Below are 144,179 nucleotides of genomic sequence, written 5' to 3'. Positions count from 1 at the left end.
ACTGCCTGTATGTTCCTGACCTTTAACTTAGAGCCTGATGTTTCATATAAGGGTAAAGCAGATAGCATTTGCTGCAGAACCGTCTCCCATCAAGTAGCTGCATTTATTCCCGTCACTGTAGAAAGGGTGAGTGATTTCAGTGCCGCAGCTGCTCACTTTAGGAGAATCCCCAGTCATAGTTGTAAACCTTGAGCCTCATTCATGATGAGGGTAACCTAATTTGTTCCTTCCCCCCATATATGGGTGTCAAGGTTTAACCCCAGCCAGCAACTAAGCACCACGCAGCTGCTCACTCACTCCCCCACGGTGGGACGGGGGAGAGAATCGGAAGGGTAAAAGTGAGGAAACTCATGGTTTGAGATAAAGACAGTTTAATAGGTTGTGACAGTGAGAAAGAGACTTCACTGTAAGGTTCAAATTAACAATTTATTTGAACTTCGCTCACAGGTCCATACGCCACTATTGCAGGTTTTGATGGATACAACAGAGGAATGCACTATTGCAATTAAAAACCACAGGCGCGCTAGATATTAATACCTTAAAAAGAGTGCATTAATCACGATCTTAAAGCATGCCAAATACCATACGTACGTTTCTTAATCACTTACCCTCTCTCAGGTAAGGCCTCTTCATCCCTGGGAAGTTACCTTGTACAGAGTCCTGGACAAGGGGGGAAGAATCTCCTACAGGCCAGCTGTATGGCTGAAAAAAGACTTCCCCCTTTTCTGCCCAAACCTTATGTTTTTTATTTCCTGATTTGATGGGTGGGGGCAGGATTAGCCTGAGTGGATTATATGTTTATCTCTGGTGGTGTGATGGCCCATCAGCACACAAAGTAACTGAAAAGTGGTGGAATGGTGCTCCGGGCATTTGTTTGTTAAGGGATTATTCAAGGCTCCATTCAGGTTTCGGTTCTTATCATGATGCAGTGTTCAGGCAACCCCGGGCTGAGCCGTTTGTGCAGCTCCCCCCAAGTCATCTCTGCATAGATAAGGATCTGTCAAGGTGAGAGGAAGCCGAGTCGAATCACAACTCCCTGCATCTCGCCTTTGTGCTCCGAAACCGGTCTAGCCGGGTGATCCCATACATAGGTAAAGCAAAAGCCATGCACACAAGCAAAGCAAAATAAGGAATTAATTCACTACTTCCCATCGGCAAGCAGATGGTCAGCCATTTCCAGGAAAGCAGGGCTTCATCACGTGTATCAGTTACTCGGGAAGACAAATGCCATAACTCTGAACGTTGTGTGTACCCCCCCATCTTCTTCGCCCCAGCTTTATGTACTGAGCATGATGTCATATGGTATGGAATATCTCTTTGGCCAGTTTGGGTCAGCTATCCTGGCTGTGTCCCCTCCCAGCTTCCCGTGCACCACCAGCCTTCTTGCTGGCAGGCCAGCATGAAAAGCCGGACAGTCCTTGACTGCCTAGCAACAACTGAAAACACCGGTATGTTATCAACATTTTCTCATCCCAGATCCAAAACGTAGCCTCACACTAGCATCTATGAAGAAAATTAACTCTATCCCAGCTGAAACCAGGACAATGGACCATCTGTTCTAGGGGCGTTTCTCCAGGCTTAGAGGAACATTTAGTTTGAAGATCAGTTAACTCCATGAAGGTAAAACTTCTCACAGTTTGACAGGATGCACCTGGTGTTTGCTCTACTTTTATCATGGGAGCAACTACTTTCACATTATTTTCTTCCCCTGGATCATCTGAATCATCATTGTGAGGAGGGTCAGGATCAAGCCAGATATCTCCTGACCGTTCACTGTCCTTGGTATATATAACAGCCATCGCTTTAACAGGGTCTATTTCAGTAGTCTGTAGTGATCCCTATGCATGTGAGCATTGGCTATCATCTGAGGCTGCAATTTTGATTCTAAGAACCTATTCTGATTTTCTATGTACATCGTGTTTTATACATCTTGCTGCTAATATCTGCTGTAAATACTGCGTTGGTCACCTGAGAACACAATACTGAGTCTTTTCCTCCTCACAATATGTGCATGGAGGAGAGAACTATAGATATTCTTGAGGAAGGGATGAGAAAGTAAGCAGTGGATAAGGGCAGTGTCTGAAGACTAAGCCAGGCTAGCATAGAGACCTGGACAATGCAGGGGCAAGAGCAGGAAGCATGGCCTCCCCTCTCAACAAAATGCCTAGGAATGGGAGTGAAAAGGGTCTCTCTAGCAAGAAGAGCAGAGCTGTTGTCTTATTAGTTATGGTGGGTTGACCTTGGCCAGCTGCCAGACACCCACCCAGCTGCTTTCTCACTCCCCCTCCTCAACAGGACAGGGGGTTGAAAATAAGATGAAAAAGCTCATGGATTGAGATAAAGACAGATCACTTACCAGTTACTGTCATGGGAAAAACCATACTTGACTTAGGGAAAATTTAAATTATTTATTAAAACAAGAGACTAGATATTTTTCACAATGAGGGTGGTAAAACATGAACAGGTTGCCCAGAGAGGTGGTAGATGCCCCATCCCTTGAAACCTTCAAGGTGAGGTTGGACAAAGCTCTGAGCAACCTGATCTAATTGATGATGTCCCTGCTTATTGCAGGGCAGTTGGAATAGATGACCTTTAAAGGTCCCTTCCAACCCAAAGATTCTATGATTCTATGATAGGATGAAAAGTACACAGAACTCTAGCTAATATCAACTTAACAAATATCAACTTAACAGCAAATAGCACAAGTTTCTTGAGTTAATGGGAGGGAGATGTTTACTGGCTTGTGGTTCACTTTTTCTAAATTACTGACTCCTCCTTTCCCCCAATATCTTTATTCCATTCTTAAGTGTTGAGCTCTACCAGATAGATTATCCTACAGAAGCTAGATACATAGACAAGATTGATTTTTTTCGTTAACAAGTATTTGAAACAAGAATATATGGATGGAAAAAACCTCAAAGTAAACTGTAAAGTAGGAAAAGTTTCTATCAAACATTGATTAATTTAATAATAAAAAAACCACAACAGAATATTTTGATTGTCATCTTGGAATACCATACATAATGAAAACAATAGTAAAAGGCAGGTGTTCTATGACTTTTCCCCTTGATTCAAAGAAATCCAAACTTAAGAAATTCAAACTTAATAACATCAAAATGTTATTAAGCAGACATCTTTATTACAGCGCCAGACGCATGGGGGATATCTCCTCCTAACATGCGTGCCACGTGTTACCAGCATCTGAATTATATAGAGTACATTCACATTCATATTCATTGCAATTGTTAGCATATTCATGACATTTCCGAGAAATGTTTAACATACTCAAATGTCCCTGACGCATGTGCTGTTAAATGAGTCGGTGGTCCTCTGGTGGTCTCTGGTGGTTTCTTGCAGTACTTGGTCCCCTTAACTTGTCTGTCCTCCAGAGGAACTCTTTTCTTATTGGCTCTTTCCACTTGCTTAGCTTGTATTTTAACATTGTACTGGTTCTTATCGGTTCCTGCCAGTTGCTTGGTTAAGATAAAAGAAGTTCTCCACAGTAGTTTATCTTACACAATCCTCGCATACAAAAGGAAATTTACAAAACTCACATTTGATTGATTTTACATGTTAAAACCTTCTTCCTTGTCTCAGACCTTTGTTTCTATCCCCCCTTTTCTACCATCCTTGCGAATTCTTTTGCAATCCCTCATAACATACCATTATCATCTGTCTGTCGATTAAAGTACTTCCCTGTTGTGACTTCATGCTTGATCTTATTTTTCCTCCAGGTAGCATAATCATTCATATTCTTTTGACAACACCACATTGAACATCGAATTTGTCCTGGTTTCAGCCAGGATAGAGCTGGTTTTCCTCACAGAAGCTAGTGTGAGACTGTGTTTTGGATTTGGGATGAGGAACTGTTGATAATGTGCTGATGTTTTGGGTTGTTGCTGAGCCGTCAAGGACAGTCCAGCTTCTTGTGCTGGCCTGCCAGCGAGCAGGCTGGGGGTGCACGGGGAGCTGGGAGGGGACACAGCCGGGACAGCTGACCCAGACTGGCCAAAGAGATATTCCCTACCATACGACGTCATGCCCAGTACATAAACTGGAGTTGGCCGGGGGGGCGAAAATCGCTGCTCGGGGACGGGCTGTCGATCACGGGGTGGTGAGCAATTTCTGTATTGGGCATCACTTGTTCTTATACATTCCTTTGTTGGTATTATCATTATTGTTCCCTTCTTTCTTTCTGTCCTATTAAACCGTGTTTATCTCAACCCACGAGGTTTTTCCTAATTCTCTCCCCCGTCCCGCTGTGGGAGGGAGAGTGAGCGAGCGGCTGCGTGGTGCTTAGTTGCCGACTGGGGCTAAACCACGACAGTCCTTTTTGGCGCCCAACGTGGGGCCCGAGGCTTGAGATAATAACGGTTGCAGGTCACAATATCAGTTTGATTTGCATCATGCTCTCGTCTTTGCTGTACATGTTAAGGATCGGTGTTGGTTTCTGCGGGCTGCTGTACTCTGCAATGATTAGTAATGTCTCGCCTGTGAATTTTGTTTTTAGAGCACTGACCTTGAGCTTAATGTGGTATCATCTGAGCTCTGTACTAAAGCCGTTACTGTATTTTGGCTACAGTCTTGTGGAGACGATTAGCAATTATACTTCTGCCTCTGAAAGGTTTTTTATGGAGGAAATGCAGAATGGTACCTTTGATACCCTCTATCATAACATTTCCTCCTTCATCACAATAATTTTTCAGTATTTTGAACACCCTTGGCTGGTTAAAATACCTCTATTGCTACTTCTGGGGAACATGGTTTCAGTTTTGTCTAAGGTTGGCAAGCAATTTAAGAATATCACCCGGAGATCTGCCCCAAGGCTGGATAGTTATGAATGGCAGGGTGTGTGGAACAGCATGGGCAAATGCCTGGGGCGGTGGGCACCTCCGGTGTTTTGGAGCTTCACTCCCGAACAAGTGCAGAATCCTGATAAACTAGCAGAATATCTGGAAGAAGTATGCTGTCAGCCTGGCAGCTCCAAGGAGACACAAATCATTGCCATGTGCTGGGGCCTGGCCCATGCCTACCGAACCCTATTTAACACTGTGCAAAGGGGAGAGGGGCTCTCTGGGTCTGATGGCAATGTGGCAGGCACTGTGACTACTCCAACCCCTGTGGCAGGCACTGCCACTACTCCAACCCCCACGGCGGGCACTGCCACTACTCCAACCCCCACGGCGGGCACTGTAGCTACTCAGACTGTTGCAGCTGAACCAGAGGACCAGCCCATCCCGGTATCAGTTGCCCCTGTACAAAAGAAGAAATCTTGGAAGCGGAAGTCAGCTCGTTTAGTAAGGGAGGAGGAAGATCCTGCTAAGAAGGAGCCAGAGGAAGAGAGTGAGGAGGCAGAGTGCTCTGAAGCAGGGCCATCACAAGCACGGAAGAGGGAAGAGAGCGAGTCATCGCTTGAAGAGGAGGAAGAGGAAGAACTTATAAAAGAGACGGTAACTACCCGATCTCTATCCCTGAGTGAATTGCGAGATATGCGAAAGGATTTCAGCCGTCGTCCAGGTGAGCACATTGTCACCTGGCTGCTCCGATGCTGGGATAATGGGGCCAGTAGCCTGGAATTAGAGGGTAGGGAAGCCAAGCAGCTGGGATCCCTTTCTAGGGAAGGGGGCATTGACAAAGCAATTGGAAAAGGTGCACAAGTCCTCAGCCTCTGGAGACGACTCCTGTCGGGTGTGAAGGAAAGGTATCCCTTCAAGGAAGATGTTCTATGTCACCCAGGCAAGTGGACCACCATGGAGAAAGGTATCCAGTACCTGAGGGAGCTAGCGGTGCTGGAAGTGATTTATGGTGACTTGGACAATGGACAATCATCCAAAGATCCAGATGAAGTCAATTGCACGCAACCTATGTGGCGGAAGTTTGTACGGAGTGCACCATCATCATATGCCAACTCATTAGCAGTAATGGCCTGGAAGGACGGAGAGAGACCAACGGTGGATGAATTGGCTGGCCAACTCCGGCAATACGAAGAAAGTCTCTCTTCCTCCCTACGGGCCTGCGTCTCTGCTATAGAGAAACTGTCCCGAGAGTTCCGGCAATTCAAAGAGGATATGCCCTACCCTCCACCCATACGGACCAGTGTCTCAGCCATTAGGAGTAAGCGCTCTTCTGTTCAAGAGAGAAGATATAGAGGATACACACCACGAGCCACCCTGTGGTTTCAATTGCGTGACTACGGAGAGGACATGAGGAGGTGGGATGGAAAACCTACCTCGACCCTAGAGGCACGAATACGCGAGCTGCAAGGAAAAACAATTACAAAAGGGGGTTCAGGTTCCTCGAGGAAAATCGTCGCTCCACTTTCCAGTGGGCAGCTTCCCAGAAAGAATAGAAGAGCTGATCTCACCTCTGATCCTCTTGAAGGGACTTCTGATTCCTATTTACAAGAAGTGGGTAACGAGTACTATGAGCAGGATTAGAGGGGCCCTGCCTCCAGCCAGGCGGAGGAGAGGGACAACCGAGTTTATTGGACTGTGTGGATTAGATGGCCTGGCACGTCAGACCCACAGGAATATAAGGCTTTAGTGGACACCGGTGCACAATGTACCCTGATGCCATCAAGCCATATAGGGGCAGAGCCCATCTGTATTTCTGGAGTGACAGGGGGATCCCAACAGCTGACTGTACTGGAGGCTGAAGTGAGCCTAACTGGGAATGAGTGGCAGAAGCACCCCATTGTGACTGGCCCGGAGGCTCCGTGCATCCTGGGCATAGACTACCTCAGCAGAGGGTATTTCAAGGACCCAAAAGGGTACCGGTGGGCTTTTGGTATAGCTGCCTTGGAGACGGAAGAAATTAAACAGCTGTCCACCTTGCCTGGTCTCTCAGAGGACCCTTCTGTGGTGGGGTTGCTCAGGGTCAAAGAACAACAGGTGCCGATCGCTACCACAACAGTGCACCGGCGGCAATATCGCACCAACAGAGACTCCCTGATCCCCATCCATGAGCTGATTCGTCGGCTGGAGAGCCAAGGAGTGATCAGCAAGACTCACTCACCCTTCAACAGCCCCATATGGCCAGTGCGAAAGTCTAATGGAGAGTGGAGACTGACAGTAGACTATCGTGGCCTGAATGAAGTCACGCCGCCACTGAGCGCTGCTGTGCCGGACATGCTAGAACTTCAATATGAACTGGAGTCAAAGGCAGCCAAGTGGTACGCCACCATTGATACTGCTAACGCGTTTTTCTCGATCCCTTTGGCAGCAGAGTGCAGGCCACAGTTTGCTTTCACTTGGAGAGGTGTCCAATACACCTGGAATCGACTTCCCCAGGGGTGGAAACACAGCCCTACCATTTGCCATGGGCTGATACAAACTGCACTGGAACAGGGTGAAGCTCCAGAGCATCTGCAATACATTGATGACATCATCGTATGGGGCAACACAGCAGAAGAAGTTTTCGAGAAAGGGAAGAAAATAATTCAAGTCCTTCTGAAAGCTGGTTTTGCTATAAAGCAAAGTAAAGTCAAGGGACCTGCACAAGAGATCCAGTTTTTAGGAATAAAATGGCAAGATGGACGTCGACAGATCCCAACGGATGTGATCAACAAAATAACAGCTATGTCTCCACCAACTAGCAAAAGAGAAACACAAGCATTTCTGGGTGTTGTGGGTTTCTGGAGAATGCATATTGCAAATTACAGTCTGATTGTAAGCCCTCTTTATCAAGTGACCCGGAAGAAGAACGATTTTAAATGGGGCCCTGAGCAACGACAAGCCTTCGAACAAATCAAACAGGAGATAGTTCATGCCGTAGCCCTCGGGCCAGTCCGAGCAGGACAAGATGTTAAAAATGTGCTCTACACGGCAGCCGGGGAGAATGGCCCTACCTGGAGTCTCTGGCAGAAGGCACCAGGAGAGACTCGAGGTCGACCTCTAGGGTTTTGGAGTCGAGGATATAGGGGATCTGAGTCCCGCTATACTCCAACTGAAAAGGAGATATTGGCGGCATATGAAGGAGTTCGAGCTGCCTCAGAAGTGGTTGGTACTGAAGCACAGCTCCTCCTGGCACCCCGACTGCCGGTGCTGGGCTGGATGTTCAAAGGGAGGGTCCCCTCTACACATCATGCGACTGATGCTACGTGGAGTAAGTGGGTCGCGCTTATTACACAGCGGGCTCGAATAGGAAATCTTAATCGCCCGGAAATCTTGGAAGTGATCATGGACTGGCCAGAAGGCAAAGATTTTGGAATATCACCGGAAGAGGAGGTGGCGCGTGCTGAAGAGGCTCCACCATATAATGAACTGCCAGAGAACGAAAGGCAATATGCCCTGTTTACTGATGGGTCCTGTCGTATTGTAGGCAAACATCGAAGGTGGAAAGCTGCTGTATGGAGCCCTATACGACGAGTTGCAGAAGTGGCTGAAGGACAAGGTGAATCAAGTCAGTTTGCGGAGGTGAAAGCCATCCAGCTGGCTTTAGATATTGCTGAACGAGAAAAATGGCCAGTACTCTATCTTTATACTGACTCATGGATGGTGGCAAATGCTCTATGGGGGTGGCTGCAGCAATGGAAGCAGAGCAACTGGCAACGCAGAGGCAAGCCCATCTGGGCTGCTGAATTGTGGCAAGATATTGCTGCCCGACTAGAGAATCTCGTCATAAAAGTACGTCACGTAGATGCTCACGTACCCAAGAGTCGGGCCACCGAAGAACATCAAAACAACCATCAGGTGGATCAGGCTGCTAAGATTGAAGTGGCTCAGGTGGATCTGGACTGGCAACATAAGGGTGAATTATTTATAGCTCGGTGGGCCCATGACACCTCAGGCCATCAGGGAAGAGATGCAACATATAGATGGGCTCGGGATCGAGGGGTGGACCTGACCATGGATGCTATTGCACAGGTTATCCATGAATGTGAAACGTGTGCTGCGATCAAACAAGCCAAGCGGTTAAAGCCTCTCTGGTATGAAGGACGATGGTTGAAATATAAATATGGGGAGGCCTGGCAGATTGACTATATCACACTTCCACAAACTCGCCAAGGCAAGCGCTATGTGCTTACCATGGTGGAAGCAACCACCGGATGGCTGGAAACATACCCTGTGCCCCATGCCACCGCCCGGAACACTATCCTGGGCCTTGAAAAGCAAGTCTTATGGCGACATGGCACCCCCGAAAGAATTGAGTCAGACAATGGGACTCATTTCCGAAACAACCTCATAGACACCTGGGCCAAAGAGCACGGCATTGAGTGGGTGTATCATATCCCCTATCATGCACCAGCTTCCGGAAAAATTGAACGATACAACGGACTGTTAAAGACTACACTGAGAGCAATGGGTGATGGGACATTCAAAAATTGGGATAAACATTTAGCCAAAGCCACCTGGTTAGTCAACACTAGGGGATCTACTAATAGAGCCGGCCCTGCCCAATCAAAACTTCTACGTACTGTAGAAGGGGATAAAGTCCCTGTGGTGCATGTGAGAAACATGCTGGGGAAGACAGTCTGGGTTACTCCTGCATTAGGAAAAGGCAAACCCATTTGTGGGATTGCCTTTGCCCAGGGACCTGGGTGCACTTGGTGGGTAATGCGGAAGGATGGGGAAGTCCGATGTGTACCTCAAGGAGACTTGATTTTGGGTGAAAACAGTCAATGATTTGAATTGTATTATGTTAATTGTTCAGAATGACATTACTACTATGGCTGCTATCTACCATATCAATGGTATTATAGTAAGAATCACCCAGACTGATGAAGAATGAGCTTCACTGAAACCAAGCAACGTGCAGCAGTGATGAAACCAGAACTGGCTTCAGCAGCTTGCGCCCAACAAATCCCTCGAGATCGACACCTTCGACCTGCAGATCATGGACATGGACCGTGCCAGATGACAATCCAACACCACATACCATCTCCCCTGCCCTGAGAGACTGCTATGATGGATGAAGCCCAGAGTCATGGACTGACTGAACTCCATAGACATTTTAAGTGATGGCCCATGGACTAAGAGAGTGATATCTGTGTGTATATATTAAAGGACAGGAAGAGTAATAATGAATAATTGGAATGTATTGAAAAGTATAGGACCTGGGCATGACGTAAATGGTATGGAATAAGGGGTGGATACTGTCCTGGTTTCAGCCAGGATAGAGCTGGTTTTCCTCACAGAAGCTAGTGTGAGACTGTGTTTTGGATTTGGGATGAGGAACTGTTGATAATGTGCTGATATTTTGGGTTGTTGCTGAGCCGTCAAGGACAGTCCAGCTTCTTGTGCTGGCCTGCCAGCGAGCAGGCTAGGGGTGCACGGGGAGCTGGGAGGGGACACAGCCGGGACAGCTGACCCAGACTGGCCAAAGAGATATTCCCTACCATACGACGTCATGCCCAGTACATAAACTGGAGTTGGCCGGGGGGGCGAAAATCGCTGCTCGGGGACGGGCTGTCGATCACGGGGTGGTGAGCAATTTCTGTATTGGGCATCACTTGTTCTTATACATTCCTTTGTTGGTATTATCATTATTGTTCCCTTCTTTCTTTCTGTCCTATTAAACCGTGTTTATCTCAACCCACGAGGTTTTTCCTAATTCTCTCCCCCGTCCCGCTGTGGGAGGGAGAGTGAGCGAGCGGCTGCGTGGTGCTTAGTTGCCGACTGGGGCTAAACCACGACAGAATTATACAACAAGTACACAAAACAAATAGGCTTCCAATTAATACAAACACAAACAATCCTTTAATCCATTTAAAATTTGGTAACCAAGAGGTTAATTTGTTCCAAACTTCTTCAAATCCCCAAGAGGTGTCGTCTAAAGTCGCTCCATGTAATACCTTAGTCTGTTTCCAAATTTCTTCCAAATCAGTAGATATCCTACGGCTTTGATCCACATACGTGCAACAGCTAGTGTTTATGATGGTACAAACACCTCCCTGTGAGACCAATAATAAATCCAATGCCATTCTGTTTTGTAATGTTAGCTGTGATAAACTATCATCAACTTCAGCTTGCAAACCTTGAATTGCGTCAATAGTTCGGTTCTCAATACTTTCCAATACAGCAGAGATGTTTACTCTTGGTTTTTCTAATTCACTGACTCCTAACCATGGTAAGAACCATCTTACAAAGCTATGAAAAGCACTCGGCCTTTGTGCAAGGGGCTTTTGAAGACTTCTGGGAAGGCGTGTTAAAGTATTTCGAATCCAGATTTAAAATTGTGTCCTTGGGTACAACTGCCCCTAATGTACATAGACCCATCCAATTAGAAGGGAGGCTTTTCCTGGCGTATGTCCCACACAACCAAAACCATCCTTTGCCTTTGGGTACTGGCCAGGAGGTATGCTTGAAAGTTCCACTAGATAAATTAGTGTTAGTATACTAACAAATGCCGAAACCCCCCTTTTCTTGGGAGTTCAGAAAAGTCTATTTGCCATTGTTGTCCGGGCACATTTCCCTTTCCAATACTCCCAATTTGTATCTTATGCGTGGTATTCGGATTGTTTTTCAAACATCTTTCACACCTCTGGATAACTTGTTTCACTGTAGTATATAAATTTTGACTCACTATTTTTGATTTAAATATTTATACAATGCATCTGCTCCCCAATGGGTTTTATTATGTTCTTCCCGTAGGAGTTTCCATAAAATGTTATAAGGCACTATTATTCTACCATTTGGTATTGAATATATTCCTGTTTGCTGATTTTCCTTTCCTCCTAGATCCTCTATCATAACTTTATCCTCTTTAGAGTATTCTAATTTTTCATTCTCTATTATACTGAATTTACCATCAGGGATCAAAGAAAAAATTTTTACAATTTCTGTCCATTCTGCTGCCAGCTTAGCCTCATAATCCGCCAATTTGTTTCCAACCTCTGGATCAGTGTTGCCCTTTTGGTGTCCCCTACAATGCATAATTGCAACCTTCTTCGGTAGTTGCACGGCATTCAGCAATTGTAAGATCTCTTTAGCATGTTTCACTTGCTTTCCTTGAGCAGTCAGCAGCCCTCTTTCTTTCCAAATAGCTCCATGAGCATGTACCACTCCAAAGGCATATTTGGAGTCTGTCCATATGTTGACCCTTTTTCCTTTTGAAATTTCCAGTGCTCGGATTAAGGCAATAATTTCTGCCTTTTGAGCCGATGTTCCTGCAGGTAGAGGGTTAGCTTCAATTACCTTACAAGTAGTGGTTACCGCGTAACCAGCCTTACGATGTCCTTGTCTCACAAAACTGCTTCCATCGGTGAACAGATTATCTTCGGCGTCCTCCAGCGGTTCTTCCTTTAAGTCAGGTTGACTGGAATAAACCGATTCCATTATCTCCAGACAGTCATGGACTACTGGTTCGGTAACTTCACCGCTGAGAAAAGATGCTGGATTCACAATATTAGTTGTTACTATATTGACATCGTCCTGTTCAGCTAAAAGGGCCTGATATTTCAGGAACTGGGAGGATGATAACCAATGGGCTCCCTTCTGTTCCAGCACTGTTGAAACTGTGTGTGACACCAACACAGTTATCTTCTGGCCCATGGTAAATTTGCGAGCTTCTTCAATGTTAAGCACTACCGCTGCTACGGCTCTCAAACAACTGGGCCAACCTTGGCTTACTTCATCTAACTAACTGCTTAGAGAGGTATGCAACTGCCCGCTTATATGGCCCCGATCTCTGCGCCAATATGCCCAAAGCAATGCCTTGTATTTTCATGTGAAAAGAGCCAAAATGGTTTGGACACATCGGGAAGTCCGAGGGCTGGTGCTCTCATTAATTCAGCTTTTAATAATTTAAAGGCTCTTTCTGCTTCTCCAGTCCAAGCTAACAGTGAAGGGCTTCCTTTCAACAAACCATACAAGGGTTTCACCAATATTCTGTAATTATAAATCCATAATCTGCACCAACCTGTCGTCCCAAGGAAGGTCCGCAATTCTTTTGCCGTAGTTGGCTTTGGTGTTTGGCAGATGGCTTCCTTTTGCTCTGTTCCTAGCTCTCGTCCTTTCGAAATCCTGTATCCAAGGTAGGTTACCTGTGTCTGGATCAACTGGGCTTTCTGCTGAGATACTCTGCAACCACTCAGTCCCAGGAAATTCAGCAAACTAATAGTCCATTGAAAACATTCTTCCTCAGTTGTCGTAGCAACTAATAAATCATCTACATATTGTAATAATGTCCCATTTGGAGATGGTGGATTCCATCCTTCAAGCTCCCAAGCTAATTGGTTCCCAAAAATTGTCGGGCTATTTTTGAACCCTTGTGGTAACACTGTCCAAGTTAACTGGGTTCTTCTCCTGGTATTGGGATTCTCCCATTCAAATGCAAAAATTCTCTGTCTCTCTTTGGCAAGCAGTAAACAGAAAAAGGGATCCTTTAGATCCAAAACAGTAAACCAGTTTTGAGTTTCTTTTAACCTAGTCAAGTAGTGTATATGTATTTGCCACCACAGGATGTAAGTCATCAACTCCATTGTTTATGGCTCTTAAATCTTGCATTAAACGGTAACTTTTCCCGTCTGGCTTTTTTCACTGGCAAGATAGGAGTGTTGTATTCAAATTCACATTCTATCAATAACCTGAACTGTAAAAAGTCATTTATTATCCCTTTTATTCCTTCTCTATCTTCCCCTTTTAGGTATTTTAAATTCAATTTCTCCATCTCTAAATCCTATTTCAGCATTCAATTGTTCTAATAAGATCCTTCCCAAAAGTGGTTTAGGAGCCTCAGGCAGGTAGAGGAATTTATGAATCCCTACACTTTTCCCAATTTTGAATTTTAGTGGATTCAGAAAGAACACCACCTCAGCCTGTCCAGATGCTCCCACAATATTAACAGTTTGCTTACTTACAGGTAATAAAGTCTGATTTAATACTGAAAATGTGGCACCTGTATTGACGTGCGGAAAACAGACTCCACAATCTGTAAGATTGTAAAGTAGGTATGTTTATTCAGCGCTGGGCAGCACGGGGGGGTAGTCCCACCAAAAACCGTGCGCACCCCAACGCGGCACTCACTTCAAATATATACAGCAAAGTGTTGCATATACATAAAGTTTCACAATATGCCTATACATATGCATGATCTGTCCCCGCTTCGTATTGAAATGAGTTCCAAGACTCCAAGTTATTTCCATGAACCCCTCCCATCTGCGCTTGCGCATTGCCTCCTAGTGGTGGTCGTCGGGGGTCGTGGGGATGAAGGTTGGTGGTTCCTCTTCGTCACCGCTGGTAACCTTTTGTCCCTGCGCAGACTCGGTTGTTCCTTGGTTCTTACTCAAACCGCAGGGTCGGTTTTAGCTAGTTTCTTGAGGCAAGTTCCTAATTCTTATCAGGGACTGTCCTTGTGAGGAGCCACAAATCTTCTTGCTCCTGTTAGTTTATCAGGAACTACAGATCTCCTGCTTTAGTTACTTTACGCAATAGCTAACAAGATTTCAAACCTTATCTACTAATTAACTGCTAAGATTCCCTTAACCCCTTCTCTCAGTCCCCCCTTTTCTTAGAAGTTAGTAAATTCTTTTACTATGCCTGTTTCTAATACAGTGTTTCCTTATCCAGCATCTTTTCAAAATACTAGTTAGACTCAAGCCTGCGTCATAACTGGTTCCTCTTCCATTCGCTGTAGGAGCCCCCTGTGTTCCGAAAACACCACAGGGCACATCGAACTATAACACAAAGCGCTATGGATAGAACCACAATAATTCTTAGAGTAACAAATAATTGTTTTGACTATGATAGGTTTGGTAACCAAGAGGTTAACCTTTCCCACGGCTCAGAAAACCCCCAAAAGGTGTCATCTTGAGTTACTTCACGTAGGATTTTTGCTTGTTCTCTGATCTCCTGTAAGTCAGCAGATATTCGCCCACTTTGGTCTACATACATGCAACAGCTGACATTGATTACTGTGCACACCCCTCCCTGTGAGGCTAATAATAAATCTAGAGCTATACGATTTTGTGATACTATTTTCAATAAACTAGTAGTTTCTTCTTGGAGTGTCCTGATGGCATCTATAGTTTTATTCTCGATTACCTCTATTACAGCCGAGATGTTTATTATAGCCTTTTTCTAACTTGCTAACCCCCAGAAATGGGATTAGCCACCGCACAAAGCTATGATAGCTTGTCGGCTTTTCTATTAAGGGGTTACTCATCCTTCAGTTTGTGATTAAAGTGGCCTCCATTTTCTTCTCGCGGGATTCTGTGTTGTTTTATCAATAATAGTGATGTTGGGGACCAGGGTGTCCAAAGTACATGCTCCCCGCCACCCCAGAGGTAATGTTTTCCGAGCTGCTGTACCACACAACCAGTACCACCCTGTCCCTAGCGGAACCGGGAGGCCAGTATAATTAAGTAACTGAAATGCTGGATCAATAGAGACAAAATGTGGTCCTCTGTCAGAGGATATAGTTGCTGGAACTCCAAAACGTGGTATTATCTCTTGTACCAATGCTTTAGCTACCTCCCGAGCTTTAGCTGTTCTGGTTGGGAATGCCTCTGGCCAACCTGAAAAGGTATCAGTTAACACCAATAAATATCGATACCCTCCTTTTCTTGGAAGTTCTGTAAAATCAATCTGTCATTGTTGCCCAGGCCCATTGCCTTTCCCAATCTGGCCCATTTCTGGCTTGGGGGTATTCTTGGGAGTAGTTTGGAGGCAAAGATCACATTGTTGAGTTACCTGTCTCACCACAGTATATAAATTTCTGGCCATAATTTCTCTAATTAAGTGTTTATATAGAGCCTCCATCCCCCAATGCCTTTTCCTATGTTCTTCCCTTACCAAATGCCATATTAGGCAGGAAGGAATAACTAGTTTTCCTTGTGGGGCATAAGCCCACCCTTCTTCGTTATATGACCCTTCCAGATCTGTGATAAGTTTTTGATCTTCCTTGGTATATTTTGGCTTACCTTCTAGGGAGATTTGCCCGTCAGGGACTAAAGCCCCTTCTGTTTTTATCTCTGTTTTAGCTACCTGTTTTGCCTCTCTGTCTGCCAGCTCATTTCTTCTCTCCAATTCCGAGCTCACTTTCTGGTGTGCCTTAATATGCATAATCGCCACCTTCTCAGGAAGTTGGACTGCTTCCAACAGTCTCAAAATCTCTTTTGCATGCTTAATAGTTTTCCCTTGAGAGCTCAATAACCCTTTTTCTTTCTAGATTGTTCCATGCACGTGCACAACTCCGAAGGCATATCTTGAGCCTGTATAAATATTCACAACTTTGCCTTGAGCCAGTTCCAAGGCTCGGGTCAGAGCAATTTTTTCTGCTTTCTGTGCAGAGGTATTTATGGGCAAAGGTCTATTATTTCTTGACTAGTGGTAATGGCATATCCCGCGTGTCTTTTACCACTCAGGACATAGCTGCTTCCATCTGTGAACCAGTTTTCTCCGCTTTCCATAGGGCTGTCTTTTAGATCTGGTTGGCTTGCGTACGTTGTTTCAATAGTCTCCAAACAGTCATGATGCGCTGGTTCTCCCGTGTTTCCACTAGGAAAGAAGCTGGGTTGACAATGTTAGTAACTATGATCTCCACATCATCCTGTTCTACCAGTATAGCCTGATATCTCAGGAATCTTTGTGGAGAAAGCCAGTGCCCACCCTTCGCTTCCAGCACTGCGGACACTGTATGAGACACTATAACAGCCATCTTCTGGCCCAGAGTAAATTTTCGGGCTTCTTGTATATTCAATATTACAGCTGCAATTGCTCTCAAGCATCCAGGCCAATCCTTTGCAGTTGCGTCTGTTTGGAAAAGTAGGCAACTGCTCGTAGATAGGGGCCCAGATCTTGTGCTAATATTCCCAGAGCAATTCCCTGTTTCTCGTGGGAAAAGAGAAAAAAACGGTTTACTCACGTCTGGGAGCTCTAAGGCCGGAGCCGACACCAAAGCTTTCTTTAGTAGCTCAAAGGCTCGTGTGGTCTCTGCCCCATTTAAGGTATTTCTGTTCAGTGGTTGTTAATGCATACAATGGTTTAACAAGCAGTCCATAGTTATATATCCACAGCCGGCACCACCCAGTCATTCCCAGGAAAGTTCGTAACTCTTTTACTGTCTGAGGTCTCGGAGTTTGGCATATTGCTTCTTTGCGGGCCTGTCCCAAAGTTCTCTGTCCAGCACTGATTTCGCAGCCCAAATAAATCACTTTCTGCTGCATTACTTGGGCCTTCTTCTTAGACACCCAGTACCCTTGAAGCCCCAAAAAATTTAGTAGACTCACCGTCCAGATCATACAATCGTCCTCTGTTTTGGTGGTGATCAGAATATCATCCACATATTGTAACAGTTTCCCTTTTTCAGACAGTATTTCCCAAGATTCCAAGTCTTTTGCGAGCTGATTGCCAAAGATGGTAGGACTGTTCTTAAATCCTTGTGGCAACACCGTCCAAGTGAGCTGAGTCTTGCGACCACTTTTGGGGTTTTCTCATTCGAATGCAAATAATTTTTGGCTGGCTTCATGGAGAGGGAGGCAAAAGAAGGCATCCTTCAGATCTAAAACAGTAAACCAAGTTAGTTCAGGTGTTAATACAGTCAACAGGGTATATGGATTTGCCACTACGGGGTAAAGGTCCTCAGTTATTTTATTTATGGCCCATAGATCCTGGACCACACTGTACAACCTGTCAGGCTTACGAACAGATAATATAGGGGTGTTGAAATCAGACTCACACTCTTTCAGTAATCCTATTTGTAACAATTTTTCAGTCACTGGCCGAATTCCTTCCTTATCTTCCTTCTTTAGGGGATATTGCTTAACTCTTGCCAGTTGACGGCCTTCTTTGAGTCTAACTTCAACAGGTAGTGCATTCTTCGCTCTTCCAGGTACACCAGTGGCCCATACCCCAGGATATACCTGGTTTAAAATTTCCTCCCTAATCTTTCCTTCTACGAAAGGACTGGTTAAAATTAAACTCAGGATCTGAATATATTGCTGATCTTTTACATCTAGAATAATTTTTCCTTTTTCAAATACAATTTTTGCACCTAATTGTTCCAACAAATCTCTTCCCAAAAGTGGCTTTGGGGAGTTGGGCATATACAGGAATTTGTGGATACTCCATTGTTTTCCCAATTTATACTTCAAAGGCTTACAAAAATATGCCTTTTCACTTCGGCCGGTTGCCCCTTTTACCATGGTGTAGTCGTTCCCCAGGGGCATTAAAGCTTGATTCAAAACCGAATATGTTGCCCCTGTGTCAACCAAAAATTCTACTTCTTGTTGTTCCTTCCCTAGCCTCATTATAACCAGTGGATCTGCTAGGGTAGATTCCCCAGGTCCCTGTCAATCCTCTTTCACATGGGCTACTATTCTTCCTGTCTGGTGGCTTCGCCTCTTTTCCTTGTTTCTTGGACATTCTCCTTTCCAATGACCAAATTTCTTACACAATGCACATTGATCCTTACCTAATCGAGACGGTTCTCATCTAGGCCTCCTTTCCTCCTCTTCCCTGACAACTGCTATCATTCTTCTTTGCCCTTGTCTATATTCTTCCTCTCTATTACTAAATACTCTCCACGCTTCATCCAGCAACACTTCCAGATTTCTACCTTCTGTAGGGCGCAGCTTCTGGAGTTTGCGCCTAATGTCCCCCGTGGACTGACCCAAGAACAGGGAGACTATTTGTTGTATTCCTACCTCTGACCCAGGATCCAGTGGTGTGCTACAGCGCATTACATCCCTCAGTCGATCCAGGAACTCGGATGGGGACTCGGAAGGACCTTGTTTAACTGCATATAGAGCTGACCAATTTATGGTTTTGGGAATAGCCCTTTCCATTCCCTTCAAAATCCATTCTTGATATTCCTGTAACCTCGGGTCACTTCTATAGTCCCTTGAAACTTTTCTCCATTCTCCTAGATCACTGGTGGAAAAGGGCACCTTAATCATCATTGTTCCTCCATCAGGTCCCACTGACTCTTGGAGAGGGGCTTGTAAAGCTGTAGGGACAGTCCTAGAGGCAGTTTTCTTCCTTGTGCGGGAAGATATGGGACCGTCCAGGGGAGTGGAGTTTTCGTCCGAGTCCGCATCCTGTTCCTGTGGTCGAGGGGGAGGCGTAAACAAATCAGTTAGATCTTGTTCTGGTGCCTGGTGAATTTTGTCTACTTTAGTACACCTTTGTCCAATACTACATGCCGAACAACACCGCCTCGGTTTACCCTTAAGTCCCTTATTATTTTCTCGCTCAAGTGCGAGAACCATAGGGTCCTGTGGTGGCACCATTCCACAGTCCCTTTGCTACTCGGATGGTTTCAGAGGGTGAAAAACATGCCTGCATATGAAACTTCATCCCACTTCCCTTCTCTCCTTAAAAACAACATCAATTGTAAGAGAGTGTTATAATCTATAGATCCATTAAGTGGCCACTTAGCTTCACTCTCCAATTTATACAACGGCCACCATTGGTTACAATACTTAATAAGGGTCTTTTTATTTTCCGTCCCTCTGGTCCCAACTATGTCTTTCCAATGAGCAAGCACACAGCCTAGGGGGCTTTTCTTCAAAACTCCCTTTTGAGTGTTACCCATTTTTGCAAACCTCTTCTATTACTTTTCAATAAGTTTCCACGCAAGCTGTTTCTTACACTTCTTTATGGTTTCTTCCCAGTTCTTTTCCCACACTTCCCAAATTTCCGGGATTAGATTTTCCTTTCCACACACAGAACAGGGAATTACTCCTATTTGTCCACCAGCACTGGGGCTTATAAAACGTCTGAAGGTTGTTCTCAATCTAAGGCCACTTTCCGCCCTGCAAGGAGTCACATACTCCTCATACTCATATCCTCTTAGATAAAATTGTTCATTTCCCCTTTTTATCCAATGTGCTCCTTCGTTTAAATATTTCCAAGGCTCGAGCCCAAACCACCGAAGGAGTAATTCCCTTTGCCCCGCTCCTTTATTAACATATAAAGGTATTCACAATCTTTCTATACATTACACACATAAAGACAAAGACTTTTAACATAAAATTCCCGGGCACTCAATTTATACATTCATCACTCCAGGTAGCACCCATCCAGCAGCTGCAAATATATATAAAAATAGTAACCCTACCGCAATTGCGAGGAGGTCCGCTTACCCTTCTCCTGCTTCTTATATACCAGTCATTAGCAGGTCCATCCTGGCTCCCGACACTGGGATGCAGCGGTGACCTCGGATTTCCTCGATCTACCCTCAAGATCGCTAGCGGCCGCCCCTTCGGTCAACAAATCCCCTTGTTCCCATACAGGGTACCCTCCTCCTACGGGGTACCCTCCTCCCATACGGGGACTCTGCTGCACGCCAGACGTCTCTGCGCGATTTACCAGCTGCCCCGGCCACGCGTACGACTTACAGGCTCCCCTCATAAAACATACCGTTTTCTTCCGCGGCTTCAGGAGGTTGTTGTCTGCACCCACGGTGAGCGGCTGGCAGCGGAGTCCCCTCCGAGGAAAGTGCTCGAGGCGCGCCCAGGGGCGTCCGCTCCACAGCCGATCCCGAGGTTAAGCAGAGAGCCTCCTGGCTGGCTCGCCAAAACTGACGTGCGGAAAACAGACTCCACAATCTGTAAGATTGTAAAGTAGGTATGTTTATTCAGCGCTGGGCAGCACGGGGGGGTAGTCCCACCAAAAACCGTGCGCACCCCAACGCGGCACTCACTTCAAATATATACAGCAAAGTGTTGCATATACATAAAGTTTCGCAATATGCCTATACATATGCATGATCTGTCCCCGCTTCGTATTGAAATGAGTTCCAAGACTCCAAGTTATTTCCATGAACCCCTCCCATCTGCGCTTGCGCATTGCCTCCTAGTGGTGGTCGTCGGGGGTCGTGGGGATGAAGGTTGGTGGTTCCTCTTCGTCACCGCTGGTAACCTTTTGTCCCTGCGCAGACTCGGTTGTTCCTTGGTTCTTACTCAAACCGCAGGGTCGGTTTTAGCTAGTTTCTTGAGGCAAGTTCCTAATTCTTATCAGGGACTGTCCTTGTGAGGAGCCACAAATCTTCTTGCTCCTGTTAGTTTATCAGGAACTACAGATCTCCTGCTTTAGTTACTTTACGCAATAGCTAACAAGATTTCAAACCTTATCTACTAATTAACTGCTAAGATTCCCTTAACCCCTTCTCTCAGTATCCATTAAAAATTCTACAAGTTTCTCTTTTTTCCCTAGCTGAACTTTTACCAAGGGTTCCGTTAGGGAAGATTTCCCTGGTCCCTGTCAATTATCTTCCATGTCAGTAATCATCACCGACTTGCCCAGTCTCGGGCCCCATTTGCTTACAATAGGCACACTGATCTTTCGGGAGGGGTTGATTTCCCCTAGATGGGGCACTTAACGCTACTTCTCCTGGCTCCTCTCCTCCCATTAGTGTTGTTTCCTGGTGGGTTCCGAGAGGTTACCTGGCCCCCTGTGGTGCGCAAAGCAGCCGCTGTAGCATTGGCAATTGTTTTGCCCATTACTCACTCTCTGACTATCTCTATTCCGATACACTTGCCAAGCAGTCTCCAGCAATTTCTCTAAATCTCTCACATCTGTTCCTTGCACTTTTTCTGTAACTGTCTCCTGATATCCGCCGACCGTCCCAAAAAACAGGAATACCAATTTACTGATTTTGGGACAGCATTTCGTATTCCGTGAGCAATCCACTCCCTGTACCGCACTAATAAATCCCGGGCCCCCATTTGGTTAGGGTCCCAACCGGGATTGGTAATCGGAACATGCTTATCCAGTGTTCCCGGCAGAGTTCCAGCCAAAACCAGAGCCTGTACCTGGGCTCTGGCCGCTCTCACAAAAAGATACCGCTTTATCTTTTATCTGCTTTTCTGACTCACCAAACAGCACATCCAACATTGCGTCCACATCTTCCCAATCAGGGTCAAACCTCTAATCTCTCATTCTGTGAACCAACCTTTAAACATCTTTGTCCAATGCTACAAGCCAAGCAACATCTTTTTTGCTTCCCATTTCGCCTATTTTTGTCTTTTTCTATCACCAGGACCATAGGGTCCTGGGGTGCTAAATTGATTCCACACTCTTTCTGCCATTCAGGGTGATTTCAGAGAGTGAAAAACATATCTGCATAAACCACTTCATCCCATTTTCCCTCTCTCCAAAGGAACAACATTAGCTGTAATAATGTATTATATTTTAATGCCCCGTTAAAGGGCCATTTTTCTCCATCATCTAATTTATAGAGAGGCCACCACTGATTACAATACTTAATTAAAATTTTTCTATCGACACTTCCCAGCACTCCCCCCAGATCTTTCCAATGCTGTAAAACACATCCTAATGGACTTTTCTTTAGAATTCCACCACTCTGTGACCCTCCCATATCTGATGTAAATTTTACCGTTAATAACCAAAATTCAATAAATGACAAACCAATAATCAATACCCGAAATGCATTAGCCAAAAGTCAGATAACAGTTAACCAGACCTCCAAATGGGGACGCAGCCCCTCCAAATGGGGAATTTAATCCCCTAACAAATGGGGACTGAGCCCCTCCAAATGGGGAATTTAATCCCCTAGCAAAGGGGACAGAAGTCCCCAAAATGTGTACCTGTAAGGTTGCTAGCCACCCGATATACGCCGACCTGTGCGATTCGCTTCACGTCTTATGGACGGTCCCCAATGCAATCGATCGTCTTACCAAATGCAAGATTTAAAGATGTCTTCTTACCAGAGGGTCTTTGTCTGTTCCCGCAGTGTTCCGACTGAGAATGGGAGTCTCTCCAGAAAAGATCTCTGGGGGTACCCAAGAGAGCCCCAGATTCATCGGGTCCTGCAGCCGAACAGAGGAGGTCCCATCTGGGGTGCCAAATGATTCAAAGAAATCCAAACTTAAGAAATTCAAACTTAATAACATCAAAATGTTATTAAGCAGACATCTTTATTACAGCGCCGGATGCATGGGGGATATCTCCTCCTAACATGCGTGCCACGTGTTACCAGCATCTGAATTATATAGAGTACATTCACATTCATATTCATTGCAATTGTTAGCATATTCATGACATTTCCGAGAAATGTTTAACATACTCAAATGTCCCTGACACATGTGCTGTTAAATGAGTCGGTGGTCCTCTGGTGGTCTCTGGTGGTTTCTTGCAGTACTTGGTCCCCTTAACTTGTCTGTCCTCCAGAGGAACTCTTTTCTTATTGGCTCTTTCCACTTGCTTAGCTTGTATTTTAACATTGTACTGGTTCTTATCGGTTCCTGCCAGTTGCTTGGTTAAGATAAAAGAAGTTCTCCACAGTAGTTTATCTTACACAATCCTCGCATACAAAAGGAAATTTACAAAACTCACATTTGATTGATTTTACATGTTAAAACCTTCTTCCTTGTCTCAGACCTTTGTTTCACCCTCTGGATGCTTTCTCCTATTGAAAGGATTAAAGAAGATACTATTTCTGCTATATCTTGCCTGTGAAAATGTGAGGGAGCTGTAAAAAAGTTGTTTGAGAAAGGGTGGGGGAAGTTAATTGGGGGGGGGTAAAGTTTATATACAACCCTGCTCTGAGTTATTACAGAAATAAAGGTGCATATTTTTAACACTGAGATTTATTAATCAACAGAACAACTTTCTAAAGGAACTAATGGATTCCCCATAATTCAGTATCTTCAAGGTACATTTGAATGGCTCTTTAGAAAAAGATTCCAAATCAGACTAGAGGTTACCTATCTTCATTTTCACTCTGCTATAACTTTAATTTGTCTTTTGTGTACAGTACTGGACAACAACATTGTAGAGGCCTCAAAAAACTAAACTGATAGAAAAACTATCAGTCCACTTATCATAAATGCTCTTTTGCATCTAAAAGTTCTAGTTCTTGTTTAATTCAACTGACACTTGTCCATAGAACAAACTTTCAAAATTAGATTTTTTTTGTCCTTGAGGTTTAAAAAAAAGAGAAAGACTGAATTTGGCTAAATATGAAATGATAGAAGCATTTCAGTAAGGTCATTGATTAATGACTAGTATATATTTTTATTTGTTATTTTGACTGATTAAAAATAATAAGCTACTTTCAACTCAGCAGTGTTTGACAAAGAGCAATCTGGCAAGGAAATGCAGATTTGTGACATGGTGAAATACTTAAAAACATTTACATTAGTAAATAGGATGGTGGTGTTCCTCCAGGTATGGTGGGTTGACCCACATAGCCACTTGCTCACTTCCTCCCCACAGTGGAATGGGGAAGAAAATCAAAAGAGCAAAAGAGAAAATTTATGGGTTGAGATAAAGACAGTTGAACGGGTGAAGTAAAAGCTGCACATGCAAGCAAAATAAAATAAGGAATTTATTCATTATTTCCCATTGACAGGCAGATGTTTAGCCATTTCCAGGAAAGCAGGGCCTCAGGACAACAGTTCCTTGGGAAGACATACGCCATAACCATGAATGTCTTCCCTTTCTCCTCCTTATCTTGAGCTTTTAATGCTGAGGTATGACATCATATGGTATAGAATATCCCTTTGGTCAGTTGGGGTCAGCTGTCCTGGCTGTCCCTCCTCTCAACTTCTTGTATACCCCCCACAGTCTACTCATGGAGGGGTGGGGGTGTGTGTGAAAAAGAGAAAGCCTCCACATTGTGAGCTCTGCTCAGCAGTAGCCAACACATTGGCGTGTTATCAACACTGTTTAGTCATTAATCCAAAACACATCATCGCATGGGCTGCTATGAAGACAGTTAACTCCATCCCAGCCAGACCCCAGTATACCAGGTAACTGTTGTACATCAGCACTGGTAAGTAAGCTATCCTTCTAAACCATAGTTTTTATTCTTTTAGCTTATTTTTTCCCCCAATTTGTCTAATCTGTGAAGCATTTGCTTCTCATCTCATATAAAGTCTATGTCTTTAGAGAAAAGTGATTAGGCTTTTAAAAATCATGTTATGTCATAGGAAAATCCATTCAAAATAAAATATGCAATTCCTAGTGATTTATGCAAACCTATTAGGAATTAATTTTAATTCAGTGAGAAATGCAGTGCTATCTGGCATTGTTAGTCCTGTGTTGTTGACTGCTTTTAGTAAAGAAAGCAAATTTGTTTAGAGTGTATCTGACAAGTAAACATTGACACGTATAATCACTGTGTGGTATATTAATATTTTACATGAATAAAACTCTTTAAAACCCCTAGTAGGTACAATAAAAGGTTGCACAATGTTTTTTATTGAAGAGCTGCTGAGTATGCTGCAGAGCTTTTATAAACACAGAAGGCAATATTGACATGGAGGCTGAGTGTAAGACTACAAAAGTGCTCATTTGCAAATGTATCTTCAAAAGTATAATTGCCCAGTTATGTTAACAGTTTTATTTGTATTTTTGGACATAATAAGCATTCTTCTAATTAAAGGTCTATTTTATGCTTCCATCTATCTTCAAAAGTGTGACCATACAAAGAAAAACCTTTTGTATTTGATGCATGTTCAGTAAATAAGCTAGATTAGTTGATCTCATGTATTCCTTGTTATTTAACTTGAATTTTCATTCATTGGTGAAAACACTGCATTGTTTTTTTAGCTGCTTTCAGTGATTAAAAATATTGACTTAATAGGTGTGTAGGGTTTAGCTGGCATCAACTAAGAAAGAAATTCATATCTATAGTAAGCATAGGCACCTATCTTTCCCCTCTAAAGACAATAGAATCTTTCTGTGAAATAGAAACAATACTGTAATACAAAAATGTCTGAGTTGCCTTTGAGCTTTTCTTGAGGTAGTATATGTTGGTTATTGGTAAATAAGTAAATGTGTAAAAGCACAGTACCCATTGATCATTTGATGCATGAAAATCTTAGAATAAAAAGGGTGAAAAAAAGATTCCTTTAAATCCAGGATTTTTTTACTACAGGAACCTAGATATAGTTATTTTAGCTTTGACATGATGCAACTCTGATTCCTTTATGAATTAGAGCAATACACAGCATTTTAGGGTGTGTCTTAAAAACAAGGAGAGTTCCAACTCTTGTTGCCATAGTGCATAAACACCCTTTACACAAAGATGCCCATGCAGAGGGATGAGGTACAAAGCACATGAGAGGCAGGTGGTGACATCTGGTGAAGGATTGTGCTCTGAGGTTAGATGAATCAGGGTCATGTCTATATATGGAAGGTGCAATAACTAGTCCACACTAATTCTCTGTAGTGTGCTCAAATCATCTCTGGATTGGGTACCCTATACTACTTGTGAAAGTTATATCTCCCTTGCACGTGGACACCCTCAGCACTTCAGAAAATGTCTGCATGGGAGGCAGATTAAGTGCAGAGTTGCTATTATACAGTGAAATCATATCTCAGATGACAATGCACCAACCTCCTTGTGTAGACACAGTGTATGTGATGAAGGGCTAGTCCAGTTTCATATCCAGAACATTTCTGGTTTTTTTTCAGAACAGGTTTTCTGATATCTTTAATAATGTAGTTTGTTCTTTATATAATTCACAGATGGGAGTCTTTCAAAGGTAAAAATCATAGTGTAGGAACATAGCTGTAACTGAAAACTAATAGGAAATAAGAAGAAAATGCTATCTGGCTTTGAGCTCAGTTTCAGAAACTTTCAGCTGTAGGCATTTCTTCAGTCTTCTGAAGCTACTATCTAATAAAAAACTGAACTCTCCAGTCAGTCTGTCACCAAAATCAGGAATAAACTTCTTAGCACCAATGTAGCATTAAGAAGCAGGCAATCTTTTATTGCAGCGCTGGATGCATGGGGGATCGCTCCACCTAACGTGCATGCCCTGAAACAAAAGTTCATCCTTTATATACCTTAAAGACATAAATATTCACACATTTTTCCAAGAAGTCTCCACCTCCCTGCCTATCTACTACATTTACATAATGCTGGCGTTGCAAAACTACACTACGCATGCGCGGGGATCTTGGGTGGTCGTCGGTGGTCGTTTGGGGAGTTAGCCCCCTACTCCTTTTTCCCTTTTATGGTCACAAGTCTCCTGAGGATAGTTTCTTCTCCTTGGATGTTTGCCAATTCTGTTGTTCAGCCAAGCGATTCTTTCTTATCAACCTTGTTTGAGCACTCCTGCTAGGATGTTTCTATTCTCAAGGTTAAGATATCTTCTCTGTACACATTAATCACTCATTGGTCTTGTTAAATTCAAAGTTAATCACTGTTTGGTAAAAGAATTTCTCAACATTTCCCCCCCTTTGAGACTTCCAAAGTCAAATCTCTTTGGGAGTCTCATCTGGATTGCCATAATTAAGGGTAGATATACATCGTAAGATACATTAAGCGTTTCATCATAATCCAGAGCTTGATATACAGAATAAGAGTCACAATAAAGCATAATATGATAAGTATTAACAACACAACAACAGAGTGTAGTATTTTGTTTAGAATTCCGGTAGCAGTTGGTGACCACCCAAAAAGAGTGTCCCACCATTTGTGTTCTCCATCTTTACTCTCTCTAATACTTGATGTATTTCTTCCACATCATGATGGACAGTAACTAAATTTTTTTGTCCAGTCTCCTGAACCTTCTTCAACAGCTGTTTCAGATCCTCGTGTTGTAAAAGTTCCTTTACCAGAGTGATATTCATTCCTATAGGGACAGGTAACAAATCTCAGAATAAAGTATAATTAGACTGTAAGCCGTAATGGGAGCAGAATAGTTTAAGTCACATCCCTCAATGTTAGTAAAATTACAAACAGAAATGTTAGAGTGATTACTTATATTTATAGTCGTATCATCCAAAAACATAGAATCACAAGAGGTTCTTATACAAACACACCCTTTACCAATATATACAAGTACAGTCTTTGGGATTTCATCTGGATGTATTTCAAAGTGACAAATGTTCTGTTCTGTATCGAGACAAATGTCTTGGGCCTTGATGACATTACTCTCACAAATAAATCTTTGTTGTTCACGCACAGTACATGCATCAACATCAACAGTTTGCCATTTACTCCCGTTCTGCTGGGCCCATACCCTATGTTCTATCGGATACAGTATAGTTCCATTGCGATTTAACCCTAGAGCAATGATTGGATATATAGTGTATACCAAAGCATTGTGTATGGTCAATACAAATGCCGTGGCCCTACCGTCAGTAGGGTTGTAAGTGAAATTAACTGGACACTACCAGGATTGGAATTTCCTCTCAAACTCAGTGGCATTATCCCAAATCACCTTCCAAATTTCAGTAGGTAAGGTACCTTCCTCACCCTCCCGTATAATTGCAGCTGCCATTGATTGTATCCACAATTGAGCTTGAATACAACTAAGAGCTAGAGAGACATTATTTTGGGTCGTGCCAAGTGCATCTATAATTAACCGGTGGTCCTCCTCATCTATTCCTTCCCACTGAGGTAATATGTCTGACAAAAGCCACTGATTAGTTCCTAGAGGTGAAAGAGAAGATTGTAAAGGGTGTTTCAGCCCTTTCAGGTCATTGGTCACTGTGGTCAGTTTATTAGCAAGCACCTCAGCATCTATGCTGTTTAAGGCTCCCAGCCCCGTTCCCAAGACGCCAGTTACATCTCTCTTGGATTGCTGTGGAGAGATGAAAGTCCACCCATGTAACCATGCCACCCATCCTGTGTGAGATGTACTTAAGAATGGGGAACAGGCAGGTTTAATCACAGAAATATTGGTCTGCATTGATAATTCCACCCATTTGAGAGAGTAAGATGGGTCAAACAGTACTTGTTGCTGACCTGTGTTTTTAATTATGTAAGGACCAGCATTGAAGATATCGGGGTTAGACCATTAGGTCATGTCACAGTTGCCATTATTGTCGAGGTAGGTGTTGTGCTGGACTTGATAATGTTTATCTTAAATTTAAATGTTAGTCCTACTTTAAAACGAGCCCAGGAGCAAATTACAAACACAGGTTGTACCAAAGTAAAATTGTGCTAACAATCTAATTTTTCAGAAGCGCATAGTTTCTTAATTCCACCTCTTGGCCATGATGTAACATTATATACAGAAATCTGAGTTGCCTTCTCATATGCAGACCCATTTATCATCTGACATCCTATCTTAATTTCCTTTCCTGCCCTTCCCCAAATTAGGGGAACTCTGCCAGAAATGTTATTCTGATCCCAGCTCCATTCATTTTCTAAATACATTTCAGTTCCGTGCATAACCACGGTAGATAAATTTAGATTTCCCTTACTAGAGTGTATTCCCATGCTTCCCGTACATTTGACGCGATCATGAGACCATGGCCACTCTAGGATTCCCTGTCCACAAATCAAAGGGAGTTGTATCAAAATCAAGGAGGAGCTCATATTGATTTTTGAATCTTTATCCGGAGAGGATCTTCATCTGACACAATGATCTTCCACTGAGGTTCTTTCGACACCGATGCTGATTTCACTCAAGTGTAATGGATCCAGGGTTCGATTTCTCCTACCTTGATTTCAGTGTAGGTTGTTAGGAATACCTGGAAGGGTCCTTTCCACTTTTCTCGTAGAGGTTCAGTTACACATTTTTATGTATACGAAGTCTCCTGGTTGATACTGGTGGACAGGAGTGTCTAATGTGAGTGGCCCTGTTAAAACAATATGTTGTCGGAGAGCCACAAGGACTTTCCCTAGAGAAATTATATATAACTGTAAATCTGTTTTTCCCTTCACGTGTATTTCCCCTGGAATCAGTGGCATTTGGTATGGTTTTCCATATAGTACCTTGTAAGGACTAATTTTACTCCTAGACCTCGGCTGTATTCTTGTTCTCAAAAGAGCTAGTGGAAGAGCTTGTGGCCACTTTAAAGAAGTTTCTTGACATATTTTACTAATCTGCCATTTCAGAGTTTGATTCATTCTTTCTGCCTTCCCACTCGATTGAGGCCTCCATGGGGTATGTAAATCCCACTTGATACCAAGGATTTTACTTAACTGTTTGACTATATCTGCCACAAAATGCGGGCCCCGATCAGAAGATATTCCTATCGGTGCCCCAAACCTTGGTATTATTTCTTTTAGTAATAGCTTAGTTACTTCCCTAGCTTTGTTGGTGTGACACGGGAATGCTTCAGGCCATCCAGTAAAGGTATCTGTAAGAACCAAAAGGTATTTATATTGGTTACACTGTGGTAACTCAGAAAAATCAATCTGACAACATTGCCCTGGAAAATTTCCTCAGGTTACCGTTACCTCTCCAGGTGGAGGCCTAAGTGTTATTTTTGGGTTATTCTTACAGCAAATTACACATTTTCTTAGCACCTGGACTGCATATCATCTTGCTGTGGGCCCAATCACATAATCTTTTATACTAGCAATTAATGTCTTAGGTCCCATATGACTGGTTTCATGAACTTGTTGTAACAACTCTCCCATCATGGGTGCAGTTATTATATATCATCCATTTTCGGTGACCCACCATCCTTCCGTATTCTTTTGACATTTCAGTCTCTCTGCTAATTTGTCCTCTAAGATACCATATTTAGGTACTTCCAATTTCATCCCTCTTATAGGGAATAAAGCTCCCATAATTTCAACATTAGCTGCTTTCTTGGCCTCCTCATCAGCTTTGTGGTTACCCTTTATTATTTCGGTTTGTCCAAATTGATGAGCTTTACAATGCATCACCACAATTTCTTTTGGTTTCTTTACTGCTTCTAATCTTAAAATCTCTTGTCCATATTTCACAGGTGATCCTCATGAGGTTAAAAGTCCTCTTTCTTTCCAAATTGCCCCATGAGCATGAATCACTCCAAATGCATATTTAGAGTCTGTGTATATGTTGGCCATTGATTTTGGGACAGTTCCAGAGCCCTTGTTAATGCTATTAGTTCAGCCTTCTGGGCAGAAGTGTTTGGAGGTAATGGACCAGATTCTAATATGTCCTTCAAAGTCACGACTGCATATCCAGACTTACGTTCCCCGTTTAACATGAAACTGCTGCCATCAGTATATAAAGTCCAGTCTGGATTTTCGATTGGAATATCCTTCAAGTCTATCCTGCTCGAATAAACTTGTTCAATAGTTAGGATACAATCATGTTCTAAGTCTCCATCATCAGATACTGGTAATAGCATAGCTGGGTTTAAAGAAGTAGTTGTTTTCATACTCCCATTATCCTGTTCCAGCATCACAGCTTGATACTGTACCATCCGACTAGGAGATAACCAATGATGTCCTCATTGCTCCAATACAGCCGTCACAGCATGAGGGACATAAACAGTTATCTTTTGACCTAATGTTAATTTTCTGGCTTCTTGGATTAGCAGCACTGTTGCGGCTACTGCCCGAAGACAAGCCGGCCATCCTCTGCTTATTTGGTCACAGGTCTTTTCCAATCACCTAAAGTTTGTGTTAAAACTCCTAGCGCAGTATGTAATCTCTCATGCACATACAAGGCAAAAGGTTTTCTTAAGTCTGGCAACCCCAACCCAGGGGCTCGCATTAAGGCCCTCTTAATATCGTCAAATCCTTTTCGGCATTCTGGAGTCCATTCTAAAAATTCATCTGGTCCTTTCACTGCTTCATACAAGGGTTTGGCCATCAGGCCATAATTATTTATTAACTACTCCAAAACCAGCTTAGCTTCTAATTTCATAGGGTATTGTCTTTTTCTTACTGGCCTCGCGTCAGGTTTCAGTTCTACCTTGATTGGCTTAACTTTAACTTTTCCAGAAATTCCGGTTGACCACACCAGAGGAATCACAGCATTTAAAATCTCTTCTGAAATACTGGGTTCCTCCTTTTCTGGTCTCTGTAATAAACAAATCTGGGCTTTCCAAGCGTTATTCTTCAGAATACACAATTGGATTGAATTTTCAGAACATATTACTTGGGCTTGCAAGTTATTTAGCAAATCTCGACCTAGGAGAGGTACCAGGCATTCAGGCATATATAAAAATTCACGCATTACTGTGTTTTTTTCACCAGTAGTGCACTCCATTGGTTTCAAGAAAGGCCTTATTTCTTTCTTTCCCGTTACCCCAACAATTGGCATATTAAATTTACTAAGGGGTCCCTTACAAGTAGTTACCACTAAGTTGCTCCTGTATCAATTAAAAAATCTATTTCATTCCCCAGCTTAACTGGAACCAGGGGATCTGCTGGGGATACCTTTAAAGTCACCCTGGTCCCCTGCAATCTGTTTCATAATCATTCAACATTAACAAGTCAGCTTCCGGGACTGCACCTCCCTTTGCAAATCCCAGTCCTTTTAATTGGGGACAGTCATTTTTCCAATGACCTTCCCTCTTACAATATGCACATTGGTCTGGCCCAATCCCTGATTCAATGTTTTGGGGGGTGTCTGTCCTTCTGCCTCTACCTCTGTTTCCTCTGCCAGTTCCTCTATAGGTTCCCTTTCCTCTGCCTCTGTTCATTGCCCCTGATAAGGCTACTGCTAGCAGAGTTGCTTGTCTTGTTTGATCCCTAACTTTTTCTTTTTGTTCCTTTGTTTGTTTTGTTTCTTCTCTGTTATTATATACCTTATAGGCGATCTCAATTAACTGTGAGGCCGACATGCCTCCAGCCCCTTCCATTTTCTGCAACTTTTTCCTTATATCGGGGGCAAATTGTCCAATAAATAACATATTAAACATGAATTTGTTATTCTCATCTTCCGGGTTTAAATCTGTCCATTTCCTAGCAGTTTCACACAATCTCTCATAGAAAGCTGAGGGGTTTTCAGTAAGGTCCTGTTTGACCTCATATGATTTCGATATATTTCTTTGTTTTGGTACTCCGTGCTGAATTCCATACAAAATCAATTCCTGATATTGTTTTATCATTGCACGACCCCCTGACCTATTGGGGTCCCAATTTGGTTCTGTTTTAGGTAGAAATGGCTCAGGATCATTCTGATTTCATCTTGCATTTTCCTCCTGGGCCTTGTCTAACACTAATCATTTTTCTTCAGGAGTAAAAAAGGAATTCAGCAGGGTTTGCATGTCTCCCCATGTGGAACTGTGATTTAGAATGATAGTCTGTACCACCCTATGCATTTTTCCTGAATTTTCCCTGTATGATCCTACTGACTCCTTCCAGTTTAATAAATCTGAGGTAGAAAAAGGTACCTGCACAAACACAGGTAATCCTTCAGGTCCTACTGCTTGCCTCAGAGGAGCCTGTACTATAGGTTGTTGTGCTCTAGTTCTTCCCGATATAGGACTGAAATGCTCGGGGGAGTCACAGTCATTACTACTGCTACTGCCATCACTCTTCCGTCCCGTATCGGGAGGCACAGATCTTTTCTCTGGTCCCACCAGCAACTGTACATCTTCCTCTTCATCACTTTTCCTAATGTAACCTTTCCCTATTTCACACAGCATTTTACTTTCTTTTTCACATTACCTGCTAGCACATATATCCCATTCGCATCCCCAACCAACAACTTACATTTCTTTCTTATCTCCTAAGTATTTTGCAGAGCGAGAAACAAATCAACATACAGCATTTCATCCCATTTCTCTTGTTGTCTACAAAACAGCATTAACTGTAACAGGGTATTATATTTTAAAGTTCAAAGCAACACAAGAACACAAAAACAATGACTTAACACAAGACAACAAGACGTTGGGGACTCGAACCCCTATACCATTTTCAGAGGGACTCTAACCCACTCTTTCTATCGAAGGTTTATCAACACAAGAACACGAAAACAATGACTTAACACAAGACAACAAGATGTTGGGGACTCAAGCCCCTATACCACTTTTAGTGGGACTCTAACCCACTCCCTTCCAAACCTGGATGTCCTACAGACTTTTGTCCGATAGGATCGAATCCTTCCTTCCCTCAGGTACCTTTATAGCCCAACCCTGCGAGGCTTTGCCGCTGCGCCTTACGGGCAGGCAACTTTTAATGTCCCTTAAAGAAAAGAATGCCTTTACCTTCCCAAGGGTCTTGCTCAGAGCTCTTCGGTCCGGGGATCAGAGGTTCTCCCCGAGAATCCCTTGGTGCCGGCTGGAGGTCCTACGATCCCACGGATCCGTCGAGATTCAGAAGCAGTGTCCCATCTGGGTCGCCAAACTTCTTAGCACCAATGTAGCATTAAGAAGCAGGCATTCTTTTATTGCAGCGCTGGATGCACGGGGGATCACTCCACCTAACGAGTATGCCCTGAAACAAAAGTTCATCCTTTATATACCTTAAAGACATAAATATTCACACATTTTTCCAAGAAGTCTCCACCTCCCTGCCTATCTACTACATTTACATAATGCTGGCATTGCAAAACTACACTACACATGCGCGGGGGTCTTGGGTGGTCGTCGGTGGTCGTTTGGGGAGTTAGCCCCCTACTCCTTTTTCCCTTTTATGGTCATGAGTCTCCTGAGGATAGTTTCTTCTCCTTGGATGTTTGCCAATTCTGTTGTTCGGCCAAGAAATTCTTTCTTATCAACCTTGTTTGAGCACTCCTGCTAGGATGTTTCTATTCTCAAGGTTAAGATATCTTCTCTGTACACATTAATCACTCATTGGTCTTGTTAAATTCAAAGTTAATCACTGTTTGGTAAAAGAATTTCTCAACAAGTCCTGTGAAAGAAGCCTGATAAGAAGAGCCAGAGAACTTGTTAATTTTTGTGTGTAATGAAATAAGACCCTACTTCAGAGTCCAGATAGTGCAAGGCCTGTGGTTAATAATGTGTTGGCAACATCTGTTTCTGAACACCTGGTAGTGAGGTAGAAGGTATTGTTTCTTAGACTGCTTCAAATTGAGAAGTAGATAGCTTTGCTATGAGTTAAGTTTTAGTGTACAAGAAAAAAATTCTACCACCAGCGAGATTAACGATTAAACCAATGACTGTGAAGGTAAATTGAACAAAAATGTCATGCTATTCAAATCTTCTTTATTGCCCCACATAGAAACGTAGAGCAGATTTACAACTGTGTGTGCTCTTCTCTTTAGAATGGCTTATTTTTTATGCTGCAGAATCATATGTTAAGCAAAGTAATTCTCAGTGTAGCAGCTGTATCGTTAAGAACTGCAACATGGTGAGAAATGTCAGTGGCAGTCTGTACCATCTTTGCTGTTAGATGCACTGAGTGAATTGAGATTGGAGCTTGAAAGTTAGTTTCCTTTTGTGTGACTCTTAGTGTCTTCTGACGTACTCCCCCCCCCCAAGCTTATGTTTTTCAGAAGGAAAAAAAACAGTTCTGATGATTAATTTTCAAGTAGGTCACATTGAATAGCTGACATGACTCTGCATATTTCCTGTAGTAGTTCTGCCTCTTAATGAACATAATTTTTATTATGTGACATAAATTTAGTCTAGCATGTATTAGGAAGAGAATAGGAATGGTGTTTCTAGTGCAAAATATACTTAAGAGCAAATAAAAAGCAGTGGTTTTAGGGAAGAGAATTAACAGCAGCAGATGCATGGGTACATGGAAGCCAACTTGCTGAAGCAATTTTGGAATCAGAATAAATGAGTAAAATGTGCTGTAGGTGAATCAGTTTTTTACTGGGGAGTAAAAAGGAAATGTTAGTAATCTAAGTATCTATCTGTTATCTCCTCCAGCTTTTTAAAAAGCTGCCACTTATCTGTACTGAACTGAGTAGTTTTTGAAGCTAATTGTAGATATGCATGACATCAATGAGGCCTTACCCAGGGGCCAAGAAGCTGAGTGTGGGGAGGGAGACAGAGCAGAGTTACTGCTCCAGGGCTTGCCCCACAGGGCAGGCTGGTCTGCCTGGAGCAAGCTGGGTGCCTGGTGGCTCCTCCCACCAGCCTTCCCACTTATTTGGCGGAGAAAATGCTCCAGATCTCACCAATTTACCTGCTTGTCTGGTGCTGTGAAATAGCCCAAGTCTTAAAACACTTCTATTTCTCTGAAAATTGTCAAATGGACAGTGAAATGGACACAACTGAGAAGGTAACTTGAGGCAGAAGAAGGTCTGGGAATGAAAAGGCAAGAGACTACCCACTGAATCCAGATAGATTCAGAATAGTTTGTCTGACTGTGTCCTGAATAACAAACTGAAAGAGACTAGGTATGATGTCTTGGTCCTCTCTTTGCCATCTCCTATACAGTTGAAAGAATTGGTTTTGTCTTTATGGAATTTGAAAATACCAAATTATTTTTAATAAATAATTTTAATGAATAATTCCCGATGGGGAAAATGTGTCTTTGGGCATAAGCTGACAGGACTGATAGAGAGAGCTTTAAACTAGAATCAATGGGGGAAGGGGATACCAACAGGATTGCAGTAGGTAAGGCAAGGGTTGGCATGGTGTGGTGGGTTAACCTTAGCTAGATGCCAGATGCCCATCAAAGCTGCTCTATCACTCCCCCTCCTCAGATGGACAGGGGACAGAAAATAAAATGAGAAGCTTGTGGGCCAAAATAAGGACAGAAGATATCAGTCAGCAATTACCATCACAGGCAAAACAGACTCAGCTTGGGGAAATTAGTTTAATTTATTGCCAATCAAAATCAGAGCAGGATAATGAGAATTAAAACCAACTCTTAAAACACCTTCCCCACACCCCTCTCTTCTTCCCCAGGCTCAACTTCACTCCCAATTTTCTACCTACTCTCCTCTGAGTGGCACAGGGGATGGGGAATGGGGGTTGCGGTCAGTTCATTACACGTTGTTTCTGCTGCTCCTTCCTCCTCAGGAGGAGGACTCCTCACACTCTTCCCCTGATCCAGTGTGGGGTCCCTCCCACGGGAGACAGTTCTCCACAAACTTCTCCAACATGAGTCCTTCCCATGGGCTGCAGTTCTTCACAAACTGCTCCAGCCTGGATCCCTTCCACGAGGTGCAGACCTTCAGGATCAGACTGCTCCAGCGTGGGTCCCCTGTAGGGTCACAAGTCCTGCCAGTAAACCTGCTCCAGAGTGGGCTCCTCTCTCCACGGGTCCACAGGTCCTGCCAGGAGCTTGCTCCAGCGCGGGCCTCCCACGGGTTCACAGCCTCCTTTGGGCATCCCCCTGATCTGGCGTGGGGTCCTCCATGGGGTGCAGGTGGATATCTGCTCCACCGTGGACCTCCATGGGCTGCAGGGGGACAGCCTGCCTCACCATGGTCTTCACCACGGGCTGCAGGGGAATCTGCTCCAGTGCCTGGAGCACCTCTTCTCCTCCTTCTTCACTGACCTTGGTGTCTGTAGAGTTGCTTTCACATATTCTCACTCCTCTCTCTGGCTGCACTTGCTGCATGCCAGTTTTTTTCCCCCTTCTTAAATATGTTATCACAGAGGTGCTGCCACCATTGCTGATTGGCTTGGCCTTGGCCAGTGGTGGGTCTGTCTTGGAGACGGCTGGCACTGGCTCCATTGGACACAGGGGAAGCTTCTAGAAGCTTCTCGCAGAAGCCATCCCTGCAACCCCCCCCCAGCTACCAAAACCTTGCCATGCAAACCCAATACACATGGCATCACCTGAGGGTGGCAATGCTAGTGGGAACATTTACACTGCTCCTGGGAGCACGGAAGTCTCAGGAACATATCTGAAATGCTTGTATACCAATGCATGCAGTATGAGAAACAAACAGGATGAACTGGAAGCATTGGTCAGCACACAGAGCTACGATATCATTGGTATTAGTGAGACTTGGTGGAATGAGTCCCACGATTGGAGTGCTGGGATGGAGGGCTACAGGCTGTTCAGGAGGGATAGGCAGGGCAGGCAAGGTGGAGGTGTCGCACTATATGTAAGGGAGAGGTTTGATTGTACAGCCCTTACAGTTAGTGATGATGTGGTTGAGAGCCTCTGGGTGAGGATTAGGGGGATAGAAAACAAAGCAGATGTTGTAGTGGGTTCCACTACCGATCACCCAGCCAGGATGTAAGCACTGATAAGTTATTCTATAGGCAATTAGGAGAAATTTCAGGATTGGTAGCCATTGTCCTTATGGGAGATCTCAACTTCCCAGACATCAACTGGGAATATCATACTGCTGTGACAAGCAGGTCTTGGAAATTCTTGAAGTTTGTAAGAGATAACTTCTTGTCACAGGTACTCAGTGAGCCAACTAGGAAAGATGCCCTCCTAGACTTATTGTTTGTGAATAGAGAAGGGCTCGTGGGAGATGTGATGGTAGGTGGCTGTCTTGGCCACAGGGATCATGAAATGGTTGAGTTTAAAATCTTCAGTATAATGAGAAAAAAGGATGGCAGAGTTGCTACCCTGGACTTCAGGAGAGCGAACTTTAAGCTATTCAGGGAGCTATTTAGCAGAGTCCCCTGGGAATCTGCTTTTGAGGGCTTAGGAGTCCATGAGTGTTGGTCAGTCTTTAAGAACCACCTGCACAGGAGCAGGCAATTCCAGTGTGTCGAAAGTCAAGCAAGCAGGGCAGAAGACTGGTTATTTGGGGTCAGAGGACACATCCCCTGTGTACTTCCCTATAGCAAGTCATTGACTAAGAATTGAGATGTATAAAGCTTCTTTCATATTTAGTAGATAAGTGTTGCAAGTTGCTTATGATTTTGTCAGCAGCTTTCAGTTTGAGGAGCTGAAATGTGTCTGTTTTGCATTTGCAGGTATGTACAATTTGTCTTAAAACTAGTTGGAAAAATAACTCATAGCATTTACAGTTGAAACCTCTCTTCCAAGCTTTTTCTCCTCACTGGATACCTGTGACGAGCGAGGGAAGGCATGCAGTCGACTCAATATGAGTGATAAGGCAAGCTTCAACTTTATTGCAAAACCTTACACATATTTATACACTAAGTTCTACCTTATGCATACTTGTCTTAAAATCATTGGCTTAGCTCTAAAGATTGCATTATCATACTCCTCCTACTTGCGGTTACTGCTACGTGGTCCGGGTTCCATCCTGTTTTTCTTATACAGTGCTGCTTCTTAGCTGTTTACCACAGCTCCTTCTCCTCAAGGCTGAGCCCTGCAGATGTCCAGCTGTTTACCAGCTTCCCAATGCCACAGCTCCCTCTTCTCAAGGCCGAGCCGTGCAGATATCTAGCTGTTTACCAGCTTCTCAATGCTGCAGCTCCTTCTCCTTAAGGTCGAGCCGTGCAGAGTGATCCCAACAGATACCTATCAATGTAGGTAAGCCATATGCCACTGCATACGTGGGTCAATTCTTAGGGAAGACAAATCATTTCAGGTTAACAATGGTTATATTGTCAGTAAAACTCTAGATGACTTAGTCGAGATTGACGTCTGACCTATAGGCCATTTTCGAAATGGGCATTTTTAGCAATAAATGCCTTGAACTTTTCATAGGTACACAGGGGGTATAATTTGGTGTTTCTTGGTGTGATAAGCAGGTCATTTCTGAAGAGACAATTTAACTTCCTGTATATTCAGATTTCAGAATGGTAGTAACTGTTCTGTTGAGAATACATACTTTGTTATAATGTTTCTGGAACATTTTGAAACTGCCTATGTTCACAGCAGTTTGTATCTTAACTAGGTCAATAATACTGGTATCTCCATTGAAGTTGGATTTCAGTGTTGGATATCTGTCTTGTATAGAATCATAGAATCTTTGTGTTGGAAGTGACCTTTAAAGGTCATCTAGTCCAACCCCCCTGCAATGAGCAGGGACATCTTCAACTAGATCAGGTTGCTCAGAGCCCCGTCCAACCTGACCTTGAACGTTTCCAGGGATGGGGCATCTACCACCTCTCTGGGCAACCTGTGCCAGTGTTTCACCACACTCATTGTGAACATTTTCTTCCTTGTATCTAGTCTGAATCTACCCTCTTTTAGTTTGAAGCCATTACCCCTTGTCCTATTGCAACAGGCCCTGCTAAAAAGGGTGCTATGCACCATGTTCTTTTATTTTAAGCTAACTGTATGTTTGCTTGGCTATGTTACGCAGTAGCCTTTTTTTCCCTCAAATATTTGTTTTAAAATAATAAAAAAAATCTGGTGGAGAGATGTGTATTTTTTATTTGGTAAAGTTGTTGTTCTTTCCTTGTTTATAAAAGGATATCCTGCTGCACCATTTACAGTATTCTTTGAAACTTCATTCAGAAGCAACACATTCTCATAATATGATGGTCATTTACGGCTATGAATTTGTTTTGAGCTTAATTTGAAGTACAGTCTATTCTCAAGTTACTTAAGGAAATAATGAAAACTATTTCAATATAATACTTATATTGAGGAGGGAAAAAAAATTACTCCAAATTACCAATAATGGGTCACTGTACAGAATCAGGACCTATGCTTTTAGTGTTTAAAAATGCACAAAAAAGTATAACTTAAGCTTTGAAGAAGTTTCTTCAATGTTTTTATTCTTAACTTGAAACTAAACATGGAACATTTTGGGGGAGCTATGGGAAAGTTATAAGGAAATGAAAAAAGGTTTTCAGCCTTATTCAGCCTATGTTGTACTTGGTCTGGCAGAGTTACTTGCAAATTAGGTTTCTTGGGATCTGAGAGTACAAAAGAGAATTGGTGCATTAAAATTATTGCCAAAGTTCCTAGAAGTGCCTGCCCTGCTCAGGACAAGGGAGGCAGAGGGCTTCTGCAAGTGCATCTGGCCTGGTGAGATTAACATGGCTTTCAGAGCAGCTTCAGTAACTAGTTTGAACCCCTCCTTTCAACTTTTCAAAAATGTCAATATTATTTCAAAGAATATCTGTCAGGGTACTTCCAACAAAGATTTCTGGAAAATCCCTAGTTCTAGTTAAGGTGTGAAGTTTTCAGAATACGGAGATGCTTTTTTCTCTAGATTTAGAAAAGCATATCTTCGCTTGACAGCTGTGCTACAGGGTTGTGGTCAAATAGTATTTAAACCTTGCTACCTTGCTCTGTGAATGGGTTGGGTAATTTTTCCATTGAGAAATATGAAGTGTCAATAACCAGAATTCCTTAAGAAGTTAAAGGGGTGTATGGTCAGTTGTCGTTTTCCATTAGGACAGTGAAAGTTAGGAATAGATCAAACACAGATGGCTGCTGGAAAATTGGATGCCAGTTCTTGATGCTGGTTCACCTAACAGAAGTTAGAAAATTTCAGCCTCACTTGATTTTCTGGTATATGTCATTTTCACTAGTAACTGTAGAATCATAGAATATCTCAAGTTGGAAGGGACCCATCAGGATCATCAAGACCAACTCCCTGCTCCTCGCAAGACTACCTAACACTAAACCGTATGACTAAGATGATCGTCCAGACGTTCCTTGAACTCTGACAGGCTTGGTCCCATGACCACTTCCCTGGGGAGCCTGTTCCAGTGACCGACCACCCTCTCAGTGAAGAACCTTTTCCTAATGTCCAATTTGAATGTCCCCTGACACAGTTTCATTCCATTTCCACGTGTCCTGTCACTGGTCACCAGAGAGAGGAGATCAGCACTTCCCCCTCCGCTGCCCCCCTTGAGGAAGTTGTAGACTGCGATGAGGTCGCCCCTCAGCCTTTTCTTCTCCAAGCTGAACAAGCCAAGTGACCTCAGCTGCTCCTCAAGGTCTTGCCCTGGAGACCTTTCACCATCTTGGTCGCCCTCTAATGGACACACACTAATAGTTTGATATCCTTCTTATAGTGAGGCGCCCAAAACTGCACACAGTACTTGAGGTGGGGCTGCACCAGTGCGGTGTAGAGTGGGACAATCACCTTCCTTGACCAGCTAGCTATGCTGTGCTTGATGCACCCCAGGATATGGTTGGCCCTTTTGGATGCCAGGGCACACTGTTGACTCATATTCAACTTGCCATCAACCCAAACCCCCAGATCTCTTTCCGCAGGGCTGCTTTTCAGCCTCTCATCCCCCAATTTGCATGTATAACCAGGATTACCTCATCCCAGGTGCAGAATCTGGCACTTGCTCTTGTTAAATTTCATATGGTTGGTGATTGCCCAGCTCTCTAGTCTATCCAGACCTCTCTATAAGGCCTCTCTACCCTCGATGGAGTCCATAGCTGCTTCTAATTTAGTATAATCGGTAAACAATGTACATTTGACTCCTGCATCCAGATAATTTATAAAAACATTAAAGAGCATTGGCCCTAAAATCAAGCCCTGGGGAACCCCACTGGTGACTGGTTGCCAGGCTGATGTAACCCCATTTAGTAGAACTCTGAGCCCGACCCATCAGCCAATTGCTCACCCAACGTATTATGGACTTTTCTATCTGTATGTTGGACATTTTGTCCAGAAGGACACTGTGAGAGACAGTATCAAAATCTTTTCTAAAATCCAAAACCACCACATCTCCTGGCTTCCCTTGGTCAACTAGATGGATGACCTTGTCATAAAAGGAAATTAAGTTGGTTAAGCAGGACTTTCCCCTGGTGAACCTGTGCTGGCTATGACCAGTGACTGCGTTGTCTCTCAAGTGTTTTTCAATAACACCCAGAATAACCTTCTCCATAATTTTACCAGGCACCAAAGTGAGACTGACAGGCCTGTAATTACCAGGGTCTTCCTTCTTGCCCTTCTTGAAAATTGGGACAACATTTACCAGCTTCCAGTCGACTGGGACCTCTCCAGACTCCTAAGACTGCTGAAAAATAACGGAGAGAGGTCCTGCGATGACATTGGCCACCTCTTTCAGTACCCTGGGATGAATCCCATTGAGCCCCATAGACTTATGTGCATCCAGCTGGAGCAGCAAGTCTCGAACAAGTTCAGAGTTGGCTGGGAGTTTATCATCCCCTCAGTCATGGTGTACCAACACAGGGCTCCGGGGGTCCCAGGGCCTGTCATCGGTGTTAGACAGAGGTGAAAAAGGTATTAAACGTCTCTGCTTTGTCTATGTCCCTATTTGTGAGGTGACTGACCTCATCAAGTAGCAGACCAATGTTATCTCTGATCCTCCTTTTGCTGTTAACATATTTTAAAAAGCCCTTTTTGTTGTCTTTCACAATGCTGACCAGCTTGAACTCTAATCAAGCTTTGGCCACATTAATTTTCTCCCTATAGTGGTGAACAGCATCTCTGTAGTCCTCCCATATCACCTGTCCTTGCTTCCAATGTCCATACACTTTCCTTTTCCACCTAAGTTCTAGAAGAAGATCCCTGCTCAGCCAAGCTGGCCTCTTGCCCCACTTGCTTGACTTCCAACACTTTGGAATTGCCTGCTCTTGTGCTTTTAAGAGATGTCTCTTAAAAAGAAATAAGCGTGTGACTTGTTTGCTAGTGTCTCTCCACTCTGTAGTTCAAGATATTATCAAGAAATCACTGGCGTGGGTGGCTGCCTGTGAGTATGAGATCCTTCTTTCTTTCTGATGTACTGTACTTCTTTCTTTTCAGGTTCACATAACGCTAGGGATCAAAGAAGCATAAGCACACTTGTGTGGTGTTGGGACCATTCTTCTGAAAGAAGACTCCAAAATAAATTATCTTCAACCTATTTATCCTGGGACTGACTTTTCTTTGGAGAAAAGCTCAACAGAGAAACTTTTCACACTGGAACCATTATAAATAAAACTATTTAAAGAACTTGCTACCTGGAGACACTTTTGCAGAGATTGATTCCTGCTTTTCATCTGTGTTTGCACTTCAGACTGTAAACAATGAGTGAATTCTGGTTGTGTTTCAACTGCTGTATTGCAGAACAGCCTCAGCCTGTAAGTATGAGTATTGGAACTGTTTTGTGTATAATTCAATACATTGTTCAATTTTTCTTTTTTCTTTTGTTTTAGCTTCTTAAATTAGTGCTGTTGGACTAAGCCCAGTGAGAATTAAGGAATTAACTACCATCTTGGTTTAGCTGTGAAAGAAAAAAGTCTGATCTAGACTGTCATAGAGACATTTTCCTATCCTTAATCTTAAATCTGTCTGAAGTCTCTGAAAAGAACCTTTGTATGTTTGAATGGTAGAGAGGGAGAAAGGAAGGGGTGGGGGGTGAGAGTGAGAAGGACCTAAACTGTTGCTCTAACATCTGCCAAAAAGCAGGTGGAAATCTGGAAATGTTGTGACATCTGATACTGTTTAAGGCTTATTTTCCTGTGTGGCTGGACAATGGTGAAGAAAGGAAATATTGCTGTTAAGAACTATAGGGTAAAATCCATTCCTCCTCTGCCTTTCTTAGCATTCATTTAAATGAAGTCAGAGAGAAGGCAGGCAAGAGGGAGGATGAGAGAATGGGGCAGGCGGCAGGGAAGGAGCGCAAGCCAGGGAGAGCGGTCGAGAGTGAGTGAGCAGGTGAGAGTGAGGGAGTGAAAGCACGAGAGGGAGTGAGTGAGAGTGTGTGTGGGAGTGCAAGGGGGTGAGAGAGGGAGGGAGGGAGAGAGAGGGAGGGAGCAAGTGAGGCCGAGTGCAAGTGCAAACAAGGGGGAGTGGGAGCACAGGAGAGAGTGCAGATGCATGTGAGGGCAGGCAAGTGAGGACACAAGAGAGCGAGAGCGAGAGAGCGAGTAGAAGTGGGAGAAGGAGAGTGAGTGTGGGCAGGAGAGTGAGTGAGTGTGCAATCAGGGGAGCACGGGTGAGAGAGCAAGAGTGAGTGGGAGAGCGAGCACGTGGCGGGAGAGAGAGCACGTGGCGGGGGAGAGAGAGGGTGTGGTTGTACGAGATCAAGAGTGAGGGAGGGAGCAAGCACAAGCGAGAGACTGAGAGTGAGGGGTGCAAGAGGGAGGGTGGGAGCGAGAGGGCGAGAGAGTGGGGGCAAGAGAACGACAGTGAGTGGGGAGGGCGGGGGAGCAGGAAGGCAAGGGCAGACAAGGGAGGGAGAGTGAGGGAGGGTGAGAGGGCAAGGGAGGGCAAGGGCGAGCAAGAGAGCAAGGCAGAGGGAGGGTGAGAGGGCAAGTGGGGGGGGCAAAAGAGAGAGGGGGTGAGGAGGCGAGGGGGCAAGCAGGGATTAGGGGATGAGCAATCACAAGGGGACAGAGGGATGCAAGGGGGCAGGGGATGAGGAGGCGAGCGATGGGGTGAGGGGTTAAGCGGGGGCAAGTGGACAAGGAGGTGAGTGGGAGCAAGGAGGTGGATGAGGAGCCAAGTGAGTGGGCAAGGAGGCAGGCGAGGGGCCAAGCAAGAGCAAGGGGCAAGGAGATGAGCGCAAGGAGGAGATGGACTGGGGGGAGGAGGTGAGTACAAGGAGGTGAGTGCGGGACGGTGAGAGTGGGATTGCAAGTGCTAGGTGATGAGTGCCAGGAGATGAATGCGAGCATGAGACTTGAGGAGATGAATGCGAGGATACAAGTGTGAGTAAGAGTGTGAGGAGACTAGTGACAGGGAGGGGATGAGCACAATCGAGAGAGGGAGGGGATGAGAGATGAGATGAATGCATGAGAGAGGAACAAGACGAGCACAAAGGAGAGCACGAGGATATGAGCACGACAGAAAGAGAAGAGGCGAATGTGAGAAGATGAGCTGGAACAAGAGAAGGAGGAGATGAGCATGTACTGGGGGTGGGAGAGTATCGAGAACAAGAGCGAGGCAGCTAGAGTGAGAGACAGGGAGGCAGCGGGCAAGAGAGGGAGGAAAAGAGCACGAGCAAAAGAGGAAGAGAGGGAACGTGAGATGGCAAGAGCAAGTGAGACAGCAGTTGTGAGACAGAATGAGTGCGAGCATGAGAGTGAGTGAGTGCAAGTCAGTGAGGGCAAGAGAGTGAGACTGAGGTGGCAAGTGCAAGACAGTGAGAGAGGGTGAGACAGCAAGCGAGCATGAGACTGAGTGTGAGACAGCATGTAAGAGGAGACGAGCACAAGTGAGAGACAGTGAGCAAGTGGGAGACTGCAGGAGTGCGCTGGAGCGAGCGTGATTGGTCAAAACAGTAGGTGAGACGCGAGCGCACGCTTGAGTGAGCGCAAGAGATGGAGAGATAGTTATCACTAGGTGGAGAAAGATCGAGGCAGCAAGAGAGTGACAGTCACAAGCATGAGAGTGTGATTGCAAGCAAGTGCAAGCAGGTGAGAAAATGAGCGCAAGGTGTCAGTAGCATGCGTGAGAACAAGCACAAGATGATGGGAGTGGGCACGAGATGGCACGTGACACACTGAGTGAGCACGAGACAGCGAGAGCGAGCATGAGTGAGCAAGGTAGTGAGACTGAGAGAGACAGTGAGATGGCATGAGTGAGCCAGAGAAAGAGAGATATGGAGGGAGAGCGCAAGCGCCACACATTGAGCAAGAACCAGACACTGAACAACTATGGGACAGACAGACAGGGGGAGAGAGAAAGAGGGAGACAGGAAGTGAGACAAAATTCAGAGATGGAGACAGGCGGAGAGACATCGAGAGAGTGGGCGTGTTATGGAGATAGAGCGAGAGAGGGAAACAGTAAGCAAAGGTGCAAAAGATAGAGAGAAGGAAAACTCAAAGAGTCGGGGACAGAGACAGAGAAGATTAAGATGTTGTGGTGGGTTGACCTTGGCTGGACACCAGGTGCCAACCAAGCCGCTCTATCATTCCCCTCCTCAGCAGGACAGGGGGAAGAAACTAGGATGGGGAAAAAAAAATAACCAAACACGTGGGTCAAGATAAAGGCAGTTTAATAAGCAAAATGCAAAGGCCATGTGTGGAAGCAAAAGAAAACAAAGATTTACTCTCTACTTCCCATCAGCAGGCGATGTTCAGTCACTTCCCAGGAAGCAGGGCTTCAGTACACATAGCGGTTGCTCCAGAAGACAAACATCGGAACACGAATGCCCCCCACTCCTCCTCCTTTCCCTTAGCTTTTATTGCTGAGCTGACATCATATGGTATGGAATATCCCTTTGGCCAGTTTGCATCAGCTATCCTGGCTGTGTCCCCTCCCAAGATCTTGCCCAACCCCAGGCTACTGATGAGGGGGAAATGTTGGAGAGACAGCCTTGATGCTGTGTGAGCACTGCCCAGCAGTAGCCAAAATACTGGTGTGTTATCAACACCATTCTAGCTACCAATACAAAGCACAGCACTATGAGGGCTGCTATGGGGAAAATTAACTCTATCTCAGCCAGATGCAATACAATCTCCACCCCTTATTCCATATCATTTGCGTCATGCTCAGGTCCCACATAATTTAATACATATATATCTTCTCACCATCCCATTGTATTTAAAATGAATAACACAACTTAAAATACATACTTCAGGCATCTTTATACCCAACATACAGATTTATACATTCTCATTAACTATTATCCCCTGTCCTTTAACAGATACATGTCCCTCTCCCATTCCATGGGCTTCCTCCACTCCTCCAGATGTTCACAAGAACAGGCTTGGGCCCCATCTGTCAAGATGGGTGCTCAGGACAGGAGAAGCAGTATGTTCAATTGTCGCGCACCAGCACCAGCTTGGTTTGGGTCATTGCTGCACTTGTCTGGATCCTCACGAAAGTCGCTCTTCGTCAGTTCAGGCGTTCCTGCTACATTGCTTCCTACAACATACAACTCACATCACAGATTATTTTTCCCCCAAGGTTAAATCTCCTTGAGGCACACATCAGGTCTCCCCATCTTTCTGCATTACCCACCGAGTACACCCAGGTCCTTGAGCAAAGACAATCCCACGAATGGGTTTGCCTTTTCCCATGGGAGGAACAACCCACACCGCCTTCCCCAGCCACTTCCCTATGTGCACTACAGAGACCTTATCTCCTCTAACAATATGTAAGGGTTTTGTTTGGGCAGGACCAGGATGGTTAGCAGATCCTCTGGTGTTAACCAGCTGTCCTGGTTTCAGCCAGGATAGAGCTGGTTTTCCTCACAGAAGCTAGTGTGAGACTGTGTTTTGGATTTGGGATGAGGAACTGTTGATAATGTGCTGGTGTTTTGGGTTGTTGCTGAGCCGTCAAGGACAGTCCAGCTTCTTGTGCTGGCCTGCCAGCAAGCAGGCTGGGGGTGCACGGGGAGCTGGGAGGGGACACAGCCGGGACAGCTGACCCAGACTGGCCAAAGAGATATTCCCTACCATCCGACGTCATGCCCAGTACATAAACTGGAGTTGGCCGGGGGGCGGAAATCGCTGCTCAGGGACGGGCTGTCGATCACGGGGTGGTGAGCAATTTCTGTATTGGGCCTCACTTGTTCTTGTACATTCCTTTGTTGGTATTATCATTATTGTTCCCTTCTTTCTTTCTGTCCTATTAAACCGTGTTTATCTCAACCCACGAGGTTTTTCCTAATTCTCTCCCCCGTCCCGCTGTGGGAGGGGGAGTGAGCGAGCGACTGCGTGGTGCTTAGTTGCCGGCTGGGGCTAAACCACGACAGTCCTTTTTGGCGCCCAACGTGGGGCTCGAGGCTTGAGATAATAACGGTTGCAGGTCACAATATCAGTTTATTTGATTTGCATCATGCTCTCGTCTTTGCTGTACATGTTAAGGATCAGTGTTGGTTTCTGCGGGCTGCTGTACTCTGCAATGATTAGTAATGTCTCGCCTGTGAATTTTGTTTTTAGAGCACTGACCTTGAGCTTAATATGGTATCATCTGAGCTCTGTACTAAAGCCGTTACTGTATTTTGGCTACAGTCTTGTGGAGACGATTAGCAATTATACTTCTGCCTCTGAAAGGTTTTTTATGGAGGAAATGCAGATTGGTACCTTTGCTACCCTCTATCATAACATTTCCTCCTTCATCACAATAATTTTTCAGTATTTTGAACACCCTTGGGTAGTTAAAATACCTCTATTGCTACTTCTGGGGAACATTGTTTCGGTTTTGTCTAAGGTTGGCAAGCAATTTAAGAATATCACCCGGAGATCTGCCCCAAGGCTGGATAGTTATGAATGGCAGGGTGTGTGGAACAGCATGGGCAAATGCCTGGGGCAGTGGGCACCTCCGGTGTTTTGGAGCTTCACTCCCGAACAAGTGCAGAATCCTGATAAACTAGCAGAATATCTGGAAGAAGTATGCTGTCAGCCTGGCAGCTCCAAGGAGACACAAATCATTGCCATGTGCTGGGGCCTGGCCCATGCCTACCGAACCCTATTTAACACTGTGCAAAGGGGAGAGAGGCTCTCTGGGTCTGATGGCAATGTGGCAGGCACTGTGACTACTCCAACCCCTGCGACAGGCACTGTGACTACTCCAACCCCCACGGCGGGCACTGTAGCTACTCAGACTGTTGCAGCTGAATCAGAGAACCAGCCCATCCCGGTATCAGTTGCCCCTGTACAAAAGAAGAAATCTTGGAAGCGGAAGTCAGCTCGTTTAGTAAGGGAGGAGGAAGATTCTGCTAAGAAGGAGCCAGAGGAAGAGAGTGAGGAGGCAGAGTGCTCTGAAGCAGGGCCATCACAAGCACGGAAGAGGGAAGAGAGCGAGTCATCACTTGAAGAGGAGGACATGAGGAGGTGGGATGGAAAACCTACCTCGACCCTAGAGGCACGAGTACGCGAGCTGCAAGGAAAAACAATTACAAAAGGGGGTTCAGGTTCCTCGAGGAAAATCGTCGCTCCACTTTCCAGTGGGCAGCTTCCCAGAAAGAATAGAAGAGCTGATCTCACCTCTGATCCTCTTGAAGGGACTTCTGATTCCTATTTAGAAGAAGTGGGTAACGAGTACTATGAGCAGGATTAGAGGGGCCCTGCCTCCAGCCAGGCGGAGGAGAGGGACAACCGAGTTTATTGGACTGTGTGGATTAGATGGCCTGGCACATCAGACCCACAGGAATATAAGGCTTTAGTGGACACCGGTGCACAATGTACCCTGATGCCATCAAGCCATATAGGGGCAGAGCCCATCTGTATTTCCGGAGTGACAGGGGGATCCCAACAGCTGACTGTGCTGGAGGCCGAAGTGAGCCTAACTGGGAAGGAGTGGCAGAAGCACCCCATTGTGACTGGCCCGGAGGCTCCGTGCATCCTGGGCATAGACTACCTCAGCAGAGGGTATTTCAAGGACCCAAAAGGGTACCGGTGGGCTTTTGGTATAGCTGCCTTGGAGACGGAAGAAATTAAACAGCTGTCCACCTTGCCTGGTCTCTCAGAGGACCCTTCTGTGGTGGGGTTGCTCAGGGTCAAAGAACAACAGGTGCCGATCGCTACCACAACAGTGCACCGGCGGCAATATCGCACCAACAGAGACTCCCTGATCCCCATCCATGAGCTGGTTCGTCGGCTGGAGAGCCAAGGAGTGATCAGCAAGACTCGCTCACCCTTTAACAGCCCCATATGGCCAGTGCGAAAGTCTAATGGAGAGTGGAGACTGACAGTAGACTATCGTGGCCTGAATGAAGTCACGCCGCCACTGAGCGCTGCCGTGCCGGCCATGCTAGAACTTCAATATGAACTGGAGTCAAAGGCAGCCAAGTGGTACGCCACCATTGATATTGCTAACGCGTTTTTCTTGATCCCTTTGGCGGCAGAGTGCAGGCCACAGTTTGCTTTCACCTGGAGGGGTGTCCAATACACCTGGAATCGACTTCCCCAGGGGTGGAAACACAGCCCTACCATTTGCCATGGACTGATACAAACTGCACTGGAACAGGGTGAAGCTCCAGAGCATCTGCAATACATTGATGACATCATCGTATGGGGCAACACAGCAGAAGAAGTTTTTGAGAAAGGGAAGAAAATAATTCAAGTACTTCTGAAAGCTGGTTTTGCTATAAAACAAAGTCAAGGTACCTGCACAAGAGATCCAGTTTTTAGGAATAAAATGGCAAGATGGACGTCGACAGATCCCAACGGATGTGATCAACAAAATAACAGCTATGTCTCCACCAACTAGCAAAAAAGAAACACAAGCATTTCTGGGCGTTGTGGGTTTCTGGAGAATGCATATTCCAAATTACAGTCTGATTGTAAGCCCTCTTTATCAAGTGACCCGGAAGAAGAACGATTTTAAATGGGGCCCTGAGCAATGACAAGCCTTCGAACAAATCAAACAGGAGATAGTTCATGCCGTAGCCCTCGGGCCAGTCCGGGCAGGACAAGATGTTAAAAATGTGCTCTACACGGCAGCCGGGGAGAATGGCCCTACCTGGAGTCTCTGGCAGAAGGCACCAGGAGAGACTCGAGGTCGACCTCTAGGGTTTTGGAGTCGAGGATATAGGGGATCTGAGTCCCGCTATACTCCAACTGAAAAGGAGATATTGGTGGCATACGAAGGAGTTCGAGCTGCCTCAGAAGTGGTTGGTACTGAAGCACAGCTCCTCCTGGCACCCCGACTGCCGGTGCTGGGCTGGATGTTCAAAGGGAGGGTCCCCTCTACACATCATGCGACTGATGCTACGTGGAGTAAGTGGGTCGCGCTTATTACACAGCGGGCTCGAATAGGAAATCTTAATCGCCCGGAAATCTTGGAAGTGATCATGGACTGGCCAGAAGGCAAAGATTTTGGAATATCACCGGAAGAGGAGGTGGCACGTGCTGAAGAGGCTCCACCATATAATGAACTGCCAGAGAACGAAAGGCAATATGCCCTGTTTACTGATGGGTCCTGTCGTATTGTAGGCAAACATCGAAGGTGGAAAGCTGCTGTATGGAGCCCTATACGACGAGTTGCAGAAGTGGCTGAAGGACAAGGTGAATCAAGTCAGTTTGCAGAGGTGAAAGCCATCCAGCTGGCTTTAGATATTGCTGAACGAGAAAAATGGCCAGTACTCTATCTCTATACTGACTCCTGGATGGTGGCAAATGCTCTATGGGGGTGGCTGCAGCAATGGAAGCAGAGCAACTGGCAACGCAGAGGCAAGCCCATCTGGGCTGCTGAATTGTGGCAAGATATTGCTGCCCGACTAGAGAATCTCGTCATAAAAGAGCCGTGCAGGGTGATCCCAACACCACTGAAGAACAACAAAACAACCATCAGGTGGATCAGGCTGCTAAGATTGAAGTGGCTCAGGTGGATCTGGACTGGCAACATAAGGGTGAATTATTTATAGCTCGGTGGGCCCATGACACCTCAGGCCATCAGGGAAGAGATGCAACATACAGATGGGCTCGGGATCGAGGGGTGGACCTGACCATGGATGCTATTGCACAGGTTATCCATGAATGTGAAATGTGTGCTGCGATCAAACAAGCCAAGTGGTTAAAGCCCCTCTGGTATGAAGGACGATGGTTGAAATATAAATATGGGGAGGCCTGGCAGATTGACTATATCACACTTCCACAAACTCGCCAAGGCAAGCGCTATGTGCTTACCATGGTGGAAGCAACCACCGGATGGCTGGAAACATATCCTGTGCCCCATGCCACCGCCCGGAACACTATCCTGGGCCTTGAAAAGCAAGTCTTATGGCGACATGGCACCCCCGAAAGAATTGAGTCAGACAATGGGACTCATTTCCGAAACAACCTCATAGACACCTGGGCCAAAGAGCACGGCATTGAGTGGGTGTATCATATCCCCTATCATGCACCAGCTTCCGGAAAAATTGAACGATACAACGGACTATTCAAGACTACCCTGAGAGCAATGGGTGATGGGACATTCAAAAATTGGGATAAACATTTAGCCAAAGCCACCTGGTTAGTCAACACTAGGGGATCTACTAATAGAGCTGGCCCTGCCCAATCAAAACTTCTACGTACTGTAGAAGGGGATAAAGTCCCTGTGGTGCATGTGAGAAACATGCTGGGGAAGACAGTCTGGGTTACTCCTGCATTAGGAAAAGGCAAACCCGTTCGTGGGATTGCCTTTGCCCAGGGACCTGGGTGCACTTGGTGGGTAATGCGGAAGGATGGGGAAGTCCGATGTGTACCTCAAGGAGACTTGATTTTGGGTGAAAACAGTCAATGATTTGAATTGTATTATGTTAATTGTTCAGTATGACATTGCTACTATGGCTGCTATCTACCATATCAATGGTATTACAGTAAGAATCTCCCAGACTGATGAAGAATGAGCTTCACTGAAACCAAGCAACATGCAGCAGTGATGAAACCAGAACTGGTTTCAGCAGCTTGCGCCCAACAATTTCCTCGAGATCGACATCTTCGACCTGCAGATCATGGACATGGACCGTGCCAGATGACAATCCAACACCACATACCATCTCCCCTGCCCTGAGAGACTGCCATGATGGATGAAGCCCAGAGTCATGGACTGACTGAACTCCACAGGCATTTTAAAGTGATGGCCCATGGACTAAGAAAGTGATATCTGTGTGTATATATTAAAAGACAGGAAGAGTAATAATGAATAATTGGAATGTATTGAAAAGTATAGGACCCGGGCATGATGTAAATGGTATGGAATAAGGGGTGGACTGTCGTGGTTTAGCCCCAGCCGGCAACTAAGCACCACGCAGTCGCTCGCTCACTCCCCCTCCCGCAGTGGGACGGGGGAGAGAATTAGGAAAAACCTCGTGGGTTGAAATAAACACAGTTTAATAGGACAGAAAGAAAGAAGGGAACAATAATGATAATACCAACAAAGGAATGTACAAGAATAAGTGAGGCCCAATACAGAAATTGCTCACCACCCTGTGATCGACAGCCCGTCCCCGAGCAGCGATTTCCGCCCCCCGGCCAACTCCAGTTTATGTACTGGGCATGACGTCGGATGGTAGGGAATATCTCTTTGGCCAGTCTGGGTCAGCTGTCCCGGCTGTGTCCCCTCCCAGCTCCCCGTGCACCCCCAGCCTGCTCGCTGGCAGGCCAGCACAAGAAGCTGGACTGTCCTTGACGGCTCAGCAACAACCCAAAACATCAGCACATTATCAACAGTTCCTCATCCCAAATCCAAAACATAGTCTCACACTAGCTTCTGTGAGGAAAACCAGCTCTATCCTGGCTGAAACCAGGACACCAGCCAAGTGGCTTCTGCTAAATTTGTATCCCAGTGCTTCCATGCCCCATTGCCCAACACTCTCAACATAGCCTTTAACAGTAGGTGATAGGGGATGTGATACACCCACTCAATGCCATGTTTCTTGGCCCAGGAGTTTATGAGGCTATTTTGGAAATAAGTTCCATTGTCTGATTCAATTCTTTCTGGGGTAATATGTCACCATAAAATTTGCTTTTCAAGGCCTCAGATGGTGTTTCGGGCAGTGGCATGGTTTACGGGGTATGTTTCTAGCCACCCAGTAGTTGCTTCCACCATGGTGAGTATGTACTGCTTGCTTTGGCATGTTCATGGCAGTGGTCCAATATAGTCAATTTGCCAGGCCTCGCCATATCAAAAACTCAGCCACTGCCCTCTCTTCCAGGGGGATTTTACTCATGTGGCTCACTTGATTGCAGCACATGTTTCACATTCATGAGTGACTTGTGTGATGGCCTCCATGGTCAGGTCCATCCCTCGATCACGAGCCCATCTGTATGTTGCATCTCTTCCTAGGTATCCCGATGTCTCATGGGCCCATCAAGCTACAAATAGCTCACCCTTACATTCCCAGTCCAGGTCCACCCGAGCTACTTCAATTTTGGCAGCCTCGTCTACCTGTTGATTGTTTCCATGTTCTTCAGTGGTGTGGCTTTTGGGCATATGAGCATCCAAATGACGTACCTTTAGAGCCATGTTTTCTACCCAGGGAGTGATGTCCTGCCACAATGCAGCAGCCCAGATGGGTTTACCCTTGTGCTGCCAATTGGTCTTCTTCCAGTCCTGTAGCCACCCCCATAGGGCATTAGCCACCATCCAGGAGTCAGTATAGAGTACTGGTCACCTTTCTCATTCAGCAGTCTCTAGGGCTAGTTGGATGGCTTTCATTTCTGCAAACTGACTCGACTCGCCTTCTCCTTCAGGGGCCTCAACAAGTTGTCATGTGGGATTCCACACAGGAGCTTTCCACTTCTGATAGTTTCCTACAACACAACGGGATCCATCAGTAAATAATGCATAATGCCTTTCATCTTCTGATAACTTATTATATGGTTGCACTGCTTGGGCACGAGCCACCTCGTCAGGCAATGCTCCAAAGTCTCTGCCTTCTGGCCAGTCCATGATCTCTTCCAGGATTCCTGAGTGGTTGGGTTTCCCCAGTCGAGCTCATTGCATGATCAACGCTACCCACTTCATGTAGCGCTGGTTGCATGATGTGTAGAGGGGATGTTTCCTTTGAACATCCAGTGTAGCACAGGCAATTGCGGTGCCAAGAGATGTGCTTCCATACCAACAACTTCTGAAGCGGCTCGAACTCCCTCATATGCTGCTAGTATCTCTTTTTCAGTCAGGGTGTAGTGGGATTCTGATCCTTGATACCCTCGGCTTCAAAATACTAATGGTCGACCTCGGGTTTCTCCTGATGTTTTCTGCCAGAGGTTCCAAGTAAGACCATGCTCCCCAGCTGCAGTGTGGAGTACATTTTGCACAGCTGGTCCTGTCTGGACAGGCCCAAGAGCTACCACACAAGCTATTTCCTGTTTGATCAGCTCAAAGGCTTGTTGTTGCTCAAGGCCCCACGCAAAATAGTTCTCCTTTTGGGTTACTCGATAGAGAGGGCTCACAAGCTGACTGTAACCTGGAACATGTGTTCTCCAGAACCCCAGAAGGCCTAGGAAAGCTTGTGTTTCCTTCTTGTTAGCTGGTGGAGACATAGTTGCTATCTTGTTGACAACATCCATAGGCACATGATGATGTCCATCCTGCCATTTTATTCCCAAGAACTGAATCTCCTGTGCAGGTCCCTTGACCTTGCTTTTCTTTATGGCAAAACCAGCTTTCAGAAGAACCGGAATTACTTTTTTTCCCTTCTCAAACACTTCCTCTGCCTTGTTTCCCCACATGATGACGTTATCGATGTATTGTATATGTTGAGGGGCATCACCCTTTTCCAGTGCAGTGTGGGTTAGTCCATGATAAATGGTGGGGCTGTGCTTCTACCCCTGGGGCAGTTGATTCCAAGTATATTGGACACCCCTCCACGTGAAAGCAAACTGTGGCCTGCACTCTGCTGCCAAAGGAACTGAGAAAAAAAGCATTGGCAATGTCCATTGTAGCATACCACTTAGCTGCCTTTTTGACTCCAGTTCATATTGGAGCTCTAACATATCTGGTACAGCAGCACTCAGTGGTGGCGTCACTTCGTTTGGGCCACAATAGTCTACTGTTAACCTCCACTCTCCATCAGACTTTTCCACAGGCCATATGGGGCTATTGAAAGGTGAGTGGGTCTTGCTGATCACTCCTTGGCTCTCGAATTGATGAATCAGCTCATGGATGGGAGCGAGGGAGTCTCGGCTTGTGCGATATTGCCGCCAGTGCACTGTCCTGGTAGCAATTGATACCTGCTGTTCTTCAATTTGCAGCAGTCCCACAACGAAGGGGTCTTCCAAGAGGCCAGGCAGGGTTGACAGCTGTTTGATCTTCTCTGTATTCACAGTAGCTACACCAAAAGCCCAGTGGTACCCCTTTGGGTCCTTGAAGTACCCTCTCCTGAGGTAGTCTATGCCAAGGATACAAAGGGCCTCTGGGCTGGTCACCATGGGGTGCTTTTCCCACTTGTCGCCTGTTAAGCTCACCTCAGCCTCCAGTACAGACAATTCTTGGCATCCCCCTGTCACTCCAGAGATCCAGATGGGTTCTGTGCCCCTATGCCCTGATGGCACCAGCATACACTGTGCACCAGTGTCTACCAAAGCCTTGTATTTCTGTGGGTCTGATGTGCCAGGCCATCGAATCCACACAGTCCAGTATACCTGGTCATCCCTTTCCTCCTCCTGGCTGAAGGCAGGGACCCTCTATTCCTGATCCTCATCAGAGTATTCACTGTCTGACCTTTGCAGTGCCAGACCAGAAGTCCCCTCACCAGGATCAAGGGAGGTGATTTCAGTTCTTCTATGTCTGGAAGAACTTCTTGCATCTCTACAGTGACTAAACTGACAGCCTTCTTGGTTGGCCCCTTCTTAACAGCTGGCTTCCCTCTCAGTTCACATACTCGGGCTTCCAGCTTAAAGATGGTCTCACCATCCCACTTCCTCATGTCCTCTCCCTGGTCACTCAGGAAAAACCAGTGTGCCACGCAACATGCGCCTGGGGCTCCCTTTCCCTCTGACTGGGGCAGGAGAGGACTGATTTCTGGGGGCGCCCCTGACAGCCAAGGTGCTGGCCTGTAGGGATGAGGAGGGACAGAGATTTTCCTCAAAGTTTTGGAGCCAAGAAGACACTCTCTCCACAGCTGGTGTATCTATAACTGGGCAATACATCGCTGCCAAGCTGTTAGAATATGACGCTGGGGCACCTTGAATCACCTTCCTCCACATAGCCCGTGTGCACAGGACATCCTCCGGATCTTTGGAGACCGCATCATCATCTAGATCACTGTAGGTGACTTCCAGCACCGCTAATTCTCTCAGGTACTGGATGCCTTCATCTGCAGTAGTCCACTTTCCTGGGGAGTTCACAAAATCTTCCTTGAATAGATATCTTGCCCTCACACTTGAGAGAAGCCATCTCCAGAGACTGCAAATTGCTGCCTTGCGGGAGAAGGATGGACTTCACAACTCTATGAGAATTATATTCCAAAGCCATTTATTGTCTTGTCTGACCCCAATATATATCATAATTTTTGCTTAGCCACTGCACACACACACTCATGATTGGTTACAGCTTGTTACACACATTATTGCAGTTGGCTATATACAAAATATCACGCGCTGTCCATGCGCCTCTCACACAGTCAGGATTCACTGCCTGCAGGTGTTCCTGCACTCCTTTGCTTCCTCTTAGTTGTTTACCACAGCTCCTTCTCCTCAAGGCCGAGCTGTGCAGATATCCAGCTGTTTACCAGCTTCTCAATGCCACAGCTGCTTCTCCTTAAGGTCGAGCCGTGCAGATCAACGCCACAGCTCCTTCTCCTTAAGGTCGAGCCGTGCAGGGTGATCCCAACATCTCCCCCTTTTTGTTTATCTATAAACAAAACCTGATGGATCATTCGAAACCCGAGGACTGTGAGGAAGATGGACCATCTGTACATTCTTGTATCGTCCTGTGCCGCGAACTCAGCCCAGCAGTCGGTAGGTGCCAGCTTTACGTGGGCGTCCCCATGGAGGCAACGGTGGCCTTGCCGTACACCGGCCCACTGCCCTTCGGGAAATCCCGGTATTTGCAAAGGAACGAGTTTCGACACACGTGGCCAGCGAGTGTCGGAACACGTCGCGGTTGTCACCTTTTAACACAGGGAGCTTATGGTGCATGCGCCCACTGGCCAGATGTGCTGCACGCGCCACAGGCATCCCGTCTATTGGTTCGTAGGCTTTGTTCACACAGTATCTTACCATAATCCAGCAGTCACGTATCAACCATGCTCAAGCCAATAGCAGAATGTTACAAGGCAAACAATTCTAGCTGTACTACTCCTAGCGATGGAAACTACTCCTAGTGATGGAAAAAGTGCTTGCACAAAGCTATGAAAACCAATATTATATCTTACCAAAGGATTTGTGGTTATAGAGTGGTTTGCCCTAAAAGCTTTCCATGTTCGTCTAATGATACCACTAATTTCAGTGTGATTGATTATTTGCAAATTAGGAACTAGGACACCCATGGTACAGTCCCCTGACCAGTTTCCAGGCAGCTGTTTCCCAGCCAATTGATCTCCACACAGCCACCATAACCCTTCTGGTAGATTGAAAAGGGATTGCCTGGGGAGGAAAGAGACAGACAGATGGTGTCCTGTCCTGTTTGATTTGCTAATGTTACCCATACATTTTCTTTTGGCTGAGGTGGCATCCAGATTGCGATGACACCTGATAGTGTCAAGATGTGTCCGACGACGACGATGGTGACTGTTTCACCCATGGTTTTACCCATTTTGCGGGTACCCAACGAGTTCCAGAATCTGTAATGACACAAGCATAACCTCGTCCCCAGGTTAGCAGTTGAAAAGGTCCTTCCCACATATCCTTTTCCAAATTTTTAACTTTTACTTGCACATTTTGTGTTAACTCAGACTTCCTGTCATTCCTGTTGCATGTTTTATTATGGGAGGTACTGTTTCTCCTTCTGCTTGACGCAAATAATTTAACACATATAAGGCTTTATTCAAACGTTCTTGCGGTGGTGTGGTAGCCTCTCCCCCTTTTTGTTTTTGCAGTAAACGCTTCAGGGAATGATTCATTCGTTCAACAATAGCTTGTCCAGTTGGGGAATGCGGTATTCCAGTAACATGCGTCACTCCCCATTGAGCAAAAAATGGTTGGGTTGACTGGGCTACATAACAAGGACCATTATCGGTTTTAATTTGTAGGGGTATACCATGGGCTGCAAATGCAGCTCGCAAATGCTTTTGTACATGCCTACTAGTTTCTCCTGTTTGTGCAGTGGCCCAAACTACTGCAGAATAGCAATTAATTGAAACATGATCATATTTAAATCTTCCAAAGTCAGCAACATGTGTCACATCCATCTGCCATAGTTGTAGCGAATGCAATCCTCGGGGACTTACTGTAATCGCGATTCCTGGGCCTATTTGTTGACAATCAGCACAAGTCTGTATAATAGCTCTAGCATCACCTGCACTTAGATTAAATTGTCTCGCTAAAACTTTGGCAGATTGATGGAAAAAGGCATGAGAGGCTTGTGCTTGAACTAAATGGTCCGGAGCAGGTCCAGCCCATACTGCGGCAGTCAGCCGATCAGCTCTTGCATTTCCTTCCACCAATTCCCCTGGAAGGTTGGTATGGCTGCGTATATGCATAACGTAATAAGGATGTCGTCTTTTCTGCAATAAAAACCAAAGCGTTCTAAATTGTTGATATAGCTGTTCCTGCTGTACCTGTCTGAGGATTGAACCTTCCAATCTTTGGAGTACTCCAACTACATATAAAGAATCAGTAATTATATTCACAGGTTCTTCAGGCCATAATTTAAAGGCTTCAATTACTGCCTGTAGTTCTACCTTTTGAACTGATCCTGGCACGACAAGTACCCGTTCTTTCCATTCTCCGTGCTCTCGCCATACTATTGCTGCCTTGCCTGTCTTCCCACCACCATCTGTAAATACTGTAGCACCTTGAACTGGATATTGACTACACTTTGATTTTTCTTCTACTTCATGGTTTTTAAAAAAGGTAAACATTTTGTGTGATGGATAATTAATCTGAATGTCACCCTCAAATCCTGCTAATGCAGTTTGCAAGGGAACAGAGTGCTGCAAAGCCCAAGTCAAATATTCTTGTTGTAATGGTATTAAAATAGTTTTCGGGTCCTTTGCTGATATATCAATAATTCTGTTGCGCAAATCAAATTTGCAAAACACTCTACTTTCGTGGTGATGGTTTTTCTGTGCTACTGAGGCAAAAAGACCCACTCTAAAATTCTCAATGGGTCCGCTTTTGATTCTAGCTTTGTTATCCACTGTATTATAAGCGCATAGGGATGTCGCTCGTGATTGATTACTGCCAAAGGGATCCCTATCGAGGGGTCTACCTTAGAACTAAATGCATGAGTTACCTTTTCAGAAATGTTTGCTACTGCTTCCCGGGCTTCCTTGGTCAATTGCCGAGGAGAGTTTAACCTGCTATCCCCTCGCAAGAGCTGAACCAAGGGCTCCATATCTTGGTTTGTGATCCCACAAATAGGTCGAATCCAATTAACGTCTCCTACCAATTTTTGCACATCATTTAATGTTTTAATCTGAATTCTTAATTCAACCTTTTGGAGGGTCACCGACGTTTCAGTGATCATCCACCCCAAGTACCTCCAAGGCGCTTCAGCTTGTATCTTTTCCGGCGCCACTTGCAGCCCACTTTGTCTTAAAAGCTCAATGAGCTCCCCGATCATTTCTTCCGGATTTAATTGATCACCGGCCAACAATATGTCATCCATATAATGATAGATGAGATATTGAGGCCACCTTTTTCTGATTGGCTGTAAAGCCCAATTTACATAAATTTGACACATTGTGGGCGAATTTTTCATGCCTTGTGGCAATACTGTCCAATGATATCTTTGCATGGGTTGCGCCTTGTTTGTACTTAGGACTGAGAATGCAAAATGTTTGGCATCATCTTTATGCAGAGGGATTGTAAAAAAGCAATCTTTGAGATCTATAATCAAAAGCTTCCAATACTTCAGTATCATACAGGGAGATGGTAGCCCTGGTTGCAAGGCTCCCATGTCCACTATAACCTTATTGACTTCTCGCAAGTCATGTAATAGTCTCCATTTTCCACTTTTCTTTGGAATCACAAAAACAGGTGTGTTCCAAGGACTAGTGGTTGGCACAATATGGCCTTTTTCTAGCTGTTCTTTTACCAAATCTTCCAGGTGGGCGACATTTTCTGCGGTCAGCGGCCATTGATTTACCCACACTGGATCATCGGTTTTCCATTCCTGTTTGAGCACAGGTCGCGTTTCAATGGCCGCTACCGAAAACCCTGCAGATCGCTAGAGAGTGATACATTCATTTGACTCAGTACATTCCGCCCAAGCAAACTTAATGGTAATACGGCTACATAGGGTCGTACTGAACACACTAGCCCGTCTGGATTTTCACAGGTTAGAGTTGTTACGCTCTGTTGTGTTGCAGAAAACCCACCAAACCCTACAAGTCCGTGAGCTGGAGACTGAGCCAGCCAGCCAGCCTGGTGGCCACTTTCGCTGACTGATTATGGTCACATCAGCTCCTGTATCCACTAACATATCGACGGTCCATTGTCACGGTCGCACGGTGGGGTCAGGATGCCTAAACTTCATTTTCAAAGTCGGTTTTCTTCTGCTGATATCTAGCGCTAGAAAGATTTGTGGTCTTCCTGTTGAGCCAAACCCTCCATTCCCCCTCACTGATTGCGCTGCCTGAGGTACAGAAGCAGTAAAAGGCACCAGTTGTGCAATATGTGTGCCTGCAGGAACCGCAACAGGAGGAGATGGAGTCTACAACATTACTTTGATGGTTCCCGTATAATCAGCGTCAATGACTCCAGGGAGAACAAAAAGTCCCTGCTTTGTTGCTGAAGATCGTCCTAATAACAAAGCACTCAATCCATATCCTAATGGTCCATTTGCGTTAGTCGGGACATCATAAACCGACATGTCCCATAAGGTAACTTCTACTGTTGTTTCCACGTCCATTCCGGCGCTCCCTCTGGTTTGGGCGCTGAGGCTTGCCAAGCAGCCTGGTGGTGCTTCCCCATTTGTGTCGTCATGTGGGGTGCCTTCGCGCTTGGTCGCCCGTTTCCCAATTTCATACCATCCCGATGATACTTTGAACAACATTCTGAGGCTTGATGACCAAATTTTTGACATCGACCACATGGTGCTCCTGCTGGGCCTATTCCTTGCTGAAAGGGTCCTTGTCGGAAGGATTTATGACCTGTCTCAATCTGCCTAGGTCCTTTCCTTGTGGCCTTGCGCTGAGCTCTAAAATGGCCTGTTTTTCCACAATTAAAACATTTTTTCTCCCCTTTTCCATTTATAAATGGCTTAATTGCTGCTGCAAAGGCACTTGCGAGTGTCTCTGCCTGATATGTGGCAGAGCCTACTCTGTTGCAGGCTTCTACCATTTGTACTAACGTTGCTTCTTTTGGCAAAGCTAACAAAATTCTTTTACAATCTACATTGGCATTTTCTACCTGTCGTGGTTTAGCCCCAGCCGGCAACTAAGCACCACGCAGCTGCTCGCTCACTCCCCCTCCCACAGTAGGGTGGGGGAGAGAATTAGGAAAAAAAAACCTTGTGGGTTGAGATAAACACGGTTTAATAGGACAGAAAGAAAGAAGGAAACAACAATGATAATACCAACAAAGGAATGTACAAGAACAAGTGATGCCCAATACAGCAATTGCTCACCACCCCATGATCGACAGCCCGTCCCCGAGCAGCGATTTCCACCCCCCGGCCAACTCCAGTTTATGTACTGGGCATGACGTCGTATGGTAGGGAATATCTCTTTGGCCAGTCTGGGTCAGCTGTCCCGGCTGTGTCCCCTCCCAGCTCCCCGTGCACCCCCAGCCTGCTCGCTGGCAGGCCAGCACGAGAAGCTGGACTGTCCTTGACTGCTCAGCAGCAACCCAAAACATCAGCACATTATCAACAGTTTCTCATCCCAAATCCAAAACACAGTCTCACACTGGCTTCTGTGAAGAAAACCAGCTCTATCCTGGCTGAAACCAGGACACTACCGCCAAATTCAACAACACTGCTAGTTTTGCGTCTTCATTGGTATACACCTTATTCAAAGCGTCTCTCAGACGATCAACAAAAGACATATATGGTTCATCTCTCCCTTGTCTAATTTGAGTGTAAGATGGTTGCCTCTTTCCCTCCTCAGGGACTGTTCGCAACTCATTCAACGCTAGTCGCCCAACTAATTGCAAGGCTTCTAAGGGCAGCCGAGCTTGCAATCTAACATCCACAAACAGTCCCTGGCCTGTCATTTGTTCCATAGTAATGTTCTGAAGCGGATCGCCGTCTTGACGCTCCAGGTTTCTCAGGGCTTCTTGCATACAGAGTTTATACCATCTGTCTGCCCACAATAACCTTTGGGTTGGTGTCAACAACATATCTATCATCTGCCGACAATCCCATGGTGTAAGAACCATTCCCGTGAATATGTTATCTGATAGAGCTTGCGTGAAAGGTGATTGCAAGCCATAATTTTGCACTGCCTTCCGCACTTCCTTAATCAAGTCCCAATGAAACGGGTCCCAGCGATTGGGCCCATGAGGCTGTACACTAACAGGAAATGCCATTGGTAACTCTGTTTCCTCGTCTTTCATCGCTCCTAAAAAAAGGTCTTTCCACCGCTCTCTAGGGTCACCTTTCATTCTAGGCTCTTGCCTCCCTATAGTCTCTACAACAGGCTCTTCTCCTTCGTCTCTGCTATCAGGCAACGGGGGCTGTAAAGGTGGCAGGGGCTCGGCTGAGGGCTTCAAAACTACAGCTTTCAATCGGTTAAGTCTGGGTGGTTTCAGGGGTGGTAAAGCCCGCCCCATCAATCTTTCACACGGGCACACAGGGGAACATTGAGTACATTGTTCTGGGCAACTTTGTCCTGTCTTGCCCTCACATATATCATCGTAGATCTGTTTCTCTGACTTATCTAATGCAGCCGGTTCACCCGGTGCATCTGGCACCTCAGGAGGTACAGTTGGAGTCACTGAAGGTCCTGGATCCTCTGGCTCGGTTAAAAAGGGATTGGTTGAAGGCGGTTTAACAGCCTCCTCCATATCAGCTGCATCTTTTCTCTTTGCCTTCAAGGCTTTTAATGTGGTTAATATCAATTTCCACGCTGTCACTAACTCTGCGGCGGTTTTCTCAATATGTTCCCATAACATTTTTCCTATCTCCTCCCACATCTCTGCCTTAAACGCCACTGACAGATTGGGGAGGTACCCTTTCTTTCGGCTCCAAATTAGAAGCCTTCTAAGTGTATATTCATCATATTTCAGTCCTCTCTTAGAGAGCATATGCAGCAGGAGTCTGACTATCGCCCCTTCTTCATGCGATGTGTTCTGCCCCATGCCGCCCCGGTTGCTCACGGGTGCTTCTCCGTTGCAACGTATTGCTTTTTCTTTTTCCTTGCGTCAGTCCCGCTGACTGCAATTCTTCCAACCGGGCTTCTCCCGCGGCGTCCTCTGCGCTCGACCGGTGTTCACTGATGAGATCCCATAGATCGTATCACGTCAGGGTCACCATTTGCGGGAGAAGGATGGACTTCACAGCTCTATGAGAGTTATATTCCGAAGCCGTTTATTGTCTTGTCTGACCCCAATATATATCATAATTTTTGCTTAGCCACTGCACACACATACTCATGATTGGTTACAGCTTGTTACACACATTATTGCAGTTGGCTATATACAAAATATCACGCGCTGTCCATGCGCCTCTCACACAGTCAGGATTCACTGCTTGCAGGTGTTCCTGCACTCCTTTGCTTCCTCTTAGTTGTTTACCACAGCTCCTTCTCCTCAAGGCCGAGCTGTGCAGATATCCAGCTGTTTACCAGCTTCTCAATGCCACAGCTCCTTCTCCTTAAGGTCGAGCCGTGCAGATCAACGCCACAGCTCCTTCTCCTTAAAGTCGAGCCGTGCAGGGTGATCCCAACACTGCCTCCTTTCCAATTCCTCTCTCAGTTCCCTGGTTTCTAGCAAGGGATCCCAGCTGTTAGGCTTCCTTACCTTCCAGCTGCTGACTGTTGGCCCTGTTATCCCAGCATCAGAGCAGCCAGGCGGCAATCCACTCACCTGGCTGTCGGCTGTAATCTTTCCGTATGTCTCGAAGTTCTGATGAGGTCAGGGACCAGGTAGTTTCTGCTTCCTGTCTGCATTCTCTCACTCCTTCCTCCAGTCTCCTTGTTGAAGGACCAGGGTCTTGATCAAACCTTTCCTCTTCTCTCTCCTCCCTTACTAATCCATAATATGGACCCATTGTTCTCCTTGTCCACTGTTTCTTTTTCACTACTGGGGCAATTACTGTAGTTGTTGTTGTTGTTGTTTGGGTCCCTGCCTCAACCACAGTCCTCTGAGAGTACTGAACTGTGGCTCAATAGACACCGGCCAGGCCCCAGTACAGTGCTAGGAGCTGCTGGTTTTCATTGGGGTAGGCAAGGTACCCTTCTATCAAGTGGCGCGTCAGTTTGCCAGGGTTGCCTGCCTGCTCAGGTGTAAAGTCCCAGGCTATGGGAGGTGATAACCATCCTAGGAACCTGCCCAAATCCTTCCACACACCCAGGGACCGTCCACCTCAGGGCATATTTCAATATCACCTCATCCAAAAGTTGTCTTCTCTTACACCAGGACGAGACCAGATTCCACAGACCCCATAATATGCCAACAGTGTTAATTGATAGTATTAAACAGCTCCTGTAAGGTTGAACAAGGACCTCAGGAGCCTGCATAATAAAACCATTCACATTAATCCTGGGTAGGGAGAGGGAGATGTATTCCCCCATCCCCTCCACAAGACAGCTCCCCCAGCACAGCCCAGCCACCGATGCCAGGACAAAGCACATAGTCACTGTTTATACTAGCACATTCCCAAGTTCCTTCATCCTCCCCACAAAATAGGTCCCCCAGCACACTAAAGCCATCAATGCCAGGGCAAAGCACATAGCCATTATTTCTATCAACATGTTCCCAAGCTCAGCAAAATAATGAGATAAGCAGTGCAGCCAGCAAACTCCGTGACCCACACAGGAGCTTGCCCCTTAATAACTACTATAGATATAGCAGCTTAATGCAAAACTGCTGTTTTCTCATGCCCCACATTGGGCGCCAAAAAGGACTGTGGTGGGTTGACCTTGGCTGGACACCAGGTGCCACCAAGCCGCTCTATCACTCCCCTCCTCAGCAGGACAGGGGGAAGAAACTAGGATGGGGAAAAAAAAATAACCAAACACGTGGGTCAAGATAAAGGCAGTTTAATAAGCAAAATGCAAAGGCCATGTGTGGAAGCAAAAGAAAACAAAGATTTACTCTCTACTTCCCATCAGCAGGCGATGTTCAGTCACTTCCCAGGAAGCAGGGCTTCAGTACACATAGCGGTTGCTCCAGAAGAAAAACATCGGAACACGAATGCCCCCCATTCCTCCTCCTTTCCCTTAGCTTTTATTGCTGAGCTGACATCATATGGTATGGAATATCCCTTTGGCCAGTTTGCATCAGCTATCCTGGCTGTGTCCCCTCCCAAGACCTTACCCATCCCCAGGCTACTGATGAGGGGGAAATGTTGGAGAGACAGCCTTGATGTTGTGTGAGCACTGCCCAGCAGTAGCCAAAACACTGGTGTGTTATCGACACCATTCTAGCTACCAGTACAAAGCACAGCACTATGAGGGCTGCTATGGGGAAAATTAACTCCATCTCAGCCCGACCAAATACAGATGTTAATTGATCTAGTGGTTCAAGCAGAATACCTGAAGGTTATAGGGTTTACTGCAGGCTGCAACACTTAGATGTTTTCTATATAGCAAATAGGTACAAACTGTAGTCCCTGGTTTCTCTAATTTGTCAAGTATGTGTTTTGAATAGTGGGTTGCTGGTGTTTTGCATGTGAGGTTTTGGGGAGGGTGTTGATTTTTTGGCTTGGATTATTTTTTTTTTTTGTAAAGGGAAGAATCTGTTTCATTGTTGCAAAAACTGATTGACTTCTGGAATATTTTACTTAGATTAATGCTTGCCCAGGATGCTGTTAACTGCTTTGAGATCCTCTGAGGAAAGGTAATGCAGAATACTGTAAAATATAGATGTCTTGGACATTGATAAGTAGGTCTTCATGGGGCATGTGTATAAGCACCGTGACTTTTTATTGAATGTAGTGCAGCTTAAATGTTTTGGCAAACACTTACTCTAGCTAGTTTTTAAATTAGATGATGTTAATTATATATGAAAATTATCTTATTTTTTAAAATTGACATCAAGTAAGTAGTTTAGATATGGAAAAGCTGATTAGACTTAAGAGATGTATTAAAACACAAGAGGAATTTCTGAAGTGCATAATACTTATGTGAGATTACTGCAATGTAAAATCTGCAGTAATGTTTTACAAATATGAGTGCCTCTTGGTTATCCTTTGAAGACAGTAAAATTGGTCTCCTTGTATGCTGCTTGTATCACGTTTCATTTCAGCAAAAAGATCTTCTGTGGTATTTAAATCTCTCTTGCTCTTTCTCTTGCTCTTTCTCTTGCACACTCTCTTTGAACTTTACACTAGTTTAAATATTTATTTCTATTTAGTCTGTTTGATGTAAGCCCTTCTGTTCACACTATCTGGACCATATTATTTTAAATAATCGGAAAAGTCATCAAGTACTTAGGATAACTTAAATTACATAATAACTTATTGTTGTTGGCTAACCCTGGTAGGCAGCTAAGCACCACACAGCTGATCACTCACCCCCCTACAGAGGGATGGGGAAGACAATTAGAAGGGTAAAAGTGAGAAAATTTGTGGGTTGAGATAAAGGCAGTTTAATAGGTAAAGCAACAGCTGCATGCACAGGCAAAGCAAAACAAGGAATTCATTCACTACTTCCCATCAGCAGGCAGATGGTCAGCCATTTCCAGGAAAGCAGGGCTTCATCACATGTATCAGTTACTTGGGAAGACAAATGCCATAACCACGAATGCTCCCCCTTCTTCCTTCTTTCCCCCAGCTTTTTATTGCTAAGCATGATGTCACATGGTATCGAATATCCCTTCGGTCAGTTGGGGTCAGCTGTCCCAGCTGTTCCCTCTCCCAACTTTTTGCATACCCCCAGCCTACTCGCTGGTGGGGCAGCATGAGAAAGAGAGAAGGCTTTGATGCTCTGTAAGCACTGTTCAGCAACAGCTAAAACACTGGTGTGATATCAACACTGTTTTGGTCACAAATCCAAAACATAGCTCCATACAAGCTACTATGAAGAAAATTAACTCTATCCCAGCCAAAACCAGTACACTTATGTTCTAGAATCAGTCAGATCATATTATTTCTCAGTGAAAAAGAAAGAAAAATTATAAAAAGAATGAGAAGTTTTTGTTTGGTTTTAGTATCCTTGTAATTTTTTATGTAATCTGACAGATAAAAATTTTCTTTTGAAGTTTACTGTGAAATACAACCTGAAAATCTCTTTTACCATATAGCATTTTGTTGCTTCATAAAATGTACATCAAATGATGACATTTTACAAGGAAAAGCCTTTTAAAATAAATAAAACTTCCAGTTGCCAGAGCTACAAACACAGTCTGCATTCAGAGGGTTCAAGCACTGTCTTTTTCCCACACTGGCACAGTATATTTTCTGATATTAATCTCTTTGCTTCAGCTCACTGGAATTTACTAAATAATTTGGTCACACAATCATAGAATAGTTCGGGTTGGAATGGACCTTTAAAGGACATCTAGTCCAAACCCCCTGCAATGAGCAGGGCCATCTTCAACTAGATCAGGTTGCTCAAAGTCCCTTTCAACCTGACATTGAATGTTTCCAGGGATAGGGCATCTACCACCTCTCTGGGCAACCTGTGCCAGTGTCTCACCACACTCATTGTGAAACATTTCTTCCTTATATCTAGTCTAAATCTTCCCTCTTTTGGTTTTAAACCATTACCCTTTGTCCTATCACTACAGGCCCTGCTAAAAAGTCTGTCCCCATCTTTCTTACAGGCCCCCTTTAAGTACTGGAAGGCTGCAATAAGGTCTCCCTGGAGCCTTCTCTTCTCCAGGCTGAACAACCCCAACTCTCTCAGCCTTTCTTCATAGGAGATGGTGTTCTATCCCTCTGATCATTTTTGTGGCCGCCTCTGGATCCGCTCCAACAGGTCCATGTCTTTCCTGTGCCGAGTGCTCCAGAGCTGGATGCAGGACTCCAGGTGGGGTCTCACCAGAGCGGAGTAGAGGGGCAGAATCCCCTCCCTTGACCTGCTGGCCACATTTCTTTTGATGCAGCCCAGGATATGGTTGGCCTTCTGGGCTACTGTGCTGGGTTGACCTTGGCTAGAGGTCAGGTGCCCACCAAAGCCGCTCTAGCGCTCCCCCTCCTCAGCTGGACAGGGGAGAGAAAAATATAATGGGAAGCTTATGGGTCAAGATAAGGACATGGTTTAGGGAACATGGTGGCGCTGGATTAACGGTTGGACTTGATGATCTTGAAGGTCCTTTCCAACCTTAGTGAGTCTGTGAGATAAGGACAGGGAGAGATCAGTCAGCAATTACCGTCACAGGCAAAACAGACTCAACTCAGGGAAATTAATTTACTGCAAATCAAAATCAGAGCTGGATAATGAGAAATAAAAACAAATCTTAAAACACCTTCCCCCCACCCCTCCCTTCTTCCCAGGCTCAACTTTGCTCCTGATTTCTCTACCACCTCCCCCTTAAGCGGCACAGGGGTACAGGGAATGGGGGTTGCAGTCAGTATATCACGCGTTCATTTCTGCTGCTCCTTCCTCCTCAAGGGAAGGACTCACACTCTTCCCCTGCTCCAGTATGGGGTCCCTCCCACGGGAGACAGTTCTCCACAAACTTCTCCAACATGAGTCCTTCCCACAGGCTGCAGTTCTTCACGAACTGCTCCAGCCTGGATCCCTTCCACGGGGTGCAGTCCTTCAGGAACAGACTGCTCCAGCGTGGGTCCCCTGTGGGGTCACAAGTCCTGCCAGCAAACCTGCTCCAGAGTGGGCTCCTCTCTCCACGGGTCTACAGGTCCTGCCAGGAGCTTGCTCCAGCACGGGCCTCCCACGGGGTCACAGTCTCCTTTGGGCATCCCCCTGCTCCAGCGTGGGGTCCTCCACGGGCTGCAGGGGGACAGCCTGCCTCACCATGGTCTTCACCATGGGCTGCAGGGGAATCTCTGCTCCAGTGCCTGGAGCACCTCCTCCCCCTTCTTCTTCACTGACCTTGGTGTCTGTAGAGCTGTTTTTACATATTCTCACTCCTCTCTTCCAGCTGCACTTGCTGCATGCTGGGTTTTTTCCCTTCTTAAATATGTTATCACAGAGGCGCTGCCACCATTGCTGATTGGCTTGGCCTTGGCCAGTGGTGGGTCTGTCTTGGAGACGGCTGGCACTGGCTCTGTCGGACACAGGGGAAGCTTCTAGAAGCTTCTCGCAGAAGCCATCCCTGCAACCCCCCCCAGCTACCAAAACCTTGCCACGCAAACCCAATACAGCTACAAGTGCACACTGATGGTGCATGTCCAGCTTTTCATCCATAGAATCACAGAATCATTAAGGTTAGAAAAGACCTTTAGGATCATCAAGTCCAACCATCAACCCAACACCACCAAGCCCACTAAACCATATCCTGAAGTGCCACATCTACATGTTTTTTGAACACCTCCAGTGATGGTGACTCCACCACCTCCCTGGGCAGCCTCTTCCAATGTTTGACGACTCTCTCAGTAAAGAAATTTTTCCTAATATCTAGCCTAAACCTTCCCTGGCACAACTTCAGGCCATTTCCTCTCATCGTATCGCTAGTTACTTGGGAGAAGAGACCAATACCCACGTCGCCACAACCCCCTTTCAGGTAGTTGTAGAGAGTGATGAGGTCTCACCTGAGCCTTCTCTTCTCCAGACTAAACAACCCCAGTTCCCTCAACCGCTCCCCATAAAGACTTATTCTCCAGACCCTTCACCAGCTTCGTTGCCCTTCTTTGGACACGCTCCAGCACCTCAATGTCTGTCCTGTAGTGAGTGGCCCAAAACTGAACACAGGATTCAAGCTGCGGCCTCACCGGTGACAAGTACAAGGGCACAATCACTACCCTACTCCTGCTGGACACACTATTTCTGATACAAGCCAGGATGCTATTGGCCTTCATGGCCACCTGGGCACACTGCTGGCTCATGTTCAGCTGGCTGTCAACCAGCACCCCCAGGTCCTTTTCTGCCAGGCAGCTTTCCAGCCACTCCTTTAAAAGGATCACCTTTTAAATGTGCGACTTTTTCATAGTATGAGTAGAATGTGAGAGTGTTACTGCTTCCTTTGTATTGATAACAACTCCTTTTTGCTTTGACTTTATGAGAGCAAGCAAAGACTGACTAGATCATAATGTATTATGGGATGCGCTTGTTCCAGTGACCTACCTAAATCATAGAATCATAGAATCATAGAATCATAGAATGGTTTGGGTTGGAAGGGACCTTAAAGATCATCTAGTTCCAACCCTCCTGCCATGGGCAGGGACACCTTCCCCTAGACCAGGTTGCTTAAAGCCCCATCCAACCTGGCCTTGAACACTTCCAGGGATGGGGCATCCACAACTCCTCTGGGCAACCTGTTCCGGTGACTCACCCCCTCATAGTGAAGAATTTATTCCTTATATCTAATCTAAATTTACCCTCTTTCAGTTTAAAGCCCTTACACCTTGAATGATGGACAAAATGAACTGGATGAACGGTTTTCCAAAGATGACAATTTTGGGAGCTTTGCAGAAGTCCTCACATGAGTAGGAGGTGGGGTGGCCACTGAAGCAAATTTGTGATTATGAATGTTTCTCCATGCTGTGAAATGGAGTACCTTAGGCTGTTTGTCAACACTTACATTCCTGACTGCTGACTTTTCTGGCAATCCTCCCATTGGTATTTCCTTGCTATGTTATTTTTTACCAGTATGAACTCATCATTATCTCTGGGTTCTCCTTGCTGCTCCAAAGGCATCCTGACCAGTTACTTCATCAGTATGTATCTATCTCATGAATTTATTTTGTAGTGACAAACAGCAAATGTTTTTGAGATAATAGATGTAAATTGTCATTCTCTGACTGCAGAAAGTCATTCTGCAAAGGAGCCCTTTAGAGCATCCAGCTGGATCATTCAGTTCTCTGTTCACCAGGGAAAGTTTTCCCAGTAGGGAGTTAGCAAGTAAATTGAACCAGTCTTCAAAGAGGAATTATATGTTCTTTAGTTACCTTCTTGCAGAAAGTGACGATAAGCCTGTTTTATGAGAGTAATCATTTAATAAAAGGAAAAAAACTATTTTTGTCTTAGCTAGGCTAAGGCCTGCAAGCCACTAGGAATCTTTGCTGACTCAATTAAAGCAATCCTGCCAGATAAATGTGACCCAATTTAGCCTCATATGCTGCTGGGATACCCAATTCTACAATGTAATAGTATGGATACCTTGGTTTCCATAATCTGCATTACTTTTAAGGGTTGATTTAATGGCTTTTTAAAAATAGTCTTAAAATTAAGGGAAAAACTGATACAAGACTGCAAAATGAATCTCAGGAAGTTGATGTTTTTACTGTGCTTCAGTTAAGGTGCCAAAGCATGATTTTTTTTTTTTCCTGATTATGTATTAATGTTGTTTCTCAAAATACAAAATATGTTTCTCATTATTCATAAGGGAAGATTGTAAAGCACAGGGATTATGCCTCAATAAATGTAACTTTTTAGCTTTTCTGCATGTGTGTGTCTGCGGCAAGCTTACAAATTTTGTATTGAAATATCTTAACAATCTGTTATTTTGGCTTTTCTGTAGACTAATAAAGATATTCTTGCAGAGTGAGCAGAAATGATGACAGAGTTCTACAGATGATTAGACAGAATGAAAGACAAAGAGCTGTGTCAAAAAATAAAGATGCATCACATTATCTATGGATCATTTCATATTGATTTGGATGTGGCTGGAGACCTGGTGTTCTGGATTAGACTAGATCAGATCAGCAAGCTATTTCCTTTCTAATTTAGTTTACTGTGCCCTACACAGATAAACATTTAAGTCTAGTCTGTCTTTGATGTTAATTTGTTGTTATCGTTGATATGCTCCATTCTTTCTCTTTAATAGACTCATGTTAGGGGCAATGGGTGATCTGTTGCTTAGTTTCTTAGTTTACTTGAGATTACTGCAATCCTAGAATCACAGAATCATTTAGGTTGGAGAAGACCCTTAAGATAATCGAGTCCAACTGTTAACACTGCCAAGTCCACCACTAAACCATGGCCCTAAGTGCCACATCTACACATCTTTTAAATACCTCCAGGGATGGTGATTCAATGATGAGTGGTCAAGCATTGGAACAGGCTGCCCAGGGAGGTGGTGGTCACCATCACTGGAGGCGTTCAAAAAACATGTAGATGTGGCACTTCAGGACATGGTTTAGGGGGCATGGTGGTGGTGTTGGGTTAACGGTTGGACTTGATGATCTTGAAGGTCCTTTCCAAAGTTAATAATTCTGTGATTCTGTGATTCAACCACTTCCCTGGGCAGCCTATTCCAATGCTTGACAACACTTTCGGTATAGAAATTTATCCTAATATCCAATCTAAACCTCCCTTGGGGCAACTTGAGGCCTTTTCCTCTTGTCTTATCAATTGCTACTTGGGAGAAGAGACTGACACCCACCTCGCTAAAACCTCCTTTCAGGTAGTTGTAGACAGTGATAAGGTCTCCCCTGAGCCTCCTTTTCTCCAGACTAAACAACCCCAGTTCCGTCAGCCGCTCCTCATAAGACCCTTCACAAGCTTCGTTGCCCTTCTTTGGACATGGTCCAGCACCTCAATGTCTGTCCTGTAGTGAGGGGCCCAAAACTGAGCACAGTATTGGAAGCGCAGCCTCACCAGTGCCAAGTACAAAGGGACAATCACTTCCCTGGTCCTGCTGGCCACACTATTTCTGATACAAGCCAGGATGCTATTGGCCTTCTTGGCCACCTGGGCACACTGCCAGCTCATGTTCAGCCGGCTGTCAACCAGCACCCCCAGGTCCCTTTCTGCCAGGCAGCTCACCAGCCACTCTTCCCGAAGCCTGTAGCGTTGCATGGGGTTGTTGTGGCCGAAGTGCAGGACCTGGTAAGAGAGTAATCCCATCTGGTAAGAGTAATCCCATCCAAGCCATGAGCCACCAGTTTCTCCACGAGAATGCTGTGGGAGATGCTGTCAAAGGCTTTGCTAAAGTCCAGGTAGACAACATCCACAGCCTTTCCCTCATCCACTAGGCGGGTCACCTGGTCATAGAAGGAGATCAGGTTGGTCAAGCAGGACCTGCCTTTCATGAACCCATGCTGGCTGGGCCAGATCCCTTGGTGGTCCTGCAGATGCCCTGTGAGCACTCTCAAGACGAACCGCTCCATGATCTTCCCCGGTACGGAGGTCAGGCTGACAGGCCTGTAGTTCCCAGGATCCTCCTTCCGGCCTTTCTTGTAGATGGGCGTCACATTGGCAAGCCTCCAGTCTTCTGGGACCTCCCCTGTTAACCAGCACTGCTGATAAATGATGGAGAGGGGCTTGGCAAGCTCCTTCGCCAGCTACCTCAGTACTGTCGGGTGGATCCCATCAGGCCCCATAGACTTGTGGGTGTCCAGTTGGCTTAACAGGTCCTTAACTGCTTCCTCCTGGATTATGGGCTGGTTATTGTGCTCTCCATCCCCATCTTCCAGCTCAGGGGGCTGAATACCCTGTGGATACCTGGACTGGCTATTAAAGACTGAGGCAAAGAAGGCATTAAGTACCTCAACCTTGCCCTCGTCCTTGGAGACAATGTTCCCCGCCATATCCAGTAGGGGATGGAGATTCTCCTTGCCTCTCTTTTTATTGTTAATATATTTGTAGAAGCATTTTTTGTTATCCTTTACAACGGTGGCCAGACTGAGCTCTAGCTGGGCTTTTGCCTTTCTAATTCTGTCCCTGCTTGACCTAACGAGATCCTTGTACTCCTCTTGAGTTGCCTTCCCTTTCTTCCAGAGGTTATAAACTCTCCTCTTTTCCCTGAGTCCCAGCAAAATCTCCCTGTTCATCCAGGCCGGTCGTCTTCCCCGCCAGCTCTTCTTACGGCACATGGGGACTGCCTGCTCCTGCGCCTTTAAGATTTCCTTCTTGAAGACTGTCCAGCCTTCCTGGACCCTTTTGCCCTTCAGGATGATCTCCCAAGGGACTCTCTCAACCAGTGTCCTGAACAGGCAGAAGTCTGCCCTCCGGAAGTCCATGGTAGTGGTTTTGCTGACACCCCTCCTTGCTTCACCAAGAATCGAGAATTCTGTCATTTCATGGTCGCTAAGCCCAAGATGGCCTCCGACCACCACATCTCCTACCAGCCCTTCTCTGTTCCTAAACAGCAGGTCAAGCGAGGCACCTCCCCTGGTAGGCTCACTTACCAGCTATGTCAGGAAGTTATCCTCCACACACTCCAGGAACTTCCTAGACTGTTTCCTCTCTGCTGCGTTATACTTCCAGCAGACATCCGGTAACTTGAAGTCCCCTACAAGAACAAGGGCTAGCAATTGTGAGACTTCTGCCAGTCGCTTGTAGAATGCTTCGTCTGCCTCTTCGTCCTGGTTGGGTGGTCTATAACAGACTCCCAGCAGGATATCTGCCTCATTGGCCTTCCCCCTCATCCTTACCCATAAGCACTCTACTTGGTCTTCACAATCATTGATTTCTATACAATCGAAACACTCCCTAACATACAGAGCCACCCCACCACCTCTCCTTCCATGCCTATCCCTTCTGAAGAGCTTATAGCCATCCATTGCAGCCCTCCAGTCATGAGAGTCATCCCACCATGTTTCTGTGATGGCAACTCAGTCATAGCTGTCCCGCTGCACAATGGCTTCCAGCTCCTCCTGTTTGCTGCCCATGCTGCGTGCATTGGTGTAGATGCACTTGAGCTGGGCTATCGATTTCACCCCCAACATCGGCATGCCACCCCTAAGCTCATGTCTAGTGAGTCTGGTTTTATCCCCTTCCCCCTTCAAATCTAGTTTAAAGCCCTCTCAACGAGGCCTGCCAACTCCTAAGCTAGAATCCTTTTCCCCCTTGGAGATAGCTGTACTCCATCTGCTGCCAGCAGGCCCAGTGCCGTGTAAACCGCCCCATAGTCAAAAGACCCCAAACCCTGCCAACGGCACCAGCCTCTGAGCCACAAAATAGAAATACTTAGAAATAAAATACTTCGAATATCTCTATTAAGTTATAACCATTTTAGCAGATTTTAATTTCAGGTCCTAATATTAGACATTTTCTACTTCCAAACTCTTTGGCACATGCATTAAAGACATGCACTAAAAAAAAAAAAAAAAGATGTGAAAACATGAATGTAAATGCTTCTAAAAGGAGAGCATTGTCAAATTCTAGGATGGCTCCTCCATCCCAGGAACTGGTACTGTTTTTTGAGAATTTAACTTCTGTATACCTATTATCCAGCTGTGCTTTCCTATTCCTTTCAGTGTTCCCCCCTGCCACTGAAGGGATTGAGGAAAACACTACCTGTGCTCCTGCTCCATCCAGTCCAGTCTCCAGGGACTTCATCTGACTGCCGTGAGTTCTCAAATATCATGGAGAGTGGCTTGGCAACTACATCAGCCAATTCCCTCAGGACTCTGGGATGCATCTCATCAGGTCCCATAGACTTCAGGGAACTGTAAGTTCAGGTTCCTCAGGTGGTCCCGAACCTGATCTTCTCTTACAGTGGGAGGCACTTTGCTCCTCCAGTCCCCATCTTACAGTCCATTCCCTTGAGAGGTGTGGGAAGAGAGACTGCCAGTGAAGACTGAGGCAAGGAATTTCACAGAATCACAGAATCACTAAGGTTGGAAAGGACCTTCAAGATCATCACGTCCAACCATTAATCCAGCGCCACCATGTTCCCTAAAGTGGGTTTTGCTAAAAGTGGGTTTCCCTAAAAGGGGTTTTGCTGACCCCTCTCCTTACTTCGCTCACAACTGAGAATTCTATCATGTTGTGATCGCTAAGCCCAAGACGGCCTCTGACCACCACATCTCTCACCAGTCCTTCTCTGTTTGTAAACAGCAGGTCCAGCAAGGCACCTCCCCTGGTGGGCTCACTCACCAGCTGTGTCAGGAAGTTATCCTCCACACACTCCAGAAACCTCCCAGACTGTTTCCTCTATGCCGTATTATACTTCCAGCAGATGTCCGGTTGATTGAAGTCCTTTCCACTAGCATCATACAAATGCAAAGCTGTTTTATAAATCACCTTTATAGTCAAATCTCATTATTGGAATGATTAATTATATTTATATTTTAAGTTTAATTTATGGTAAATTACCAAATGGAGTTTGGGTCATGGACAAAGGCTAATTTATTGAAGAACCAATCTATGTGTCAATTCCTATTGTTTACAGAACAACAGTACTGCATGTATTCTTTCAGGTACAGGGTCTCAGAAAATACAACTTCAGAATAATAATGTTTGTAGTCTCATCTGTAAAAATTTTGTAGCCTTTCTAAGCATGCTCCCCCACTCCTGTCCCCTATGTTATATCCTCCTAAAACAGGTGACTTCTTACAATGTTCTCCATATCCATTCACCCACACTAGTCAGTTTTTTTAGTTCTCTGAATGAGTCTATGTCTTCACTAAGAAGTAGCACATCTTAACAGAAGCAGTTTTGTAGAGCAAAACAGTTGGTGTTGAGGAACATTTACTTGATGATCTTAAAGGTCTTTTCCAACTTTAATGATTCTGAACTAAGGTGAACATTAGATGTGTTTCAGGGTTTAATTCAGACTGGCTCGCCTAGTCCTCTGGCTTCAATGTCCATTAGCAATTGGAGTGTATCAGCTAGGAGAGTGTCTTCCAGTTCAGCTTCATCCAAAAGAAAACCAGTTTATGCACTCTAAGATTACCCTGAAATTCAAATTGAAGCATGGTAGACAGGGACTGGCAAAGTCCCTTCAAAAACATGCTCCTGATCCAAACTAAAACACTAATATAAATGCAAACTGAGTGCTCCTGCAGAAAAAAAGCATCAGTTTTATTTGCTTTTAGAGTGAATTGCTTCGGGGTCTTTGTTTAGCAGAGCATTTAAATATTGTTCCATTGCTTCAGAGAGATCAGTGGGTACATGCCAAGATGTAACTGGCTTCAATGGCCTCTGATAAGAAACTTGTTTAAGATAAGAATCAGGGTTCGATGGTGATTCACTTTAACTAGTGGTTACTGGTTCACTAGCTGATGAGTGGAGAATCATTTACAGTCATTCACAAGATCCAGCATTTTAATGCTGTTACTGCTATACCAGCATTCTTAGCAACAAGTAAAGAAGAAAATAAGTTGAGTTGCTCAAAGAAAGAGTTCAGTTCTCTGCGTATCGAAACACCAGCATTTCAAAACTCCATTAAAACCAACAGATCATGGATGTATTATTTGTACACACAAATGCCTTTAGCTTTCCGTTATTCTACAAAAAAAAGGCAATATAAACTAAACTTCTACAAAACTGAACAATTTTAAGTGTTTTAATTGAGAGAGTTGTGTGTTCCAGTAGACTTTCCAGAGATTCTTCCCACTTCAGAACAAGGACTACAACACAGGCAAACTGTCCCAGAATTTTACAATATTATATTGTGTAAATATAGTAAATATGTATTTAAAATAACCATTATGCCTCATAGAGATGCTCCTAATACTGAACATTTTAGATGAGGAGTTTTCATCCAGTGTAAACATAAACTGGATGTGAGATGTTTCCACTTCCAGTTAGTCACATATGTTTTCTTATCTTATATCATGCATAACTTAAGAAATAGTTAGCTGTATATATGTGAGTTTGACGTCTAGATTGAAATATTAATGCATTGGGACATGGCTAGAGATTCTTTTGTAACTATTCAGTGGTAGATGCCCCACCCCTGAAAACATTCAAGGTCAGGTTGGATGAGGCTCTGAGCAACCTGATCTAGTTGAAGATGTCGCTGCTCATTGCAGGGGGCTTGGACTAGGTGACCTTTAAAGGTCCCTTCCAATCCAAAGATTCTACGATTCTATGATTCTATTTATGTCTCTATGAAATATATCAGTTTTCTGTATTTAAGACATCTAGATTCATTTCCATGAATGCTTTCGCTTTGAAAGCCCTTGGAAACTACATGTCCTGGTTACAGCCAGGATAGAGCTGGTTTTCCTCACAGAAGCTAGTGTGAGACTGTGTTTTGGATTTGGGATGATAATGTGCTGGTGTTTTGGGTTGTTGCTGAGCCGTCAAGGACAGTCCAGCTTCTTGTGCTGGCCTGCTAGCAAGAAGGCTGGGGGTGCACAGGAAGCTGGGAGGGGACACAGCCAGGACAGCTCACCCAGGCTGGCCAAAGAGATATTCCCTACCATACGACGTCATGCCCAGTACATAAACTGGAGTTGGCCGGGGGGTGGAAATCGCTGCTCGGGGACGGGCTATCAATCACCGGGTGGTGAGCAATTGCTGTATTGAGCATGACTTGTTCTTGTACATTCCTTTGTCGGTATTATTATTGATGTGATCATTGTTGTTTCCTTCTCTCTTGCTGTCCTATTAGACTGTGTTTATCTCAACCCACAAGTTTTTTCCCAATTCTCTCCCCCGTCCCACTGGGGGAGGGGGGAGTGAGCGAGCGGCTGCGTGGTGCTTAGTTGCTGGCTGGGGCTAAACCACGACAGTCCTTTTTGGTGCCCAACATGGGGCAAAAGACTTGAGATAATAACAGTTGCAGGTCACGATATCAGTTTATTTGATTTGCATGATGCTCTCGTCTTTGCCGTGCATGTTAAAGATCAATGTTGGTTTCTGCAGGCTGCTGTACTCTGCAATGATTAGTAATGTCTTGCCTGGGAGATGTGTTTTTAGGACACTGACCATGAGCTTAATGTGGTATCTGAGCTCTGTACTAAAGCCGTTACTGTATTTCGGGTACTCTCTTGTGGAGACAATTAGCAGTTATACTTCTGCCTCCGGAAGGCTTTTTATGGAGGAAATGCAGAATGGTACCTTTGCTACCCTCTCTCATAATGCTTCCTCCTTCATCACAATAACTTTTCAGTATTTTGAACACCCTTGGGTAGTTAAAATACCTCTATTGCTACTTCTGGGGCACACTGTTTTGGTTTTGTCTAAGGTTACCAAGCAATTTTAGAATATCATCCAGAGATCTGCCCCAAGGCTGGATAGTTATGAATGGCAGGGCATGTGGAACAGCATGGGCAAATGCCTAGGGCGGTGGGCACCTCCAATATTTTGGAACTTGACTCCCGAACAAGTGCAGAATCCTGATAAACTAGCAGAATATTTGGAAGAAGTATGCTGTCAGCCTGGCAGCTCCAAGGAGACACAAATCATTGCCATGTCCTGGGGCTTGGCCCATGCCTACCAAGCTCTATTTGACACTGTTCAAAGAGGGGAGAGGGTCTCTGGATCTGATGACAATGTGACAGGCACTGTGACTACTCCAACCCCTGCAACGGGCACTGTAGCTACTCAGACTGTTGCAGCTGAACCAGAGAACCAGCCCGTCCTCGTATCAGTTGCCTCTGTACAAAAGAAGAAATCTTGGAAGCGGAAGTCAGCTCGTTTAGTAAGGGACGAAGAAGATTTTTCTAAGAAGGAGCCAGACGAAGAGAGTGAGGAGGCAGAGTGCTCCGAAGCAGGGCCATCACAAGGACGGAAGAGGGAAGAAATACGGTATCTACCCGATCTCTATCCCTGAGTGAATTGCGAGATATGCGAAAGGATTTCAGCCGTCGTCTAGGCGAGCACATTGTCACCTGGCTTCTCCGATGCTGGGATAATGGGGCCAGTAGCCTGGAATTAGAGGGTCTGGAAGCCAAGCAGCTGGGGTCCCTTTCTAGGGAAGGGGGCATTGACAAAGCTATGGGAAAAGGTGCACGAGTCCTCAGCCTCTGGAGGCGACTCCTGTCGGGTGTGTAGGAAAGGTATCCCTTCAAGGAAGATGTTCTATGTCGCCCAGGCAAGTGGACCACCACGGAGAAAGCTGTCCAGTACCTGAGGGAGCTAGCTGTGCTGGAGGTGATTTATGGTGACTTGGACAATGGACAATCATCCAAAGATCCAGATGAAGTCAATTGCACGCGACCTATGTGGCGGAAGTTTGTACGGAGTGCACCATCATCATATGCCAACTCATTAGCAGTAATGGCCTGGAAAGACGGAGAGAGACCAACGGTGGATGAATTGGCTGGCCAACTCCGGCAATACGAAGAAACTCTCTCTTCCTCCCTACGGGCCTGCGTCTCTGCTGTAGAGACACTGTCCCGGGAGTTCCGGCAATTCAAAGAGGATATGCCCTACCCTCCACCCGTATGGAGCAGTATCTCAACCATTAGGAATAAGCGTTCTCCTGCTCAGGAGAGAGGATATAGAGGACACACACCGCAAGCCACCCTGTGGTTTCACTTGCGTGACTATGGAGAGGATATGAGGAGGTGGGATGGAAAACCTACCTCGACCCTAGAAGCACGAGTACGCGAGCTGCAAGGAAAGACAATTACAAAAGGGGGTTTGGGTTCCTCCAGGAAAATCATCACTCCACTTTCCAGTGGGCCGTTCCCCAGGAAGAATAGAAGGGCTGATCTCACCTCTGATCCTCTTGAAGGGACTTCTGATTCCTATTTACAAGAAGTGGGTAACGAGTACTATGAGCAGGATTAGAGGGGCCCTGCCTCCAGCCAGGCGGAGGAGAGGGACAACCGAGTTTATTGGACTGTGTGGATTAGATGGCCTGGCACATCAGACCCACAGGAATATAAGGCTTTAGTGGACACCGGTGCACAATGTACCCTGATGCCATCAAGCCTTATAGGGGTAGAACCCATTTGTTTTTCTGGAGTGACAGGGGGATCCCAACAGCTGACTGTACTGGAGGCCGAAGTGTACAATGTTTTTAATAGCTATGGTTATTTCATTTGGTTGATCTTGTCAAATTAGTTGGGGATAGAACATTCACTAAAAGTTTAGGTATAGAACAGGTCATTTTGTTTTGCTATTCCTGTGTGAGTGGTTTTGCTTTCCCCCACTCCATGGCTGTTAAATACTGATGCAATAAGGAATTGAAACTCGCTTTTAGGAATAGTGAAAAGGTACAGGAAAGGGTTAAAAGTGTTTTTTACTTTTTGGCTAAGCCCAGTAATGTATTCTCATAGCTGCAGGCTCTGATGAATCATAAAGATTCATTTGTGGCTGTGTTTCAATAGCAGTGAGTCCACTCATGAGGCATGTACCTTCCTGTCTGAGTCTGGGTGTTCTTAAGATCTTATTGCTGACTAGAAATGGACATTGAGCAGACTTTAAGACAATGGGAAGCTTTTAATTGATCTTAAGTAGTTTTGTAGCTATTAGACTGTATTTTGTTTAACATATTGTAAATTGAAATATTCATATTGTGCTCCATGACTGTTCTCATCTTTTAAATACAGGATACTGGCTTGTAGTGGTTGCAGGCTGCATGGTTCACTCTACTCAAGCTTACTGCCTCTGGCCTAAAAGATGAGGATAGTATTTTTCATTTTATTCTTCTAGATGCAATGCTCAACTGGAGGCAGAGAGCCAAAGCAACTTTTACTAGAGGAAGTCCTTACTGCCTCTAATTTCTCATTTACCTGCTATTACATGAATAAAAACTCAAGCCATGACTGACAAAGGGGAGACAGAAGTTAAGCAATTCTTACATTATGTGTCATGACACAGTAATCAGAGTATGCTTAGGAACTAATCTGGCATCCTGTCTTAATATCACACTACATCTCTGCAGCTCTCATACTACAACCACGCAGAGTGAAATTTATCTGAGTATACAGGCTCCACTAAGGATATGGCTGTAACTAAACCTGATCAAATTCAAGGCATTATTCTGCACACCACAGTGAAATATGTTACTAGAAAAATGGGCATAAGTTCCTATGGCAAGGCACCACAACCTATGTAAGTTAGCTGTTTATTACACTCTACTAATGCTCTTTGACCCTTAATTCTTGTTTTGAATGATTAAACCTCAAATTTGACCTATCATGTTTAAAGACATATATAGACAGAAGTCACCATGTGGAATGTGACAGATATTGTTACTGTGAAATCTAGTAAGGTTATTTATGAATGTTTGGTTGGTTTAAATGTTAGGAGTGATATCAGTGCTGGTCTATAAATCTGCTATAGATCCTCCAAGTAAAAACAAAGCACGTTGGACTCTGCCTTTTAACTCCTATGAAAATATCCTATGGTGTATGAAATAATCTATGGACAGTTCAATTCTACATGGATGTCAAACATTGTTTTTATAAATGAATCTCAATCAGATGGTTTCGTTACCTGCCTTTCAGAAGAGACAACGGCAGATTGACCGAAGCATGATTGGGGAGCCAACAAACTTTGTTCACACAGCTCATGTAGGATCAGGAGACCTATTCAGTGGAATGAACTCGGTAAGCATGAGTGGATGAAGAATATTTCATCTTTGATACAATATGGGAACATGACTGTTGTGGCTGAAGCAATTACTTGAAGGAGTGGTTCTCAACTGAGTTATAAGAGTTTCTGTAAAGCTGAAAAACAACTTGCTAGTGTCTTAATTCCAAGCCTTAACCACATGCATTCAAGGTTATGGAATATCAAAATAAAAATCCCTACATTTATTGACAATACAAAGTACATTTTTTATAAATTGTACAAGGTATATGTAGAGTACTTCTTAAATTTATTCCATTAACATGTATCAACTAAAATAGAGGTATATTTTTAAATATACTAGAGTATTTCAGAAAAAATCCTTTTAAAGTATCTTATAATTCTGCTCAGATTTCTTAAGTATTTTTTAAAATGTTGTTTATATAAAACTCTGTAACTTTCCTTAGTTTACGGTTCATGCAAATATTGTTCTTGTGTGTACTTATTGAGGTTCTCACTATTTGCGATGTGAATTATTTCCAGACCAAGCAACGCTGATATCACAAATGGTGGGTTTTGGCTTCCTGTACATGATAGGAACTATAAGTATTTTTATATCTTTGAAAGTGAAAAACAGAGGCCATCCAGCCAATTCCTTATGCATCTAATAGTCCGTCCATCAGATCCATCTCTCTCCAATTTAGAGGCAAGAATGTTGTGGAGGACCCATAACAAAGGCCTTACAGAAGTCCAGATAGAGGGCATCAGTTGCTCTTCCCTTGTCCACTGATGCAGTCACTTCATCATAGAAGGCCGCTAGAGTAGTCAGGCACGATTTTCTCTTGGTGAAACCATGCTGGCTGTCTCCAGTCACCTTGCTGTCTTCCATATGCTTCGTCATAGCTTCCAAGAGGATCTGTTCCATGATCTTACTGGGCATGGAGGTGAGGCTGACTGGTCAGTTGTTCCCAGGGTCCGCCTTTTTAAAAATAGATGTGATATTCCCTTTTCTCCAGTCACTGGTGACTTTGCTTGACTGCCATGACTTTTCAAATATGATGGAGAGTGGCTTAGCAACTACATCTGCCAGTTCCCTCAGGATCCTGGGTACCATGGACTTGTGTATGTTCAGGTTCCTCAGGTGGTCTCGAACCGCATCGTTTCCTATGATGGGAGGGACTTTGTTCCCCCAGTCCCTGCCTTGAGGTTCGGGGACTTGAGAGATGTGGGAACAGTGATTGACAGTGAAAACAGAGGGAAAAAAATCGTTGAGTACCTCAGCCTTCTCCATGTCAGTTGTAACTACATCTCTTGTCTTCTTTATCAGAGGGGGGTGGGGGTGGCGTACGTTTTCTTTAGTCTTCCTTTTCTGACCGACGCACCTGTAGAAGTCCTTCTTATGATTCTTCACACCCCTTGCCAAATTCAGCTCCAGCTCTGCCTCAGCTTTCCTGATCCCATCCCTACACCATTGGGCAGCATCCCTATATTCTTCAAAGGATGCATGTCCCTGCTTCCGCTGCCTATGCATTTCCTTCTCGCACTTCAGCTTGACCAGAAGGTCCTTACTCAGCCATGCTGGTCTCCTGCCTTCCTTGCCTGATTTCTTATGCATGGGAATCAAGAGCTCTTGTGATCTATGGAAAAACGTCCCTAAAGAGCTGCCAGCTCCCTTCTGCTCCTTTATCCCCGAGAGCAGTTTCCCAGGGAGTCCCATCCGCTAGTTCTTTCAACACCTCCTAAAATTCACTCTCCTAAAATTCAGGTCTTGACTCTACTCTTCACCTGGCCCATATCCCTCGAGATCATGAGTTCCACCAAGGGCATGATCACTGCAGCCCAGGCTGACACCAATCTTGACCTCTCCAATTAGTTCATCTGTGTTGGTGAGCAACAGGTCCAGTAAGGCTTCTCTGGTTGGACTGTCTATCACCTGGACTAAAAAGTTATCCTCAACACACTCAGAGTCTCCTGGACCGCGTACTGCTTGCTGTGCTGCTTTTCCAGCAGATGTCAGCGTGGCTGGAGTCCCTGAGTAGGATCAGCACCTGCGAGCGTGGTACTTCCTGTAGTTGAAGTAAGAATGCTTTGTCAACATCCTCCCCTTCATCGGGTGGCCTATCCGTGGATGGACACCATCCACGAGGTTTACCTTGTTGTCTTGGCCCCTAATTTTCACCCATAAGCTCTCAAACTGTTCGTTGCTATTTTTTAGACAGCTCTGTGTAGTCAATCCATTCTTTTATTATAGAGGGCAAACCCCCCAGTCCTCCTTCCTTGCCTGTCCCTTCTGAACTGTTTATAGCCATCAACTACAGCATTCCAGATGTGTGACTCATCCCACCAAGTTTTAGTGATAGGGATTAGGCCATAGCTCACCAGCTGCACAGTGCCTTCCAACTCCTCCTGTTTGTTACCCATGCTGCGTGCATTGGTATAGAGGCACTTCAGTTGGGCTGTCAACCATGTCACCTTTTTGGAGGATCAAGCCCCAATTCCTTTGCAGCATTTCTCAGGTGTTCCCCTGTTGGGTCCTAACGCAGCAGCAGCCTCTGGCTCTTCTCTGTTGCTCAGAACTCCATCCCCTTCCCCTGCTGAGTCTAGTTTAAAGCTCTATTTGGGCATGGGTTCTCCACAGGCTGCAGTCCTTCAGGAATATCCACCTTTTCAGTGTGGGTCATAGAATCATAGAACAGTTCGGGTTGGAAGAGACCTTTAAAGGTCATCTAGTCCAAACCCCCTGCAATGAGCAGGGACATCTTCAACTAGATCAGGTTGCTCAGAGCCCCATCCAACCTGACCTTGAATGTTTCCAGGGATGGGGCATCTACCACCTCTCTGGGCAACCTGTGCCAGTGTTTCACCACGCTCAATGTAAAAAATTTCTTCCCTATATCTAGTCTAAATCTGCCCTCTTTCTTTAGTTTAAAACCATTACCCCTTGTCCTATCGCAACAGGCCCTGCTAAAAAGTCTGTCCCCATCTTTCTTATAAGGCCCCTTTAAGTACTGGAAGGCTGCAATAAGGTCTCCCCAGAGTCTTCTCTTCTCCAGGCTGAACAACCCCAACTCTCTCAGCCTTTCTTCATAGGAGATGGTGTTCCATCCCTTTGATCATTTCTGTGGCCCTCCTCTGGAACCCCTCCAACAGGTCCATGTCTTTCCTGTGCCGAGTGCTCCAGAGCTGGATGCAGGACTCCAGGTGGGGTCTCACCAGAGAGGAGTAGAGGGGCAGAATCATCTCCCTCGACTTGCTGGCCACATTTCTTTTGATGCAGCCCAGGATATCGTTGGCTTCCTGAGCTGCAAGCGCACATTGCCGGCTCATGTCCAGCTTTTCCTCCACCAGTACCCCCAAGTCCTTCTTGGCAGGGCTGCTCTCAATCCCTTCATCCCCCAGCCTGTATTGATAGAGGGTTGCCCCAACCTAGGTGCAGGACCCTGCACTTGGCCTTGATGAACCACAGGAGGTTCACACAGGCCAATTCCTCAAGCTTGTCCAGCTCCTCCTGGATGGCATCCCGTCCCTCAAGCGTGTCAGCTGCACCACTCAGCTTGGTGTCATCTGCAAACTTGCTGCGGGTACACTCGATCCTACTATGTCATTGATGAAGATATTAAAGAGTATTTGTCCCAATATAGACCCCTGAGGGACACCACTCATCACCGATCTCCATCTGGGCATTGAACTGTTGACCACTACCCTCTGGGTGCGACCATCCAACCAATTCCTCATCCACCCAACAGCCCACCCATCAAATCCATCTCTCTCCAATTTAGAGAGAAGGATGTTGTGGGGGACTGTGTCAAAGGCCTTACAGAAGTCCAGATAGATGACATCCATAGCTCTTCCCTTGTCCACTGATGTGTTCACTCCATCATAGAAGGCCACTAGGTTGGTCAGGCAGGACCTGCCTTTGGTGAAGCCATGCTGGCTGTCTCAAATCACCTCCCTGGCCTCCATGTGCCTTAGCATAGCTTCTAGGAGGATCTGTTCCATGATCTTCTCAGACACAGAGGTGAGGCTGACAGGTCGGTATTTCCCAGGGTCCTACTTTTGACCCTTTTTAAAAATGGGTGCAATGTTTCCCTTTTTCCAGTCACCAGGGACTTCATCGGACTGCCATGACTTCTCAAATATCATGGAGAGTGGCTTGGCAACTACATCAGCAAATTCCCTCAGGACTCTGGGGTGCATCTCATCAGGTCCCATAGACTTATGTATGTTCAGGTTCCTCAGGTGGTCCCAGTCTTGTTCATCAAGGTGGGTACGCTTTCTTTGACCTTCCTTTTCTGGCTGACATACCTGTAGAAGCCCTTGTTATTATTCTTTGCATCTCTTGCCAAGTTCAGCTCCAGCCACACCTTGCCTTCCTGACCCCATCCCTACATAACCGGGCAGCATCCCTGTACTCTTCCCAGGATACCTGTCCCTGCTTCCACTGCCTGTGCATTTCCTTCTTGCCCTTTAGTTTGCCCAGCAGATCTCGACTCAGTCATGCTGGTCTCTTGCCTTCCTTTCCTGTTTTCTTACACCTGGGGGTCGAGAGCTCTTGCGCTATATAGAAAGTGTCCTTAAAGATCTGCCACCTCTGTTCTGCTCCCTTGTCCCTGAGGGCAGTTTCCCAGGGGCCCTATTGACTAACTCCTTGAAGTTGAGGGTCCTCCAGAGGCTGCAGGGAGTATCTGCTCTGGTGCCTGGAGCACCTCCTCCTTCTCTGACCTTGGTGTTCCCTCTGTTCTTTCTGACTCTTGTTCCCTCCTCCTCTCTCTCCAGCGGTTTTGCCCTTTCTTAAATATGTCTTCACAGAGGTGTCACCATCTTTGTTCATGGGCTCAGTTTTGTCCTGCAGTGGGGCTTTTGCTGGAACTGGCTGTATCTGGCACAAGACAGCCCCCCCACCCTGCAGGGGTGACCCCTTCTCACAGAGGCCACCCCTGCAGCCCCCCTGGCTACCAAAACCTTACCACATATACCCAATACACTAAAAGAGGTATTGAAAGTGACCTTATGAGAATAGATTTATTCTGTACTACTTTGTATTTTCTGTGAAATGTCAATATATTTTTATGGTCAGTAATACACGATCTAAGAAAAGGGTGGCATACAGATGATGAATAATACTTCTTGACCTTAATAATTCCCTTTAAAGGAAAAAAATTGTTTCTCTATGGCGGTTTTTAGCAAAGGGGAAGACAGACTTCTCTCAGGGGTATTAGAATAAAGAACAGAGCTGTAAAAAAAAGGTCAGTTTTAATGTAGGCAAGTGAGGTCATTTGTAGCTTTCTAGAAACTAGTTTGATCACAATCAAAAAAATACTTTCGTAACTCAGGAGTCACTGGGGAAGGGCAAAGCCGGGAAATCAAACATGGCAAACAAAGTACCAAGTTTTCCCTGAAGAATCATTATGGATTGGAAGTAATTTGTAGTAAAACATCTGTCACAAGCAGTGTTCCCCAGGGCTCAGTTCTGGGGCCGGTCTTGTTCAATATCTTTATCGATGACCTGGATGAGGGGATCGAGTGCTCCCTCAGTAAGTTTGCAGATGACACCAAGTTGGGTGGGAGTGTTGATCTGCTGGAGGGTAGGAGGGCTCTGCAGAGGGATCTGGACAGGCTGGATCGATGGGCAGAGGTCAACTGTATGAGGTTTAATAAGGCCAAGTGCCGGGTCCTGCACTTGGGTCACAACAACCCCATGCAACGCTACAGGCTTGGGGAGGAGTGGCTGGAGAGCTGCCCAGCGGAAAAGGACTTGGGGGTACTGGTTGACAGCCGGCTGAATATGAGCCGGCAGTGTGCCCAGGTGGCCAAGAAGGCCAACAGCGTCCTGGCCTGTATCAGAAATAGTGTGGCCAGCAGGAGAAGGGAAGAGATCATGCCCCTGTACTCGGCACTGGTGAGGCCGCACCTTGAATACTGTGTTCAGTTTTGGGCCCCTCACTACAAGAAGGATGCTGAGGTGCTTGAGCGTGTCCAAAGAAGGGCAACGAAGCTGGTGAGGGGTCTGGAGCACAAGACTTATGAGGAGCAGCGGGGTTGTGGCGACGTGGATGTTGGTCTCTTCTCCCAAGTAACTACTGATAGCATGAGAGGAAATGGCCTCAAGTTGCGCCAGGGGAGGTTTAGACTGGATATTAGGAAAAATTTCTTCACTGAGTGGTCAAGCATTGGAACAGGATGCCCAGGGAGGTGGTGGAGTCGCCATCTCTGGAAGTATTCAAAAAACGTGTGGATGTGGCGCTTCAGGACATGGTTTATGGGGCATGGTGGCGTTGGGTTAACGGTTGGACTTGATGATCTTGAAGTCTTTTCCAACCTTAATGATTCTGTGATTCTGTAAGCAAGTGTCGTGGTTTAGCCCCAGCTGGCAACTAAGCACCACGCAGCCGCTCGCTCACTCCCCCTCCCACAGTAGGGTGGGGGAGAGAATTAGGAAAAAAACCTTGTGGGTTGAGATAAACACGGTTTAATAGGACAGAAAGAAAGAAGGGAACAACAATGATAGTACCAACAAAGGAATGTACAAGAACAAGTGAGGCCCAATACAGTAATTGCTCACCACCCGGCGATCGACAGCCCGTCCCCGAGCAGCAATTTCCGCCCCCCGGCCAACTCCAGTTTATGTACTGGGCATGACGTCGGATGGTAGGGAATATCTCTTTGGCCAGCCTGGGTCAGCTGTCCCGGCTGTGTCCCCTCCCAGCTCCCCGTGCACCCCCAACCTCCTTGCTGGCAGGCCAGCACGAGAAGCTGGACTGTCCTTGACTGCTCAGCAACAACCCAAAACATCAGCACATTATCAACAGTTTCTCATCCCAAATCCAAAACACAGTCTCACACTAGCTTCTGTGAAGAAAACCAGCTCTATCCTGGCTGAAACCAGGACAGTATCCACCCCTTATTCCAGACCATTACGTCATGCCCAGGTCCTGTACTTTTCAATACATTCCAATTATTCAGTATTACTCTTCCTGTCTTTTAATATATACACACAGATATCACTTTCTTAGTCCATGGGCAAGTTAACTAGACAAGCACAGTTTCAGCTTGATAAAATTAAAACTAATTATCTATGTAATGCAATATATTACATTAATATTTAAAACTATATGTAAGTTGAAATAATGAAATGAGTGGTGTTCTTAAAAATTTAAAAATGCGTAGCTTTTTGCTTTTTAGATGTTTGCTGCTGATCATTGTCTCCCTACATGGACTTTTTCTTTCATTTTAACACTCATAACTGGTTGTATCTCTTTCTCTTTTTTTCTTTTGCATGGTGTGCTGCATCAATGAATAGAGTGATTTTTCTCATCCCAGATAAGAGACAGTATGCAAAAAGTAATCCTTTTCTCTCTCTTTTTAGAATCACGCATTTCTACTTTTTCACATTTGCCTATTTTCCCACCTCTTCCTTGATGACTCACTGCAGTAAAATTTCATCCATTCTCTGTGTTAATTCTTGACAGTGTAAATTCCAAGATCAGTCTTCTCTTCATGTGTTTTTCTGTTGCTTAACTTCCTTTATAATATGGATGTTATACTACTTTGTGAACTAATTTCTGCCTTCTCTCTTCTGAATACCTTAGGAAGACCTCCTGCAATTTCATTAGCTTTTTCCCATATAAATTTGGGAATAAATTCAGTATCTGCTCTGCACCTTTTTCATCAGCATTGTTCTTTATTATATATCCTCATGCTTCTGAGTACAGTAGTTTTCTGACTGCTGAAATATTTTGGTTTTGTTTGCCTTGTCTGTAGACAACCTTGCTATTTTGTCAAAGGTAAAATTATACAGTAGGAACCCTCTGTGCGCTGTTCCCTTCTCATTCCCATCACCTTCTTTCTATTTGATCTTTGTATTCCATGGTAAAGTCTCTCACTTTACCTTTTCTGCTTCATAATCCTTAATTTAACCTTTGATTTCATGTATTCCATTCTTTTCTTAGTTTTTCTCTTGTTTACTCTCTCAAGGACCATATTATTACCTGATTTTAAAGGGGAGGGAAGAAATTAATCAGCTAGATATGCAAAACAACAGACTGTATAATCTTTAACTGGTGTGCTCCCTTCCAAAATTCTTGAATGATTGTCCTACCTAAATTAGACGTAAACCAGAAAAGAACCTTTGTTATTATGTATCATCATAGGGAAGGCAATGGTATCTTTGAAGAAAAAAAAAAGCATTTCATTGTGCTTGTTCTTGTAGTTTAGACTGCCTAAAAAGGAGGATGCTTCAGAAAGAGTGCCACCTTGTCAGCCCACAATTCTGTTTGTTAGACCTTCTTTTTGTTCAGTGTTTTTGACATTGTATGTATACTACATAAATTTTCATACAGAAGATGGCCACTAAACTACTAATGCGGTCAAGCTTATATTTGCTGGAGTTTATTTTAGGTGCAACAGCCTCCGTATTTTAGACTGATACTTCTTTACTTGCTAACACAAACATGCATATGGGGCAGTAGGCGAACCCCCTCCTTACCCGCCTCGCCTCCCCAGGTGCCTCTGTACAACAGGTATGAGGCTCTGTATGTAGAAGGCCAGTCCATGGATGGTGTGGATGATGGTCCATCCACACCAGAGGTGTTGCCAAGGTCAGAAAGGTCTACCGTTGTACCACAACCACCTCCATGAAGAAGAAGACAGGTTATGGTTGTAGGCGACTCCCTTCTGAGGGGAACAGAGGGTCCAAGATGCTGGACAGACCCTCCTCTTAGGGAAGCCTGCTGCATCCCTGGGGCCCGGGTTAAAGACATCGCTAGGAAACTTCCTAGCTTGGTACGGCCCTCGGACTATTACCCATTAATCATCTTCCATCTGGGCGGCAATGAAGCCACAACGCATAGTCCAAGGGTGATCAAAAGAGACCTCAGGGCCTTGGGACAATTGGTAAGGGAATCCGGTACATCGGTTATTTTTTCCTCTCTCCTTCCAGTTGCAGAAGAAACAGATGGGCCCAATCTATTAATACATGTCTCCATGGCTGGTGTCACCACCACAATTTTGGGCTTATTGATAATGGGATGGCCTACACAGCACCTGACTTGCTGGCGTCACATGGGATTCACCTTTCTCAAAGTGCGAAGAGGGTCTTTACTCACAAGCTAGCAGGGCTCATTGACAGAGCTTTAACCTAGACTTGAAGGGGGAGGGGGATAATATCAGGCTTACCCATGACAAGCTGTGGGATGACATGCCAAGGTTAGAGGGACGGGGGGCTAGTGAGGGCCCTCAGCCTGTTGCTCTGAGATGTGCTGGCTACACTGCAGCACACTTGAAGTCTTACAGAGATGAGCCAGGGGCTCCCAAAGTAATAGGAGCCAACAGGGAAACACCAATGAAAGACCTCAAAGGAATTAAGGGATGTTCCTCTAAGAAGGTAACATGGCCGATAGCCCAGCTGAAGTGTCTCTACACCAATGCACGCAGCATGGGCAACAAACAGAAGGAGCTGGAAGTCACCATGCAGCTGGAAAGCTACGACCTAGTTGCCATTACTGAAACTTGGTGGAACGAATCCCACGACTGGAGTGCAGCTATCAATGGATACAGGCTGTTCAGAAGGGACAGGCAAGGAAGGAGGGGTGGAGGTGTTGCCCTCTACATCAAGAAATGGATAGAGTGTGAAGAGCTGTCTCTGAAGAATAGCCATGAGCAGCTTGAAAGCTTATGGGTAAGAATCAGGGACCGAGGCAACAGAGGGAACCTTGTGGTTGGTGTCTACTACAGGCCGCTTGATCAAGGGAAATCTATTGACGAAGCCTTCTTACTCCAGCTACAGAAGGGATCGTGCTTGCAGACTCTCGTCCTGCTGGGGGACTTCAACCACCCTGATATCTGATGGAAAAGTAGCACGGCGAGCTGTAGGCAATCCAGGAGACTCCTAGAGTGCATGGAGGATAACTTCCTAAGCCAGGTAATAGACAACTCTACCAGAGGGGATGTGATACTAGACCTGTTGGTCACCAGCGCAAGTGAGCTAATTGGTGATGTCAAGACTGGAGGCAGCTTAGGCTGCAGTGATCATGCACTGATGGAGTTCACAGTTGTCCTGGTTTCAGCCAGGATAGAGTCAATTTTCTTCATAGAAGCTAGTGTGAGACTGTGTTTTGGATTTGGGGTGAGAAAATGTTGATAACATGCTGATGTTTTCAGTTGTTGCTAAGTAGTCAAGGACAGTCCAGCTTCTCATGCTGGCCTGACAGTGAGAAGGCTGGGGGTGCATGGGAAGCTGGGAGGGGACACAGCTGGGACAGCTGACCTAGGCTGACCAAATTGATATTCCGTACCATATGACATCATGCTTGGTATATAAAGTTGGGGTGAAGAAGAAGGAAGGGGTGGAGGGACGTTCAGAGTTATGGAGTCTGTCTTCCCAAGAAACCATTACACGTGATGGAGCCCTGCTTTCCTGGAGATGGCTGAACACCTGCCTGCTGATGGGAAGTGGTGAATGAATTCCCTGTTTTGCTTTGCTTGCGTGCACAGCTTTTGCTTTACCTATTAAACTGCCTTTATCTCAAACCATGAGTTTCCTCACTTTTACCTTACCCTTCCAATTCTCTCCCCCGTCCCACCATGGGGGAGTGAGCGAGTGGCTGTGTGGTGCTTAGTTGCTGGCTGGGGTTAAACCACGACAACAGTCCTGAGGGATATGGGGCAGGTGAAGAGTAAACTCAGAACCCTGAATCTTAGGAAAGTAAACTTCCAGCTCTTCAGGGAGTTAGTCAAGAGGACACCTGGGAAACTGCCCTCAGGGACAAGGGAGCAGAACAGAGGTGGCAGATCTTTAAGGACACTTTCTATATAGCGCAAGAGCTCTCGACCCCCAGGTGTAAGAAAACAGGAAAGGAAGGCAAGAGATCAGCATGACTGAGTCGAGACCTGCTGGGCAAACTAAAGGGCAAGAAGGAAATGCACAGGCAGTGGAAGCAGGGACAGGTATCCGGGGAAGAGTACAGGGATGCTGCCCGGTTATGTAGGGATGGGATCCGGAAGGCCAAGGCGTGGCTGGAGCCATCCCTTGGCAAGGGATGCAAAGAATAATAAGAAGGGCTTCTACAGGTATGTCAGCCAGAAAAGGAATGTCAAAGAAAGCGTACCCCCCTTAACGAGGAAGACTGGCATACTGGCAACAATGGATGAGGAGAAGGCTGAGGTACTCAACAAATTAGCAGATATCTTGCTGGGGGTCTGTTACAGACCACCCAACCAGGATGACGAGACAAATGAGACATTCTATAAGCGACTGGCAGAAGTCTCGCATTCTCTGGCCCTTGTTCTTGTGGGGGACTTCAATCTACCGGACGTCTGCTGGAAGTATAACACGGCATAGAGGAAACAGTCTAGGAGGTTCCTGGAGTGTGTGGAAGATAACTTCCTGACACAGCTGGTGAGTGAATCCACCAGGGGAGGTGCCTTGCTGGACCTGCTGTTTACAAACAGAGAAGGACTGGTGAGAGATGTGGTGGTCAGAGGCCGTCTTGGGCTTAGCGATCACGACATGATAGAATTCTCAGTTGTGAGCGAAGTAAGGAGAGGGGTCAGCAAAACCCCTTTTAGGGAAACCCACTTTTAGCAAAACCCACTTTAGGGAACATGGTGGCGCTGGATTAATGGTTGGACGTGATGATCTTGAAGGTCCTTTCCAACCTTAGTGATTCTGTGATTCTGTGAAATTCCTTGCCTCAGTCTTCACTGGCAGTCTCTCTTCCCACACCTCTCAAGGGAATGGACTGTAAGATGGGGACTGGAGGAGCAAAGTGCCTCCCACTGTAAGAGAAGATCAGGTTCGGGACCACCTGAGGAACCTGAACTTACAGTTCCCTGAAGTCTATGGGACCTGATGAGATGCATCCCAGAGTCCTGAGGGAATTGGCTGATGTAGTTGCCAAGCCACTCTCCATGATATTTGAGAACTCACGGCAGTCAGATGAAGTCCCTGGAGACTGGACTGGATGGAGCAGGAGCACAGGTAGTGTTTTCCTCAATCCCTTCAGTGGCAGGGGGGAACACTGAAAGGAATAGGAAAGCACAGCTGGATAATAGGTATACAGAAGTTAAATTCTCAAAAAACAGTACCAGTTCCTGGGATGGAGGAGCCATCCTAGAATTTGACAATGCTCTCCTTTTAGAAGCATTTACATTCATGTTTTCACATCTTTTTTTTTTTTTTTTAGTGCATGTCTTTAATGCATGTGCCAAAGAGTTTGGAAGTAGAAAATGTCTAATATTAGGACCTGAAATTAAAATCTGCTAAAATGGTTATAACTTAATAGAGATATTCGAAGTATTTTATTTCTAAGTATTTCTATTTTGTGGCTCAGAGGCTGGTGCCGTTGGCAGGGTTTGGGGTCTTTTGACTATGGGGCGGTTTACACGGCACTGGGCCTGCTGGCAGCAGATGGAGTACAGCTATCTCCAAGGGGGAAAAGGATTCTAGCTTAGGAGTTGGCAGGCCTCGTTGAGAGGGCTTTAAACTAGATTTGAAGGGGGAAGGGGATAAAACCAGACTCACTAGACATGAGCTTAGGGGTGGCATGCCGATGTTGGGGGTGAAATCGATAGCCCAGCTCAAGTGCATCTACACCAATGCACGCAGCATGGGCAGCAAACAGGAGGAGCTGGAAGCCATTGTGCAGCGGGACAGCTATGACTGAGTTGCCATCACAGAAACATGGTGGGATGACTCTCATGACTGGAGGGCTGCAATGGATGGCTATAAGCTCTTCAGAAGGGATAGGCATGGAAGGAGAGGTGGTGGGGTGGCTCTGTATGTTAGGGAGTGTTTCGATTGTATAGAAATCAATGATTGTGAAGACCAAGTAGAGTGCTTATGGGTAAGGATGAGGGGGAAGGCCAATGAGGCAGATATCCTGCTGGGAGTCTGTTATAGACCACCCAACCAGGACGAAGAGGCAGACGAAGCATTCTACAAGCGACTGGCAGAAGTCTCACAATTGCTAGCCCTTGTTCTTGTAGGGGACTTCAAGTTACCGGATGTCTGCTGGAAGTATAACGCAGCAGAGAGGAAACAGTCTAGGAAGTTCCTGGAGTGTGTGGAGGATAACTTCCTGACATAGCTGGTAAGTGAGCCTACCAGGGGAGGTGCCTCGCTTGACCTGCTGTTTAGGAACAGAGAAGGGCTGGTAGGAGATGTGGTGGTCGGAGGCCATCTTGGGCTTAGCGACCATGAAATGACAGAATTCTCGATTCTTGGTGAAGCAAGGAGGGGTGTCAGCAAAACCACTACCATGGACTTCCGGAGGGCAGACTTCTGCCTGTTCAGGACACTGGTTGAGAGAGTCCCTTGGGAGATCATCCTGAAGGGCAAAAGGGTCCAGGAAGGCTGGACAGTCTTCAAGAAGGAAATCTTAAAGGCGCAGGAGCAGGCAGTCCCCATGTGCCGTAAGAAGAGCTGGCGGGGAAGACGACCGGCCTGGATGAACAGGGAGATTTTGCTGGGACTCAGGGAAAAGAGGAGAGTTTATAACCTCTGGAAGAAAGGGAAGGCAACTCAAGAGGAGTACAAGGATCTCGTTAGGTCAAGCAGGGACAGAATTAGAAAGGCAAAAGCCCAGCTAGAGCTCAGTCTGGCCACCGTTGTAAAGGATAACAAAAAATGCTTCTACAAATATATTAACAATAAAAAGAGAGGCAAGGAGAATCTCCATCCCCTACTGGATATGGCGGGGAACATTGTCTCCAAGGACGAGGGCAAGGTTGAGGTACTTAATGCCTTCTTTGCCTCAGTCTTTAATAGCCAGTCCAGGTATCCACAGGGTATTCAGCCCCCTGAGCTGGAAGATGGGGATGGAGAGCACAATAACCAGCCCATAATCCAGGAGGAAGCAGTTAAGGACCTGTTAAGCCACCTGGACACCCACAAGTCTATGGGGCCTGATGGGATCCACCCGACAGTACTGAGAGAGCTGGCGAAGGAGCTTGCCAAGCCCCTCTCCATCATTTATCAGCAGTGCTGGTTAACAGGGGAGGTCCCAGAAGACTGGAGGCTTGCCAATGTGACGCCCATCTACAAGAAAGGCCGGAAGGAGGATCCTGGGAACTACAGGCCTGTCAGCCTGACCTCCGTACCGGGGAAGATTATGGAGCGGTTCGTCTTGAGAGTGCTCACAGGGCATCTGCAGGACCACCAAGGGATCAGGCCCAGCCAGCATGGGTTCATGAAAGGCAGGTCCTGCTTGACCAACCTGATCTCCTTCTATGACCAGGCGACCCGCCTAGTGGATGAGGGAAAGGCTGTGGATGTTGTCTACCTGGACTTTAGTAAAGCCTTTGACAGCGTCTCCCACAGCATTCTCGTGGAGAAACTGGCGGCTCATGGCTTGGATGGGACTACTCCTCGCTGGGTGAGGAACTGTCTGGATGGCCGAGCCCAGAGAGTTGTGGTGAATGGCGTTAAATCCGGCTGGCGGCCGGTCACAAGCGGTGTTCCCCAGGGCTCGGTTCTGGGGCCGGTCTTGTTCAATATCTTTATTGATGATCTGGATGAGGAGATTGAGTGCCTCAGTAAGTTTGCAGATGACACCAAGTTGGGTGGGAGTGTTGATCTGCTGGAGGGTAGGAGGGCTCTGCAGAGGGATCTGGACAGGCTGGATCGATGGGCGGAGGTCAACTGTATGAGGTTGTCCTGGTTTCAGCCAGGATAGAGCTGGTTTTCTTCACAGAAGCTAGTGTGAGACTGTGTTTTGGATTTGGGATGAGGAACTGTTGATAATGTGCTGATGTTTTGGGTTGTTGCTGAGCCGTCAAGGACAGTCCAGCTTCTTGTGCTGGCCTGCCAGCAAGCAGGCTGGGGGTACACGGGGAGCTGGGAGGGGACACAGCCGGGACAGCTGACCCAGACTGGCCAAAGAGATATTCCCTACCATACGACGTCATGCCCAGTACATAAACTGGAGTTGGCCGGGGGGTGGAAATCGCTGCTCGGGGACGGGCTGTCGATCACTGAGTGGTGAGCAATTGCTGTATTGGGCCTCACTTGTTCTTGTACATTCCTTTGTTGGTACTATCATTGTTCTTCCCTTCTTTCTTTCTGTCCTATTAAACCGTGTTTATCTCAACCCACGAGGTTTTTCCTAATTCTCTCCCCCGTCCCACTGTGGAAGGGGGAGTGAGCGAGCGGCTGCGTGGTGCTTAGTTGCCGGCTGGGGCTAAACCACGACAGAGGTTTAATAAGGCCAAGTGCAGGGTCCTGCACTTCGGCCACAACAACCCCATGCAACACTACAGGCTTGGGGAGGAGTGGCTGGAGAGCTGCCCGGCAGAAAAGGACCTGGGGATGCTAGTTGACAACCGGCTGAATATGAGCCGGCAGTGTACCCAGGTGGCCAAGAAGGCCAACAGCATCCTGGCCTGTATCAGGAATAGTGTGGCCAGCAGGAGTAGGGAAGTTATTGTGCCCCTGTACTCGTCAGTGGTGAGGCCGCACCTTGAATACTGTGTTCACTTTTGGGCCCCTCACTACAAGAAGGATGCTGAGGTGCTGGAGCGTGTCCAGATGTTATAAATGATTTAGTCCCAAACAGGGTTCCAATTCAAATTTACAATTTATTAAGCGAATAGAGGCAAGCAAACAGCGCTGTGTGCGCCGGGAGTCTCTGCTCCACCAAGACGCACGCGGTACAGTTCCTGTTCCTGGTTTATATCCTGTCCATTAATACATATTCATGAACAGGCGTGTCTTCTTCGGCGCATGCCCTCTTCTCCTTCTAGAATCTTCTCGAATCTTCCTCAGCGTGATCCTGTACGCTAATACATATTCATGAATAGGCGTGTCTTCTAATACATATTAATAAACAGGCGTGTCTTCTTCAGCACATGCCCTCTTCTCCTGCTAGAGTCTTCTCGAATCTTCCTCGGCGTGCCCCCAGGATGACCCCAAACCTTATGCATGCACTTTCTTTACACAGTACTATGCGGTCAGTGGTCAAACTGGTTTGAGCTGATATACCAGCAAAGTAGTTTAACTTTCTCCTGTAAAATACCCCTTTTTATGGTGCAGGAGAAATCCATAAAAGTACAGAAGATTACACTTCATCACACAAATCAGATGAACATATTTCACAATCCCCCATCTTTTTCTTTATAGTATTGATTCGTGTTTTCATTTCCAATTGAGTATAACCGAGTAGATTAATCTAGTAACAATCCCCCACATATCCTCAATACAACTATCCCGATTTTAGTAAGCCAATCACCACCCATAAAATCTCCCCAAAATCCTCCTAGATTGATTCCATTCCAAGTTTATCTCTCAGGAGGCCATTCGTTATACACCTGGACTCCTAGTCGCTCTCCCTAATTAATGGGTAACAGGAAAAAACTAGGTTTTATTGTTGATTACAGGTACGGGCTGTACAATTAGAAAACGTCCTCAGTTTTTCCATTTTTCTGGGGTAAACCCCAGCTGGACTTGTTCCAATATTGACTACAGTTATTTGCCGTAGTCAGAGTCAAGGAACTCACCCCAAGTAGAACTAGAAGAGGTCCGGTCAGGGCCATAGTGATCATCGGTCACAGCCCAAAGGGGTTGCAGCCCTTGGCAGACCCTTTTTAAGCCGCAACACCAGTTCCCCTCCGGTCTTGCCCTCTTCCTTCCTTTAAAGGGGTGCTTTCTTAGTACCCAAATTAATTGAGCACTGCTTGTGAAGGCCAGAGCTTTGATAGATCAGTGGTTTGTCCAGACCTGAGCATTTGCCCGGGTCTGGCAATCATCTTTATTTGCAAGGCTTTATGGCTACAGAAAACTGCCAGTTAGCCTGCAACACTAATCTTACAAATACACACCACCTTCTACACAAAGGACAAATTCTAGTTCCAGCTCCTTTTTCCTGTTGTTCTTTTGCCAACAACTCCTTCCGATTATACTCGTTTGGAGTACCCATTGTTGTTTCCTATTACCCTTTCCCATTGTTTTCCAAACTTGGGGATTACTTATATTGCTCTCCATAGCTTCCCATGGCCATCATTCACCTTGATTTGTTCCACCACAAACGTAACAATTAGTTATATTCAATGACTCTACAAATAGATTTTTAGCAACTGTGGGAATTTCATGTTTCACTCCTGTTTCTATTACAGGAGTAGCCACAATAAAATTCCCACAGCAATTTAGTCAGATGTGACTTTCCACTCCTTCACTGGACCTTTCACTCGCGACACATGTGTCCATCCTTTTTCAGCAGTTCTCACAGCTGTTTCTGTAGTTAATAAAACAAGGAAAGGTCCTTCCCAGAGGGGAGATAGGTTTCCTTATTTCCATGTTTTTATCAGAATTTTATCTCCTGGTTCTAACTGATGGATTGCAAATCCTAAAGGTGGTGTTTGGGCCACCATCCCAATCTCTCTTAATTCTTTTAATCTTTTTCCAATGGTAATTATATATTGTTGGATACTATGATCCTCAATTACATTGTTCCCCAGAGGCATTCCTTGAAAATAAGGCATGCCATATAACATTTCATATGGCGATAATCCAGTCTCACTGTATGGTTTCGTTCTTATGTTTAGAAGTGCCAATGGTAAACATTTCGTCCAGGGCATTTGTGTCTCAATCATTAATTTAGCCAATTGTTGTTTTATTGTTTGATTCATTCTTTCTACCTTCCCCGAGCTTTGTGGGTGCCACGGAGTGTGGTATTCCCACTGAATACCTAATGATTGACATAATAGTTTTATTATTTTAGAAGTAAAATGTGTGCCCTGGTCAGAATCAATGTACTGGATTATCCCATATCTAGGTATCAAATGTTCCAATAAAATTTTTACCACCATCTGTGCCGTAGCTCGTGCTACAGGGTACGCTTCTACCCACTGTGTTAAATGATCTACTATTATCAATAAATATTTTATCCTCCCTACCTTAGGCAATTCAGTGAAATCGACTTGTACTTTCTCAAAAGGTCTGTAAGCTGTTTTTCTCCCTCCCGTGGCTGTTTGTCGAAACACTGTCTTATTTACCTTTTGACAGGTTAAACAACCTTGTGTAATTTGCTTTGCTATTTCAAAAATTCCAATACTACCAAATTGTTTAAGAAAATGATCACTTAACGCTTTTGTACCCCAATGTGTTTGCGCATGCAAACGTTCTAATATTCGCCTGGTGTAGGCTTTTGGCAACATTTCTCGCCCATCGGGCAGTGTCCATTTTCCTTGTTCTAATTTAGCTCCTATTTTCTCCAATTTTGTTTGTTCTTCTGGCGTAAACTTCTTCTCTCTTTCCTCTCGTTCTTCTTTGCTGGTGTCCTCCTTTGTTTGTATTACATTAATTTTGGCAACTTTAGCCCTCAAGGCTGCTTCCTGGGACTCTTTATCTGCTAAGTTATTTCCTCTAGTTCGGTAATCTAATCCCTTTTGGTGTCCCCTCACATGTACCACTGCTATCTCCTTTGGTTCTCTTAATGCCTTCAAAATCTTTACTATTAATTCTTGATGTATTAAATTCCTCCCTTAAGTATTAATCAAACCTCTTTCTTCCCAAATTTTTCCAAAGGTGTGGACCACCCCATATGCGTATTTAGAATCTGTAAATATAGTCCCACTTCTTCCTTTTAATAATTCCAGGGCCCTACATAGGGCATACAGCTCACAAGCCTGAGCTGACCATGATGGACTCAGAGGTCCTGATTCCACAAGTTCTCCAAACAAAAATTGTGCTGGACTCTGAGCAGAAGTCACCCTCAGTTCTAAGTCAGGGGAGTCTATTAGTACTGCTTCATACTTTAGGATTCGGCTGTCCGTTAACCATTTTTCCGCTTTTTGTTGTAAAACATTTCTGACATTGTGTGGGGTATACACTTTTAAAGGAGAACTAAAGGTAATCTTCCTAACTTCCTCTATTAATAATGCTGTAGCAACCAAAGCTTGGAGACAAGCAGGCCATCCTCTGCTTAATGGATCAAGTAACTTAGTTCTAGATCTGGGAGGCTCGATACAGGTGCTTGTATTAATGCCTTTTTTACTTCCTCAAATCTCTGATCATCTTCAATAAACCATTTAAGTTGGTTATTAGTTAATTTTTCATATAAGAATTTTACTTTATCACTATAATTTTCAAACCATGGTCTACAATATCCTAATAATCCCAGTATTTGCCTAATTTCTGTTTTAGTTTGTGGGGGTCTTAAGGATAGAATCCCAGATACCCTATCAGGATCTAACTTCTTCCTTCCCTTACTCAGCCAATGTCCTAAGTATTTTACTTCTTGTTCTACAAACTGTAGCTTTGATCGGGACACCTTTAATCCCTTTTCCCCTAGAAAATTTAACAATTTAATGGTGGCTTTTCGGGTCCCCTCTTCAGTTTCTCCTGCTACTAATAAATCGTCCACATATTGCAATAATTTTACCTCCTTAGGTATTGTGAAATCTTGTAGAATTTTTTCTAAAGTTTGTCCAAATAGATTTGGTGACTCTGTAAACCCTTGTGGTAACACAGTCCATCTTAATTGTTGTTTTTTTCAGGGTCCTCCCACTCAAAGGCAAAATAATCTCTGGATCCCTCATCCAGAGGACAGGCCCAAAAAGCATCTTTCAAATCTATTACACTATACCAAGTATGTTTGGGAGATATATGACTCAATAAAGTATAAGGATTTGCCACCACAGGGAATTTAGTGATTGTTCGCTGATTTACAGCTCTTAAGACCTGCACCATCCTGTATGACCCATCCGGTTTCTTTACAGGAAGAATGAGCGTGTTATGAGGTGACATACATGGTTCTAGGGTTCCTTTTTCCAAAAGTCTGTCAACTACATGTTTTAATCCTTTTCGACCCTCCATAGGTATAGGGTATTGCTTGATTCTAATTGGGCGGTGCGGATCTATTATTTGAACCCTTATGGGGTCCATTTTTATCTTTCCAGTTTCCCCTTCCTTATACCACACTGAGGGGTTAATAGCTTCTTCATCCTCTTGTGTTAAAGTGTATAATTTAATCTGCAATTTGTCCCCTTGACTCTGAATGCTCAAGTTTAACTTCAAAATCAAATCCCTTCCTAATAAATTGTATTCCGCTTCAGGGAGCAAAAGTAAATCATTAAGACAAATTTTCTTTTCTGTTTCTACTTCTACATCTTTCAATATATTTACTTTAAAAGGCTCTCCTTTTGCTCCTACTACTGACATGTAACTCTTCCCTTTTTCTATTCCTTTTGGAAGTTTTTGAATGGTTGACTTTTCGGCCCCTGTATCCACTAAAAATAAAACTTCCTCTTTATGGGGACCAATTAATAATTTTATCAAGGGCTCTGTTGATGTTGAAGTCCCCAGAAGATAGAGCCCCTGACACCCCTAGTCGTCTTTGAACATCTTCTCATCTTGTTCCCGCTTACGGCAGTTCTTCTGAACATGTCCCCTCTTGTTACAGTAGTAACAGACGGGAATTGTAAATCTTTCTCGATAAGGCTGTCCCCAGGGTGTCTGCTCTATTCTTTTTTCCCTTTTCTCTCCAGGAGTCGTCTTATTTTTCTGACTTTCCCTTACTGCTGCTACAAAAATTTTTGCTTTTGCTTTTTGTTTTTCTTCGTCCCTCCTAACATAGACTTTCTGGGCTTCTCTAAGTAACTCCTCTAATCCTCTTTCTTGCCAATCTTCCAATTTTTCTAATTTCCTTCTTATATCCCCCCAGGATTTAGCTACAAATTGTGTTCTAAGGAGTGCGGTCCCAGCCACTGTATTCGGATCAATTCCAGAATACATTTGTAGGTTTTTCCTCAACCTCTCCAACCATTCTGTTGGAGATTCGTCTTTCCCTTGTTGTTCATTAAATGCTTTAGTAATGTTTTGCCCTCGGGGAACCGCTTCCCTTATTCCCTGTATGATTAACGTTCTCAAATCCCTCATATTTTGTCTTCCTCGGGGTTGCTGATGATCCCAGTGGGGATCCACATTTGGCCATTTCTGATCTCCCGGGGGTCCTGCCTGATTCTGTCTTTCCCAAATTCTCATTCCAGCTTGTCTAATCATTCCCCTTTCCTCAACAGTGAATAGGATCCCTAAAATGGACTGTATTTCTTCCCAGGTATAAGTATTGGGGCCTAGGAATTGGTCCAATTTTTCAGCTACTCCGAGGGGATCATCTAATAGGGTCCCCATTTCTTTCTTGAAATTTCTTACATCTGTGGTATTTAATGGGACTGCCACAAACCCGATGCCTCCCTGATTGCCTCCGAGGGGTACTTCTCGTAAGGGATATAGAGAAGCTCCCTCAGATACAGCAGTCCTACTTCTCGTACATGCAGCCAGAGGTGGATCTAATTCCGGTGCTGTTGGTGGTGGAGATAGGGGCAACGGTGGTACAAATAGAGGTACTACGGCTACCGGAGGGGGAGCCACCGCCAAAAATGGATTATTAGAATATGGAGGCGGTAGGTTATCCAGTGGCTCCCATTTATCATCTTTTTCCTTTTCACTTTTCCCCTCTTCTTCTTCCTCAAACTTTTCATCTGTTTTTAATGTAAGTATTGAGGCTGGAAAAGAACGTAAAGTTCTGTCCCATAATCCTGCGTAATCACTTTCCTCCTGACTAAAAGGTTCCTTTGAATTAACATATATATTTAAGGCCTGGCAGACCCAGTCTTCAAAAGATCCAAAAACAGGCCAAAAGACATGTGGTCTCAAAGGTTCTTTTGGCCATTCTACCATACAATATTGAACTAATTTTAATTTACTTTTTCCTTTTCTGGGGCCCCTATCATTCCAATTTTCAATCATTATTCCTAATGGACTCTCCGGAGGTATTTTTAGTAATTTGCTCCCTTTCTTCTGGTCCTGGGTTCTCGATTTCGTCTGACCCATCTAGGAATTTTTACTGTGGCAATTCCTACAGCCCTTGGCTACCAGTAAGAGTGTCTTGCAGGGGGTTTAGGACCTATCACCCACCCACGAATCCTATAAGAATCGCTTCGGTCCTTCACCGGCCAAGTCCCTTGCGGGAGATTGGAACCGTGGTTAGAAGACCTCCACAATAGCTTCGGAACTAGGTTCCGTCTCAGTCACACTCTTACACACACAGGTAACCGAATCCTATCCAACCGAACGGTATACACCTTAAATACTTACGACTCCGTCGTCTTCGTTCGGATCTTCGCGCGCAGAATTACAGGCAAAATAAACTGCTGCAGCCGGCAAGGGAGCTCAAAAAAATCAAATTCTTTGCTTGCCCCTATTCAGGTTCAGGATGGCGTTAGTCCCGACCCGACCCGATCAGGAGCCACCAAAAGGTGGGGCGCCCCTCCTAGATCAAGTCAGAATTCAGGAACCAAGACCCTCCCGGACGAGCCCCCAATTGTTATAAATGATTTAGTCCCAAACAGGGTTCCAATTCAAATTTACAATTTATTAAGCGAATAGAGGCAAGCAAACAGCGCTGGGTGCGCTGGGAGTCTCTGCTCCACCAAGACGCACGCGGTTCAGTTCCTGTTCCTGGTTTATATCCTGTCCGTTAATACATATTCATGAATAGGCGTGTCTTCTAATACATATTAATGAACAGGCGTGTCTTCTTCAGTGCATGCCCTCTTCTCCTGCTAGAGTCTTCTCGAATCTTCCTCGGCGTGCCCCCAGGATGACCCCAAACCTTATGCATGCACTTTCTTTACACAGTACTATGCGGTCAGTGGTCAAACTGGTTTGAGCTGATATACCAGCAAAGTAGTTTAACTTTCTCCTGTAAAATACCCCTTTTTATGGTGCAGGAGAAATCCATAAAAGTACAGAAGATTACACTTCATCACACGAATCAGATGAACATATTTCACACAGAGAAGGGCCACGAAGCTGGTGAGGGGTCTGGAGCACAAGTCTTATGAGGAGCGGCTGAGGGAACTGGGGTTGTTCAGTCTGGAGAAGAGGAGGCTGAGGGGAGACCTCATCGCTCTCTGCAACTACCTGAAAGGGGGTTGTGGCGACGAGGGCGGTGGTCTCTTCTCCCAAGTAACCAGTGATATGACGAGAGGAAATGGCCTCAAGTTGCGCCAGGGGAGGTTTTGATTGCATATTAGGAAAAATTTCTTCACCGAGAGGGTGGTCAGACATCGGAACAGGCCGCCCAGGGATGTGGTGGAGTCGCCATCTCTGGAATTGTTCAAAAAACGTGTAGATGTGGCGCTTCAGGACATGGTTTAGGGAACATGGTGGCGCTGGATTAATGGTTGGACTTGATGATCTTGAAGGTCCTTTCCAACCTTAGTGATTCTGTGATTCTGTGATTCTGTGATTTACAAGAAGTGGGTAACAAATACTATGACCAGGACTAGAGGGGCCCTGCCTCCAGCCAGGCGGAGGAGAGGGACAGCCAAGTTTATTGGACTGTGTGGATTTGACGGCCTGGCACATCAGACCCACAGGAATATAAGGCTTTAGTGGACACCGGTGCACAATGTACCATAATGCCATCAAGGCATATAGGGGCAGAACCCATCTGTTTTTCCAGAGTGACAGGGGGATCCCAACAGCTGACTGTACTGGAGGCCGAAGTGAGCCTAACTGGGAAGGAGTGGCAGAAGCACCCCACTGTGACGGGCCCAGAGGCTCCGTGCATCCTGGGCATAGACTACCTCAGGAGAGGGTATTTCAAGGTCCCAAAAGGGTATCGGTGGGCTTTTGGTATAGCTGCCTTGGAGACGGAAGAAATTAAACAGCTGTCCACCTTGCCTGGTCTCTCAGAGGACCCTGCTGTTGTGGGGCTGCTGAGGGCTGAAGAACAACAGGTGCCGATCGCTACCACAACAGTGCACCGGCGGCAATATCGCACCAACAGAGACTCCCTGATCCCCATCCATGAGCTGGTTCGTCGGCTGGAGAGCCAAGGAGTGATCAGCAAGACTCGCTCACCCTTTAACAGCCCCATATGGCCAGTGCGAAAGTCTAATGGAGAGTGGAGACTGACAGTAGACTATCGTGGCCTGAATGAAGTCACGCCGCCACTGAGCGCTGCCGTGCCGGACATGCTGGAACTTCAATATGAACTGGAGTCAAAGGCAGCCAAGTGGTACGCCACCATTGATATTGCTAATGCATTTTTCTCGATCCCTTTGGCGGCAGAGTGCAGGCCACAGTTTGCTTTCACTTGGAGAGGTGTCCAATACACCTGGAATCGACTTCCCCAGGGGTGGAAACACAGCCCTACCATTTGCCATGGGCTGATACAGACTGCACTGGAACAGGGTGAAGCTCCAGAGCATCTGCAATACATTGATGACATCATCGTATGAGGCAACACAGCAGAAGAAGTTTTCGAGAAAGGGAAGAAAATAATCCAAATCCTTCTGAAAGCTGGTTTTGCCATAAAACAAAGTAAGGTCAAAGGACCTGCACAAGAGATTCAGTTTTTAGGAATAAAATGGCAAGATGAACGTCGTCAGATCCCAACGGATATGATCAACAAAATAACAGCTATGTCTCCACCAGCTAGCAAAGAAGAAACACAAGCATTTTTGGGCATTGTGGGTTTCTGGAGTGTCCTGGTTTCAGCCAGGATAGAGCTGGTTTTCCTCACAGAAGCTAGTGTGAGACTGTGTTTTGGATTTGGGATGAGGAACTGTTGATAATGTGCTGATGTTTTGGGTTGCTGCTGAGCCGTCAAGGACAGTCCAGCTTCTTGTGCTGGCCTGCCAGTGAGCAGGCTGGGGGTGCACGGGGAGCTGGGAGGGGACACAGCCGGGACAGCTGACCCAGACTGGCCAAAGAGATATTCCCTACCATACGACGTCATGCCCAGTACATAAACTGGAGTTGGCCGGGGGGGCGGAAATCGCTGCTCGGGGACGGGCTGTCAATCACGGGGTGGTGAGCAATTTCTGTATTGGGCCTCACTTGTTCTTGTACATTCCTTTGTTGGTATTATCATTATTGTTCCCTTCTTTCTTTCTGTCCTATTAAACCGTGTTTATCTCAACCCACGAGGTTTTTCCTAATTCTCTCCCCTGTCCCACTGCGGGAGGGGGAGTGAGCGAGCGGCTGCGTGGTGCTTAGTTGCCAGCTGGGGCTAAACCACGACAGTCCTTTTTGGCGCCCAACGTGGGACTCGAGGCTTGAGATAATAACGGTTGCAGGTCACAATATCAGTTTATTTGATTTGCATCATGCTCTCGTCTTTGCTGTACATGTTAAGGATCGGTGTTGGTTTCTGCGGGCTGCTGTACTCTGCAATGATTAGTAATGTCTCGCCTGTGAATTTTGTTTTTAGAGCACTGACCTTGAGCTTAATGTGGTATCATCTGAGCTCTGTACTAAAGCCGTTACTGTATTTTGGCTACAGTTTTGTGGAGACGATTAGCAATTATACTTCTGCCTCTGAAAGGTTTTTTATGGAGGAAATGCAGAATGGTACATTTGCTACCCTCTATCATAACATTTCCTCCTTCATCACAATAATTTTTCAGTATTTTGAACACCCTTGGCTGGTTAAAATACCTCTATTGCTACTTCTGGGGAACATTGTTTCGGTTTTGTCTAAGGTTGGCAAGCAATTTAAGAATATCACCCGGAGATCTGCCCCAAGGCTGGATAGTTATGAATGGCAGGGTGTGTGGAACAGCATGGGCAAATGCCTGGGGCGGTGGGCACCTCCGGTGTTTTGGAGCTTCACTCCCGAACAAGTGCAGAATCCTGATAAACTAGCAGAATATCTGGAAGAAGTATGCTGTCAGCCTGGCAGCTCCAAGGAGACACAAATCATTGCCATGTGCTGGGGCCTGGCCCATGCCTACCGAACCCTATTTAACACTATGCAAAGGGGAGAGAGGCTCTCTGGGTCTGATGGCAATGTGGCAGGCACTGTGACTACTCCAACCCCTGCGACAGGCACTGTGACTACTCCAACCCCCACGGCGGGCACTGTAGCTACTCAGACTGTTGCAGCTGAACCAGAGAACCAGCCCATCCCAGTATCAGTTGCCCCTGTACAAAAGAAGAAATCTTGGAAGGGGAAGTCAGCTCGTTTACTAAGGGAGGAGAAAGATTCTGCTAAGAAGGAGCCAGAGGAAGAGAGTGAGGCGGCAGAGTGCTCTGAAGCAGGGCCATCACAAGCACGGAAGAGGGAAGAGAGCGAGTCATCACTTGAAGAGGAGGAAGAGGAAGAACTTATAAAAGAGACGTTAACTACCCGATCTCTATCCCTGAGTGAATTGCGAGATATGCGAAAGGATTTCAGCCGTCGTCCAGGTGAGCACATTGTCACCTGGCTGCTCCGATGCTGGGATAATGGGGCCAGTAGCCTGGAATTAGAGGGTAGGGAAGCCAAGCAGCTGGGATCCCTTTCTAGGGAAGGGGGCATTGACAAAGCAATTGGAAAAGGTGCACAAGTCCTCAGCCTCTGGAGACGACTCCTGTCGGGTGTGAAGGAAAGGTATCCCTTCAAGGAAGATGTTCTATATCACCCAGGCAAGTGGACCACCATGGAGAAAGGTATCCAGTACCTGAGGGAGCTAGCGGTGCTGGAAGTGATTTATGGTGACTTGGACAATGGACAATCATCCAAAGATCCAGATGAAGTCAATTGCACGCAACCTATGTGGCGGAAATTTGTACGGAGTGCACCATCATCATATGCCAACTCATAAGCAGTAATGGCCTGGAAGGACGGAGAGAGACCAACGGTGGATGAATTGGCTGGCCAACTCCGGCAATACGAAGAAAGTCTCTCTTCCTCCCTACAGGCCTGCGTCTCTGCTATAGAGAAACTGTTCCGAGAGATCCGGCAATTCAAAGAGGATATGCCCTACCCTCCACCCATACGGACCAGTGTCTCAGCCATTAGGAGTAAGCGCTCTTCTGTTCAAGAGAGAAGATATAGAGGATACACACCACGAGCCACCCTGTGGTTTCAATTGCGTGACTACGGAGAGGACATGAGGAGGTGGGATGGAAAACCTACCTCGACCCTAGAAGCACGAGTACGCGAGCTGCAAGGAAAAACAATTACAAAAGGGGGTTCAGGTTCCTCGAGGAAAATCGTCGCTCCACTTTCCAGTGGGCAGCTTCCCAGAAAGAATAGAAGAGCTGATCTCACCTCTGATCCTCTTGAAGGGACTCCTGATTCCTATTTACAAGAAGTGGGTAACAAGTACTATGAGCAGGATTAGAGGGGCCCTGCCTCCAGCCAGGCGGAGGAGAGGGACAACCGAGTTTATTGGACTGTGTGGATTAGATGGCCTGGCACATCAGACCCACAGGAATATAAGGCTTTAGTGGACACCGGTGCACAATGTACCCTGATGCCATCAAGCCATATAGGGGCAGAGCCCATCTGTATTTCTGGAGTGACAGGGGGATCCCAACAGCTGACTGTACTGGAGGCCGAAGTGAGCCTAACTGGGAATGAGTGGCAGAAGCACCCCATTGTGACTGGCCCGGATGCTCCGTGCATCCTGGGCATAGACTACCTCAGCAGAGGGTATTTCAAGGACCCAAAAGGGTACCGGTGGGCTTTTGGTATAGCTGCCTTGGAGACGGAAGAAATTAAACAGCTGTCCACCTTGCCTGGTCTCTCAGAGGACCCTTCTGTGGTGGGGTTGCTCAGGGTCGAAGAACAACAGGTGCCGATCGCTACCACAACAGTGCACCGGCGGCAATATCGCACCAACAGAGACTCCCTGATCCCCATCCATGAGCTGATTCGTCGGCTGGAGAGCCAAGGAGTGATCAGCAAGACTCGCTTACCCTTTAACAGCCCCATATGGCCAGTGCGAAAGTCTAATGGAGAGTGGAGACTGACAGTAGACTATCGTGGCCTGAATGAAGTCACGCCGCCACTGAGCGCTGCTGTGCCGGACATGCTAGAACTTCAATATGAACTGGAGTCAAAGGCAGCCAAGTGGTACGCCACCATTGATATTGCTAACGCGTTTTTCTCGATCCCTTTGGCGGCAGAGTGCAGGCCACAGTTTGCTTTCACTTGGAGAGGTGTCCAATACACCTGGAATCGACTTCCCCAGGGGTGGAAACACAGCCCTACCATTTGCCATGGGCTGATACAAACTGCACTGGAACAGGGTGAAGCTCCAGAGCATCTGCAATACATTGATGACATCATCGTATGGGGCAACACAGCAGAAGAAGTTTTCAAGAAAGGGAAGAAAATAATTCAAGTACTTCTGAAAGCTGGTTTTGCTATAAAACAAAGTAAAGTCAAGGGACCTGCACAAGAGATCCAGTTTTTAGGAATAAAATGGCAAGATGGACGTCGACAGATCCCAACGGATGTGATCAACAAAATAACAGCTATGTCTCCACCAACTAGCAAAAAAGAAACACAAGCATTTCTGGGTGTTGTGGGTTTCTGGAGAATGCATATTCCAGATTACAGTCTGATTGTAAGCCCTCTTTATCAAGTGACCCGGAAGAAGAACGATTTTAAATGGGGCCCTGAGCAACGACAAGCCTTCGAACAAATCAAACAGGAGATAGTTCATGCCGTAGCCCTCGGGCCAGTCCGGGCAGGACAAGATGTTAAAAATGTGCTCTACACGGCAGCCGGGGAGAATGGCCCTACCTGGAGTCTCTGGCAGAAGGCACCAGGAGAGACTCGAGGTCGACCTCTAGGGTTTTGGAGTCGAGGATATAGGGGATCTGAGTCCCGCTATACTCCAACTGAAAAGGAGATATTGGCAGCATACGAAGGAGTTCGAGCTGCCTCAGAAGTGGTTGGTACTGAAGCACAGCTCCTCCTGGCACCCCGACTGCCGGTGCTGGGCTGGATGTTCAAAGGGAGGGTCCCCTCTACGCATCATGCGACTGATGCTACGTGGAGTAAGTGGGTCGCGCTTATTACACAGCGGGCTCGAATAGGAAATCTTAATCGCCCGGGAATCTTGGAAGTGATCATGGACTGGCCAGAAGGCAAAGATTTTGGAATAACACCGGAAGAGGAGGTGGCGCGTGCTGAAGAGGCTCCACCATATAATGAACTGCCAGAGAACGAAAGGCAATATGCCCTGTTCACTGATGGGTCCTGTCGTATTGTAGGCAAACATCGAAGGTGGAAAGCTGCTGTATGGAGCCCTATACGACGAGTTGCAGAAGTGGCTGAAGGACAAGGTGAATCAAGTCAGTTTGCGGAGGTGAAAGCCATCCAGCTGGCTTTAGATATTGCTGAACGAGAAAAATGGCCAGTACTCTATCTTTATACTGACTCATGGATGGTGGCAAATGCTCTATGGGGGTGGCTGCAGCAATGGAAGCAGAGCAACTGGCAGCGCAGAGGCAAGCCCATCTGGGCTGCTGAATTGTGGCAAGATATTGCTGCCCGACTAGAGAATCTCGTCATAAAAGTACGTCACGTAGATGCTCACGTACCCAAGAGTCGGGCCACCGAAGAACATCAAAACAACCATCAGGTGGATCAGGCTGCTAAGATTGAAGTGGCTCAGGTGGATCTGGACTGGCAACATAAGGGTGAATTATTTATAGCTCGGTGGGCCCATGACACCTCAGGCCATCAGGGAAGAGATGCAACATATAGATGGGCTCGGGATCGAGGGGTGGACCTGACCATGGATGCTATTGCACAGGTTATCCATGAATGTGAAACGTGTGCTGTGATCAAACAAGCCAAGCGGTTAAAGCCTCTCTGGTATGGAGGACGATGGTTGAAATATAAATATGGGGAGGCCTGGCAGATTGACTATATCACACTTCCACAAACTCGCCAAGGCAAGCGCTATGTGCTTACCATGGTGGAAGCAACCACCGGATGGCTGGAAACATACCCTGTGCCCCATGCCACCGCCCGGAACACTATCCTGGGCCTTGAAAAGCAAGTCTTATGGCGACATGGCACCCCCGAAAGAATTGAGTCAGACAATGGGACTCATTTCCGAAACAACCTCATAGACACCTGGGCCAAAGAGCACGGCATTGAGTGGGTGTATCATATCCCCTATCATGCACCAGCTTCCGGAAAAATTGAACGATACAACGGACTGTTAAAGACTACCCTGAGAGCAATGGGTGATGGGACATTCAAAAATTGGGATAAACATTTAGCCAAAGCCACCTGGTTAGTCAACACTAGGGGATCTACTAATAGAGCCGGCCCTGCCCAATCAAAACTTCTACGTACTGTAGAAGGGGATAAAGTCCCTGTGGTGCATGTGAGAAACATGCTGGGGAAGACAGTCTGGGTTACTCCTGCATTAGGAAAAGGCAAACCCATTCGTGGGATTGCCTTTGCCCAGGGACCTGGGTGCACTTGGTGGGTAATGCGGAAGGATGGGGAAGTCCGATGTGTACCTCAAGGAGACTTGATTTTGGGTGAAAACAGTCAATGATTTGAATTGTATTATGTTAATTGTTCAGTATGACATTCTATCTACCATATCAATGGTATTATAGTAAGAATCACCCAGACTGATGAAGAATGAGCTTCACTGAAACCAAGCAACGTGCAGCAGTGATGAAACCAGAACTGGCTTCAGCAGCTTGCGCCCAACAAATCCCTCGAGATCGACATCTTCGACCTGCAGATCATGGACATGGACCGTGCCAGATGACAATCCAACACCACATACCATCTCCCCTGCCCTGAGAGACTGCTATGATGGATGAAGCCCAGAGTCATGGACTGAATGAACTACACAGACATTTTAAAGTGATGGCCCATGGACTAAGAGAGTGATATCTGTGTGTATATATTAAAAGACAGGAAGAGTAATAATGAATAATTGGAATGTATTGAAAAGTATAGAACCTGGGCATGACGTAGATGGTATGGAATAAGGGGTGGATACTGTCCTGGTTTCAGCCAGGATAGAGCTGGTTTTCCTCACAGAAGCTAGTGTGAGACTGTGTTTTGGATTTGGGATGAGGAACTGTTGATAATGTGCTGATGTTTTGGGTTGCTGCTGAGCCGTCAAGGACAGTCCAGCTTCTTGTGCTGGCCTGCCAGTGAGCAGGCTGGGGGTGCACGGGGAGCTGGGAGGGGACACAGCCGGGACAGCTGACCCAGACTGGCCAAAGAGATATTCCCTACCATACGACGTCATGCCCAGTACATAAACTGGAGTTACCTGGGGGGCGGAAATTGCTGCTCGGGGACTGGCTATCAATCGCCGGGTGGTGAGCAATTGCTGTATTGGGCATCACTTGTTCTTGTACATTCCTTTGTTGGTATTATCATTGTTGTTATCATTGTTGTTTCTTTCTCTCTTTCTGTCCTATTAAACTGTGTTTATCTCAACCCATGAGGGTTTTTTTTCTAATTCTCTCCCCCGTCCCACTGCGGGAGGGGGAGTGGGTGAGAGGCTGCGTGGTGCTTAGTTGCCAGCTGAGGTTAAACCACGACAATATTATAATAAGCAAAGTTCACTCCAAGTACAGCATTTCATCAATGTTAACAGGTCATTGACCCAGGGCGTCGAATGTTCAGCTTATTAATGTACACACTGTGTACCTTTAAATTCCCTTGTTCACAGAGCGTGGCTGCGACGTCTCCACTCTGCTCCACCCTCCATGCCATTTCTCCCAGGGTCAGCACACCAAGTTCCCCTGATGTTGCGAACATCTAGGCTTGCCTAGGGAATTGCCATGGTACAGACTCATTGTGCATTAGCTACGTTTCACCCTGTCCTGTGCAGGACAGCCAAGGGATCAGGCCCAGCCAGGATGTGTTCATGAAAGGCAGGTCCTGCTTGCCCAACCTGATCTCCTTCTATAACCAGGTGACCGCCTAGTGGATGAGGGAAAGGCTGTGGATGTTGTCTACCTGAACTTTAGTAAAGCCTTTGACACTGTCTCCCACAGCATTCTCCTGGAGAAGTGGAAAAGGATCTGGGGGTGCTGGCTGACACCCAGCTGAATATGAGCCAGCAGTGTGCCCAGGTGGCCAAGAAGGCCAACAGCATCCTGGCCTGTATCAGAAATAGTGTGGTGGCCAGCAGGAGTAGGGAAGTGATCGTGCCCCTGTACTCGGCACTGGTGAGGCCGCACCTCGAATACTGTGCTCAGTTTTGGGCCCCTCACTACAAGAAGGATGTTGAGGTGCTGGAGTGTGTCCAGAGAAGGGCAACGAAGATGGTGAGGGGTCTGGAGCACAAGTCTTATGAGGAGTGGCTGAGGGAACTGTGGTTGTTCAGTCTGGAGAAGAGGAGGCTGAGAGGAGACCTTATCGCTCTCTACAACTACCTGAAAGGGGGTTGTGGCGACGAGGGTGTTGGTCTTTTCTCCCAAGTAACTAGTGATAGGACAAGAGGAAATGGCCTCAAGTTGTGCCAGGGGAGGTTTAGATTGGATATTAGGAAAAATTTCTTCACTGAGAGGGTGGTCAGGCATTGGAACAGGCTGCCCAGGGAGGTGGTGGAGTCACCATCACTGGAAGTATTAAAGAAACTTGTAGATGTGGTACTTCAGGACATGGTTCAGTGGGCATGGTGGTGTTGGGTTGGTGGTTGGACTTAATGATCTTAAAGGTCTTTTCCAACCTTAATGATTATGTGATAATGATTCTGTGGCTGGAAAAAGGGAAACATTGCACCCATTTTTAATAAGGGTAGCAAGGAGGACCCTGGGAACTATCGACCTGTCAGCCTCACCTCTGTGCCTGGGAAGACCATGGAACAGATCCTCCTAGAAGCTATGCTAAGGCACATGGAGGCCAGGGAGGTGATTTGAGACAGCCAGTATGGCTTCACCAAAGGCAGGTACTGCCTGACCAACCTAGTGGCCTTCGACAATGGAGTGACTACATCAGTGGACAAGGGAAGAACTATGGATGTCATCTATCTGGACTTCTGTAAGGCCTTTGACATGGTCCCCCACACCATCCTTCTCTCTAAATTGGAGAGAGATGGATTTGATGGATGGACTGTTTGGTGGATGAGGAATTGGTTGGATGGTCACACCCAGAAGGTAGTGGTCAACAGTTCAATGTCCAGATGGAGATCAGTGACGAGTGGTGTCCCTCAGGGGTCCGTATTGGGACAAATACTCTTTAATATCTTCATCAGTGACATAGACAATGGGATCGAGTGCACCCTCAGCAAGTCTGCAGATGACACCAAGCTGAGTGGTGCAGCTGACACGCTTGAGGGACGGGATGCCATCCAGAAGGAGCTGGACAAACTTGAGGAATTGGCCCGTGTGAACCTCCTGTGGTTCATCAAGGCCAAGTGCAGGGTCCTGCACCTGGGTTGGGGCATCCCCTGGTATCAGTACAGGCTGGGGGATGAAGGGATTGAGAGCAGCCCTGCCGAGAAGGACTTGGGGGTACTGGTGGAGGAAAAGCTGGGCATGAGCCAGCAATGTGCAGTCGCAGCCCAGAAGGCCAACCGTATCCTGGGCTGCATCCAAAGAAGCGTGGCCAGCAGGTCGAGGGAGGTGATTCTGTCCCTCTGCTCTGGTGAGATCCCACCTGGAGTGCTGTGTCCAGCTCTGGAGCCCTCAGCGCAGGAAAGACATGGACCTGTTGGAGGCGGTCCAGAGGAGGGCCACAAAAATTATCAGAGGGCTGGAACATCTCTCCTATAAGGACAGGCTTAGAGAGTTGGGGTTGTTCAGCCTGGAGAAGAGAAGGCTCCGGGTAGACCTTATTGTGGCCTTTCAATACTTAAAGGGGTCTTCTAAGAAAGATGGGGATAGGCTTTTTTGCAGGGCCTGTAGTGATAGGACAAGGGGTAATGGTTTTAAACTAAATTACTGATTACATTCAAACGTCTTTTCTTCCAAAGGCCAAGAGCAGATGCTGTGATCATCAGTTTGATGAAATGTGAAAGTTTTTAAAGCCTACCTCATGCATGGAGCGATATACTCCCTCCACATTTCCTTATTGTGTTTGTAGTCTCTGGTGTCAGACCCACTAGTGCATTGGATCCGAACACTTATCCATGAAGAAAAATTTGAACATAACTTTGCTTTACTGTAGCTGTATTGCTTATTTGAATAAATCACCAAAGTAGAAGATAGTTTTACATTGTGCTGTTTAAGGATATAAAAAACCTCAGAGGTCTCTTGCTCAGCATTGCAATATACTGTGCCATCAAAGACAAAGATCCTAAAACAGGCTCCTTTCACACTGGTGTGAGAAACAATATGCTGGAGTTTTTCTGATACATTGTTTCTGTGTGCTGTGCTGTGCTTTGCTTTGCTATGGATGTCTGTTTAGAAGACACTGCTTTTTTTTGTCTTTGCAGTCAGGAAAAATATCATGCAAGCTACTTGAATATATTTCTCCTACACTGTTTTAATACAGCTTTCTAGTGGTGTTTTGAGGTGTCTATGAAGGAGCATACCTGAAATAATTGCAAGCAGTGCCCTGCAGACATAGGCTTCTTACTGCAAGTGCAATTTTAGAAGATGTAGCTTTAAGTACTTTGTGTTCATTGTGTACTTGTTATGTACACTCTGATGTGTAAAGAGAAAAAGGCCAAACCTTTAAGACTGGAGCTGTCTTCCTGCAGGTACTAGAAGATGATTATTTTGATTCATGCAGCACAAGCACAAAATAACTACGGAGTCTTTTCCTTTTTATTGATAAAGACAATGAAAGCCGGGGGGGTGTGGATGGTGGGTTTTATGTATTTGTTTGCATCAGCTTAAAAATGCCTTCAAATAAAATCGTTTCAGAGAAGTTGATAGAATGAGTATGATTTAAAAAATAAATGCCACACTGATTAAAGGAATAGTATCAAGGAAAAGTAAGTTCATGCTCTTAAACAAAAAACAAACAAAAAAATCTTCCACACACCAAAAGGGCTCCTTTTTTGTTTAGAAAGCCCTATTTTAAATATTCTGAAATTGGCCATATAGTTCAGTTACTATGCAGATATTTTATAAATTGACTATTGCATTTTTAATGTAATGGTGTTAAGTTCACTGATTTATCATACTTGGCAAAGAATGTTTTCCACATAACAAGCTAAATTACAGCTTGTCAGATAGAGTGGAGTTGGATATCAATAATATTTGATTAATTTTCTTGATTAATCAAGCAGTTCAATGAAAGCCTGAATCATCCAGTTTTCTTTGGGACAGAGGAAAAACTTCTGCATCAGCACCAGTTCTTCCATCTCTCCTGCTGAGCTGCCTGCAGAAGTGAAAATTCCAGAAAGCCTACTCTGCGTATGTCCTCATGCAAAAGTAATGTAGCTTTAATGGTGAGAGTGCACTTGAAAAACAAAACAAAAAATAAAACCAAAAGCAAGAAGATGCCATAGTTCACTTCCGCCTGCCTGCCTTGTTTTCTCTGACCCCCTTTCCCTTCTGTCACCAGGTGAGCTCAATTCAGAACCAAATGCAGTCCAAGGGAGGCTATGGAGGTGGCGTATCTGCAAATGTTCAGATGCAGCTTGTAGACACTCAGGCAGGATAACCTCGGGGAAACCTTTCCAGTAAGTATTACTGTCTGCTTTTTAGGCACTGGTAGAGTAGTGAGGAAGAACATCCTGCCACATATCATAATTATCTCCCTATAAACAGCTGCATCCTTATGATGCACAATTTTAAAATGCATTTCTGGATAGAACATTCAATATCATGTGAGCATGTTGATTTTTATTATGTAATGAACAAGACATTAATAATTCAGTCCTGACTGCAAATCTGTCCTTAAGCCTGTTTTATGTCCAAAATATCATTGTAGGCAAATCTTTGCCAGTGAACGTAGTTGTATACCAAATTTCAGAAGCATTTTGTGATATAATTAGGATACCATTTTTGCAACAGTTCCATTTAATTAAGCAAAATATGTGTGGTGGTAAATATTTTATGATAGGAAAATCATCACTATCAAAATGTTCAAAACTCAGTTTAATGTGTGTTTTCTGTGTTACAGGTTTATGTGAGTTCCTGTATCTTCTTTCCTCTTTTGCCTTGGTGACTGCTTTGTGTTCATGATGAGAGAAGTGATGGCTCATTGTTCACATTTTGTGATTACTCCAGTGAAAAGTTGCTGTTCTGCTCTGATGATGCCATTTATGAGATTGGTCCTACTGTGCCTTTCAGTGACATGCACACATTGGTCTCCTACCAGTACCATGGATGTAGAGCTGTTTAGGATCGAGTTTAGCTGTTTGTTAAAGCAAATTAAAGCACCAACCTTAACTTCCATCATCAATACCTAATGCACAGCATTCTGTTACTCTTTATTCTTTAAATATTTTCTCCAATCAGATAATTTAGAAATGAGTAAGTTTCCATTAATATTTTTAATCTCTCATTGTTCATATCCATTTTTGAAAGGCCTGGGCTCTGCAAGCACAAATTATTATTTCATACAAAGTCAGCAGAATAGATGACCACATGCTTTGTGGAGATGATTTGTATGGTGGCCTGTTTGGTGCCAGAAAAAAATGAAATTGCTTACTGCAGACTGATGATACTGTTGTTGGTGAAAAATTTAGCTGTGGCATGTGTCATGCCTGTTTCTGAAAAAGCACTTGTATCTTATCTGCTTCAGAGTTAGGTCTTCATTTTAAGTTTTATCCAACTGGTCTTGAAATAATAAAGAGAAAACTTGCATTCATAAGGCATTTGTTATAAATGTTCAGTATATTTATTTTGAAAGAGTTGTTCTGAAGACTGTAAACTGGTGTAGTAGCTAAGCATTTTGGAAGCGCTTTAGTCTATTTAAAAAATAAAAGAATCGTGTTTGGCTGCTTCTTTCTTTTTACATTTTTTCTTAATTTTAAGCTGTATGGTCATTTCCAGTAGCAGTATGTCAGACTGCGTGCAATATTAGCTGAAAATTTTAGTAGCCCTCTCTAAGTAGTTGGCAGTTTCTGTGTATTAAATATTTAGTGGCCATGGAAGTTGCTAAGAGCAACATAGGAATGTGACAGAACAGATGCCAGTGAAAACAACATACAGGGTGACTTTTTACAAAGTCAGCAAAGGGCCTTTTGCTCAGGTTCCAAAGCATGTTACTCTCACACGTAGTGAAAATTGTGCTTTGATATTGCACTGCTTTCAAATTATCTCTGTACATTGTCCTTTTCTTTTTCTCCTTGGTGGTTTGAAACCCGAGTTAAATTTTTATGTGGAAAAAAATTATCATAACAACTAAGGCATAACTGAGCCTAGGTTTCCATTTTTATACATAAACACACGTGTGTTTATAAATAAAGATTGCTTCATAAATGAGTCTTTATTCTCTTCCTCTGCTTTCCCTGATTTCACATTGCAGTAGTTATCCAATTGATTTACACATTTATGAACCTACCCACTCTTCTCAGTTCACAAAGAGCATGCAGAATACAAGGGCTATGGAGGTAGTTGGCCTTCCTTAAGTTTTATTACAGTGGTAGGTATCAATTATCTGGTTGCATAGTTCCAGTTAGGCTGGATAGTCTTCACTGATAAAGGTACTGATTCTTGATGACACAAGATCAGATGTTCAGTTGTCTGGGGTGCATAAACACATAGCAATGCAGTGACATTTTTAGGGGTCAGCATTTCTGATGCCACTTGATCAATGAGTCGTAAATATACTAAGATTACAAAACGATTTGAACTTTGTCATCAGTAACTGCAGCTTAAATGTACTTGCCAAAACTATCTTTCATTCCTCAAATGTCTTCAGATCAATAGTCAGAAAACAAATGACATATTTTTATGACATACTTTTTTGTACATTGTGTTCATTATTTAATAAAGTCAGTTCAGTGCTGGCTTGTTGATATTAAAAGGAAAGTATTGACTTTGATTCAATAAATGTTTTTCTTTCAGTTGGTGGCCTACCCTTTTTCATTAGTTACATTTGCATTAGAAAAACACTTGCAGCCTACAGACAAATTTGTGGTGAAAATTCTCTGAAGAGTAACCTGTTAGTGTGAGAAGAAAGTAATTTTCAGGCTTGAGTTTTTCATGCCACTTGACCCTTTTGTTGCAAAAGGGATTAAACCTTAATTTTATTAGCATTTTTGTTTCATTGATTTAATATGTTTACCAGGGGGCTATGCAAGGATCTCAGAGAGGTTTCTTACTAAGAAATAAATTGAAAATCTTCCTACAGGATTTCTTCACTTTTGACTGCAATTAGTATGTGTGTTTCCTTGCCTACTCTTGATTGTGATGCAGTTTATTTTACCATGGGGATCAGTAGAAGACCAATTAAATACATCATCATAGCAGTATGTACATCTCCATTAAATATACATGCAAGACACAGTATCATCTACTCCTGTATTTTGCTCAAATGTACTTTTTACGTTTGACACTCAAAGTTAATTATTTAAAAAACGATTTGTTATTTAAAACTTCATGCTAAATTGTTTTTAGGAATGGTACTGAATTATTCACCATGTGACAATCATCTGTTGAAGTTGCCAGTTAAGGAAAAATGCTAGTTCTAAAAGGAAAGAAAGATCAAGAGAAAACCATGAGATGAGGATCAACTAGAAGACACTTTAATAGTTAAGGTTATAGAAGATTTTTACTGTGTAAAAAGGTTTGTATTGAAAAGGAGGTGTTTTAATATAACCATCTATAAAAATATTTTTTTACTTGACCTCTTAAAGGGAGTCAGGCTGTTCACACTTAGTCTTTAGCCTGTTTAACTGTGAAGGGGAAATTCAAATTGTAACTGCTCAGCAGTAGTAATTTGTGACTGAGGAATGATCTGGCATGGAGGGCAAGAAGGCCCAACTGCAAGAAGGGGTTAAACTGGCTGGAAGCAGGAATGCCAGAGAGAAGGACTCCTTGCAAGGGAGTGAAGTTTCACTGGGTGATGAGATAAGAAACAGCCTCAGCAATATCTTGTAGACCTTCCTGGAATGCGAGTGCTCAGGGGCCACCTTTGGGCATCAGAGCTGGGCTAGGGGATGGACCCAGGGCTGGGCTGAGGTGCCCCATGCAACCCCTCTTAGGATTGGTGCTGGTGCAAGTGTATATAAGGAATCTGTTTGTGACACATCTTTGCAGGTTCCATGTAGAACTGCCTGTTGTGGTAGCACTCTGCCCAATGCATTGTTCATTAAATTTTTCTTTTATATTTAAGCACAAATGTATGTTTAATTTGCCTCGAGGGGTACCATGAAAATTCCCCAAGAGCTGTCTAGAGCAGTTGTATGAGCCAATTAATCCCTTTTGCATTTTTTTTTTATACGAGAAGATGCTGCATTAGCAGCCAAATCTCTGAACATAGTTTTGGTCCTAAGTAACACCATACTCTGCCATCTTATGATATTAAAAAAAATCCTCCCCAGACTCAGAAAATTAGTAGTTAAGGAAATCCATACACCTTGCCCTGTCTACATAAGGACAATACATACAAAAGTAATACAAAGTAATATTTTTAAACTTCATGGGGATTCAATATGTCTATCAGTGCCTTACTCTTTTTTTCCTGATCTCTATCTTCTGTGCAGATCTCTATTACACATACCACTCACAGGATTTCATAAATTGGCAACATTTTCTATCTTTGCCTACCTTAAAGTACAATGTCCCAGCCTGAAAATAGTGGAAAGCAGTACAGGTTTACCAAAGTTTATTAGGTTTTTATATTTGTGAAAACAATTTAATGGAAGAGGCAAGACAAGGAATAAGGCTTGGGTAGTACACATTCCCACAGATCAAAACTTTTTCATGAGGATTCCAAACAAATGGTTATGACCCTGGATTGTGGGGTTCCAGTTCATAGTTAGAAAATTGCATCTACTTGAAATTTAATGACAAAATTTCAACTCCTCATTCCATATCCCTTTTTCTGTCATCATGGCTTACTGCAGAAGACTATGTACAATTAATTTATTCTTTAATATTTTATTATTCCTCAGAAACAGCTTTTAACATGAGAGAATGAAGAAGTCTGGTCTAGATTTACAATTTTATGTTTTAATACAATTTTCCCTGAGAACAGACAGTTACATCAGAACACAAAACACTTTCATAGTAAAAGACTAAAGACTCAGTATTTAGGATGAGCGCTTGAGGCTTTGTATGAAGTTTATTAAAACATGTTGGTTGCAGCCACAGGCTAGAATTTAGCAATGAAAGTATTTTACTAAAGGTAAGAATGCTCTTAAGTAACTTTAAGATGTAAAAATTACAAACAGCACAGCAATACCTTATTTCTGAAGGAGTTATGGAGTTCAACCTGCCTGACCAAGACTGTACCACATGCAATGTGTGCCATTGAGAAGCTAAGAAATGCTGAGCATGACTGACTGATGGAATTATCATATAGTGAGAAAGATTCCCCAGAATGAGACTTAAAGAAAATATAAATTTTTTTTCCTACTGATAGCAGTCTGTACACTGAAGTAACAATAGAGAATTTTAGATGGTTGTTTCAATGTTTGCTGTTAGGCAATAGGGAGACATCTCTGTGCATAGACACAATAAACCAATGTAACTAGAGATCATCACAAACTTGAGCAAATTCCACTGTTAAGTGTAAGCTGTGTTTCTTGAATCACTACTATGAATGTATAGCTATGGCTAGATTGATTGAAAACCAACAAAACACATGACCACACAAAACATGGTGGAATATTCTTCTCACTCTTGATCGTGTTCTACCTTATGCAGTATTGGCAGATACTAAAACAGTATCTGGTGAGTATATTTTTTTTAAAAATCCATGTAACAGGGAAGAATTGCATGTGCTCTTATAACATTTCAGAAGAATAAAAATTTTCACTGCATTGACAGCATGAAGCAAAGCATTCATCAGCTACATGTTTACATAGTCACTTACATTATTAAATCAGCTATACAGATGCTTGAATAAATTATTTAGTTGTGCACTATTCAATAAATAAGTTGATGAATATTTAACTGTTTAGCATCTGTAATTATAATGTGCAAGCATAATGTAGTCATGACTGTAGCTCCATATAAAGTGACTATGACATTAAAGCTCATCAGAAATGATGTCTTAAATCTGCTAATGATTAGTAGAAACACTTCAAAGGAATACTGAATGAAACTGGTCTCATCTACTTATGCTCACACTTTGTGCCAGCACTGACCTTGATTTGGCTGTACATATGACTGGATTGGGAACTAACCTATGGTAAAGGGTTTTTTTGTTTGTTTAAAGTGTTTACTTTTAATCTGTATCAGTTTCTTGATGTTTGTGAGTGGCATAGGATCAGAAATCATCTCTTTTGGGGACACTGATGGCTTAAGCTAGCTGTGGAAACAATGTTATTTGCACTCTCAACATCAAACTTTCTGAAGGAAAAAAAAATTCAGTCTAGTAACTACACTGCTGAGCTAAGCTTAGCCACAGTTGGAACTGTGAATACTTCTACTGAAAAGCTACTTCAACTTTTGAGGAGCTCTATTTCCCATGTACTGGGATGACCAGCTTTACCAAAATTATTCTGTTTGGTTTGGGGGCACACAGCATATTGAACACTTTTGCCAAATGGTCAACTAGATCATCACTGAGAGTCAATCAGCTTCAGGCAATGCATTTCTCCCATTTCTGCCATTGCTGCTAATCCCATTCATCACCACTATGCAAGACATGACTTTCTGCCTTCATACAAGTTAATAGAAATTATGAGTTTAGACTTCAAGCAGGTTTTCAAATAAGCCCGGAAAAGCAGAATGCTGATAGAGTTGGCAATAACTTGCTGAATGCCAAACTTGCTTACTTAAATATGATGCAGAATAGTATGACCACATTTATGAATGATTAAGCTGTCATACAAAAGGCATGATTCAGTTGTTATAACATAGTTATTTGTGAGGGCTTTTCATGTTAGTCTGCAGCCAAACTATTTTTTTTGTTCCCAGAATCTGATGCTCTGTTCTTAGACATAAGATAGTAAGAGAGCCTATTAGCAGAAAATAAAAGTAGACTGCTGTGTTTGGCATGTTAGTTCTTTCAGGTGAAGTGGATGCCTCACCTTTGAAACTTGACAATAGTAGAAGACACTACTGGTAAGCCATCACAGAGAGAGAGAGAGAGAGCGTGCAGTATCTGCTAGATAACACTGAAGTCAGCTTACTCTCATTTTCCAGCACTTCAAGAAGTTCTTGGTGTAAGGCCCATGATTAGCTTTATTAGTTGAGTAACAGTGACTTTGAGGAGGGAAGGTGTTTCAACATGAAACAAAGAACTATCTACTAAGGGTACATGTAATTTTCCCTCAAAATCCTAAGCAATAAGATTCATTTATTAATGTATACGTTCAGGAAGTACTGATTTTCTACCAGTGCAGAGCCATGAGCAACTGCTTCCTAGGAATGTGCTTTTTTTCTTCCATGCTGTCCTGGTTTCAGCTGGGATAGAGTTGGTTTTTTTCTTCCCAATAGCTGGTAGAGTGCTGTGCTTTGAAGCTGGTATGAGAATAATGTTCATAACACACTGAAGTTTTAGTTGTGGCTAAGTAGTTGTAGTGCTTATACTAAGTCAAGGACTTTTCAGATCCTCATGCTTTGCCACTGAGGAGGTGCACAAGAACCTGGGAGGGGGCACGGCTGGGACAGCTGACCCAGGCTGCCCAAAAAGATATTCCCTACCATATCATATCATGCCCGGTACATAAACTGGAGTTAGCCAGGGGGTGGGAATCACTGCTCGGGGACGGGCTATCGATCGCCGGGTGGTGAGCAATTGCTGTACTGGGCATCACTTGTTCTTGTGCATTCCTTTGTCGGTATTATTATTATTATTGTTATCACTGTTGTTGCCTTCTCTCTTTCTGTCCTATTACTGTTTTTATCTCAACCCAAGAGTTTTTTCCTGATTCTCTCCCCCATCCCACTGGGGGAGGGGGGAGTGAGCGAGCAGCTGCGTGGTGCTTAGTTGCCGGCTGGGGCTAAACCACGACAGTCCTTTTTGGCATCGAACGTGGGGGTCTGATAAACTAGCAGAATATTTGGAAGAAGTATGCTGTCAGCCGGGCAGTTCCAAGGAGACACAAATCATTGCAATGTGCTGGGGCCTGGCCCATGCCTACCGAGCTCTATTTAACACTATACAAAGGGAAGAGAGGGTCTCTGGGTCTGACGACAATGTGACAGGCACTGCAACCACTGAGATGGGCACTGTGACTACTCCAACCCCCATGACGGGCACTGTGACTACTCCAACCCCTGCAACGGGCACTACGGCTACTCTGACCTCTGTGAGATTCGCTGCAGCTGAACCAGAGAACCAGCCCATCCTGGTATCAGTCACCCCTGTACAAATGAAGTAATCTTGGAAGCGGAAGTCAGCTCATTTAGTAAGGGACGAAGAAGATTTTTCTAAGAGGGAGCCAGAGGAAGAAACTGAGGAGGCAGAGTACACCGAAGCAGGGCCATCACGAGGACAGAAGAGGGAAGAGAGCAGGTCACTGCTTGAACAGGAGGAAGAGGAAGAACTCATAAAAGAGGCGGTAACTACCCGATCTCTATCCCTGAGTGAAGCCAAGCAGCTGGGATCCCTTTCTAGGGAAGGGGGCATTGACAAAGCTATTGCAAAAGGTGCACAAGTCCTCAGCCTTTGGAGGCGACTCCTGTCAGGTGTGAAGGAAAGGTATCCCTTCAAGGAAGATGTTCTACATCACCCAGGCAAGTGGACCACCATGGAGAAAGGTATCCAGTACCTGAGGGAGCTAGCTGTGCTGGAGGTGATTTATGGTGACTTGGACAATGGACAATCATCCAAAGATCCAGATGAAGTCAATTGCACGCGACCTATGTGGTGGAAGTTTGTACGGAGTGCACCATCATCATATGCCAACTCATTAGCAGTAATGGCTGGAAAGACGGAGAGACACCAACGGTGGATGAATTGGCTGGCCAACTCCGGCAATACAGAATCACAGAATCACAGAATCACTAGGTTGGAAAGGACCTTCAAGATCATCAAGTCCAACCATTAGTCCAGCGCCACCATGTCCCCTAAACCATGTCCTGAAGCGCCACATCCACACGTTTTTTGAACACTTCCAGAGATGGCGACTCCACCACCTCCCTGGGCAGCCTGTTCCAATGCCTGACCACCCTCTCAGTGAAGAAACTTTTCCTAATATCCAATCTAAACCTCCCCTGGCGCAACTTCAGGCCATTTCCTCTCGTCCTATCACTAGTTACTTGGGAGAAGAGACCAACACCCTCGTCGCCACAACCCCCTTTCAGGTAGAAGAAGCACTACGGCCTGCCTATGCTGATGTCTCGCCCAAAACAGACCTCCTCCCTAGGACTGATATAGCTGTCTAGACCTCGGGCTGCACGCAGCCCCAGTACCTGGAAGTCCCCCTAGCACCCGAAGGCAGTCGGTCTTTGTAGCTTTGCTTGGAAAATGTCCGTTGCGGGCGGGCGGACAGACAGCAATTTGAAGCGCGGTGGTGGAATTGCTAGGAATTGGCTAACTGGTTTCTCTGGGTGGTTCTCTGCTGTCATTCCTTCCCTTCCTGCCCTCTCCCCTCTTTGTGCATTGCTGTTTATTTTATTTAATTATTTATGGGTTTGTACTTCCTTCTCCAGCTTCTTGGGCGTTTAATGATCGTCGGCAAGAAGCGTGCTGCTCACCTGGGCCTGAGGAATGGATTCTGGACGGTTGTGGATGAAGGGCCCGAGGGTGGGCAGTCCGTCTATCACGTACAGCTACGTGTTCTGGGTGGCTGCCAGTTGGGCTGGCCGCCTGGCTAAGACTTTTGCACCGCAAGAGTTGCTGCACGTGTGCAAATCGCCACTGAATGGATTTTGTCTGTTGCCCGTCAATCTAGCCACTGTTGGTGTCTAATTTTTTGTGACGCGTGTCTGTGGAAGGTAATAAAAGCTTTGAGCAGCGGTTGCACAATAAAGATTTAGCATGGGGATATCACCTCTGCCTTGTGCGTCTTACTGAGGGGAATAGTTCTGCAAGTTAAAATGGTGTCTCCCCAGAGTGTCAGTATGTGGACCGTTTCGGTCTGTTAACGGTGTTCTATAGGTAGATAGTGATTTGCCTAGTCGTTTGAAGCGTGACGCTGGAACCGCTTAGCAGCCTCGTGCGTCTTGTAGGAAGCAAACTCTTAGCTTTTTGGAAGTGGCACGCACATGTACGTAAAGCCAGCGTAGGTGGCGGCGGCTGCTGCTGCTGCTAAAACTTTAGAAAATGCTGTATGCGACGCTACGGGCGTGCCATACGAGGGTGGTTTTGGCACGGTGCAACGTGTTGGAAGCGTCCAACTCCCGTTGGAGCCCTATATCGATGGCTGCGTGATAAGGCCCCGTCGATATCCCTCATCTGGTGAGGAAGGATCTGGTAGGAGGAAACAGTTGGCCTGAATGGCAGCTGTGGTGCTTCCATAGCACAGTGGAATATCTCTTTTGTCAATTTGGGTCAGCTGTCCTGGCTCTGTCCTCTGCCAACCTCTTGCCCACCCCCAGCTTACTGGATGGTGGGGGTGGTTGGAGAGACAGCCTCCATGCTGTGGGAGCGCTGCTCAGCAGTAGCCAAAACATTGGTGTGTTACTAACACCCTTCTAGCTACGGCTACAAAGCAAGCACAGCACTATGAGGGCTGCTATGGGGAAAGTTACCTCCATCCCAGCCAGACCCAAACCAAAACTACATCCCAGGGAGACAGCCAACTGCATCTTTCTTTAACAGCGATTAAAAGGAGGGAGATGGGCGATCCTTCGTTGCCCTTGAGCACTATGTGACTGAGGCATCCGAGACGCCCACTGGGAGGCGTCTTCATCTCTCCTGTATCCCCAAGCGGTCCGGGGAAGTTTGGTGACGTGGGCGTGTAAGTAACCCGAGGCCTTCACCTTTATTTAATCTTCCTGGGGAGGAGATGGAAAGGATTTACCCCAAGTAGATGGCAACTGACATATGATGTTTCCTTGAAACTGCACTGGTGCAGTGTTTGCCTACTGAACGATTGAGCTAGGTAACATCTATTGTTGTGTCTGTGTAAGCTCCCTGAGGTATCTAGAAGGTGTTCCTGCTTCTGGGGACAGGGGAATTTTGAAGCAGCTAGGTATGGCTCGTACGTTCAGAGGGACTGGGTGGTTGCCATGGGGTTTAGAAGCCTGTGGCGCCTGGTGGAATGTATGTCTCGCCTCGCAGGCAACGTTGCCGATACTTTGCTCCAAACCAGAGAGCGCAAGGGTTATTAAACAGCGATCCGCTGAAGAATCGTAGACTCCTAGAGCAGCCCAGGTGGGAAGGGTCCTCGCAAGATCATCTGGTCCAACCTTTTGTGGGAAAGGGAGCCTAGGTGAGATTATCTAGCACCCTGTCCAATCGCATCTTGAAAGCCTCCAGCGATGGGGGCTCTACCGCCTCCCTGGGGAGGCTGTTCCAGTGGATGATTGTTCTCGCTGTTAGGGTCTGTCTTGTATGCAGATGAAACCTCTCTCCTGGTGCAACTTGTACCAGCTGCCCCTTGTTTTCTCTGTGTGGCTCCTTGTGAAGAGAGAGCCTCTGTCCTCTTTGTAGCCACCCTTTAAGTACTGGAACCTTGGGATGAGGTGCCCTCTTGAGCTTTCTCCAAGGCAGCGAAGACCCAACTCCTTCGGCCTTTCCTCATAGGGCAGCTTCTCCAGCCCTTTGATGATCTTTGTGGCCCTCCTTGGGACCCTCTCCAGCCTAGTCTGTGTGTTGGGGGGCTTTGTTGTTTTTTTAAATTGTGGGGACCCGAACTGGACACAGCGCTGCAGGGGTGGTCCCTGTGAGAAGAGGCCGGGCTCTGCCCTGTGCTGGACACAGCTGGTTCCAGCTATCTAGGCCCTGGACATGCTGCGGGTCAAAGCTGAGCGACTCGGCGAAGCTGGTGGCACCCCTGTGGAAACATATTAAAGAAAGAGCAAAATGCTGTCTGGGGCAGGTATTTCCCTGCTGCCCGTGGATCTTGCAGGCAGATATGTCCTGAAGGAACTTTTTCATCCTATTTTTTCCCCCTGTCCTGTTGAGGAGGGGCAGTGAGAGAGCAGGTGGGTGGGCCCCTGGCAGCTGGCCAAGAATCAGAGCGCTGTTCAGGTTGGAAAAGACCTTTAAGCTCATCAAGGCCAACCTTTAACCTAGCACTGCCAAGTCCACCACTAAACCATGGCCCTTAGCACCCTGTCTATGTGTCTTTTAAATACCTCCAGGGATGGTGACTCAAGCACTTCCCTGGGCAGCCCGTTCCAATGCTTGACAACCCTTTTGGTGGGGAATTTTTTCCTAATATCCAATCTAAACCTCCCCTGGCGCAACTTGAGGCCGTTTCCAAGCCACGAGCAGCCGGTTTCTCCAGGAGAATGTTGTGGGAAACCGTGTCAAAGGCTTTACGGAAGTCCAGGTAAACAACATCCACCCACCAAGCGGGTCACCTTGTCATCGGCGGAGACCAGGGTAGTCAAGCAGGACCTGCCTTTCATAAAGCCATGCTGACTGGGCCTGATCACCTGGTTGTCCTGTACGTGCCACGCGATGGCACTCAAGACGATCTGCTCCATAACCTTCCCCGGCACCGAGGTCAGACCGACAGGCCTGTTGTTCCCCGGATCCTCCTTCTGGCCCTCCTTGTAGATGGGCGTCGCATTTGCTAACCTGTCACAAAGCCCAAAAGGCAGATTCCTCCATGTAGAAGCTGCAGGGGGTTAGTGGTTTAAAGAAAGATAGCGACTGGGGTGGGAACAGGACGTTTTGGAGATAGGAAAGTCGGGAAGTATCTGGGGACCCAGTTGCTTTGAGGGGGGGAGATTTCAAGAGAAAAAGCCTTCTTTCTGAGCAATAAGAGGTTCTTGTGAGAAAAAGGATCTAGTCTCTGGTTTTTTTCTCACTTGGCAATAAAAGCGACAAAGTACTGGAGCTCCTGTGTGCAAAGGGATGAAAACGTACGGAGCCTGTTGGATGCTCTTTGTGTGTGTGTGTTGGAAGCCCAGGAACAGCTGGAAAGCGGTCATGGAGTAGATGTGAGCTTGGTTAACTTGGTCTTGCGAAACTTGGCGTCCCTACTGAAGGGGAGATCGCCGCCGCGCAGCCAGCTGCTACGGAGGGACAGCTCAACGGACCCTGATGGCCGCACATATTTACAGCGTGGAGTGGTTGACTCGTAGTCAGGTTTTCTGCTGTGCTCGTGCAGTTTTGGCCGCTTAGCAGCCCGGTCTCCGGCCAAACCGGTTTGTCGGTTTTGCTGCTGGGTTCTCGCTGATAGCCTCCCACAATAGGATTAACTTTGGTTAGGCCTACTCGTTGAGCATCTGCCTGGACCAAAGTTCGGTTAGTTCAAACAGGAGGAGCGCATCCGTCACACCAGGTTTCCCCAGAGCTCTGAGGGTGGTAGTCATGGGCATGGGGGCCCAGGTGGTGTTCTCCTCAGTCCTGCCTGTGAGGGGAAAGGGTGGGAGGAGGAGGGCACTGATAATGCGGGTCAATAATTGGCTGCGGAGCTGGTGCTGGCAACAGGGTTTTGGGTTCTATGACCACGGGCCCCTGTTTGTGGATCAGCGTCTGCTTGGGAGAGAGGGGATCCACCTCACTAAGCGGGGCAGAGGTATTTTTGCCAGTGGGGTAGCTGACCCCATTAGGAGGGCTTTAAAGTAAGGGTGAGGGGGGAGGGAGAGAGTAACCAGCAGCCCTGTGAGGGAGTGACGGACAGGGTCAATGAGCAAAGGGCGGGGGGTGATGTGACAGGAAGGGATCACAAAATCAACGAAACGGGGCTGAAGCAGGGTCACCTCCAGCATTTGCACGTAAGCAAGGCAGTGCCTACAGGGCACCATTACGGAGAAAAGCCCAAAAGCCTTTCTAGGGAGTCAACGTGCTGGGGTGCCTCTCTGAAGTGCCTGTACGCTCACGCACGCAGTATGGGGAATAAGCGTGAGGAGTCAGCGATGCGTGTGCAGTTGCAGGGCTACAATCTTGTTGGGGTCACGGAGACGTGGTGGGACGGCTCCCGTGACTGGAGTGTTGCGATGGAGGGCTACGGGCTCTTTAGGAAGGACAGGCTGGGAAGATGAGGAGGGGGCGTGGCCCTTTTATGTGAGGGAACAGCTGGAATGCATGGAGCCCTGCCTGGGGAGGGCTGATGAGCCGACTGAGAGCTTATGGGTAAGGATTGAAGAGAAGACGGGTAAGGGTGGCATTGTAGTGGGTGTCTGCTATGGGCCTCCCGACCAGGAAGAACAAGCGGATGAGGCCCTCTACAGACAGATAGGAGCAGCCTCGCGCTCGCAGGCCCTGCTCCTCACGGGGGACTTCAACCACCCCGATAGCTGCTGGAGGGGCAACACAGCAGGGCGTAAGCAATCTAGGAGGTTCCTGGAGTGCATCGACGACAACTTCCTCACCCAAGTGATAGAGGAGCCAACGAGGAGAGGTGCTCTGCTGGACCTCCTACTGGCCAACAAGGAGGGGCTCGTTGGGGATGCGAAGGTCAAAGGCAGGCTTGGCTGCTGCAGTGACCATGAGATGGTGGAGTTCAGGATCCCGAGAGGAGGGTGAAAAGCAAGCTCACACCCCTGGACTTGAGGAGGGCCGACTCTGGCCTCTTCAGGGATCTGCTTGGAAGCGTCCCGTGGGACAAGGGGCCCAAGAAAGCTGGTTAATATTGGAGGGTCACCTCCTCCAAGCTCAAGAGCGGTCCCTCCCAACGAGCAGGAAGTCGCGCACAAATGGCAGGAGGCCTGCGTGGATGAGCAAGGAGCTCCTGACCAAACTCGGGCACAAACTCAGGAAGCCTGCAGAGGGTGGAAGCAAGGACGGGTAACCTGGGAGGAATACGGAGACGTTGTCCGAGCATGCAGGGCTGAGGTTAGGAAGGCTGGAATTCCCAACTGGAGCCGGATCTGGCAAGGGATGTCAAAGACAAGAAGAAGGGCTTCTATAAGTACATAGGTGAGAAAAGGAAGGCTATGGAAAATGTGGGCCCTCTGCTGCATGAGGCAGGGGGACCTGGTGACAAGGACATGGAAAAGGCTGTGGGACTGCAGCGGCCTTTTCTCTCCCTTCCCCTCCCCCCCCCCGGTACCTGCCGCCCTTTCTCTTCTGTCCTGGGACTTCGAGGTGACCTGCTGAAAGAAAATGGCATCCACCTGCCACAACTGCAAGGCTGCGGCTGCAACCCAAACAGAAGCACTACGGCCTGCCTATGCTGACGTCTCGCCCCAAACAGACCTCCCCCCTAGGACTGATATAGCTGTCTAGACCTCGGGCTGCACGCAGCCCCAGTACCTGGAAGTCCCCCTAGCACCCGAAGGCAGCGGTGGTTGTCATAGCTGCGAGCGTGCCCAGCTGGAAGATCTCCTTGGACAAGGAGCTCGACAGGCAGTACAGTATCCGAGAACGCGAGCAGGAGATCGATGCGTGGTATTGTACGCTGTCCCAGGCTGAGCTACAGCCTGCCTTAAGGCTGCGCGAGAGGAAAGTAGGCCTGACTCCAACCTCGAGCTGACTGACACAAGTAACTCGCGAGATGAAGGAGCCTGGACGCTTGTCTGTGCTCGGGGTAGAAGGAAGAACCCTCCCCCCATCTCCTGAAGTGTCCCTACATAACAGACGGGATGCTCTGGGCTTGGAGACTGAAGAGCATGTGAGTAACGGACAGGATCCAGGACAATGTTTTACCTGTACAGCTTTACTGTACAGGAAAAAGATAAGTTAACTCAGATGGGAGCAAAGGAGATCGAATCAGGAAAGTGGGAACTTCCTGATGGGTGAGAAGTCATCTCAAAGACAATGGGTATAAGAATCATGCGCAAGTACCATGAAAACACCCATTGGGGGGTTCAAGCATTAGTAGACCAATTTGCTATAAAATATGCCTGTATTGGGGTATATAATATAGCAAAAAGAATAATTGGAAACTGCTTAACTTGTCAAAGGGTGAACAAGCACCAACTAAGAGAAAGGCCATTAGGAGGAAGAGAGTTAACCCATCGACCTTTTGCTAAAATTCAGTTAGACTTTACCGAATTACCGAAGGTAGGAAGATACAGATATTTGTTGGTAATAATAGACCATTTAACACACTTTGTAGAAGCATTTCCGACTGCCAGGGCCACTGCCCAAACAGTAACCAAACTACTGCTTGAAAATGTGATACCTAGGTATGGCTCTATTGAAACTATTGACTCTGATAGGGGACCACATTTTGTTTCAAAAATCATAAAGGAAGTTTTTACTGCTTTGGGGACTAAATGGGAATATCATACACCTTGGCACCCACAGAGTTCGGGAAAAGTGGAACGGGTAAACGGTGAGATAAAGAAACAACTGACCAAATTGATGATGGAGACCAAAATGTCTTGGGTGAAATGTCTTCCCCTAGCCTTATTAAATATTAGGACTCAACCCCGTACTGATGTGGGAATCTCCCCTTTTGAGATGTTATATGGAATGCCTTATGATTTGGAGGTTCCCCGAGATCATCCCCGGGTTGAAAGTTTACAACTGAAATCATACATAATTCAACTTATGTCTATGAGAAAACAACTGCGAAATAAGAGCTTAGCAGTACAAAGGCCTCCATTAGATATTGTAATACACAATATACAACCTGGAGATAAAGTTCTTATCAGGTCATGGAAGGAGTCCTCATTAACTCCCCGCTGGGAAGGGCCTTATCTTGTTTTACTTACTACAGAAACCGCCATTCGGACTGCTGAAAGAGGGTGGACTCATGCCAGCCGAGTAAAAGGACCCATCTCTGAGGAGCAGTGGGAGAGTTCTGGAGACCCGGAAACTCTAAAACTAAAACTGCGGAAAAAAAGGGTTAATGAACTGGATTGATATTCTGCCCTAGAAAGGATTGTATTTGTTATTCTTTTGTTTGTATAAAATGCAATTTATGTAAAGAGAATTGGTGGGATCATTGTAGCGGGGATTTTCTCTTACGGGATCACTGTGCCATGGGAAGAAAACAATGGGAAAGGGTAATAGGAAACAATGGGTACTCCAATCGAGTATAATCGGAAGGAGTTGTTCAAAAGAAGAACAGGAAAAGGAGCTGGAACTAGAATTTGTCCTTTGTGTAGAAGGTGGTGTGTATTTGTAAGATTAGTGTTGCAGGCTAACTGGCAGTTTTCTGTAGCCATAAAGCCTTGCAAATAAAGATGATTGCCAGACCCGGGCAAATGCTCAGGTCTGGACAAACCACTGATCTATCAAAGCTCTGGCCTTCACAAGCAGTGCTCAATTAATTTGGGTACTAAGAAAGCACCCCCTTAAAGGAAAGAAGAGGGCAAGACCGGAGGGGAACTGGTGTTGCGGCTTAAAAAGGGTCTGCCAAGGGCTGCAACCCCTTCGGGCTATGACTGCCGATCACTATGGCCCTGACCGGACCTCTTCTAGTTCTACTTGGGGTGAGTTTCTTGACTCCGACTAACAAGTCGAGCTGGGGTTTACCCCAGAAAAATGGAAAAAGTGAGGACCTTTTCTAATAGTACAGCCCATACCTGTAATCAACAATAAAACCTAGTTTTTCCTGTTACCCGTAAATTAGGAGATTTTATGGGTGGTGAAAATCAGGACAAATAATTAAGGGGATCCAAGCCTAGTGGGACAAGTAATTTGTAGAACTACAGTGCCTAACATTCCTTGTATACAACCTCAAGTTAAAGCAAAAATTGGGAGGCCTATAAAAAGCGAAAAGAGAAACAAGCTCCTGAAGAATACGTTTGCTGCCGAGAAGATGGTATACCTCGCTGCACTAGGCAAAAGTGTAGGCGAAGGAGGCAGAGACGTAAAGAAGTGGAGGCTGGAAAAGGGACGCTCAAGGAGGATGTATAACATCACTCACCCCCGAGGCCCCAGGCTTTATTGCTTGAGGAAAAAGGAAAAGGCACAAGGGACACAACCAAATTCTGCAGGCTAAAAAGGGAAGTTTCAATTAGAAATAAGAACCCACCAGTCCTCTTTAACATTGGGTACTTGTATTGATAAAAGCCAAGCATGAACCTTTGAGAGGAATATCGGAGGTGGAGGAAACCTTCATTTTAAGCCAGCAGGAGCTTAAGCGATTTGATGAACAAAAATGGTGAAAAGAAAAAGGGGGGATTGTGATAAACTGTAAACTGTTTTGTTCATCAAACTTTGTGTATAGGTGTTATACAATTAAGTCCTGTGATATGTGTTAGAACCACGTTTGCTAAAGTTTTCTTAAAGCATTAAAGTTTAGATGGTAATGCTAAGAATGAAAGAACTGTATAGTAAGATGGAACAGCATGATAAGAAATCGTTGCTTAACACCTTGAATACCCCTGGCTACAAGACAAAACAAGCCCAGACAAGACAAAACAAGCCCTGAGGTAGAAGAGGAGGGGGGAGTGGAGTAGATTGCAATTGGAAGATTCGAGAGAAGGCGCGAGTGAAAAAAGGTATAAAGAGAGGACTGAAAGACCTGTTAAGTTGCCGGCCCTTGGTGGAGCAGGAGACTCCCCGGTCGCCCAGCGCTGTTTTGCTTACTGGTCGCTTGCTTTAATAAATCAAAAATTTCTAATTGACTAGCCTCTGTCACTCAATTGGACAGGTAAATTTATAACAGCACCACAGACCACCCTTGGGCAGCTTTGGGGGCACTGCCTAGTTTTCCAAAAGCCTGTACCCAGCTTAGCGCAAATCCTATCTTGATCTGCCCTCCAGCCCTCAAGCCACCAGTGCTGAACACACGGCTTTGTATTTTCTTTTCTTTTCTCCCAGGAGGCGTGCAGCTTAGAAACGTCTGCAATTGAAGTGGGGCTTTCAGGGAGCAATTTAGAGGAACTTCTGTTGGTTCTGCGAAACATTCTGAAAAGTTAAGGCCTGGCCTGGCCTGCCCCGCCCCGGCAAAAGCAGTCGTTTGGCTGGAGGGAGCGGCACCAAAAAGCCACAAGCACGTTTGGGGTGGAGTCGATGCGGTAATAAATAACAATGAATAGCACCTCTAGCCACAACAGCCTCTTCGGAGACCTCGTTGCCCGCCCACAGGGTCGCAGCACCACACGGAACAGATCCCTCCGCCCCCAGGCCGAATCCCTCCGCGCCGCGAGGGCACGCAAACTCCCTGAGGCCCGGTAAGCACCCGGTCGACGAGGGCGGACCCGCCAAGGGGGCGAGGACAAGCGAAAACGACAGGCGAGACAGCCAATCGAGACGCGGGATCGGCCGGCGGCGATCTGGCGGCCCAATGGGCGCCGCGGAGGGCCTGGCCGGGTGGAGGAAGCGTGGGGGCGGCAACGGGCGTTGTCGTGGCTGAGGAGATAATTGGGGCGCGGGCCGCCCGGCGCGGCGGCGCCATTGCTGTCTTCGGAGAGGTCGTGTACGCGGGCGAGGAGGTAGCTGCGGCTTTGCTCTGCGCGCGGTTCCTCTTCCCTTGCCACCCGCCCCCGCGCTCGCAGGCACCCTGAGCCGAGGAGCCGTTGCGCGGTGCCCGGGAGCGCGGCAGGGCGGGTGGCGGCGTGGCTGCGGGTGGGTGGAGGGACGGGGGACAGACGGGGCCTCTCTGGGTTGTGGCGCTCTCTACTGGGAGACTGGGGGGGGAGGGGGGCGGAATGCAGCCCTTGCCTACGCGATGTTAACTTTAAGTTAGTACCCCGTATAATTTTGCTCTTAAAATGCTGAAGGTTAACAGTTAGGGATGTCTTCTGCTTTTGAAGGTAGGGCTTGTGTACGATATAGAAGACGGACTCGTACTGTGCACTTGCAGGCTTCCTGTGATTATGCTTTTGTTCAATACTTGAGCTCCCTGTACCATGGAAAATGAATGTCCGCTGATCTTCCGCTTCACTAAATTCCTTGCTGCTTCAGTTAAGCCTTTTGTCTCGTGCCTCTGTGTGGACCACGTGGAATAGAAAAACTGCATAGGAAATGATCAACCCAAATTAAAGCGTACTGGAGGTCGCTAATCTGAAGCCCTGGCCCATCTCCTTGCCCCCGTCATCTTGCATGCTGAATCCCGCTTCTGGAGGGGGCTCTGTAAATATGTTGTATTTTGTGTGTAGGCAGTATCGATATCGCGTAAGGCACGACGTAACGTTGATTTTTATCTGGTAATCGTCTTCTGTAACGAGTTCAGTGGGGCATTATTGATTTGCTTAAGCTGTTGCCTTTCTCTGAAGCCAACTGTGTTTTCACTGTTTACTCTTCCTCCAGTGCCTTGCGTTCCATGATCTTTCACCCCAAGCTCTGACGCTTTTCCTAGTCGTGCCTAAGGAGCCAATTATCAGGTTATCTGAAGCAGAAGATTCTGGTGGATCTGTAAGTACTGTGGAAGCTTTCTGTACACGAAACTGTACCTGTAATTAGTTCCTAAATTGCTACACTCTTTCCCACCCCCCCCACCCCCCCCCTTTTCCTCTTGATAGGGCAGAGTAGGCTATTTTGGGTTTTCTGGCGCTATAATCTTTTGCCTCTAGCTTGTAAGGGAATTGAGCTTTCTGACTAAAAGTAGTGATATAAAGCAATGCTCATCCCTGGGTATGTACTTCTGGCGCAAAACGCGGTGGTGTTTTGGAGCGCAGTCTGATTGCCGTTGTCACGGTTTAGAGGAAGAGTAGTAGTACTTCTAACACGGAGAAGAGAAGAGGCCTTGGGGTATTTGGCAGGTCAGGGGTGAGGAAGGGCCAAGCTGGTTGAGAGGTGCCGGGTGCTTTGCTGTTAGCTGTAAAGGTCAAATTCAAAGGCTTTGTAAAGCCGCGCAAAAGGCGGCCTAAGGTTTATTTTGCACCACAATTGCTTCTGTTGCCTGAAGATATAATGGGGGCTCTAACCCAGAGGCAAACTTAGCTTCTCTGGCTGTTTTGTAGTCCGTTACTGTCTAGCTTGAAAAGAAGTTGCGTAGCTCTTTGATTCCTTTTTCCTTTTTCCTCCCCCACAGCTTTCGTAATCGGTCTTTGTAGCTTTGCTTGGAAAATGTCCGTTGCGGGCAGGCGGGCGGACAGACAGCAATTTGAAGCGCGGTGGTGGAATTGCTAGGAATTGGCTAACTGGTTTCTCTGGGTGGTTCTCTGCTGTCATTCCTTCCCTTCCTGCCCTCTCCCCTCTTTGTGCGTTGCTGTTTATTTTATTTAATTATTTATGGGTTTGTACTTCCTTCTCCAGCTTCTTGGGCGTTTAATGATCGTCGGCAAGAAGCGTGCTGCTCACCTGGGCCTGAGGAATGGATTCTGGACGGTTGTGGATGAAGGGCCCGAGGGTGGGCAGTCCGTCTGTCACGTACAGCTACGTGTTCTGGGTGGCTGCCAGTTGGGCTGGCCGCCTGGCTAAGACTTGTGCAGCATCTCTTGCGGTGCAAGTGTGCAAATTGCCACTGAATGGATTTTGTCTGTTGCCCGTCAATCTAGCCACTGTTGGTGTCTAATTTTTTGTGACGCGTGTCTGTGGAAGGTAATAAAAGCTTTGAGCAGCGGTTGCACAATAAAGATTTAGCATGGGGATATCACCTCTGCCTTGTGCGTCTTACTGAGGGGAATAGTTCTGCAAGTTAAAATGGTGTCTCCCCAGAGTGTCAGTATGTGGACCGTTTCGGTCTGTTAACGGTGTTCTATAGGTAGATAGTGATTTGCCTAGTCGTTTGAAGCGTGACGCTGGAACCGCTTAGCAGCCTCGTGCGTCTTGTAGGAAGCAAACTCTTAGCTTTTTGGAAGTGGCACGCACATGTACGTAAAGCCAGCGTAGGTGGCGGCTGCTGCTGCTAAAACTTTAGAAAATGCCGTATGCGACGCTACGGACGTGCCATACGAGGGTGGTTTTGGCACGGTGCAACGTGTTGGAAGCGTCCAACTCCCGTTGGAGCCCTATATCGATGGCTGCGTGATAAGGCCCCGTCGATATCCCTCATCTGGTGAGGAAGGATCTGGTAGGAGGAAACAGTTGGCCTGAATGGCAGCTGTGGTGCTTCCATAGCACAGTGGAATATCTCTTTTGTCAATTTGGGTCAGCTGTCCTGGCTCTGTCCTCTGCCAACCTCTTGCCCACCCCCAGCTTACTGGATGGTGGGGGTGGTTGGAGAGACAGCCTCCATGCTGTGGGAGCGCTGCTCAGCAGTAGCCAAAACATTGGTGTGTTACCAACACCCTTCTAGCTACGGCTACAAAGCAAGCACAGCACTATGAGGGCTGCTATGGGGAAAGTTACCTCCATCCCAGCCCGACCCAAACCAAAACTACATCCCAGGGAGACAGCCAACTGCATCTTTCTTTAACAGCGATTAAAAGGAGGGAGATGGGCGATCCTTCGTTGCCCTTGAGCACTATGTGACTGAGGCATCCGAGACGCCCACTGGGAGGCGTCTTCATCTCTCCTGTATCCCCAAGCGGTCCGGGGAAGTTTGGTGACGTGGGCGTGTAAGTAACCCGAGGCCTTCACCTTTATTTAATCTTCCTGGGGAGGAGATGGAAAGGATTTACCCCAAGTAGATGGCAACTGACATATGATGTTTCCTTGAAACTGCACTGGTGCAGTGTTTGCCTACTGAACGATTGAGCTAGGTAACATCTATTGTTGTGTCTGTGTAAGCTCCCTGAGGTATCTAGAAGGTGTTCCTGCTTCTGGGGACAGGGGAATTTTGAAGCAGCTAGGTATGGCTCGTACGTTCAGAGGGACTGGGTGGTTGCCATGGGGTTTAGAAGCCTGTGGCGCCTGGTGGAATGTATGTCTTGCCTCGCAGGCAACGTTGCCGATACTTTGCTCCAAACCAGAGAGCGCAAAGGGTTATTAAACAGCGATCCGCTGAAGAATCGTAGACTCCTAGAGCAGCCCAGGTGGGAAGGGTCCTCGCAAGATCATCTGGTCCAACCTTTTGTGGGAAAGGGAGCCTAGGTGAGATTATCTAGCACCCTGTCCAATCGCATCTTGAAAACCTCCAGCGATGGGGGCTCTACCGCCTCCCTGGGGAGGCTGTTCCAGTGGATGATTGTTCTTGCTGTTAGGGTCTGTCTTGTATGCAGATGAAACCTCTCTCCTGGTGCAACTTGTACCAGCTGCCCCTTGTTTTCTCTGTGTGGCTCCTTGTGAAGAGAGAGCCTCTGTCCTCTTTGTAGCCACCCTTTAAGTACTGGAACCTTGGGATGAGGTGCCCCCTTGAGCTTTCTCCAAGGCAGCGAAGACCCAACTCCTTCGGCCTTTCCTCATAGGGCAGCTTCTCCAGCCCTTTGATGATCTTTGTGGCCCTCCTTGGGACCCTCTCCAGCCTAGTCTGTGTGTTGGGGGGGCTTTGTTGTTTTTTTAAATTGTGGGGACCCGAACTGGACACAGTGCTGCAGGGGTGGTCCCTGTGAGAAGAGGCCGGGCTCTGCCCTGTGCTGGACACAGCTGGTTCCAGCTATCTAGGCCCTGGACATGCTGCGGGTCAAAGCTGAGCGACTCGGCGAAGCTGGTGGCACCCCTGTGGAAACATATTAAAGAAAGAGCAAAATGCTGTCTGGGGCAGGTATTTCCCTGCTGCCTGTGGATCTTGCAGGCAGATATGTCCTGAAGGAACTTTTTCATCCTATTTTTTCCCCCTGTCCTGTTGAGGAGGGGCAGTGAGAGAGCAGGTGGGTGGGCCCCTGGCAGCTGGCCAAGAATCAGAGCGCTGTTCAGGTTGGAAAAGACCTTTAAGCTCATCAAGGCCAACCTTTAACCTAGCACTGCCAAGTCCACCACTAAACCATGGCCCTTAGCACCCTGTCTATGTGTCTTTTAAATACCTCCAGGGATGGTGACTCAAGCACTTCCCTGGGCAGCCCGTTCCAATGCTTGACAACCCTTTTGGTGGGGAATTTTTTCCTAATATCCAATCTAAACCTCCCCTGGCGCAACTTGAGGCCGTTTCCAAGCCACGAGCAGCCGGTTTCTCCAGGAGAATGTTGTGGGAAACCGTGTCAAAGGCTTTATGGAAGTCCAGGTAAACAACATCCACCCACCAAGCGGGTCACCTTGTCATCGGCGGAGACCAGGGTAGTCAAGCAGGACCTGCCTTTCATAAAGCCATGCTGACTGGGCCTGATCACCTGGTTGTCCTGTACGTGCCACGCGATGGCACTCAAGACGATCTGCTCCATAACCTTCCCCGGCACCGAGGTCAGACCGACAGGCCTGTTGTTCCCCGGATCCTCCTTCTGGCCCTCCTTGTAGATGGGCGTCGCATTTGCTAACCCGTCACAAAGCCCAAAAGGCAGATTCCTCCATGTAGAAGCTGCAGGGGGTTAGTGGTTTAAAGAAAGATAGCGACTGGGGTGGGAACAGGATGTTTTGGAGATAGGAAAGTCGGGAAGTATCTGGGGACCCAGTTGCTTTGAGGGGGGGAGATTTCAAGAGAAAAAGCCTTCTTTCTGAGCAATAAGAGGTTCTTGTGAGAAAAAGGATCTAGTCTCTGGTTTTTTTCTCACTTGGCAATAAAAGCGACAAAGTACTGGAGCTCCTGTGTGCAAAGGGATGAAAACGTACGGAGCCTGTTGGATGCTCTTTGTGTGTGTGTGTTGGAAGCCCAGGAACAGCTGGAAAGAGGTCATGGAGTAGATGTGAGCTTGGTTAACTTGGTCTTGCGAAACTTGGCGTCCCTACTGAAGGGGAGATCGCCGCCGCGCAGCCAGCTGCTACGGAGGGACAGCTCAACGGACCCTGATGGCCGCACATATTTACAGCGTGGAGTGGTTGACTCGTAGTCAGGTTTTCTGCTGTGCTCGTGCAGTTTTGGCCGCTTAGCAGCCCGGTCTCCGGCCAAACCGGTTTGTCGGTTTTGCTGCTGGGTTCTCGCTGATAGCCTCCCACAATAGGATTAACTTTGGTTAGGCCTACTCGTTGAGCATCTGCCTGGACCAAAGTTCGGTTAGTTCAAACAGGAGGAGCGCATCCGTCACACCAGGTTTCCCCAGAGCTCTGAGGGTGGTAGTCATGGGCATGGGGGCCCAGGTGGTGTTCTCCTCAGTCCTGCCTGTGAGGGGAAAGGGTGGGAGGAGGAGGGCACTGATAATGCGGGTCAATAATTGGCTGCGGAGCTGGTGCTGGCAACAGGGTTTTGGGTTCTATGACCACGGGCCCCTGTTTGTGGATCAGCGTCTGCTTGGGAGAGAGGGGATCCACCTCACTAAGCGGGGCAGAGGTATTTTTGCCAGTGGGGTAGCTGACCCCATTAGGAGGGCTTTAAAGTAAGGGTGAGGGGGGAGGGAGAGAGTAACCAGCAGCCCTGTGAGGGAGTGACGGACAGGGTCAATGAGCAAAGGGCGGGGGGTGATGTGACAGGAAGGGATCACAAAATCAACGAAACGGGGCTGAAGCAGGGTCACCTCCAGCATTTGCACGTAAGCAAGGCAGTGCCTACAGGGCACCATTACGGAGAAAAGCCCAAAAGCCTTTCTAGGGAGTCAACGTGCTGGGGTGCCTCTCTGAAGTGCCTGTACGCTCACGCACGCAGTATGGGGAATAAGCGTGAGGAGTCAGCGATGCGTGTGCAGTTGCAGGGCTACGATCTTGTTGGGGTCACGGAGACGTGGTGGGACGGCTCCCGTGACTGGAGTGTTGCGATGGAGGGCTACGGGCTCTTTAGGAAGGACAGGCTGGGAAGATGAGGAGGGGGCGTGGCCCTTTTATGTGAGGGAACAGCTGGAATGCATGGAGCCCTGCCTGGGGAGGGCTGATGAGCCGACTGAGAGCTTATGGGTAAGGATTGAAGAGAAGACGGGTAAGGGTGGCATTGTAGTGGGTGTCTGCTATGGGCCTCCCGACCAGGAAGAACAAGCGGATGAGGCCCTCTACAGACAGATAGGAGCAGCCTCGCGCTCGCAGGCCCTGCTCCTCACGGGGGACTTCAACCACCCCGATAGCTGCTGGAGGGGCAACACAGCAGGGCGTAAGCAATCTAGGAGGTTCCTGGAGTGCATCGACGACAACTTCCTCACCCAAGTGATAGAGGAGCCAACGAGGAGAGGTGCTCTGCTGGACCTCCTACTGGCCAACAAGGAGGGGCTCGTTGGGGATGCGAAGGTCAAAGGCAGGCTTGGCTGCTGCAGTGACCATGAGATGGTGGAGTTCAGGATCCCGAGAGGAGGGTGAAAAGCAAGCTCACACCCCTGGACTTGAGGAGGGCCGACTCTGGCCTCTTCAGGGATCTGCTTGGAAGCGTCCCGTGGGACAAGGGGCCCAAGAAAGCTGGTTAATATTGGAGGGTCACCTCCTCCAAGCTCAAGAGCGGTCCCTCCCAACGAGCAGGAAGTCGCGCACAAATGGCAGGAGGCCTGCGTGGATGAGCAAGGAGCTCCTGACCAAACTCGGGCACAAACTCAGGAAGCCTGCAGAGGGTGGAAGCAAGGACGGGTAACCTGGGAGGAATACGGAGACGTTG

The 144,179-nt window shown here is 46.0% G+C and overlaps 1 protein-coding gene across 1 annotated transcript; it reads left to right on the top strand.

Annotated features, from left to right (window-relative positions):
* Nucleotides 1–43,290: 43,290 nt before the first annotated feature.
* On the top strand, nucleotides 43,291–118,492 carry LOC309415054 (CDC42 small effector protein 2-like; the record flags this gene model as incomplete). Its single annotated transcript, XM_082012445.1, has 3 exons — nucleotides 43,291–43,344; nucleotides 82,997–83,098; nucleotides 118,292–118,492. The coding sequence occupies 3 exons, from the start codon at nucleotides 43,291–43,293 to the stop codon at nucleotides 118,388–118,390; spliced, it is 255 nt and encodes an 84-aa protein (XP_081868571.1). The 3' UTR covers nucleotides 118,391–118,492.
* Nucleotides 118,493–144,179: the final 25,687 nt, after the last annotated feature.

Source organism: Phaethon aethereus, assembly GCF_964289735.1.
Source record: "Phaethon aethereus genome assembly, chromosome: W".
Classification (NCBI taxonomy): domain Eukaryota; kingdom Metazoa; phylum Chordata; class Aves; order Phaethontiformes; family Phaethontidae; genus Phaethon; species Phaethon aethereus.
The sequence above is the reverse complement of the archived record's forward strand: the minus strand, read 5'-3'. Positions and strand labels throughout refer to the sequence as shown.